Here is a 144,179-nt window from a genome sequence, read left to right on the forward strand (position 1 = left end):
TCAATCTACATAATTCACCATATTAACAGCATAAAAGAGAAAATCCATATAATCATCTCAGAACCTAAAGAAAAAGCATTTGACAAAAATCAACACTCATTCATGCTAAAAATCTCTCACCAAACTAGGACTAGAAAGAATTCCCTCAATCTCATAAAGGGAGTCTATGAAAACTTCACAGTGAACATCATATGAAATGGTGAAGCATAAAATGCTTTACCTTTAAAGTCAGGAACAAACAAGGATACCTTTTCACATTATTTGTTTTAACCTCGTTCTGGAGGTGGTAACTAACCAGTGTAATAGGCAAGACAGAATAGATAAAATGCACACGGATCAGAAAGGAAAACATAAAACTGTTTTTATTCCAGATGATATAATAGTACCAGAAAATCCTAAGAAATCTACAAATGGGTTCCTAAATCTAGTAATTCATTTAGTAAAGTCACAGGCTACAAGTCAGTACACACGAATCCATTGTAATTACTGTATGATAGCAATGAACAACTGGAAATTAAAATTTTAAAATACCACTTTAAACATGATCAAAAACCATGAAATCCTTATGGATACGTTTTATAAATGCAAGAACTATGCACTGAAAATCACAAAACACGGTTGAGGAGGTAAAGGATGAAAAGGTGAAAAATGCAATTATGTCACACATGGATAGTACTACTAATACTAACAAAGTAAAAATTTCAAATGAATTTTTTATACGTATCTTTCTCCTCTTATCCCTAAGCCAAAATGGCTTTATCAAAATACCCTGCTTTAGAGAAAAAGATGCGCACATTTCAGAATAATGAAGATATTCAAAATAAATCAATGAATGATTTGTTATGATTCGGTGATGGGTGATCCTATACTGCAGACTCTCTTGGGTAAAACTTATTTCATATATTCTGTCACATTATTAGACCTTATATCATATGATGCTTTAGGCCAGTGATCTTCAAATTAGAGTGAAGGGAGAGTGAAGAATTTCTTGGTAGGACACAGGTTCAGATAGCTTAAGGGAGAATAATTTCTAGTCCTTCAACCTCTCTCTATATATATTCTTTCCTAAATCCAACCTTTCTAAATATTTCCTTGCAGTTTTCTCCTCACTTTCTCTACCATGATCTCTATCACAGTGAGCCACCTTCCACTTTAGAATAGAAGATGTATCTCTCATCCATCCCAAATTTTATTATGGTGCATTACCCTGGGTTTTGAAATCATCTGGGGCACAAACCAAAGGGACACTTTTAGACTGTATAGTTCTTGGGAAAAGAGTATGAGAGGAAAGTTAAGAGAGTTTAGGTAAGAAAAACTGGTAGAAAAATGCCTTATTTCAAAAGTCTTCTCGATGTAGTTATGTGAGATATGCATGAAGACTCTCCAAGAAGTCTAAAAAAGATGGATAATTTTAAGGTACTTAATTTCAGATCTTCAGATTCCATGTCTCTTTCTTAATATTTTTCTGCTGAGAATATAGGTTATACTTTCCCACTTGCTCATTCACAATCACCCTTTTTCCCCTACCAAAAGACATCATTTACACACATTATGAATCTTTAAGTGGTGCTTTGCTCCAGGGGGTGAAACTCTCTAGGCTACCAAATTTTGATTGACCAAATGGGTTATATGTTGTGGATGCAGTATAAATAATGCAATCTTTATTAATACACTCATGTAAAAGCCCCATAATTTTCTTTTTGATACTAATTTCTATAAAGTAGATTAAGCTGCATTGCTAAAAACATAAAATCGACTTGCATTTGTGATGAAGGACAAAATATTCCCATAATTCAATTGGGGTTTAATACTCTAAACTTTAAAAAACAAGTTTATTTAGTTAGGTTTAATCCCCCTTCCTGGGATGTTCTAATTCTATCAAATGCATAATTATGAATGTAATATTTTAAACTATGATATAAAATTACTTATTTAGCTAGGTATAAGAATTCTTAAGTATCTGTCTCTCTAGCACAAGTAGTTTTAAAATATTTTGGGATAACCTATCCACAATTAAGGAGAGCAGATCATACAAATGCATAAATACCAGGAGGTAGGAATCACTGGGGGATAATCTGGTTGTCTGTATGTCACACTATTATTACCAAAATTCACTTGCTGAGAGAAAGGAAAGTTTATTTAATTTTGAAAACCTTCCTCCATCAACGTAATTAGGTCTTGGTAAATTTCTTGGGGTGCATCCAGTCCAAGGTAAAAGTCCACATGATTGTAATATGGAATATGCTTATAATAAATAAGGTTGACAATTTGGGGGAGTAAATTCTCAGTGTCTTTGATGTCAGCCACACGGTCTTGTCCACCGCTCCACACTGCTGTTGGAATGTCCATCTTAGAAACGTTGTACAAAGGAGGTATAACCTAAATACAAGTAAAGAATAGAGAAGAAAAAAGAGTTTTTACAGAAAACCACATTATAAAAGTAACATTAGGATTTAGCTGTTAAGCAAGTTCTTCAAATGCTATAAGTATTCAATTAGAAATTAATGATATAGAAAAGTGTTAAAATGTAAAAAATACAAGTGTTTTTGTGCAATAATATGAATTGTGAATAATAAATAATAAGGACAACCACTATATTCTTGATTTGCACTTTTGGGAAAATAGAAAAAAATCCTAGGAGAAGGGGACTTTTATTTCCATGGGAGACAATCTTTCTAGTAGCGCTTCAGGAATATGTTCTTTCCAAACAAAATGTTGGATAGAATAAATAGCCCTTCTTATATATGGAAATCTGCGCTCAGTGAATTATAGAGACTTGAGCATCAGCAAACCATTCAGGAAGGAGTGGGACAGATGCATGAAGCAGACATATGAAATATGATGATTAAAAAGAAGCGAGCCTGTGATGGAAAAATGGGGTGGTGATGGTGTTAATTTTCCACCAAGTCTCCCCCACCCCCCATCATCTCCCTTCTTTCTGGTAACACTTTTTTCCCCCAAAGTTTCAAGCAAAAGATCCATAATTGAACCCAATAAGAATCTAATGTGTATAAAATATCTCATAGTGACGAGACCTAGTAGGTGCTTGTAGCAGTTTGATATTGTATGTGAATTCCAAAAATAGGTATGTTAGTGAACTGATTGTTTCCTCTGGGCATATTAGATTGGATTGGATTTAGAGGTTTCACTTTTACTTGATTAAATAATGATTAAGGCTTTGATTGGGCCACAGCAGTAGGATGACATGGCAGAAGAAAAAGTTAGAGTTTTGATCCTGGAGCCAGGAAATAAAGCACACAGAGAAGCAGATACGGGAGGAAGGATAGAAGCCTCCATTAGACATGGCAGAGGCCCCAGAAAGAGAGATAAGCCGTTTGCCTGATAGTTTATTGCTAACCTTGTGGAGAGAGCAGAGCAGCTGAGCCCAGAGAAAAACAAGCCCCAGGAGAGAGACGAGACTTATCCCAGCCTACAGCTGATATTGGTAGAAGCTGGCACCGTGGAGCCTTTAGAGGAAGAGGAAGGCTGCACCCTTGCAGATGTCAGCAGCCATCTTGCTCCAAAACATAACAACAGATTTGGTGAGGGAAGTAATTTATGTTTTATGGCCTGGTAACTGTAAGCTTCTACCCCAAATAAATCCTCTTTATAAAAGCCAACAGATTTCTAGTATTTTGCATCAGCATCCTTTTGGCTGACTGATATACAGTGCTGAATAAGTGAATACTATATTTATTAATTCATTGTCATATAAAATTGATGATGATTATTATTGTACCTGGTAGAAATGCTTCATGTTCTGTTCTGGACTTCCCCAATCAAAAGCTTGGAACTGACCAGATTTAACAGCCTAAAATAAAATGAAAATAATATACATATTTAAATGGTATAAGAAAACAATGTTATTAAAAGACAATAAACAAAAAATATATAAAGAATATTGACATTATTTCCCACTATTTAGACTCTGAATTAAAATTCAATATAAATTACTTAGACAAATAATAAAATTGATGGCATTTAAATTCATTCACAGAGCTGATGTGATATGTTATAGACACAATCTTTTACTCCTCTCGATACTTTCCCAGTGAAAATCCTCAGGCAGGGCTGCCTTTATTTGTTATAATGCTGCACATAAAATTTTTAAAAAGAATACTCAATTGAATATCTTGGCTCCAGGAGTTTTTATAAGTTTTTAAAAAGGCAGCAACTATACATTTCCTAAATTTAAAAATTGCTGCTATTATTATTCAACAACTTCATACCTTGTTATTCTATTATGTGGTCTGAATTTTATGACTCTACTTCCTATTTTAAAATCTTTTTATTACACTTGGAGAGAAGTACTCACCCACAGAGCTCCCTCAGTGCTTTCTGTGTGGGGTGCACTCTGTCTCTTGCCTGTTGGGTTAATCGGCTTTAGTGTAAAAGTCACAGAGCAATGTGCTGAAATGCTGAGTCACCAGGCAGGACTATTTCTGCATTTTTATATTCAGACTTAAGATAATAGAATAGTAACATGCATACACTTTGGATTTCCTTTTACTGCTCTTTGCAATGCATGTTAGATTCAGGAGGTAGATACTTTTTACATTTGCCTCAAATATTTTGTCAAAATACTCCCAGACTACAAGAAGGGGTCTTTTTCTAGCTTGGATCTCAGGTTTTCATTTTCAGTCATTGATCCTCATCTCAACTTTTAGTTGAAAGTTATTTCCACCTTTATTTATAGTTACAGGAGCAGCAGTGGGCTGCTATTCAGCCGTGGGTGGCAGAAGAGTGTACCATACTAGTTAAAAATGGGGTTCCAGCATCAAAAAGCCCTGTGTTTGAATCCAGGCTTAACCAATTATGGAATCTGTGATCCAGGCAAGATACTTAACTTCTCTAAACTTATTTCCTCCTTTGCGAAATGAGAATGATCACATTTCTCACAGCATTGTGATGATTAAATAAGATGATGCACAGAGTCAAGCATGTAGCACCTAGTAATGCTCAACAAATAGCTCTTTTTACTAATATTAATACCATCATCATCATCCCTGCGTTAGCTAGCTACAGAACTTATGACTATATATTTCAAGCCTCTTCTGTATTTCTATCCTGAGGAACTTTCTGTCAAAGGAAGAATTCTTAAGAGTTATCAGTCAGGGAATTTATAAGGGACTGGTTATAACATTTGAAGAATCAGGATATGAATGTCTTCATTGAAAGATTGTTTTGAGAATTCAGTGATGTTGAATGAAATTTTATATATGAACAGCAGAACAGTTCAATTGTGTTAACCAGGAGGCCATGCCCATCAGAGAGTTTATCTGTCTTCTTACCAGAAGGAGGCCCTATGTCTCTGGACGTCTTTCTTGCTATAGGAACTTGCTTCCTATAGAAACTTTTTTCAAAGCTGATCTCCTGAGGGTGAAACTCTTCAAAGCATTGCAGAAATCTTCAACTTGTGTTTCAAGCTATACCTGTGCTAAAGAAAACCTTTACTCTAAAATCTTTAGCAGTAGTTCTCAATTCTAAAGTAGGCTGAAATACTAATTCCTAGAGGTCCCAGATACACCAAATCTTTTTCTCTCTCTTCTCTCTGCACACACTGACCCCCTTCTCCTCCCAACACATACAAGAATGTCTTCCACTTTTCAAAAGGGTTTGAGACTAAAGCTATTGGACATAATAAGGTTATATAATGAAAGGGATGAATATATATCATATATATAGCTCATCTTATTCTCTATATTTATAATCTCAGAAACCTATAGCAATTGGATTAACCTCTGAGCTTGCTGAATACTGAGTTAAAATAAAATAACTAGAACTTAAACTGAAGGTAAAAACATGAGACATTAACCTATTTTAATCCCTCCCCTACATTTGATTTACTCTGAATAAAGCATTATTTTTTATACTTTGAAATGCCCTAAATGCCAAGTGGAGACCAAGCAGATCTTTCTAGCACAGGCTGTAACATTTTATAAAGTTTTATTAGAGCTGAGAATTTGTCCAAAGAGGAAATACAAGCCTTCCTTGAAAAGGTAGTATAGAATAATCAAAGGATGGGAACTCAGGTCAGAATATCTGAGAACCGGGCTCAAAATCCAGACCCTGGGGACAAGGAGGAAGGAGTATTGGGACAGGGGTAGGTGTCTGCAACATCCAGTGGTGAGCTCCCTGGAAGTGCTCCTCAGGGACGTTGCAGAGGCAAATGCACATGGCATCGGGACTGGAAAACACGTACCTGGGCCCAGTGCAGCATATTCTGAATAGATGTTCCTGAAGTGCTCTGTGATAAATAAATGTCCAAGCGACTCTGCCAAGTAAAGAGATTATTTCTCATTTAGAGGCTAATCAAGCCAGAATTTGAGAGAAATTTGAATATATTTAATGAAAATTTTTACTATATTAGACAATGAAACAATTTTAAGAACTTCCTCCTCCCTAGTACTGGTCTTCTGTCCTGGGAGGAGCCTTAGTAAAGCCCACATTGGGCATCTGTCTATCAGAGGCCTCAGGTAATGCTTTTTCCTCTCCAGCCTCACCTCCGACAGGTCCAAGAGCGGAGGGAGGTCAAGGGATAAAAGCCCCAATGACCTAGCCAGAGAGGAAATATCTCCTTTCACCCTATATTAAGTCCCAAAGGCATTCAGAGAAAGCCCTTCATCATAACAGATGTAAGCGTTTCCTTTTTCCTTCTGATAAACAGTGTGGTCATTGTTCTAAGGGGCTCTTTGAAAGTTGGTGGGAAATAATCTATCCAGTATTTTAATGTCCCTTAACAGATTTCTTCTGTATCAAACAAAAACTTGTTTCTTTCCTTTTTTAAATTGTATCATAAAAGAGTTATTTTTCACCAAAATGAGTATTACAAACATGGAATTTTTTTAAAAAATGCATCTACCTATGAGTCATACAAACTTATTGAAACAGAATTTCTATGATAGAGTTCTGGGCTTGAGTATTTTTTCAAAGTTCCACAAATGATACTTATGTACTGATGGTTATGATCCACTAAAATCAATGCTCTTGCAGGAATGGTAATATCCTATAGTCTAGCCCTCAAAAGTGATCAGACCGTATAAATGTACAAATCAGACTCAGCTGAGGGCCCCCAATTAATGCTTGTAGCAGTTTGATATAGTAATGAATTCCAAAAATAGATATTGGGTTATGTTTGTAATCTGATCTGTACCTGGGCATGATTGAGTTATGATTAGGGCACTGAGTCCCCACCCCTTGGTGGATTGGAACTCACAGATAAAAGGCATGGCAAAGAACAGAGTTGATGGTTTTTTGATGTTGGAGTTTGATGCTGAAGCCTTAAACTGAAGCCCCCGGAAGTAAGCTCACAGAAGAAAGAGAAGCCAGTCCCAGGAAGAGAAGGACCCTGAGCCCAGGAAGAAGCAAGCCCTAGGAAGAAAGAAACTTGAACCCAGAGAGAAGCAAGACTCTGGAAGGGAGGAACCCAGGAAGCCTGAACCCTTGCAGATGTCGGCAGCCATCTTGCTCCAACATGTGAAAATAGACTTTGGTGAGGAAAGTGACTTATGCTTTATGATCTGGTATCTATAAGCTCCTACCTGAAATAAATACCCTTTATAAAAACCAACCAATTTCTGGTATTTTGTATCAGCACCCCTTTGGCTGACTAATACAGTGTTCTTGGTTCTTATTTCAGGGAGTCCTTTTCTACTGTTAGAGGTTGAATTATGCAAAACATTCTTAATCTTAATGCATTTTGAAGGGTGTGAAACCCTTGTAAATAGGAAAAAAAAAAACCTTTTGAAGATGTTACTAAAGTTAATGTATGGCCAACTGAAATAGGATAGGTCTTAACCCATATCACTGGAATCCTTTATAAACAGAAGAAATTCAGTAATAGTGGAAGAAAACCATAGAGAGAAAAAAGAAGCTGGAACTCAACAGAACACACAAGAGTAAGAAGGGGATGCCACCATGTGCATTGCCATGTGACAGAAAAGCCAATGACCTGAATGTCACTGGAAACTAAAACCAGAATACCACAGTCTTTGGGAAGAAAGCATCATTTTGCTCATACCTCAGTTTTGGACTTTTCCTAACCTCAAAACCATGAGCCAACAAATTCTAGTTGTTTAAGCTACCCATTATATGGTATTTGTTTTAGCAGCTGGGGAACTAAGACATCTCTCAAACTAAGGGCCATGTCCAAGGATACCTTTGAAATTACCTATTTTGTGTTTACTTAAACCTATGAAATATACTTCCACCTATGAAATATACTTCTATTACATGATATGCTTTCATCTAAGTTATATGTGAGAATAGATTCCCTAATAAACAGAGAAAGTGGGAAAGGAATATGAAAAGTCGCTTGCTAAGGCCTGCTTTGCAGAAGGAGCCTCTTATAAATCTTGCTTGAAAGCAACAGAAGTGTTAATCAGTGTTTTCCAGCTGACAAAGAAAGAATGGGCTCTAAGTAGGTCCCTACCTCTGGTATCAAACATATTTCCTCTTTATCTGGGGGGCAAAGAGTAGCTCCTTCTCCTTTACCCTCCCACTCTTAGGGTCAGTTAGTGGTAACTCTGAAAGGTAAGGATCTCAATTAGGTTGGATATGATTTGACAATGATTCCAACACCTATTCCTCTCCTGGTATGCTTTAACAATAAATCTACAGATATAATTAAAGAACCATTTCTTTAGCCCTTTGGATTAAAGAAGTAAGTGGATCACAAAATGACTATTTCCAAATCACCATAAAAGTCATAAGAGATTCTACTTCATTAGGTCTGGGATAGGTTTGAGACACAGTCAGACAAATTTTAAAATCATAGCCTTAATTCAAATGAATGGTATTTCAATGGTGGTATTTTGGGCAAAAGCAATAGCTGGTGAGAATTTATAGTGGCAAAAGCTTTTTCCTCAGGTGCTAGAGGGGGAAGTGGATGTGGCTCAAGCAATTGGGTGCCAACTTCCAGAGGTCCTGGGTTGGGTTCCTGGTGACTCCTAAAGAAAATGGCCAGCAACAAACCGCAAGGAGCAGAAGTGGATCAAGCAGTTGGGCACTCACCTCCCACATGGGAGGTCCCAGGTTCAGATCCTGGTGCCTCCTAAAAAAGATGAGAAGTCAATGAGCAGACAGACAAGGGAGCCATGGGTGGGTGGGTGTGGGGGGATTTAAAAAAAAAAGATGCTAGACCCTCAACCCTGGTTGGAATCTATGAAAATACTAGATTCCAGGAAACAGAAAGCAAGAGCTTGACATGTGATTTCCATGCAATATAGAACACAAAACAAATCGATTGCTTTCTCAGACCTGACTACTTGCACGTACCACGTTTAGGTTTCTTGGATCAAATCCAGTAAAAGCAAATAGAACGTTGCTGCAAATACGATGGAATAGCTTCTTGTTGCACACCTTGGTGGCAAAAAATGTGCTGAAAGATGGATGATACAATAACTTGTCACCAAATAAAGCCTGCAAGATAAATTTAAAACACAGTGAAATCTCATGGACTTGAATGTCAAGGGTATAAAATGTGTGGTAATGCAAGACAAGGATTGAATTGAAACTGATATCTGCTCGGTACTGGCCCTTGGTGAAATAATCAGACCTGTTAAATTTTGCCTTTGTCATCCTTTCAACTCACATTTATAGTTCTCCTAACATATCTCTCAGTGTCTTTTCCCAAAGTACATTTAATTGGGGTGTTTCCTTGGAATGTTCCCTCAGAAACCAGTCCCTATAAGAAATTGGTAAGGCTTTGGAGTTAGGTAAACTTGGGTTTGATTCTGGAATCCATGTCTCTTACCTTAGTAAAGTAGCTTAATTTCTATTATCCTTAATTTTTTCAAATATGAAATAGGGAAATTAATATCTTCTAAAACTGTTGTGAAGATAATAGGTCACATTTTAAAAGTACCTAATAGAGTTCCTTAGTAAACAACCCCAAAACAATAACTATTATTATAATTAATGACTAATAGAGACCATTAACTTAGCATAAAAAAGCCTTTCAGAATATACCCATATTTCCATTATTATGTCTCATAATTTCCTTCACAAATTTTACATCCCAGTAAAGTCAGTTACATTTTACCTATGACCTGAGCTTCATCACACAAAACTTCTTGGTTTGGAAAGCCTTTCTTGTGCTTTAGAATTCTTGTCCTTAAGGCAAAACTCAAATGCTATCTCATTCAAGAAAGCTTTTGTGATTCCACCTGCAAAAGGCATTTTCACTTTTCTCTGAGTTTGCCTAGCACTTTTTTTGCTCTGTCACTATGATGATGATTAAATTTCTATTAGGAATCAGTGGAACACATGGGGTAGATCCTCTATTGGAGTAAAAGCTACTTAAGGACAATTTTCTTAAAAAGCAAATCTGATCATGCAGCTTCTCAGCTTAACATTCTTTAATGGCTTCCTATCACCAACAGGAAAAACTCTAAACTTCTTAATATGACATAGCCACCCTCCATTAACTGGTTCACTCCCACCAACCTTAGACAAATTTCCCACTATTCTTCCATATATCCTAAGTTTCAATCCTATAATCTGCTGAAAAGTCAGATTGTAGATTGTAAAATTCTACCTTACAGGCATAGCTCTTTCCTGATTTCATGCTTTTGAAATAGTAACTCCTTGATATTGCCTTGCTGAATTGAATTGAATTGCATTGCACCACACCTCAGGAATGCCAGAACATATGGAAGGTTGAGGCAGAGCTGTGTAAATTAAGGGGAGTAGAAAGATCCTGCCATCCCAAAATACCTCTGAACTTTGCGTGAATGCTGAAATAAATTAGTGAAAAGTCCAAAGTTGTTTACCCAATAATCTGGGCTGAGGCCAGACTGGTAACAAAGGATAAACAAGAGTGTCAATGTTGAGGTACACAGGAAAACTATAATGCAAGTGAGGTTGGCTCTAAAACTAGCTCCCAATATAACTTATAGGGAAGTCTCTATGGTATGAGAGGCCCAACTACTAAAGGCAAATGCAAGCATTTTCTGTCTTGTTCTGGTAGCTTTTCTGCTACCTGTCTTTCTGGGCTTTATGGGTAAGGACTTGAATAACCATGAGCTAATTTGTTTATCTCTCAACTCCTGGAATCTCTGGTTCTGTAAGAATTGTTTTGCTTTCATCTGCTCTCACTGAATCATGGAATGGTACAATAGCTGTCCGTCTGCTATGAGAGAAGCCTGTGCTAAAATGCAACAGGAAAATCCATCCACCCACAACCCACGTATATCAATTCACCTGAACTGCATAAATTATCAGATTAGTTAGCTATCAGTCGGCAGAAGAACCTGGGGCCTGTGGTATTGCCTAAGGTTTGGCGAGCTGGCAGAATCCCAGCCATGAATGGCAGGCAGCTGAGTAAGTCTGAAGTTTAAATGATTGGGGAGGGTGTGCTTTATGAAAAGTATGCCAGTAATAAGCGAGGTGACATTTATTAAAGGCATATAATGTGTGACCTCGTTCTAAGGGATTTACATGTGTTAACTCCCTTAATCCTCACAGCAGTCCTACAAAGTAGGGAATATTATTAGCCGCATTTTACAAATGATGAAAATGATTCACAGAGAGCTTAAAATCTTGCCCAAATTTACCCAGTTACCTGGCTCCAGTATACTGCCCCTGAAAAAGTAGGGAGCACAGGAGAAAATTTTGACCTAGTGGATTCACCTTGTGATTAAGGGATGACATAGGACGGAAGCTTCTAGTCAAAGATGAAGACAATCAGATGGAATGATATTGACATAAGCTTCCGGAACCTTCCAAGTAATATTGTACATAATTAGTAAACCCATGTGGATATCTTGAAACCTTACTTAATTCTCAGAAGTTTGTAAATGCCATTTGTCATAGGTTCTCTTCTTGAAATGAATGGAAATAGAGCTAGTTTGAGTTACTACAGATTTAAATGTGGGGAAGTCACATACCTTGATTTCTTGCCTAGAAAGAGATGTTAAACTTTTCAGAGGACTTCGGGTGTATTTTACGGTGGTGATTGGAGCCAAAGCAAAAAATATCTTAATTCTTTTAGCTAGTTCTGGATTTGTAGAGAATGCTATGAAAGCTGAAAAAGAGTAAGATGCTAGTTCATAGATTTAAAACAAATCATCTATTTGCAATGATAATAAAAATAGTCAGACTAAAAACAAAACAAGAAAGCAACTCTGGCTAAGTGTCATTTGCAGGGAAGGATTTTGTGAATTCCCCAGATAGAATTGGATAGTTCAGAATGAGAGAGTTTCCTCTCCCCGGAGAGCACACTTCTACTTATTTTGAGTGTTGTTCAACTATCTGTTGTTGGTCCAGATAAACTCCAAGGGTCATTCCAGCCTGAGGCAGTCTTTGGCATTAGGTAACCTGGGCACTAAGCTCAGTCCCCCACTGGCTATTAAGAAAACTTGGGCAAGTTACTTCCCCTCCATAAGTTTCAGATTTCTCAATCAGTAAACATAGGTAATAGAATCCTTAGAAGGTTCTTGTGAGTGGTACATATCCATACATAAAGCACTTAATGTATTACTTGGCATTATCATCATTAGAAAGGATCTCCAAATTCAGCCATTTGTTCAACAGGGATGACAATAGTCTCAGATTGTGGTTACCAATAAGAACTGTAGAATTCCTGGTGCAGGGCAAGCATTCTGCTTAACACCAGAAACAGGAGTAAGGTTAAGATACAGAAAAGAGACAGCTGGAAATGCTTGTTGGAATTGTTGAGGCCTCTAGCGCAAGGCAGGACAGCAAGAGCAGTGAATTGGGGCCTTGTGGCACTGCCAACACAGCCTTACTTGCATCTTGCCTGCCTGGGCTCTTCTCTGGTGATAAAAGTCACAGTGATTTACAGCATTTAATTCTCTGCTTTCTTTTGGGTGTTCCTCATGAGACTGTGAGCTCATTAAGGGAAGGATTCATACCATAGTATCTCTGTTACCACTGGCATCTAGCCTAGTTCCTGGCAAATGTTTGTTGAGTACACAAATGAATAAATGCATAATTCTCTCTCCTTCAGGCTTATCTATTAACTTCCAGATTTTGTGCTGGGGAAAAGTCCCTGTTGCCATCCTTGTTTTCACTCTTTAGAAACCAGCCAGTAAGATGGTTTCCCAACTCAGGCCCCCAAAAGAGACAGCACAGAGAAAGGAAATCCTGACCCCTGCCGTGACTATGGAAAAAGAGCCATTCTTAGTTCACATTTGCCCCAGCTCACCGATGGTGGTTCCTTGGGAATGGCCCACGTAGAAGAGTCGCTCCTGTCCAGTTTTTTCTACGATGAAATCGATGGTGGCTGGAAGGTCATATTTACCCATCTCATCGAAACTGCCAAAGAGAAGGAACAACAAAATTGGAAACACATCTCACATGGTTCAACCTATAATATTTAAACACATTCATTGAAGACATAGATGTTTTGTTGTTACATACAAGATGAGAAACTAATTATTCAACTTTATGAGCCTGTGCACCTTTGAAGACCATCACCTTGATTGCCAGAAACAAATTTTGTTTTCTTTTTTCCTTCCAAATCTTTTTACTTTCTTCTCACCAAGACAACACGTTTATTTTTTCAATAATTCAAACATTATAGGGAAATTTAATATGTGAAAGTCAATTATTCTCCTCCCCCAAAATAATAGCTATTAACAATATAGAACATATTTTTACAAGCTTTCCCCCTGCAAATATAAATAACACACATAAATTTAATAATAATTGTTAGTATTACAGAAATTAGGCACACCAAACACTGTTTTTTCTTAAATTTAATGCTATATTGGGGACCTCTTTCAGTGTCTGTTCATATAACCTGCTTTATTCTTTTTCTATTGTGGTAACATATACACAACATAAAATTTGCCATCTTAATCATTTTTAAGTGTCATTGATTATATTAATTATATTTACAATGTTGTGCGGCTACGACCACCACCCATTACCAAAACTTTTTTAACACCTCTAAGAGGAATGCGTACCTCCTAGCCTTCATCGCCCCTACCTCCTAATCCTACCCTAGCTCTAAGCAACTACTAATCTACTTTCTGACTCTATAGATTTCCCTATTTTGAATTTCTTATAAATAGAATCAAAGAGTATATGGTCTTTTTGTACCTGGTTACTTTACCTTAGCTTAATGTTTTCAAGGTTCATCCATGTTGTAGCATGGGCTAGTACTTCATTCCTCTCTATAGCCAAATAGTATTCCATTGTATGTATATGCCACATTTTGTTTATCCATTCATCTGTTAATGGACACTTGTGTGGTTTCTACCTTTTGGCTACCATGAATAATGCCACTATAAACACTGGTATACAAGTATCTGTTTGAGTCATTATTTTCAATTCTTTTGGGTGAATACCTAGAAGTAGAATTGCCAGGTCATATGATAATTCTATTTTTAACTTTCTGTGGAACCACCACATTGTTTTCCACAGTAGTTGCACCATTTTACATTCCTACCAGCCATGCATGAGAGTTTCTATTTCTCTACATCCTAGTCAACACTTATTTTTGGCTTTAAAAAAAAAATCCAGTCTAAAGAGTATGAAATGATATCTAATTGTGGTTTTGAGTTGCATTTCCCTACTGGTTGATGAGGTTGAGCATCTTTTCATATGCTCACTTGAGCATTTGTGTATTTTCTTTGGAGAAATATCTACTCAAGTCCTTTGCCTTTTCTTTTTTTTTTCTTTTTAGGTACCAGGGCCGGGGACCTTGTATGGGGGAAGCCTACGCTCAACCACTGAGTTACACTGGCTCCCCTGAGTTGTTTTTTTCATTTGTTTGCTTGTTTGTTTTTGTTTTTAGGAGGTACCAGGAATCGAACCCAGGCTCTCATTTATGGGAAGCAGGTGCTCAACCACTTGAACTACATCTGCTCCCCCCTTTGCCCATTTTTAAATTGGATTGTTTGTCTTTTTGTTGCTGAGTTGTAGGATTCCTTTATATAGTCTGAATATATTAAAACCTTATCAGATATATGATTTGCAACTATTTATTCCCATTCTATAGTTCGCTTTCTTGATAATGTCCTTTGATGAGCAAAAGTTTAATTTTGATGAAGTATAATTTATTTTTTTCTTTTATTGCTTATGTTTTTGGTGTCACATCCAAGAACTCATTGCCAGATATAAGAAGGGCTAACATTTTTAAGGAACTTGAATCAGAAAAATCTGATGTGCAAAGGCCTCTTGCCAGGGTAATAATAATTCCCATATTTCTATAGAAGATTTCCTAAATTCCCCTGGAAAGAACAATAAGCTGGAATGCTTACTTATAAGACAGAATTTGCAGGCCTCAGCCCAAATCCACTGAATCAAAATTTCCAGAGAAGAGGCCTAGTGGTAACCTGACAGTCATCTTGGGTGCTTCTTTTCCTGTATGCAGTTTGGGAAACAACAACCTAGGGAATGGTCATGTCCTTTGCAGTGACACAACTGCATCAGGGTATGGATTTGGAAAGGCTGAATGTCTTCCAGGAAAAAGGCAGAAATGAAGCCAAGGAGCCAATGGCTTTGGTGGCCTTCAAGGTGTGGTTCTTTTCTCCCCTAGAAGGACATGGGCTTATCCCCAAGACCAAGTGGGCCTGGCTTCTGAGACAACTGGTAGTCAACTGGTTGCTGCCGGCAACTCTCTGCTCCTTTGCCTGTCTGTGATCAGGCTCTCTCCTTTACTCCCTGGGACCTTATTCCAGGAATGGGTTTCAGCACAGCCAGCCTATGGAAGGCAGGGTTTCTTTCCTATGAGGTGAATAAACACTTGAGTGTTACCTTATACCAAGGAATAGGCTCACACTTGGCTAGGTGAAGTTTTGTGCTCAGGATTTTCAACAAGAACCTCATTTCAGCTCCCATTTCTCTATCAGCTTCATTTTACTTAAGGGGTCTCACATAAACTTTTCCAGGATCTACATTAATTATCAGTCCTGGAATTAACCTAACCTTCTAAAATTGAAATTTGCACACACGTGCGCACGCACACCAGAAAGCCAGAGTTTTATAAACAAAGAACATAAGTACAGAATTACCATATTACCCAGCAATCCCCCTTCTAGGTAGATACCCAAAAGAATTGAAAGCAGGAACTCAGATACTTGCATAGTGGTATAGTGGCATTATTCACAATTACCAAAAGAGGGAAGCAAGCCAAGTGTCCATCAACCAATGAATGGATGAACAAAATGTGGTAAATACATACAATGGAATATTAATAAACATTAAAAAGGAATGAAGTTCTGATACATGCTGTTTTAGTTTGCCAAAAGGCTGCTGATGCAAAGTACCAGAAATGGATTTGCTTTTATAAAGGAGATTTATTTGGGAAAAAGGTTACAGTTCCGAGGTCATGAAATATCCAAATCAAGGCACCATCACAGGTGCTTTCTCACCAAAGTGAGCTACTGTTCATCCTGTTGTCCAGGCATGTGGCTGATAAAGATGGCCTCCAACCTCAGCCGAGGTTGGGCTTCTCTATTTTCCTGCAGTCCTCTTTCTCACATGGCCGGATCAAATGTGGCAGAGCCCCCTTTTCCTGTGAATCTCTGTCAATATCAGATCCAGCAACAGGGTGAAGACTCACCATGATTTTCACTGACATTGTCCAGTTGAAAAGGTCTCACACCCTCAGGAATGGATTTAGTTCATAAACATAATCTTTCTATTTTTGGAATACAGAAAAGAATTTCAAACTGCCATACATGTGACAACATGGATGAACCTTGAGGACATCATGCTGAATAAAATAAGCCAGGCATAAAAGAACAAATATTGTATGATCTCACTGTTATGAAATAATTAGAATAAGAAATTCATAGCATCAGAAACTAGAATATAGGTCACCAGAGGCTGGGATGGGCATGGGGAATGGAGAGTTGGTGCTTAAATTGTACAGTGTCTATATGGTGATGGGAAAATGATAGAAGGTTATGATAAAACAGCATTGTGAACATGATTAACAGCCTGAATTAGATATGTGAAAGTGATTAAAAGGGACAATTTTAGGTTGCATATGTTACTAGAATAAAAATTTTAAAAACAACAACATAAAACTGTACAATACGAACAGGGAACTTTAATGTAAACCATGGACTATGATTAATAGCCCAATTATAAGAATATTCTTTCATCAATTGTAACAAATGTACCATAGTAATGTAAGATATTGGTAATGGGGAGTGTTATATGGTAACTGTGTTTTCTGCATGATTTTTCTATGAACCTACATCTTTCTAGTGAAAAAACAAAACAAAGCAAAACAAAACAAAACCTGCAATGCAGTAATACAGGATTTCTTCAGACCCTGTGAAGAAAACCTGGGTAGAGGAAAAAGTGTTTCCTTTTTTTCCATTTCCTGGATCCCATTAGATGCATTTGGAAAAGAAGGAGAAATTAAACGGCCTTCACACATATAAGTGAAAAAAGTACATACTTTATTCATTAGTAGAGATCTCCTTACCTGAAGGCGCAGTACTCTGATGATTTGGGCGACAATTTCAAGTGTTTTCTGGACCATGTGTTTCCCCGGCTATTTCCCAGCCACACATCATAACAAATATCTGCCAGAAGGAAAGCCAAGCTGTTGCTGGGCGGATTGCAAATCCAGATACTAGCAGAGGAATATAAGCCATGCTGCAAATACACAACAGGTTTTGGAGCTGCAAAACACAGACAACAAGAATTTCATGACTGAACTTATTCAGTGTTTGTTAGACAAGTTTCTTTCCTAACTGTCAGCAGGATAGAAAAGAGAGTAAGAAATGAAATTCAGTGATAGACAAACCTAGATTCCAATACCTTCTGAGATAACTAGGACAAGTTATTTATCTTTTCTATGCCTTGTTTTTCTCATCTGTAAGATTGAGTTTATATAGAATGCATTGTTTTGTTACAGAGTACTGGAGTTGGGTGGCATTGTTTCAAAACCCATTCTGCTACACATTAACCTCTTTGTGCTCAATTAACTCATCTGTATAAAGGGGGAGATAACAGATGTTATACTGTAGTTATAAGAAAGAATTAAAACACTCCAAAGACTGTCTAGCATAATAAATATTAGTTCTATTATTATTCTTCATGTAATAGCATCTTATGCCTCAAAAAGTATCTGATTATATAACTTTATTTATGCAAATTAATAACAAAAATAATAATAAAACACCATTTGTTGAGTGCCAGGCACTTTATTAGATTTCAGATACACTGCTGCATTTAATTTGTATTGTCACAAAGTAAAATGCGAGGTGATAAGTAGAATTTTAAGCCATGTGAAATTGTAAATTTAATTTAAAAATCCTATTCCCAATGTGGAATAGGAACAATTTGACTGAGAAGGATGAAAAAAAAAGGAAGAAGTGGGGAAGTGGAAGTAGTAGCTAATAGGAGATAGAGAAGGAATGCCTCAGGTTTTTTCTTTTCTAAACTATTTGTAATGGCTGTGATGGTACCTCAAGGCTCTCTCCCTCAGGCAACCACCCTCCCCCCCCCCCTTTTTTAAAAACTGTTTATTGTTGTCCCTCTGGTCCTGAGATTGGGTGGGCTAGATTAGATTCTTTTAGAGAATTCAAGAGTCTATGCTCAGTTATCCACCTTTCAGAGATAAAGGGAAGAAGTGTTACTAATGCCAACAAAGTTAAGAGCTGCCAAATAGCAGCCATAGCCTGAAGCCTCTCTCTAATCTGAGCCCTCAGGCAGACAGCTTTCTATCTCCTGCAAAATCGCAGTTACCTGGCAGAAAAGATAAAAGTTCCAAGTTCAAAGGGAAAGACTTAAAGTCCTCCTAAGTATTTATCAAGGTAATGGAGTTATTTGAGGTAGTGGTTAGCTCTATAAGGTCAGTAACCCTTTATATTTTCTCTCTCTTTCTAGAGATCTAGATTTTCTCTTTAAATAGCTAACTCTTCTGATATTGGGAAGTTGTCTTGTACAACATATCAGAGGGTAAAAAGAGGTGAGAAGTAAGAGAAGAAAGCAAATGGTTACTGCTAAATGTGTCACTCTTTTCTATACCTACTGGCATTGTAGGGCGCTGGAGATGGCTTATAATTAGTATTGGTAAGAAAGCCAATGAGCAGAACATGGACCCTGAATGTGACTTAAAGTCCACTTTTCAAAATTTTAGGGATGCTTTCCTTCATTCTCTCATACTGTCTTTAAATCACTTTTCAAGTTAAGATCGATACATGAAAGGCCCTGACATATTGGGTATAAAAAGCAACTTTGGTGCCAACTCAGAAAACACCCCTCAATTTCATTCTCTTCCAAATGGACAAAATAATACTACTCTGTGTATTCACAGTCAACAATAATTATTGAGTGGGTATCAAATGTGCCCTAGGAGCTAAGGGCCATTATGGCGAGCAAAACAGTTCCTGCTCTTGTGATATTAAACATCTCATGGTGGAATTGATATTAATAAGCTAACAATATAATTTAAAATAAAATGTATATAAAAGAACAGGGTGTTAAAAGAACATATCATAGAGAGGTAGCATGACATAGTGGTTAGGAGCACAAGCTTTGGTGTCACATTGCTAAGGTTAAAATCCTGCTCAACTGTTTACTATATGGGGAGCATGGGGAAATTACTTACACTTGCTAGGTCTCAGCTTTCACGCCTATAGATTGGTGATGATAATAATACCTATCTCCTAGGGTTATTATGAAGACTAAATGTGGTAATATATGCGAAGCACTCAGCATTGTACCTAACACTAAATAAGCACTGGATGAAACAAACAACAGAAGAGTGGTTTGAAAAGATTCCCTAAAAAAGTAATGTGTGTGAGCTAAAAATCTAGAAATGAGTTTAAATGATATGGCAAATGTGGACATCCATGGGAACCTTCTGGACAAAAGCCCTTGGCTTAAAGAGAGTGACATGGAACACTCAATTCAAGGAACTGGAAGAAAACCGGGGCGCTAGATCCAGAGCAGCAGGGAGAATGTGATGGTGATGTAGCTGGAGAGATGGGAGCAGGTCCTGCAGGCCTTGGAAGCCATGCTATTTACCCCAAGATCTACGGGAAGTTTAAGCTTAGCAGTAATAGGATCAGATTTACTTTAAAAAAAAAGTTACACTGGCTTGGATGGAGAGCAGATTACAAATTGTAACAAGGGTAATGCCAGTTTGAAAGATACTGTAGTAGCTGCAGCAAGAGATAATATCCATGCCTGGACTTGAGTGATATTGAAATTGATAGAAGTTTTCAGATTAAAAAGACATTTAGAGGGTAAAATTGATAGATCTTGGTGGTTGTCTGGATATGAGGTGAGGGAGAAGATGGTTTCAAGAATGACCCCTAAGTTTCTGGATTTTAAAACTGGAGAGACTATCTCTAGTGTAAGAACAAATTTTCTTTTGTTTTTGTCTTTGTAAAGAGGGCAAAGTAATGGAGAAAAGTAGAGGAAGGAAACAACTTATTAATGTAGATGAAACTTCTTTTAAAAAGGCCCAAAGGGTTATTCAAATGAAAAGGGGTAGTAGAGCTAGAGGTAATGATTTTCCTCCTCTTATGGAAGGCACTGGGAACTATTTCAGAATAAAAGTATCCCTGCTGCTGCCAGGGCATCTAGGCATCTCTGCTTCAGACATTATTCCTTTCATAATGAAGTTAAACCTACCTGCTGTCTTTGAGCATCGTCTCCCATGAGGAATCCTGTAAATTCCAAGGACATAACCATCTTTGGTCACAACATCATACTCTTCACAGGGATAACCCCAATATGAAATAATTTGGCTCTGAAGGAGGAATGGAAAATATTTTGATGCTGTGATCACTTAACTTTTGCACGTGCATTGCAATGTAGAACTTTAAGTCACAACATATTGTCTTTCTATGTGTTGGGACAGTATATAGAGGAAACAGTAGGATAATTTAAGCAAGGTTTCAAAAAGGGGCTGCATGACTAAAGCAGATGGTGGGGTGACCATACATCCAGTTTTCTCAGGACAGTCCCTGTTTTATGCCTGATGACCTGATGTTATCAATGTAAACTGGTTCACTCTCAAAATGTTTTGACAAAATTTATATGGTCATCTAATGAGGGAAACCACAAGGGATAGTGTAATACTGATGGCTGATAACAAGTGAACTGTCATCAACTTTGGACTTGAAGGAAGATGAGAGGAAGCAGTTGCCAGAACCCAAAAGGAGAAAGTCAAGTAGACAGGGCCACATTGAGATGAGCTGTGACTTTCAGTGGAGGGAGAGAGCTGGCCTAGATGCCTCACTGGAAGGGCAATACATAGCTCAACCTCAATCTCCTTCCTCCTTCTGATGTCCTGCTCAAGATTTCCACTGGCTGAACTGACTGAAAAACCAAAGGTAAAGGGAATCTTTTGACCTAGTTTGTATAAGCCTCCTGGGCAGAGAGAAGGGTATAATAGAATGGAGAGTGGATCTGTGTGAGTATGTGAGCCAGATAGAAGATGCCCCATCTACAGATATACAAAGAAGAAGGGAACTGTGTTTATTGGTCACCTACATGGAGGATGGTTACATCAACTGTCTCATTAATCTTTACAATAGTTCTTTGAGGTAGAATTGTACCAATTTCACAGTTGGAAAAAAATTCAAGTTCAGGAAGATTAATAATCTATCCAAGGTTATACACTAGAAAGAGATGAAGATTAAAGCTAAAGTAATCTTGGTACCAAAGTCTATGCCCTTGCCACAAAATTGTACATTTGTCCACATCAGATACACAAAATGGGTATATATATCATGGGACTGCATAGGGCAGTGCTTAAGAGGCCTGAATCTAGAGACAAGAATGCACGGCACTGAGTTTTAAGCTCTTTGGACAAGGTACTTAAATTCCTGTGCTTCATTTCCCTCAACTGTAGAGATAATAATAGTATCTCCTCACAAATTTGGTTTGAGGATTATATTTAAAGTATCTAAACAGCACCTGCCAAAAATATCTGTATTTGTTATTCTTATTATAATTTTAGAAAGAGCCAAGCAGCACTCAGACCAAGGAGGAAAAGAATGTGTGTGAACATGGTATGAATTGGGCGTTTTGGCTTTGGGGACATATATTCACAGACTGTGAGTTCAGCAGTGTGGCCAGAGATTAGGGCTATTTGCCAAATACTTTGGAGAAAGGAACAAGAAGACACTAATTGAAACCTGTGACATTTCCAATCTTCTTAAAGTTCTAATACAAGTTTGGATGTGGGAAGAACATCAATAGTGAACCATCCCATTGGAATAAGCTTATGGTAGACATTTGTCATTGTCTATTTTGGGAGAGAGGGGTGTCCAGCACTATTCCTTTGCACTTCTGGTATGAATTTCTGCCTAAGTTGAGATACATTTAGTTATAAGCAACAGAAATGAGCCCTGGCTAATTAAACCAAATTAATAAAATCATCCTCACAATATCAAAGAAACTGCTCTACAAAAAGCCTCAAGGATACTCTGAAGAGATCACTAGTATGAAATCAAGGCCCTTCTTTTCAGGAGACCTGTATCATCAGGCAGCAACTCAAGCCACCAGGAGAGGGAATGCTACTGTCCCAACAGGGAAGGAAGCACCAACTTGGTCCCTGGAGAAATTGTCAAAAACCAGGCAGTCACACCAGATTATTTCCAAATTAATAATTCTTTGTGTTAATGGTTTTTTTCTTAATGAATAACTTACAATATTCATTTTAGCTTCAGGATTTGTGTTGCTTCCTTTCCCATTACAACCATATAAAGGTCCAAGAAGTAGTATCCAGCATGCTGCTGCTAAAAGCTGCCACATTTGGGGTCTGCTTGAGAAAGGAAATGTTAATATATTTGTCATCAAAGAGAAATTCTACAAAGTCAAAGTAGATGTGATCTATTTATAACACCACTGTGGGAGATTTCAGAAACATGTTTCCAGGTTACACTTCAACAAGTATTACTTAATTATTCAAGACTCATTCCATGAAAAATCTGAAGTATTTGTTCATTAGTTTTGGGAGACATGATATGAGCATGGGTATACATGACATCATGTTAATGTGCCATTAGTTAACTATAAAATTGTGCTAAAAATTACTTGTAAGCATTCTCATTTTTATTTAGCAGTATTCCGGAAATACTTAACACAGTAAATCAGAAATAGGAGATATTGTGTAAGTAGGGAAATTTATTATTATTCTCAATTAGCAAGATTACCCTGAAAAAAATCTAAAAGGTTAATCTAGAACTCTTTAAAATTAGTAAAATCAATGAACTTAAGATAAATATAGAAAGTTAAAAACTGTCCTATATATTAGTAGGAAGAGCTGAAATCCTAGCCTCCAAGAGAGGCATGCAGATGCACAAGTCGGGACAGGTTGCCTTTTATAACCATGGCATAGGGCTCATTCAGCTGCCTTTTTTTACATTCACCTGTGCATTCACACCTAGGCAAGAGTAGTCTGCTCCATTTTGTAAGGAGTGGCAGGTCCAAACCAAACAGCCTCTCTTTAAGGACTTCTCACCAGGGGTTTCCTTACCCGCCCTGCCCTATTTATGCCCCACAATATTAACTGTAATTTTTGCATAAGTCTGGCTGAAACAGGTACCCTTTTTAATGAATCTTTTGAAGAGTCCTCTAATTTCTATGACTGGTTTCTGCAACAGCCCCCTAGTAAATATTGCCTTCTCATGTGTCCCACATTGACACAATGCTAGTCCACACTAATATATATCAGGACATTAGTCAAAGAAGAGAGAAGATTATAAATTTCAGGGGTGCTTACTGTTTAAAGATGAGACCCTTGGCCTTGAGAACCAGATCAAATCAACAATAGATTTAACTCTCTAAATCAGTGTTACACACTGCAGTACTACAGAACAGGTTTCCTGTAAGATATTACAGTGTCAGAGATAACAGATATTTTCATGCCACTTTTCCTCATTGCCCCATAAGAGGAACTGACAGGTATAGCAAACAGACATCTTCCCAGGGCTTATGTTGATTTTTAGATGGCATTCTTTATGTACCTACACTCCAAATTCTCAACTTAGGATGTGGAGATGGAGATAAGAATTGGTGAGAGTATGTAGGTACAAAAGACCCCACAGTGGGGCTCTAAGTGTGGTTTAGTTTGGGAAACATGTAAAAGCCAGTTTCCATTTCTGGCTCTCTGATCAGTCTCAGTTTCCTCAATGGTGAAATGAAGTTAAAAAACAAACAAACAGGGAAGCAGATGTGACCCAAACACTTGGGTGCCTGCTACCACATGGGAGGTCCCAGGTTCGGGTCCCGATGTCTCCTAAAAAAAAAAACAAAATGAAGACGAGCAGATTCTGCCTCCCGCTGCAACGAGCTAGATGTCACCTCCTGCAACAATGAGCTAGACTCTACTCCCTTCACAACAAGAAGAGGCCACAAGCCAGCAGATGTCACAGTCTGCAGGGAGCAGATGTGGCTCAGCCTGTTGGACACCCCCAAGGTCCCTGGTTCAGTTACTGGTGCCTCCTGGAGAAAGTGAGCAAACAATGAGCAGACAAGTAAGTGAACCACCTGGAGAAAGGGAGGATAAATAAAGAAAAATAAAATAAATAAAATAAGTCTTAAAAAAACACACACACAAAAACTATCCTATCTGCCTCAAAGAGTAAAGAGTCAAATGAAAAAAAAAATCAGGGTATTTAACTTTAATAGAAGAAGCAAGATACGATGGGGTAGGGATGACTTTGCCTCTGCAGGTTTTAAACCTTGTACTCATCAACTTCTACAACTAGATGCAGCTCTTGTAAATCCATTGGCCCTCCTGCGTCTGGTGAGCCATTTCCTCCCAGCCCCGTTCTGTAGGCCCTAATCTCAGCCTGCTCTTTATCCTGGTCCTTAAGCTCATCCCTGTTTGGCCCAGTCTCCAGCCATTTAACAGTATAATGGGATTTCAGCCTATTGATCATTTCACTGGCAGCAGACCTAGGCTGAGCCTATATTTCTAACTTCTTTGCTGCCATATAGATGGGAGAGTCGAAGGTAGCTTATCTTGTGTGGTTAAGCATAGGAAAGAGACAATGAAAACTCGAGTGCTTCCTGCAGCTGAGAGTTAAATTTCTGGTTCTGTCCAACTCCACAAGGGATGTGCAAATTAAAACTACCAAGAGATAGTCTTCACTCCTACTATAATAGCTAAAATGGAAAAGATCAATTGTTGGCACGGAAGTTGAGAAGCAGAACTGTCATCTCTGCTGATGGAAGTGTAAAATGATACAGACACTAGGCAGAATAGTTTGACAGTGTCTTTGAGAGTCTTAAAGAGTTAAACATACAATCAGCACATGATTCAGCATTTCCAGTCTTAGGTATTTACCTGGGAGGAATGAAAACATATCTACAGAAAGATTTATAAGCAAATATGCAAAACACATTTATTTGCAATAGCCTCAAGTTGAACATAGGCCAAATGCCAGCAATAATATAATCGATAAATAGGTGTATCCATTCAATGATATTTTTCACAGTAATAAAAAGCAACAAATTACTGATACCCATAACCACATGGATGACTTTCAAAAACATTATTCTGAGCAAAATTAAAAAATCAGACACACACACATATAGTATGATTATATTTATATGAATTTCAGGAAAGTTAATACAATATAAAGTGTTAGAAATCAGATCACATTAATCTTGTGGTGGTTATACAGGTTTCCTATTTGTCAATACTCTTGGCCTACAGACTTATAATGGGCAGGTATATCACAATATGTACATTATACCACAATTAATTTGATTAAAAATAAAAAGAAGAGGAAGCATTCCCAGTAGATCCCTATTCTTGCCATTTGCCATGTTATTTCTATTCATTTCCTCTCTCAAATTTTAGTAGTCCTCAGAATCCTTAGGGTATTTGCTAAAACTATTAGATTCCTCATATCTAACCCATAGAGGTTCTAATTATAAAGTAAAATATAGACTACAATATCTGTATTTTTAAAATAAGTGGTCTCAGGTGATTCTTGATATAAATGGTTCCAAAATCATACCTTGAGAAACACAAGTATCTACACTTATTTTATTCTTATTTCTCTGATTTGTCACTGTTTCCCATGCCAGTGATGTCCCTACCTTTATCTCCCTGAATTCTTTCTTTCTTGGTTCAGCTCACTGATTCTTTATTACTCTTTGCTCTGAACTTTTCTTTTAATGACTGAATGAGACACCAATAAATATCAAATCATTTTTCAATTGTTTCATTTGTATTGTCTCTTTAATGAGATAACAAGCTCCTTGAAATATCCTTTCTTTATAAACTCTCACAGATGAAAAGTACATATCTTTTTTTTTAATATAATTTTTATTGGAGTATATCATTCATACATGTACATGCGTAAAAAATAAGTGTTGTGAACTTAAAAGATTATGAACTTAGGAAGTAAACATGCATAACATCATACAGGGGTCTCATACATCATCTCTCCACCAGTCCCTTACATTGTTGTGAAACATTTGTTACAAACTATGCAAGAACATCATCAAAATATTACTACTAACTCTAGTCCCTATCCTACATTTGTTGTATTTTCCTCTAATCCACTCTATCTTTTAAGAATATATTTTTATTACAGAGGTTGAACTTACAAAACAATCATGTACATGTGCAGAATTCCCATACAATACCCCTTCACAAACACAAAACACCATGGTGGAACATTTGTTACAGATTATGAGATAATACTATCACACTATTACCACCAAACATTTCCACAATATACACTTGGCATACTTATTCCATACACCCCATTAACAACACAGTACATCTTTGGCATTGATGCAAGAATATTAGAGTATTACTGTTAACCACAGTCTATAGGTCATACCAGTTGTAGTTTTCCCATGCTCCTCAACATTGCCAGCACCCTGCAATAGTGATGTACATCTGCTCTAGCTCATAGATGGCCACTCTTGCATTTTCACCCTCATCCACTGCTGGGTTCACTGTTATTCAGTTCCTAGATTATTCTTTAGTTTTCTTTAAATTGACATTTACTTTCCCAGACTACCTGTAGTACTTTGATATGGTTATGAATTCCAAAAATAGATATTGGATTATGTTTGTAATCTGGTTGTACATGGGTATTATTAAGTTATGATTAGGGCTTTGATTGGGCCACATCAGTAGGGTGTTGAGTACCCCACCCCCCCTTGGTGGATGGAGACTCACAGATAAAAGTCACAGCTAAGGACAGAGTTGGGGGTTTTTGATGTTGGAGTTTTGATGTTGGAGTTTGATGCTGAAGCCTTAAGCTGGAGCCCCAGGAAGTAAACACACAGAGGAAATAGAGGCAAACCTCAGGAAGACAGGAAACCTGAGCCCAGGAAGAAGCAAGCCCTGGGAAAAGAGGAACTGTAAACCCAGAAAGAAGCAAGACCCTGGAAAGGGAGGAACCCAGGAAGCCTGAACCCTCATAGACATCAGCAGCCACCTTGCCCCAACATGTGAAAATAGACTTTGTTGAGGGAATTAACTTATGCTTATGGCCTGGTATCTGTAAACTCCTACCCCAAATAAATATCCTTTATAAAAACTGGCCAATTTCTGGTATTTTGCATCAGTACCCCTTTGGCTGACTAATACATGCCCTTTTCAGCCACAATTCCATTTATAAACCAGCTGCTACTCACTATACTGTGTTACCATTAATTCTATCCATTTCCAAACTTTTACAGTCAAGTTAATTAAAATTTCTACATACATTAAGTATCAGTAGTGCTTCTCAACCCTCGTCTTACCTCCTAATAACCTATACTCTAGGTTTTAACTCCATGTCTTCATTCTTCATATTTAGTTCATATGAAAGAGACCATGCAATATTTGTCCTTTTGTGTCTGGCTTACTTTGCTTATTATAATGTCTTCAAGATTCATTCCTGTTATCATATGTGTCCCAATTTCATTTCTTCTTACTGCAGCTTAGTATTCCATCATAGACATATACCACATTTTTTTTATCGATTCATTAGTTGATGGACACTTGGGTTTCTCCATCTTTTGATAATTGTGAATAATGCCGTTATGAACATCAGTGAGCAGATGTCTGTTTGTGTCACAGTTTTTAGTTCTTCTGCATATAAACCTAGTAGAGGAATTGCTGGGTCATATGGCAGTTCTATATTTAGCTTCCTGAGGAACTTCCAAACCATCTTCCACAGAGGCTGCCCATTTTACAATCCCACCAACAGTGAAGGAGTGTTGCTATTTCTCCACATTCTCTCCAGCATTTATAGTTGACTGTTTTGTTTTGTTTTGTTTTTTTAAATAATGGCCATTCTAGGTCGTGGTAGGTGATATCTCATTGTTGTTTTGATTTGCACTTCCCTAATAGCTAGTGATATGGAATACTTTTTCATGTGCTTTTTGGCCATTTGTTTTCCCTCTTGGAGAAATGCCTATTTAAACCTTTTGCCCATTTTTTAATTGGATTGCTTGCTCTTTTACTGTTGAGTTGTATGATCTCTTTATATAGAATAGAAATCAAACACTTATCAGATATGTGATTTCCAAATATTTTTCCCCCTTGAATGGGCTGCCTTTTCACCTTTTTTAAAAATTTAATATTTTAATTATCTTTTTAAAAAAAGTTAATGTATCACACAAAATGTTACATTAAAAAATATACAAGGTTCCCATATACCCCACTCCCCACCACCTATCCCCCTCATTTTTTATTGTATTTTTTTTGAAGATACATAGATCACAAAAAAATGTTACATTAAAAAATATAAGAGGTTCCCATATACCCCCCACCCCACCCCCACCCCACTCCTCCTTCATCAACAACCTCTTCAATCATTATGGCACATTCATTGCATTTGGTGACTACATTTTGGAGCACTGCTGCACCACATGGATAATAGTTTACATTGCAGTTTACACTACCCCCCAGTACATTCAGTGGGTTATGGCAGGATATATAATGTCCAGCATCTGTCCCTGCAATATCATTTAGGACAACTCCAATTCCTGAAAATGGCCCCACATCACACCTCTTCTTCCCTCTCCCTGCCCTCAACAGCTACTGTGAACACTTTCTCCTCATCAATGCTACAATTTCTTCCATTACTAGTCACAATAGTTCTATAGAGAATATCAGTAAGTCCACTCTAATCCATATTTTATTCCTCCATCCTGTGGACCCTGGGATGGTGATGTCCACTCCACCTCTATATTGAGAAGGGGCTTAGATGTCATATGGATGATGGATGCAATTCTCCTGCTTGCAGTTATAGGCACTCTTGGTTCCCTAATGTGGTGGTTGACCATCTTCACCTCCCTGTTAGCTGACCTGGGTAAGTCCAACAAACCAGAGAGTAGGAGTTGCCACTCTGCTGAGGTTCAGGGCCCAGCTGGCACATGGCCAGTCCAAAGATTCAAGTCCCCTGAGTATATACCAACCCTGGCACCAATCACAGGTTCAGTAAAAGTGACAAAAGAGGCAGGTGTAGAAAGGTCACATCTGAGTCCAACTCCATCACACTCAGGAACACAGATTCCAAAGTAGGGCCCACTGATATGGCACTGAACTCCAGAGCCATCTGCCATGACCATAGAACCTGTGTGTTTCTGTAGCACTCAGGAGCACCAGTACCTGGGTTGTATCTACTTTGGTTGTCTCTGGGATCCTGCTGAGGTGTGCGTAAGTGTGACCCCTCTGATGACCTCCCAACTCGTTTTTAAAGACTCTTAGGAGTCCTTTAAATCAAAGAAGGGTTTAAGTTTGAGAAGGTCCATTTATCCATATTTTCTTTATTTGCTTGTGCTTTCAGTGTAAGGTTTAAGAATCCACCACCTACCACCAAGGCTTAAAGAGGTTTCCCTGCATTTTCTTCTAGGAGCTTTATAGTACTTGCTTTTATATTTAGGTCTTTGATCCATTTTGAGTTACTTTTTGTATAAGGTGTGAGATAGGGGTCTTCTTTCTTTCTTTTGGCTATGGATAGCCAGTTCTCCCAGCACCATTTGTTGAAGAGACTATTTGGTCCCAGGCGGGTGGATTTGACAGGCTTGTCAAAAACTACTTGGCCATAGATGTGAAGGTCTGTTTCTGAACCATCAATTCAGTTCCATTGGTCTATCTTTATGCCAGTACCATGCTGCTTTTACCACCGTAGCTAGGTGACATTATTTAAAGTCTGGAAGTGAGAGTCCTCCAACTTCACCTTTCCTTTTTAAGATGTTTCTGGTTTTTTGGGGCCTCTTTATAATTCCAGATAAATTTTATATTGTGTTTTTCATTTGTTTAAAAATGCTGGTGGAATTTTTTTGGGATTGCACTGAATCTGTATATCAATTTGGGTAGAATTGACATCTTAATGATATTTAGTCTTCTAATCCATGACCATGTGATATTCTTCCAACTATTTAGGTCTTTTAAAATTTCTTTTAGCAATGCATTGTAGAATTCTGAGCATAAGTGTTTTACACCCTTGGTTAAGTTTACTCCCAAATATCTGATTCTTTTAGTTGCTATTGTAAATAGAATTTTTTTCCTGACCTCCAACTCAGATTATGCATTACAATTGTATAGAAACACCACTGTATTTTGTGTTTTGATCTTGTATCCTGACACTCTACTGAAATTGTTTATTAGCTCTAGCAGTTTTGTTTATTAGCCCTAGCAGCTTTGTTTATTAGCTCTAGCAGCTTTGTTGTAGTTTTTCAGGACTTTCTAGATATAGGATCATATCATCTGAGTATAGTGATAGTTTTACTTCTTCCTTTCCAATTTGGATGTCTTTTATTTCTTTTTCTTGCTTGATTGCTCTAGCCTGAATCTCTAGCACAATATTAAAGAACAGTGATGGCAATGGCCATCCTTGTCTTGTCCCTGATCTAAATGGGAAAGCTTTCAGTCTTTCACCATTGAGTACAATGTTAGGGGTGGGCTTTTCATATATGATCTTTATCATGTTAAGAAAGTGTTCTTCAATTCCTATCTTTTGTAGTATTTTTATCAAGAAAGGATGCTGTATATTGTCAAATGCCTTTTCTGTATCAATTGATATGAGCATGTGATTTTTCTTCTTTGATTTATTAATGCGGTGTATTATGCTGATTGATTTTCTTGTGTTGAACCACCCTTGTATGCCTGATATAATACCCAATAGATCTTGATGAATAATTCTTTTAATGTGTTGTTGGATTCAATTAAAAAGTATGTTATTGAGGATTTTTGCATTGTACTCATTAGAGAAATAGGTCTGTAATTTTCTTTTTTGTAATATCTTCATCTGGTTTCAGTATTAGGGTGATATTGGCTTTATAGAATGAGTTGGGTAGTGTTCCTTCTTGTTCAATTTTTTGGAAGAGCTTGAGTAAGATTGGTATTAAATCTTCTTTGAATACTTGGTAGAACTCACCTGTGAAACTGTCTGGTACTGGAATTTTCATTTTGGGGAATTGTTTGGTGATTTTCAATCTCTTTATTTGTGAGTGGTTTGTTGAGGTCTTCTGTTTCTTCTAGGGTTAGGGTAGGTTTTCTGTATGTTCCTAGGAAAATTTCCATTTCATCCACTTGTCTAATTTTGGCATAAAGTTGTTTATAGTATCCTCTTAGGATCTCTCTGTGGAGCCAGTAGTAATGTTCCCATTTTCATTTTTTATTTCATTTATTTGCATCTTCTCTCTCTCTTTCATAGTCAGTCTAGCTAAGGGTTTGCCAATTTTGTTAATCTTCTTGAAGAACCTACTTTTGGCTTTGCTAATTCTCTCCATTATTTTTTTGTTCTCAATTTCATTTATTTCTGTTCTGATCTTTGTTATTCCATGCCTTCTACTTGCTTTGGGATTAGTTACTGTTCTTTTTCTAGTTCCTCCAGCTGTGTAGTTAGGTCATTGATTTTAGCTCTTCATTTTTAATGTAAGCATTGAGGGGTATAAATTTTCCTCTCATCACTGTCTTTGCTGCATCTCATAAATTCTGATATGTTGTGTTCTCATTGTCATTTGTCTTGAGATATTTACTGATTTCTCTTGAAATTTCTTCTTTGGCCCACTGATTATTTAAGAGTGTGTTGTTTAATCTCCATATATATATGAATTTTCCCTTTTTCTTTCACTTGTTGGCTTCAAACTTTATTCCATTATGATCAGAGAAAGTGCTTTGTATAATTTCAATTTTGTTGAACTTATTGAGATCTGCTTTGTGACCCAATATATGGTTCATCCTGGAGAAAGATCCATGAGCACTTGTAAAGAATGTATATCCTGCTGTTTTGGGGTGCAATGTTCTGTATGTGTCTATTAGGTTTAGCCCATTTATCATATTTGTACAAGCTCTCTGTTTATTTATTGATCCTCTGCCCAGATGTTCTATCCAATGCTGAAGTCTCCAACTATTAATGTAGAGATGTATATTTCTCCCTTCAGTTTTGCCAGTGTTTGCCTCATGTATCTTGGGGCATCCTGGTTAGGCATATATACGCTTATGACTGTTATTTCTTCCTGGTGAATCATCACTTTTATTAAAATGTAATGGCCTCCCTTGTTTCTAATAGTTTTGCTTTGAAAATCTATATCATCTGATACAAGCATAGCTACACCGGCTTTTTTTTTTTTTTTTGGCTACTTCATGCTTGGAATTTCTTTTTCCAACCTTTCACTTTCAACTTATTTGTACCCTTGGGTCTAAGTTGGGTATCTTGAAGACAGCATATAGATGGCTCATATTTTCTTATACATTCTGCCAGTCTGTGTCTTTTGATTGGGGAGTTTAATACATTAACATTCAATGTTATTACTGTAAAGGCAGTTCTTATTTCATCCATTTTGATCTTTGGGTTTTATCTGTAATTTTATTTTTACCAGTCATTTGACACTTTTAATTACTGTTACTGATACAGTCATCATTTCTAAATTCTCTTCCAAACCTCTCTCTCCTGTCTTTTCTTTTTGGCTGTAATACTCCCTTCAGTATTTCCTGCAAAGCCAGTCTTTTTGTTATAAATTCTCTCAGTTTCTTTTTATCTGTGAATATTCCAATCTTGCCCTCCTTTTTGAAAGATAATCTTGCCAGATATAAAATTCTTGGCTGGCAGTTTTTCTCTTGCACTATCTTATATATATCATATCACTGCCTTCTTGTCTGCATGGTTTCTGATGAGAAATTGGCACTTAGTCTTATTGGGTATCCATTATATGTTATGCACTGCCTTTCTCAGAATTATCTCATTGTCTTTGGCATTTGGCATTTTGATTAGCATTTATCTCAGGGTGGTCTATTCAGATTTATTCAGGTATGAATATATTATACTTCTTGGACACAGATATCTATGTCCTTCCATAGGGTTGGAAAATTTTTCATTATTTCTTCAAATATTCCTTCTGCCCCCTTTCTCTTCTCTTCCCCTTCTGGGACATTCATGACACATATGGTTTTTTGTTGTTGTTGTTGTTGTTGTTGTTTATTATAGAATTTTTTTTTTAAAGATTTCTTTTATTTTTATTTAATTCCCCCTCCTCCCCCGGTTGTCTGTTCTTGGTGTCTATTTGCTGCATCTTGTTTCTTTGTCTGCTTCTGTTGTCATCAGCAGCACGGGAAGTGTGGGCGGTACCATTCCTGGGCAGGCTGCACTTTCTTTCGCACTGGGCAGCTCTCCTTACGGGGTGCACTCCTTGCACGTGGGGCTCCCCTACGTGGGGACACCCCTGCATGGCAGGGCACTCCTTGCACTCATCAGCACTGCGCATGGGCCAGCTCCACATGGGTCAAGGAGGTCCGGGGTTTGAACCGCAGACCTCCCATGTGGTAGACGGACGCCCTAACCACTGGGCCAAGTCCGTTTCCCATGACACATATGTTTGCATGTCTCTTGCTGTTGTTTAGTTCCCTGAGAACCTGTTCAGTTTTTTCCATTCTTTTCTTTATCTGTGCTTTTGTGTGTTCATTTTCAGAGGCCATGCCTCTGCAGTGGCTTGCTCGGTCGGTAGAGGTGGGGTCTGGCTGCAGACGAGGGGTCAGACCAGCTCTGGACGAGGGGTCAGTCCCGCTTGGGACGAGGGGTCGGTCCCACTTGGGACGAGGGGTCGGTCCGGCAGCAGACGAGGGATCGGTCTCACAGGGGTTGCGCGGTTCGGCTGACGGGGTCGCCCGGCGAAGCCGGCGACGAAGGGGTCGCCCGGAGAAGCAGGCGACGAAGGGGTTGCCCGGAGAAGCAGGCGACAAACTGGGGACAAGGGAGGCCAGGCCCTTGTCGGGGGCTCTCAGGACTGGAGGGCACATGGCAGAAGAACTACTGCGGAGACAAGGTAAACACGCAAGTCCACTTTATTGAGGGAGAGGCAACAGTTTTATAGGGGCTGGGGAAGGCTGATTGGTAGAAGCCACGCCCTGTTCTGATTGGTTGCCGGCGAAAGGTCAGTGGGCGGTACTGGACGGGGGAGGGGTGGTGGTTAGGGATTGGCTGTCGCTGTTGCTGGGGGAAGGGGCAGGGTTTAGGGATTGGTGGCTGCTGTTGCTGGGGTGGAGGGCAGACTTGAGTTTCCCGCCCACGCCTGGCTGTTGCTGCTGTCGGGGGAAGGGAAAAGGGCAGAATGGATTTTTCCGCCCACGCCTGGCTGTTGCTGCTGTCGGGGGAGGGGAAAAGGGCAGACTGGAATTTTCCACCCTGCGCCTGTGCAGGGAGAAAGAAGGCATCGTGTGATGCTATCTGGGAGGAGGGGCAGCCGCGGAAGCATGGCTGCTGAGAAGGGGAGACCCGAGGGCACTCTGCGCCCATGCCGAGCTCCCTTCAGGGGTGGCGGTGAGTCCGACCAGCCACCCTGGCTTACTGCGGCTGCTCCCCCGCCAGGCAGTAAACCACACTTCAGCCCGAGGGGTGACCGCATGCCTCCAAGCTCACTGAACCTTTCTTCTACTTTCTCAAATATGCTGTAATATGCTTCCAGTGTGTTTTTAATTTCACTTATTGCACCTTTCATTCCCATAAGATCTGCTATTTTTCTATGTATGTTTTCAAATTCTTCTCTGTGCTCCCCCAATGTCTTCTTAATATCCTTAATCTTTTTAGTCATCTCATTGAATTTATTAAGGTGATTTGTTTGAACATCTCTGATTAGTTGGATCAACTCCTTTATATCATCTACAGCCTTATCTTGTTCCTTCAACTGGGCCATAGCTTCCTGTTTCTTAGTATGGATAGTAATTTTTTGTTGGCATTTTTTGCCACTGCCTTGGTAGACTTATTTATTTTGGGTGCAGTTTCTTTTTTTGGTTTAGAGCTTTCTTGTCTTTTCTCCCTTATTGATTGTGTAGTAGGAGTCAAGAATATAGATGGTGCTGTAAGCTATGAAGGCTGAAGCTGCCCATGTTGCCCCAGGAATTGATGAACATTCTCCACCCTTTCTTTTCTGTTAGGGGTAGGGACAGAGTCACAACCATGTATAATAACCCAAGTTGAGCTGGCCTGGAGTGACTGATGAAGTTTCACACCCCTTCCTCCCCTACTTTGGGCAGGGATGGAGCTATAGTTGTGGGCAGCCATCTATGCCATGTGGGTCCTAAATGACCACAGTTGCTAAGGTAAATTGAAGTAGCACCAGATCCCCTTCCTGCTGGGAGTGGGGGTGGAACCTCTGGTGTGCCCACCACTTATGGGGAATGGAGCTTCTAATTCCAGCCATGGAATAGCTCCTGAGGTGGTTTGCACTGCTAGAGTAGGATGGGCACTGGCCTCTGCAGTGTGTCTTGTGGTTTCCCAGAGAGGTGCAGGTACCCCCAGCTTCCTCCCAGCTGCAATCCAATCTGGATGGAAAGAAGCCCATCCCTACCAGCACTGTGAATTTCAATCATCTCTGCTGCCCCTCATGCCAGGGGCAGAGTCAAAATGGTTTCTTCCAGCCTCCTTCTGACCTGGACAGGCTCAAAGTTTAATTGTTTCTAGTATTATATTTAGCCCACCAAATCTATTAATCAGTAGCTGAAGTTAATGCCACACGATATCTTCCTCCCCCATTTTTTTGGGAAATGGAACTTCCAACCCCTGCCATGGAATATTTCCCAAGGTGGCTTGCACCACAGGCACAGATCTCTGCAGCAGAGAGGGCTCTACTCATGAATCCTCTCTGCAGATGGGCAGTCTCCTCCTTCTATATTTTCAAGGATGTTGCAGGATGTTCTTCTGGTCTCCTGGAGCCCCCAAATAGGTGTTTTAGATAACTCTGGGTGATTACTAACTGCCCTGTAGCACAAGCTGACTCCAGGAGCTCCTCACTCTGCCACCACCTTAGTACATAACTTTTGTCCTCACTCTTCTTAAAAGCAATCTGATTTACAATGTCTAAGGAAACAACCAGACATGTCTCCCCCACCAAGATCATTAGTTGGAATTGCACTTTCATTTTCTTCTTAGTTGAAATTTAATTTGATTGTTGAACAATAAAATACCTTGACAATCTGCTTTTTATTTCACCTCTCCATTCTCATTTTAGAGGAAGATTTCTAGGTCTAGTTTCCAAAAGAGAACTTGTCTTAGTATTTGGCAAGTAGTAGACATTTGATCATTATAAGACTCTCATTTAACTGACAGGTCACAGAGCCAAATGCATTCATCTGCACATGCTACCACTGGATATATATTACTCAAGTTGATTTCTATTTCAGATATATCTTTTGCACATAATTATATTAGTTTCCCCTTTGGGAATGATCCTGGCAGGAAAGGATTAGACATGCAATTATACTAATAGATCAATGGCGTGGCTATGATAGAAAGTTGGTAGTTCATAAAACCATTATGTTTCCTTCAGGGATATATTTTCTTACATTCAAAATCATCTCTCTCTTCTTCTAGCATGAGCAATAAAAACACTATTAGTAGTCATAATTAAAATGAGGGGGATGGGAAACGGACTTGTCCTAGTGGTTAGGGCATCCGTCTACCACATGGGAGGTCCCAGGTTCAAACCCCGGGCCTCCTTGACCCGTGTGGAGCTGGCCCATGCCCAGTGCTGATGCGCGCAAGGAAGGAGTGCCATGCAGGAGTGTCCCCCACGTAGGGGTGTCCCCCGTGTAGGGGAGCCCCACACGCAAGGAGTGCGCCCTGTAAGGAGAGCCGCCCAGCATGAAAGAAAGTGCAGCCTGCCCAGGAATGGCAACGCCCACACTTTCCATGCCGCTGATGACAACAGAAGTGGACAAAGAAACAAGACTCAGCAAATAGACACAGAGAACAGATAACCGGGGGAGGAGGGGAATTAAATAAATAATAAATAAATCTTTTAAAAAAAATAGGGGGGAGTAGTTAAAATAACAACTACCATTTTTAATATCTATAATTATAAGTATTTATGTTATGCCTACTATGTATCAGGCACTTTTAAAAGGGATTTATATGAATTAATTCACAAAAGAACCTTATTGGTAGGTAGAAACATTAATATCTCTATTTGTTGTTGTTCTTGTTTTTAACAGAATGCAAAACTGAAGCAAAGAGAGGATAGGTAACTGGCTAAATTCACATAGCTGGTAATTGATGACACAGAGATTTTTTTCGATTTGGTTTGACCCAAAGATTCTCTGGACTCAGCTACAAGTCACACAGATTCTCCTGTGTGGTGGTGGAACATTCCATGTATCATTTTAATTTTTTTTGAATGACTATCAGAATGGTTACATATCATAGACTTTGCAGTGGTAGAAAACTACTATAAAATGTTACTTTTTTCAAAGTTGTTCATTTTTCCAGCTTCCTCATTCTCAAAGATGAGATTATCTTTATTCACAAGAAAGAGAAATTACCAACCATTGCAGTATTGCAGTACACCTTCTCAAAGATTCTCTCTCTCCTTCTCTCTCTCTCATCCCATCCCCATAGCAGGAAGAAATATATAAACATTTTGGTTTCAAAGGGCTACTAAATAGGGGTAATCCTTCTAAAGAAAATAAGCTGAAGAGTACATGGAAAAGCAAATACAAAGCAGTTTTAGATACCAGCAAAAGGCCAACATTAGACTGAACAGTTGTGTGTTAATGAGAATAGGAAAGCCAGCTTTGGCTTAGATGAGTCACAGTGCAGAGAACCTGTTTGGAAAGATCATTTTATGGATGCTATAAAGAATATCTGAGGGGTAGGTGGCAAGATGGCATCAGTTTATGTGTGCATTCACTATCTCTCTCACCAAAAATGGCTGAGTGGGGGTAAGATCCTGCCTGAGTGCAGGAGGCTTCAGGGCATCGATCTGAGGGAGCTGGACAAAAAGATAAATTGCTCAAGGAAGCATACAAATCAGCAAGGAAATAGAACAAGAACAAAGTGTCAAAGAGAAAATCTAAGATACACACAAAAATAGTAGCTAAATAAAATCCTAGAGAAGAGAGAGATGCTAATCAACTGAATAAACCCATCAAGATAAAAAGATGACCAGAGAGCAACAAAAAATTACAAACCTACTAAGAAACAGGAAGACATGGTCCAGTCCAATGAACAAACTAAAAACCATGAAGAGAGGAAGAGATACAGAACATTGACAAACTAATCAAAGCTGTCCAAACAAATACCATGGACAAGTTTAATGAAATGAAGGAAGAGATTAAGGATATTAAAAAGGCACTGGGAGAACATACTGAAGAATTTAAAACATACATAAAAAGATAATGGATATAATGGTGATAAATGGTACAATCCAAGAAATCAAAAATACACTGGAAGCACATAACAGCAGATTTGAACAGGCAGAGGAAAGAATTAGTGATGTGGAAAACAGTACATCTGAAATCAAACAGATAGTAAAACAGATAGATAAAAAAATAGAAAAAAATCCTCCAACAGGGTTTTAGGAATTTGAACAATGATAAAAAATGCACAAACATATGCATTATAGGCATACCAGAGGGAGAATAGAAAGGAAAGGGGACAGAAGGAGTGTTTGGATGAAATAATGGCAGAAAACTTCCCAACCTGATTGACGGAGATTGATGTATATATCCAGGAAATGCAATGCGTCCCATACAATATAAATCCCAACAGGCCTTCTCCAAGACATATACCTGTCAAACTGTCCAATGCTCAAGACAAAGAGAAACTAATGAAGGCAGCAAGAGAAAAGAGAACCATCACATACAAGGGAAGCTCAATAAGATTGAGTGCTGATTTATCATATGAAACCATGGAGGCAAGAAGGTAGTGGTATGACATAGTCAAGGTACTAAAGGAAAAAAATTCCAGCCAAGAATTCTCTATCCAGCAAAACTGACATTAAAAAATGATTGAGAGTACAAAATATTCACAGATAAACAGAAATTAAGAGATGATGCCAATAAGAAACATGCCCTTCAAGAAATACTAAAGGGAGTTCTGTAAGTTGAAAGAAAAAAAACAGGAAATAGAGAGCTGGAGGAGAGGGTGAGAACAACTAAAATGACAAAAAGAGATATAAAACAACATATGACATACATAAACCCAAAGAAAATATGGCTAATGTAATTCCTCGAGAATAATAACACTGAGTGTTAATGGATTAAACTCATTAGTCAGGCAGCTGACTTGGCCCAGTGGTTAGGGCATCTGTCTACCACACGGGAGGTCCATGGTTCAAACCCCGGGCCTCCTTGACCCATGTGGAGCTGGCCCATGTGCAGTGCTGATGCGCACAAGGAGTGCCATGCCATGCAGGGGTGTCCCCGCGTAGGGGAGCCCCACGCGCAAGGAGTGCACCCTGTAAGGAGAGCTGCCCAGTGCGAAAGAAAGTGCAGCCTGCCCAGGAATGGTGCGGCACACACGGAGAGCTGACACAACAAGATGACACAACAAAAAGAAACACAGATTCCTGTGCTGCTGACAACAACAGAAGTGGACAAAGAAGAAGATGCAACAAATAGACACAGAGAACAGACAACCAGGGTGGGAGGGGGAGGGGAGAGAAATAAATAAATCTTTAAAATAAGTAAATTAATTAATTAAATAAACTCACCAGTCAGGAGACACAGTTGGCAGGAGGGATAAAGAAATATGATCCATCAATATGCTGTCTACAAGAAACCTACCTTAGACCTGGAGATTCAAGGAGGTTGAAAGTGAATGTCTGGAAAACAATCTTACAAGGAAACAATAACCAAAAAGGTCAGCAGTAGATATACTAATAATGGACAAAATAGACTTTAAATGCAAAACTATTGTAAGTGACAAAGATGGACACTATGTATTAGTAAAAGGGATAATTTTTCAATAAGAAAGAACAATCATAAACATTTATGCACCTAACAAGGGTGCCTCAAAATATATGAGACAAACACTGAAAAACCAAGTGGAGAAATAGATGTCTCTAAAATTGTAGTGGGGGACTTTAATACACCTTATCACCATTAGACAGAATATCTCAACAGAGAATCAATAAAGAAACAAAGATTTTAAATAATACATTAGAGGATCTGGGCCTGATTGACATATACAAAACACTACACCAAATACAGTGGGATGTACATTCTTCCTGAGTGCACATGATCATTCTCCAAGATAGAACACATGCTAGGCCACAGAAAAATTCTCAATGAGCTCAGAAAGACTGAAATTATACAAAATAATTTCATTGACCACAATGAAATGAGGTTGGAAATCAGTAAGGGCCAAAGAACCAGACTAGGCACAAAGTTATGGAAGTTAAACAACACACTCTTAGACAAACAGTGGGTCAAGGAGGAAATTTCAAAAGAAAACAGTAACTACCTTAAAAGAAATGAAAATGATAGCACAACATAGTAAAACCTGTGTGTTGCAGCAAAAGCTGTACTGAGAAGGAAATTCATTGCCATAAATGCATATATGAAAAAAGAAGAAAGTGCTAAAAGTGAGGACCTAACTACACACTTGTAGGAATTAGAAAAAGAACAACAAACTAACACCAAAGTAAGCAGAAAGAAGGAAATAATAAAGATTAGAGCAGAACAAAATGAAGTTTAAAATAAGAAAGCACTAGAAAAAATAAACAAAACCAAAAGCAAGTTCTTCAAGGAGATCAATAAAATTGACAAAGCCTTAGCTAGACTGACAAAGAAAAAAACAGAGAAGATGCAAATACACAAAATAAGAAATGAGGAAGGGGATATCACCATTGACCCCACAGAAATAACGAGTATCATAAGAGGATACTGAAGGGTAATTTAGAGGAAATGGACAAATTCTAAGAAACAAACAAGCAGCCTACATTGATGAATGAAGAAATTGATGAATTCAACAGACCAATCAGAAGTAAAGAGATTTGAGTCAGTCATCAAAAACCTCCAAACTAAGAAGATCCCAGGACCAGAGAGCTTCACAGGTGAATTCTACCAAACATTTCAGAAAGGACTAACACCAATCCTCCTGAAACTCTTCCAAAAAATAGAAATAGAAGGAACATTGCCTAACACATTCTATGATGCCAATATTACCCTAATACCAAAGCCCAACAAAGACACCACAAGAAAGGAAATTTACAGACCAATCTCTCTAATGAACATAGAGGCTAAAATCCTAAACAAAATACTTGCTAATCATATTCAAAAACATGTTAAATGAATTATACACCATGACCAAGTGGGTTTCATCCCTGGCATGCAAAGATGTTTCAACATAAGAAAATCAATCAATGTAATACACCACATAAACAGATGAAAAGAAAAAAATCACATGATCATCTCTATAGATGCAGAAAAAGCATTTGCCAAAATATAGCCCTCTTTCCTGATAAAAGTGCTGCAAAAGATAAGAATAGAAGGAAACTTTCTGAACTTGATAAAGGGTATATATGAAAAACCCAAAGTTAACATCGTACACAATGGTGAAATCCTAAAAGCTTTCCCTCTAAGACTGGGAACAATACAAGGATGCCCACTATCACCACTCATATTTAACATTGTGTTAGAAGCACTTGCTTGAGCACTGTGGCAAGAAAAAGACATAAAAGGCATCTGGATTGGAAAGGAAGAAGTAAAAATTTTACTGCTTACAGACAACATGGTCCTATATGTAGAAAGCCTTGAGAAATCTACAACAAACTTCTAGAACTTAGAAATGAGTTCAGTAAAGTCGCAGCTTATAAGATCAATCTGCAAAAATCAGTAGCATTTCTATACATCAATAATGAGCAATCTGAGGAGGAAATCAAGTAAAGAATACCATTTACAATAGTAACCAAAAAATCAAATACCTAGGAATAAATTTCCCTAAATATGTAAATGACATATACACTGAAAACTACACACCACTGCTAAAGGAAATAAAAAACTTAAATAAATGGAAGACTACTCCCTGTTCATGGATAGGAAGACTAAATAGCATGAAGATGTCTATCCTTTTCAAACTATCTACAGGTTTAATGCAATCCCAATAAAAGTCGACACAGCATTTTTCACTGAATTACACAAACTATGAAATTTATTTGGAAGGACAAGAGGCACCAAATAGCCAAAGACATATTGAAGAAAAAAAAAAGCAATTGGAGGAACCACACTAACTGACTTTAAAACATACTACATACTACAAAGCTGCAGTGGTCAAAACTGTATGGTATTGGCTCAAGGATAGACACACTGACCAATGAAACCAAATTGAGAGTTCTGATATAGATCCTTGCATATACACTCATCTGATATTTGACATGGCCACCAAGCCCACTCAACCGGGAGAGAATGGTCTCTTCAACAAATGGTGCTTGGAGAAATAGATATCCATATCCAAAAGAATGAGAGAGGGTCACCATTTCACAACTTATACAAAAATCAACTCAAAATGGATCAAAGATCTAAATTTAAGAGCCAAGACCATAAAGACCTTGGAAGATAATGTAGGGAAGCATCTACAGGATCTTGTAATATGAAATGACTTCATGAACTTCACACCCAAAGCATGAACAGTGAAATAAAAAATAAATAAATGGGACCTCCTCAAAGTTAAAATAGTCAAGAAAGTGAAAAGACAGCCTACCTAATGGGAGAAAATACTTTGTAACCATATACCTGATAGGAGCCTAATATCCGGCATATATAAAGAAATCCTATACCTTGAAAATAAAAAGACAAACAACCCATTAAAAAAATGGGCAGGTGTTTTGAACAGATGCTTCTCCAAAGAAGAAATATGAATGGCTAAAAAGCACATGAAAAGATGCTCAACATCACTAGCTATTAGGAAAATGCAAATCAAAACTTCAATGGGATACAGTCTTACACCCATTAGACTGGTGGCCATTAAAAAACAGGACTGTTGGAGAGGATGTAGAGGAATGGAACCCTCATCCACCACTGGTGGGAAAGTAGAATGATCCAGTCATTGTGGACAGCTTGGAGGTTCCTCAAAAAACTAACTATAGATCTGCCATACCCAGAAGAATTGAAAGCAAAGACACGAACAGATATATGCACACTAATGGTCATAGTGGCATTATTCATTATTGTCAAAAGTTGGAATCAACCCAAATGTCCATCAACTGATGAATGGATAAACTAAATGTGGTATATACACACAATGGAATATTACTCAGCTATAGGAAGGAAAACAGTACTAACACACAGGATAACATGAATGAATCTTGAGGACCTTATGTTGGGTAAAGCAAGCCAGGCATTGGAAGACAAATATTACATGATCTCTCTGATATGAATTAAGCAAATTGAGCTGACTCAGAGAGCTAGAGTCTGGAAGTCAGGTTTACAAGAAATAGAACGGAGAAGAAGGCTGTGTGCCAATGCCCAAAAATGCAAAATCTATAAGATGGAAGTGAATTGTTGTGCAGTGGAGGGAAATGACAGGGGTGAAGGGATACTCTTGGGTTGAGCAGTGCAAGCTTGACGGGGGTTAGGATGGGGGGATAAGTTGGACAGTCCATGGAACTGGGGGGAGGGTTGGGGAGGGAACAGGTGAACACTGGGGATTTGTGGGTATATGGTTGAAACTACAATGTTGAGAAAACTCTTTTGACAATATGGTAAGGGAAGATTACTGTTGGATGGGGGGACATTGGGACAGGTGCACTGGGGCAGTCTTGAGAATGTTTGAGTGATCATTTTCTCATAGTATGTTGTATCACTGGGGGAGACCCACATAATGAGTGGGAATGAGTTAGACTCCCATACTGAGGAGGCCCAATATGTTCTCAAACAGAGGGAGGGTGTCTTTCAAGAGCATGGGCAGTTTCTAATAAGGGAGGACAGACTAGTGTGTCAAGCCCTTGGCATTGTTGCAAGTATCTATGAATCTTGTCCTTCAAGGAGTGAAGCCCAGTGGTCACCGTGAGCCCCAAGGGGAGGAAGAGGTGGTATTCAGGGGGCAAAGAAAGTGTTCTGCATGATCTTGCAATGATGGATACAGGCCTTATTAAATTTCATTGAAAATTTATTAATGCTGTAATGCTACAGTCATGGCAGATAGCTGCAGAGTTTGGTGCCTTGCCAGTGGGCCCTACTTTGGAGTTTGTGCTCTTGAGTGTGACAGAACTGGACTCAGATGTTACTTCTCTACACATTCCTCTTCTTTCCCTCTTATTTGAGCCTATAGTTTGTGCAGGAGTTGGTAGATGTACACCCAAGGGACTTGAATCTCTGGTCTGTCCACATGACAGCTGGGTCCTGAGCCTCAGTGGAGTTGCAACATCTACTCTCCAGTTCATTGGCCTCATCCAGGACAACTAACAAGATGAGGACAGACAAACACCACACCAAGGAACTGAGGGAGTTTATGACTACAAGCAAGGGAGTCCCATTCATCAGCCATATGGAATTGAAGCCCCTCTCAATTAGAGGTGGAGTGGACATCACCATCCCAGAATTCTCAGAATTTAGGAATAAAATATGGACAAGAGTGGACTCACTGGTAATCTACTACAGACTTATTGTGATTCTAGCAATGGAAGAAATTAAATCATTGATGTGGAGACAGTGGCCACTGAAAGTTCTAAAGTCAGGAAGAGGGAAAAAGAGGTGTAATATGGGAGTATTTCCAGGAATTGGAATTGTCCTGAATGACATTGCTATGTCAGCTACTGGCCATTATATATCCTGCCATAACCCACAGAACTGAGTGGAAGAGAGTATAAGTTACAGTGTAAACTATAATCCATTCTTAGTGGTAATGCTCTAAAATATGTTCATCAATTGCAATGAATGTACCACACTAATGAAAGAAGTGTTAATGTGGGGAAAAGTGGGATATATGGGGAGTGGGGCACATGGGAATCCCTTATATTTTTTTTTATGTACTGTTTTATGTAATCTAAGTATCTTTTAAAAATAAATAAAATATATTTAAAAAATAATATCTGAGGCATGGTACTGTATTTATCATCAACACCTTAGCTGCTCACCATTTATGGGAATTTAGATCGTTAAAGTGTGGCTTATGGTAGGTCCACGATATAAATTTGCTGAATATAATGTGGAATCGTATTTGTGAGATTCATCCTTATTGTTGCATGTGTTGATAAGTAATATTGCATTGCATATAAAGAAAATTGGGTGTCCATTCTTCTGTTAATGGATATTTGGGTTATTTCCAATAATTTGCTGTTATGAATAAAAGCTTCATTAAACATTCTTGCGCAAGTCTTTATATGGACAGATATATATATATTTTAATTTTAGTAACTATCAAAAAGTAGAATCGCTGTCTTACAGGATCATAAGAAACTGCCAGAGAGTTTTTCATTGTTGTTATAATACTACAACTCCCAGTGGAAATGTCCAACAGAACCATTTTCCCCTCATCCTCTCTAACATGTGGTGGTAGGTGTGTGTGTGTGTGTATGTGTGTGTGTGTGTGTGTGTGTGTGTTTGAGGTACCCGGGGTCAGGGATTGAACCTTAGGACCTTGTAAGTGGGAAGTTGGCACTCAACCACTGAGCCACGTCAGCTTCCCTAAGTTGGTTTTATTGTTTGGTTTGCTTATTGTTTGGTTTGCTTGTTGTTTGTTTTTGTTTTTTCAGGAGGTACTGGGAACCAAACCAGGACCTCCATGTGGTAGGTGGGTGCTAAACTGCTTGAACTGATCTACTCCCTGGTGATCTTTTTAAGCCACTCAATCTAGTGGGTATGCAGTGGTTTTGATATGCATTTTCCTGATGACTAACAGTGTTGAGTTACTTTCATGTTTATTGGCCTTTATACACCTTCTTTTGCTAATTGTCCATATTTCACCCATTTTAATTTTTTTGTCTTTATATTATTTATTTCTGGAGTTCTTTATATTAATGTATCCTGGATATGAGCCCTTTTTCAGATATCTGTTGCATATATTTTCTTCTTGTCAACACATTGCCTTTTTATTTTCTGAATGGTTTTTTATAACCAGGTGTTTTATTTTAATAAAGATACAAAATTACCACTCATTAAATGAAAGATTTTTTAATGGGTGACATTAGGTATTAAATCACTATTCCATTGGATACATTTGGAAAATTGTGTAATGATTCTATTTTAAAATTGTCAATATTTATAATGTGTCATAAACTGCATCCTTTGGAACTCTTTACAGTTATGATAAAAGCACTTCATATGTCAACCTAAAATTTGCAAACTTATAGTTTCTCAAATTTTGTTTGATATGGATGCAAAAGCAATCTGAAAGCAACTGTAACAAATATTACTACAATTTCATTTTTAAAATATCTCAGACAGACAGGCAAACAAACAAAATTGTGAAGTTCAAAAAGAACTGGAAGGATTATTCCAAAATGGTAATGATTATATTTTGATACCGAGAACAAAAATTTTCCTCTTCTATTAATTTCTTTATTAGTTATATATTTTCCTCAATGAATTTACTATCTTGAGGTACTTACACTGATGTGGGCCATGGGTGGGAGGTTCTTTGTCTCTTTGGAGATAACCTTAACCTAAGCTGTCTGTCCTGACATGTGGGTGTGGGATGGTGAGAGGCAGCAGCCCTGCCCTTGGTAACCATGGCAATGACTCCATTCCCAGGAAACAGTTTATCAATGCAAACTCTATAAACTTTAAATATTCAGGAAAAATGCAAACCAAATGTGCTAAAAGTTTATCTAGAATGTATGAAGTCCATGCTAAAATTTACCTAGGATGTGGAAGATATATGCTAATTCAAGCCTATTGAGAACTGAAACAAAAGGACCATTTGGCCTTTCTTCTCTGTATAAAAGGAACTCAAAAATCTTGTTTGGGGCTCGGGTTTGAAACAGAAAGCTCCTGAGTCCGGCTGGCCATCAATAAATCATTTTTCCTTCTCAAAATCATTCTTGAGTCCTGGCCTCTCTATACGCAAATAATCGAACCTCTGTCAAATTCTACAACATAATAAGGTAATAATGACATTTATAAATAATTATGTGTAAATTTCAACTCAACGATTTCTTTTTAATGCCCTAAGAGCTTTTTATGGGGGCAAAGTCTGCAAGTTTTAGTATATCTACCTTGTAATAATTTCAGCAGTTCCTAGTGGGTTTTTTTGTTTTGTTTTGTTTTGTTTATAGGATTTTTGTTAGTGATACAAATGATTGGGTTTGCTAGAAGACTGTTGCTGTCAATTAGAATGTTTTGGTATCTGCCACATTTTTCCCTTTTAATGTGACATTTTCAATCTTAAACCAATTGGGCTGCGCACAAAAATTTAGGTTGTATCTTGAGGTCCTTCACAAGGCTCTGACAGTTTCAATCTCTACCAGAGGACAGTATTACACAACTACTAGTAGCAAAGTTAATCAGAATCTGGCTCTAAATTTGTTCTCGGGTTTTTTGGAATTCTGCCACCCATAGAGTGAAAGACAATGAATCAGGAAGAGTGCAGTGATTACGATGAAATGAATGAAGGAAATATTTACACAATAGGATAATCCAGGCCTGCAGATTTCAGATTTGGGAGTTCACAAACCTTTGAAGCAATGGAAAGACTAACTAGGTAACTTTGAAAGGATCTTCAGATAGGGTTGCTAGGCCAATAGCTCTGAGCTCCAAGCCCAGAGATCTGAAGAGAAAAGAATTTTAAGAGGAATGGGAAGTAAAATGCCCAGGGGAGAAAAGAAAAGTGAATAGCAAACATCTAGAGGATTCTCTATTTTCTAGTCTCTTCTACAATCTAAACAAGGACAAAGCACTTGTTCTACTTTGCAAAATAGACTCTAAAGATTGTTGCTTTAGATAAAATAATAATAATAAATAAATTACAAAAGAGGTACCATGGAGAAAATAATTCCCCCCTCAACTTCTTTACAAAATAAGGGAGAGATAGAATCTGTGGTGAAGGAATGTTACGGCAAATTGTATTAGAATAAAATGACTCCTTTACCACTGCTTTCCTAGCCCCATATTTAGTTCCATACTATTATATTTTCAGTCCTAAGTGTTGTATTGATGTGGGCTATGGGTGGGAGGCTCTTTGTCTCTTCAGAGATAACCTAAGCTGTCTGTCCTGACTTGTGGGTGTGGGACGGTAAGAAGCTGCAATCCTGCCCTTGGTGACCATAGCAATGACTCCAGTCCTGGGAGCCATTTAGCAATGCAAACTCTATATACATAACAGTCAGTCCAGGGAAACTCTGATGGTGGTGATGCCGAAACTTAAGGAAACTTGGACTTGGCCCCGAATGGGAAATATAATATAGCCTCTGCATAAATTCAAAATCATCTAATTCTGTATCCAAGTGTGTCTAGTCTCTAGAAATCCAGTGAAGTGATATTGATATAGCCTGTGCATAAATTCGAAATTGTTTCCAAGAGTACCTAGTCCCCAAAATGGCCAAATAAGTAATATAGGCCCTACAGTCTTTGAATGTTCAGAAAGGATGTAAGACAAATGTATATTCAAAGTTGCATCCAGATATGCTAATTCAAGCTCACCTGAAATATGGGGGTACTTTAATTCAAAACTTATCTGGTACTCAGACAAACACTTAACAAGGAAAGTCATTTTCTTTCATAAAAGCACCATTTAACTCCCCACCCTTATATTTTTTCTGTATAAAAGGGAACCCAAAATTCTTTTTGGGGCTCGGTTTTTATTAGGACAAGAGTCCACCGAGCCCGGCCAGTCGAAATAAACCAACTTCCGTCTCAGTACTCTCTTGTCCTGGCCTTCAATACTGCACACACCCGATTTCTCTACAACATTTCTGGTGACTCCACCTGGACGCGCTGAGAAGGTCAGAGGCAGCAACAGTTGTTTGCCCCTCCCGGGCGTCTTTGGGGAGGCCGGGAGGGCCTGGGTGAAACCCAGCCCTGGGCTCCCCTGGACACTCCATTTGAGTCCAGAAAGAGGTTGCGGTCTTCGTTGGAGCCCTCCCGGAGGAGCCGGGGGCACTGAAAGGTTTGAGAGACCCTGAGAATGAAGCACGGAGCTCTGCACGTCAGACTGGTAAGACCCCCGGGGGCATAGTGCAGGAAAAGCCTAATTCTAAAATTAGGAGAGAGCCTGATCAACTCTCAAAGAGGAGGCCTTAGTACTCCTGAGAATACGGGAGGAAGCCGTCTCCTCTCCAGATCCGAGGAAAGGAAAGGGGGGGTGGTTGTGTATGTGTGCTTGTGGTGACTGAGACGCAGAAAATCACTTCTGCGGGGCGAGTACGGAGTCCCGATCTGTGGTTCCGTGGCGACCTCATACGATCAAGGGCGGTCTGGGGGTTCCCTGCAAAGGGACCCTCTTCCATATCAGGGGCTTATACAGATCCGCTAAGGTTAAGAGGCGCCGAAAGCTCCCACGAGGGACGCGGCCAGAGACGGAGGAAGTGTAAGGCTTAAGTGACTGTTGTACACCGTCGGCACAGGGTGGAAATGGGAAACACACAGTAAAACCCCGTTAGGTTGTATGCTGAAAAACTTCCCCTGTGCATTCCAGGGAGATGTGTATGGCATAAGGTTTCAGCCAGGAAAGCTTAGGATGCTTTGTGAGTTAGAATGGCCAACTTTTGGCGTGGGCTGGCCCCAGGAGGGTACTTTGGATCCCTGGATCATCCATAAAGTCCATGATGCAGTAACTGGAAATCCAGGGCATCCAGACCAATTCCCCTACATCGATGCTTGGGAAAACGCTGTGAGCCAAAACCCACCTTGGTTAGGGAAGTGCGTGACTAAAGAAGCTAGAATTTGCTTAATGCAGAAACCGAGAAGTGCCGTCCCAGGGACCAGACCAAACAATCATTGCATCGTGCAAAGGACACAGAGAAAGTGCATCCCAAGTCCAGTGCTAATCCGCCCATTTTAGAAGGGCCATACGAACATGAATTTCCACCACCTTATGCGATGACTCCCACCCCAGCAATACTAAGGAATGAAAATGAGTTAGTCTCCCTAAGCAGTGCCCTGTTGTCGTCATCCACATGGGGAAGTGCGATGCCCACACCATCCCTGCCGCTGCTTTTATCACCATCAGAGAGGGCACCTATACCATCCCCACAGTTGCCTTTATCACCATCTGCACCCGAGAGCCCTACGCCATCCCCACAGCAGCTTTTACCATCTCCACAGTGGTCTTTGGCACCTTCGCAAGGGAAAATGCAGACCAGCTGCTTTTACAGCCGGTTGCCCCTGGCAACGCCGCTGCAGCGCTGCCCCTCAGTCAGGAAGGAGACGCTAAGAGATTGCAGCTCAAACCACAGGGAGCCCTGGGGGCAGAGGGAGCAAAGGAAAAGACTGCCTTCTAGCTACCACTCTGTGAAGCCCAGACCCCAATCTTTTACGATGCAGATGGCCAGGTTCAGGGGGGAAACCGGACATTCATCTATCAGCCCTTTACAACAACAGATCTCTTTAACTGGAAAAGCCACACCCCACGATTCTCAGAGAAGCCTCAGGCCATGACAGACCTTTTCCAGTCCACCATACAAACCCACAGACCCACAGGGGCTGATTGTAAACAACTTATAATGACTTTATTGAACTTTGAGGAGAGAATGCCTGTCATGCAGGGAGCTCTAACCTGGCTTAGAGAGCACCCACCTGAGGGATAATATTGGAAAGTGATCAATACACCCGCTTGCAGTTCCCAGAGGAGGACCCCCTGTGAGATCCAAATAGCACCATCGGGCTCAACCGACTAGAAATGTTCCATAGGGCCTTAGTTGAAGGATTCAAGGCGGGGAGCTGCAAGGCAGTGAATATGGCAAAGACCAGTCAAATTCTACAGGCTCTGGATGAGAGTCCTGCTCAATTCTATGAGAGACTGTGTGAAGCATTCCGTGTATACACGCCCTTTATCCCAGACGCTCCTGAGAGCCAAACAATGGTCAATGCAGCATTTGTTGCCCAGTCACAGACTGACATCTGGAGAAAGCTGCAGAAATTAGATGGGTTTGCTGGAATGAATATCTCTCAGCTCATGGAAGTAGCTACTAAGATCTATGTCAACCGTGATGTAGAAACAAAAAGGGAAGAAATTAGAAAAATGAAAAAAAAAGGCAGATCTTCTGGCAGCAGCCATTGTGGAAAAATCCATTCCTGTGTCAAAGAAGGTAACCTGGCAAGGCCCAGCCCCAAGGAGAGGGAAAGGCCCACGTCTAGAGCAAAATCAGCGTGCATACTGCAAAGAGGATGGGCATTGGAAGCGAGAGTGTCCTAGCTGGCCACTTGACCCAGCCTCTGCAGCCAAAATATTAGCCAGAAAGACCAGTGGGGCATCACAAACCAAATGCTGGGTCCATAAAGGTTCAGGGAAAAAACCTGCAGATCAGATCATTGGGCTGGCAGGAATGGAGGACTCTGATAGAGATTATTAGGACAGACCGGGCTCCTATTCTCTTGGCCCCAAGGAGGCTATGGTTGGAGTCCAAATTGGGGGCCACACCATACATATGATTGTTGACACTGGGGCTCAACATTCTGTAATGACCAAGCCAGTTGGGCCTCTATCAAAAAGACACGCCACTATCGTAGGGGCAACTGGCAAAAGTGCCCAGCGGCCCAGGACCTGCAACACTGGGGGAAAGGAGGTCACTCATGAATTCCTTTATCTTCCAAAGTGCCCAGTCGCCCTCCTGGGTCAAGACCTGCTGTCTAAACTACAGGCTGAAATTACCTTTAATGCCACAGGGCAGTCCACACTGACACTGGGGCCACAAGACCCTCCGAAAGTAGCGCTAACCCTTCCTCTGCAGGAGGAATGGAGACTGTTTTGCCTCAGCGAGACTGGCCAATCCATGGCCATGCAGCTCCCCTTTGAAGATATGCCTGAAGTATGGGCAAAGGGTAACCCAATGGGGATGGCACATGACATTCCTCCAATTATTATTGAAATAAAGCCTACGGCCAGTCCAGTAAGCATAAGGCAACATCCAGTTCCACGCAAAGCACAAGAAAGGGTCCAGCTACATATTCAGAGATTGCTGAGTGAGGGCATATTGAAGCCATGCCAGTCTCCGTGGCACACCCCACTCTTCCCAGTTAAAAAGGCTGATGGAGATTACCGCCCAGTCCAGGACTTACGAGCAGTAAATTCGGCAGTAATAACCCTTCATTCTGTGGTTTCTAATCTATATACTCTTCTCAGCTTAATACCCTCATCGGCAATCTACTTTTCATGCCTAGATCTTAAGGATGCCTTCTGCATTAGGGTAGCACCCCTGAGCCAGCCGATTTTTGCCTTTACATGGGAAAATCCAAACTCAGGTGAAAAGCCACAGCTGACATGGATGCGATTGCCTCAGGGATTTAAAAATGCACCCACTATTTTTGGACAAGCCCTGGCCAGTGATCTCAAATCCTTTAAAGCAGAAAGCCATAACTGTTTTTTTCTCCAGTATGTTGATGATCTCATGCTCAGAAATTCCACCTATCAGGACTGTGCTGGTGGAACCTATGCTCTTTTAAAACATCTACAGCAAAAGGGCTACCAAATATCTAAGAAAAAAGTCCAAATCTGCCTACCTCAGGTCAAATATCTAGGTTACAAAATAACACAGGGGCGCCGTGAATTGGGACTTGAAAGAAAGAAAGTGATCTGTAGTCTGCCTGAGCCCAACACATGCTGGAAGCTGTGAGAGTTCCTTGGGGCAGCTGGATTCTGCCACAATTGGATCCCCAATTTTGGGGTCCTCACGTGCCCTTTATATGAAGCCACAAAGGGGGGAGATCATGATCCCCTGCTCTGGGAAAGCCCACAGAAAAATGCTTTCACTGCTCTCAAACAAGCTCAAATGGAAGCACCGAGCCTCGGACTTCCAGACCTCAGTAAGCCATTCTACCTCTATGTCCACAGCCGCCAAAGCATCGCAGTAGGAGTACTCACTCAATACCTCGGTTCCTGGCAAAGACCCGTAGTGTATCTATCCAAACAACTAGACACTGTAGCCCAGGGATGGCCCTCATGTTTGCAAGCCATAGCAGCTGTAGCCATGCTTACAGTAGAAGCTACAAAACTAACTCTTGGGCAGCCTATTATTGTCCAGGTTCCAAATGCAGCAATCACAATCTTAGAAGCCAAAGGAACATATTGGCTTACTAACAGCCGCCTCGTTAAATATCAAACACCATTATGTGAAAATCCATCCATCCAGCTGGAACTTGTAAAAACCCTAAATCCAGCCACCCTGCTACCCATGGAGCCAGGGGTTCCAGCCCATAACTGCCTGGAAACATTGCAAGAAGAATATTCCAGCCAGCCAGACCTCCAAGACCACCCACTGGCAAATCCTGACATGGAATTCTTCACGGATGGGAGTAGCTTTATGCAGGGCAGCAATCTGCGAGCAGGATATGCTGTAGTAATATCTGAGACCACAGTAGAGGTGCAGCACCTCCCAAATAACACATCAGCACAGAAAGCTGAACTCATTGCCCTCACCCGAGCCTTGCAACTTGCAGCCGGAGCCAAAGTTAACATCTACACAGACTCCAAATATGCCTTTCTTACCCTGCATGCACATGGAGCCTTATATAAACAAAAGGGACTCATTAACTCGGGAGGGAAAAGCATTAAATATGGCACACAGCTCCTGGAGCTACTAGATGCAGTTTAGGAGCCTGTCAAAGTAGCTGTAATGCACTGTAAGGGACACCAGAAAAGACACAGCCCCATTGCCCAGGGAAATTGGAGGGCAGATGCTGAAGCAAAAAGAGTGGCATGGGAGGGATCCCTATCTGAAAACCTGGCCACCGCTCTCATTCCTCAACCCCTTAATTATCAGAACATCCAGTATACACTGCCTGCTCTCGCCCCGTAGCCTTTGAGTCACCGAGAACCACAATATACTCAAGCTGAGAGAGAGTGGATACTCTCTGAGGGTGGGACACAAGGAGAAAATAGATGGTGGACATTGCCTGATCACAGAATAGTTGTGCCACAAATATTAGCAGCAACTGTAGTTCAAGACTACCATGAGAACACACACTTGGGAAAAACCCAGCCTTAAGGAAGTATTAGAAAGATTCTTCTACATCCCAAGAGTAGTCACTATCACCTGTACTGTATGCCAACGGTGTGTGACATGTGCAAAGAATAACCCTCGCCAGGGGCCCACAACAGCCCCAGGAGTCCAGAGAATTGGTAGTATGCCCCTCGAAGATCTAGTAGTTGATTTCACTGAAATGCCACGATCCGGAGGCTATAAATATCTCCTACTCCTAGTTTGCCCATTTTCTGGCTGGGTGAAAGCCTTTCGCACTCTAACACAAAAAGCTGAAGAAGTAGCCAAGGTTCTCCTCAGGGAAATCATTCCTCACTATGGGCTACCGCTCTCAATTGGCTCTGACAATGGACCTGCCTTCGTCTCTGAAATCACTCAAAAGATTGCAAAGGCACTGCGCATCCAATGGAAACTGCACACCACTTACCATCCTCAGAGCTCAGGAAAGATAGAATGAATGAACCGTACAATAAAGACTTATATTGCCAAGATTTGCCAAGAAACTGGACTAACATGGGTGCAGGTACTTCCAAGTGCTCTCCTACAAATTCAAGCCAGCCCAAGCTGAAAACTAAGCCTGACCCCATATGAAATCCTCTTTGGGAGGCCTCCTCCCTTAATCAGAAATATAGAAGGGGATTTCAGAGAAAGAGGAAACTTATCAATAGCTCAGCAGATGATCAACTTAGGAAAAACCCTACATAACCTGCATCACTGAGTCCAAGAAAGCACCCCATAGCTTAAGCAGCCCCGTACACCCGTACAAGCCAGGAGATGCAGTTTGGGTCAAGGACTGGAAGTCAGCTCCACTAACCCCTCGATGGCGAGGACCCTATCTTGTCATTTTATCCACCCCCACTGCAGTTAAAGTAGATGAAATCACCCCGTGGATACACCATAGCTGAGTCAAGTGAGCTGCCCCAGAGTCCTGGACCTGTATTCCAGATACCCATAGCTCAACCAAACTCATCTTGTGAAAAAGGGGAACACAGAGCCCTGCTCCAGTCACACCCCAGAAGCTGACTGATCCACACACGGCTGAAGATTGAGGAGGGAACACCGAGTCCTGCTCCAGTCACAACCCGGAAGCTGACTGGTCCATGCATGGCTTAAGATTGAGGAGGAAACACCGAGTCCTGCTCCAGTCACACCCCGGAAGCTGACTGGTCCATACATGGCTGAAGATTGAGGAAGGAACACCGAGTCCTGCTCCAGTCACACCCCGGAAGCTGACTGGTCCACGCACGCCTGAAGATTGAGGATGGAACACCGAGCTCTGCTCCAATCACACCTTGGAAGCTGATTGGTCTATGCACAGCCAAAAATTAGGAATCCGGTTTAATCCGTTGCAATGCCCCTTCAGCTATTTTTCCTACTTCTAGCCCTAACCCTCCCCCGGTCCCAGGTCGGTGCCACAGAGTGTGAGCCATGTATTCAAAAGGTGCATACAGGGGCCCATGTCAACACCACATTAATATATCATAGTCATTACACCTGCAAGGACCAGATAACCACCTGTCAGTTTCAGGGAATCTCCTATAGTGTCTGTAACGCATCTGGCCAAATAACCTGCTATGATCCTACACCCCCAACAGTCTCCTGTAAATGGGAAATAAGAGTGCTTGATCAAAATGGGGATCTACTTTCCTCCACCCCAGTCACAAGCCAGAAGCAATGAGTGTCCCTCCTATTTGACGCATGTCAAACTATAGACTCCAGGATACCATGGAACACAGATTGTGGTGGGCTCAGCTGGGAGCAAACATATACTCATAGCAATAAGTACATGTGCGCTCCAGAAATCGGAAGTGCAGCCCAAGAGGGGGTTGGCTTTTGGTGCAAATACATAGGTGCGTCCTACTGCCCCTACTGGTCTTGTGTCACCTGGTCCACCTGGAACACAGACATAGCTAAACAAACAGCTATCCTCACCAAGGGTTTGGCCCTGGCTAACTGTCCATGTGGTCAATGTAACCCTTTAAACCTCACCATCCTTAAACCTGAATCCTGGCAGACTCAGGGAGTCTGCATTGATGGTAAAGGAATAGACCTAGGAGCCTACATCTGGGTTGGGTATCAGGAACACCCACTCACAAGTAAGGCCCATTCTGTGTTCCACTCCTTTTATGAAGAAATGGAAAAGCCCTTTTCCATCCCACAAGCAGCAAGAAACCTCTTTATAAGCCTGGCTGAAGTGGTGGGGGCAGCCTTAAATGTCTCCTCATGCTATGTATGTGGAGGCACTAATATGGGAGACCAATGGCCCTGGGAAACCAGGGAATACAATTACAGCCAATCATATGATGCAACTGACCTCCTGGCTGTCCCCCAAGATAGTATGTGGCCCTTACAAACTTCTGTCATAGGAAAATATTGTGCTTCAAGGGCCTGCCTAAGCTCCTCTATAGCTGTTGGAAATCCAACATGTACAGGGGGAAAATTCCAAAATTATACCACAAATACAACAGAGCCTTGGGGAACATGGAATGAATTGGACCCCATTCTCATAAATCGGACTTTCCCCAAATTAATCACGGTGTGGAACTCCACTGCAAAGGGCCCCTTTACTGCCCCAAATGGTTTGTAATGGATTTGTGGAAAGGTTGCATTCTGAGAACTGCCGTGAAACTGGTGTGGAACTTGTATGCTTGGTACAATAAAACCCTCCTTCTTCCTCATTCCCTTAACAGAAGGGAAAGAGCTAAGCCAGCCAGTATATCAAAACATAAGGGAAAAAGGGTTATCACTACCTGGGGAGGTGAAGAATGGCCCCCTGAGCATATAATCCAATACTATGTGCCAGCAGCAACTTGGACAGAGGATGGCATGTGGGGTTATCGAACCCCTATCTATATGCTAAACTGAATCATCCGCCTACAAGCTGTGGTAGAAATAATAACTAATGAAACTGCCCATGCACTAAACTTACTAGCCCAAGAGCAAACTAAATTCAGAAATGCTATCTACCATCTTGCCCTAGACTATCTCTTAGCAGATGAAGGGGGAGTTTGTGGAAAATTCAATCTCTCTAACTGCTACCCTGAATTAGATAACACTGGAAAGGTTATTGATGAAATAACAAGTGAAATAGTAAAAATTGCTCATGTCCCAGTGCAAACCTGGAATGGTTGACATTTAAATAATCCCTTTGGAAGCTGGCAGTCAATAGTAAACAATTTCAAGCTTCTACTGGGAATAGTTGCCTTCTTCATAGAAGCATGCACCATCCTTCCATGCCTCCTCCCTTTCATCATAAACAGAATGAGCACCCTAATAAATTGTATAGTAAGGAGGCAAACAGCCGCCCATCTCATGGCTCTATATACATACCAGTCAGTCCAGAGGGACTCAGACAATAGTGATGCCAAAGCTTAATAACGTAAGCTTGGCCTCAAAGGGGGGAATATGATATAGCCTGTGCATAAATTCAAAATTGTTTCCAAGAGTACCTAGTCCCCAAAATGGCCAAATAAGTAATATAGGCCCTACAGTCTTTGAATGTTCAGAAAGGATGTAAGACAAATGTGTATTCAAAGTTGCATCCAGATATGCTAATTCAAGTTCACCAGAAATGTGGGGGATATACTAATTCAAACTCACCTGAAATATGGGGGTACTTTAATTCAAAACTTATCTGGTTCTCAGACAAACACTTAACTAACAAGGAAAGTCATTTTCTTTCATAAAAGCACCATTTAACTCCCCACCCTTATATCTTTTCTGTATAAAAGGGAACCCAAAATTCTATTTGGGGCTCGGTTTTTATTAGAACAAGAGTCCGCCTAGCCCGGCCGGTCGAAATGAACCAACTTCCTTCTCGGTACTCTCGTGTCCTGGCCTTCAATACCGCGCACACTCAACTTCTCTACAACAATATGGGCTTTGAATGTTCAGAAAGGATGTAAGACTAAATGTATATTCAAGGTTGCATCCAGATGGAATGTGGGCAAGGTGTTAATTCAAGCACACCTGAAATGTGGGCGATATGTTAATTCAAAACCTTAATTGAAAACCTATCTGGTACTCAGGCAAAGACTTAACTAACAAAGAAAATAGTCTTCTTTGATAAAAGCACCATTTGACTCCCCACCCTGTATAAAAGGAACTTGAAAATCTTGTTCAGGGCTCAGGTTTGAAACAGAAAGCTCCCGAGTCTAGTTGGCCATCAATAAATCATTTTTACTTCTATACACAAATAATTGAATTTCTCTCAACTTCTACAACAGTGTGCTAAAGCAATTATATTTTGGAACTTGTTTTAATATAGCCTGTGCATAAATTCAAAATTGTTTCCAAGTGTACCTAGTCTCTAGAAATCCAAATAAGTAATAGAGACCCTACAGTCTTTGAATGTTCAGAAAGGATTGAATGTGTATTCAAGGTTGCATCCAGATGGAATGTGGGGGGGGGGGATTTTAATTCAAGCTCACCTGAAATGTGGAGGATATGCTAATTCAAGCTCACCTGAAATGTGGCCAGTTGGGCCTCTATCAAAAAGACAGGCCACTATTGTATGGGCAACTGGCAAAAGTGCCCAATGGCCCTTCCTTCAAGCCAGCACCTGCAACATTGGGGGAAAGGAGGTCACTCACAAATTCCATTATCTTCCAGCGTGCCCAGTCCCCTCCTGGGTCAAGATCTGCTGTCTAAACTGCAGGCTCAAATTACCTTTGGTGCCATGGGGTGATCCACCCTGACACTGGGGCCACAGGACCCTCTGAAAATAGCGCTAACCTTTCCTCTGCAGGAGGAATAGAGACTGTTTTGCCTCAGTAAAACTGAGCCACGCAGCTCCCCTTTGAAGATGTGTGTGAAGTATGGGCAGAAGGTAACCCAATGGGGATGGCACATGACATTCCTCCAATTATTATTGAAATAAAGCCCTCAGCCAGTCCAGTAAGCATAAGGCAGTAACCAGTTCTACGTGAAGTACAAGAAAAAGTCTGGCTACATATTCAGAGATTACTGAATGAGGGCATATTGAGGCCATGCCAGTCTCCGTGGCACACCCCACTCTTCCCAGTTAAAAAGGCTGGTGGAGATTACTGCCCAGTCCAGGACTTATGAGCAGTTAATTCAGAGTAATAACCCTTCATTCTGCAGTTTCTAATCCATATACTCTTCTCAGCTTAATACCCTTATCGACAATCTACTTTTCATGCCTAGATCTTAAGGATGCTTTCTTCTGCATTCACGTAGCACCCCAGAGCCAGCCAATTTTCACCTTTATTTGGGAAAATCCAAACTCAGGTGAAAAGCAGCAGCTGACGTGGACGCGATTGCCTCAGGGATTTAAAAATGCACCCACTATTTTTGGACAAGCCCTGGCCAGTGACCTCAAATCCTTTAAAGCAGAAAGCCATAACTGTTTTCTTCTCCAATATGTAGATGACTTCATTCTCGGAAGTCCCACCTACCAAGACTGTGCTGGTGGAACCCATGTTCTTTTAAAGCATCTACAGCAAAAAGGCTATCGGGTTGTCTAAGAAAAAAGCCCAAATCTGCCTACCTCAGGTCAAATATCTAGGTTATAAAATAATGCAGGGGCGCTGTGAATTGGGACTTGAAAGAAAGAAAGCGATCTGTAGTCTCCCTGAGCCCAATACCCACCGCAAGCTGTGAGCGTTCCTCGGAGCAGTTGGACTCTGCTGCAATTGGATCCCCAATTTTGGGGTCCTCACGCGCCCTTTATATGAAGCCACAAAGGGGGAGACTGTGATCCCCTGCTCTGGGAAGGCCCACAGAAAAATGCCTTCACTGCTCTCAAACAAGCTCTAATGGAAGCACTGAACCTCAGACTTCCAGACCTCACTAAGCCGTTCTACCTCTATGTTCACAACCGCCAAAGCAGCGCAGTAATATAGGCCCTATAGTCTTTGAATGTTCAGAAAGGATGTAAGACTGAATGTGTATTCAAAGTTGCATCCAGACGGAATGTGGGGGGGAATTTTAATTCAAGCTCACCTGAAATGTGGAGGATATGCTAATTCACGCTCACCTGAAATGTGTGGGGGGGGTACTTTAATTCAAAACTTACCTAGTACTCAGACAAACACTTAACTAACAAGGAAAGTGGTTTTCTTTAAAAAAGGCACCATATAACTCCCAACCCTTATATCTTTTCTGTATAAAAGGGAACCCAAAATTCTATTTGGGGCTCGGTTTTTATTAGGACAGGAGTCCGCCTAGTCTGGCCAGTTGAAATAAATCAACTTCCTTCTCAGAGTTCTCATGTCCAGGCCTTCAATACCACATACACCCGACTTCTCTACAGCAGTTTATTTTTTCTTTCCAGACAGGAAGACAGTCTGGTAACAACTGCTTTCTTATTTCTGGCAACAGTAAATAAAGGATAAGTATTTTGTAAAAACAAACAAAAAATAACTGTTTGGCTCTGACATATAAAATCAAAGGAAAATCATTTACTCTCTCCATTGCTAGGGGGCGTATTATTCATCAGATGGGTTCACCCTTGTCTCTCCAGCCTCCAACACAGGTCTTCATTTAGGAGGGGTAGAGGAGCACCCTGCTCTTCTATACCATCTGTGTTGATGTAAACTACTCCTCACCCAGTAAGGCTATTTATTTCACAGCAGCAGAAAAGGAGAGCGCTTTCTGTCCTTCAGAAACTGTTAGAAGGGTATTCATAACTTCCACAAGCATGTAGCACAGTGACTCCAGTCAATCATGCTCAAAGCCAATGGAATGAAACAATAAAGGACATTTTGAACGTGCTAAACAGTTTTTAAGATTTTTTAATTTAATTTTTTCAAAACATTATCCAACATTATTTCCCAAACCCCTAAGTGCACAACCCTATCGAAAGTTCTCTTAAATCCCTAAGATTATCTACCAATGCCCTTTCCCAGCTATGCCTGCTTTCTAAATTGTTACAGTTTTCTGAAAGGAAGACCCATCATAACATGCCTAGAAAACACCCCAGTTTAACTCTTCCATCAAGAGCGGTCATGTGACATTTTTGCTATCTTTTGCTTATCTTAATAAAGTCAAAGCTGACATTCTTCACTAATATTTAAGATTTGTACTTGCAAAATTTCCCATGTCTCATTGGGATATCATGACCCAGACTCTGCAAATAAATCGCCATTACCTGATGAAATGTCTGTCTGTCTGTCTTCATGTCCTGGGAGCTTCTGAGAAGCAGCTGTCAGTGGAGCATGCTCTGTCCTAAACAGCTCAGAAGATGTTGCAATCAGAAATTTCTCAACTGGAGGCAGATTAATTAGGGCTACGAATATGACAGATGCTGCCCAGACAGCCTAGTTGGGTGAGTCCTTAGAATTGATGGTAAGACAGCGTCAGTGGTACTCCTGCCAAGCCAGGCCCTGAGTACCTCAAGGATCAGAAGAAATGGGAGCTTCTCAGCACAATATAGACTCAGAAAATAATTTTCATCTAATGGTGTATGCAATGACCCTAGTCATAAAAATACCTCTTTTTAAGATACCTAATTGCCCTATTCACTTATGTGCAACGTTTTTAATGCTATGGCATTCCAAATTCCTGCTCTGGCTTTCCTAAAATTTATTCTACCTAGTTATATAAACTGGGTATTAGAAATGGCAGGAAACCCAGAAAATACTATATTCAATTATTTCACACAAAGCCTAGAGAGAATCTCATTCAAAATCTCCAATTAGGTAAAGGCAGAAACAGGCTTTTTACCAACTCTCCAACCTCTTTCCTACAACATAACAGCTCTAGTGTCTGAACTAGTTGGAAGTTTGGTATTAGACAACCTGCAATGAATTTTCAAACTCCAGAGATTTCTGTTTTCGGCTTTCATAATTATAAGGATACATAACTAACTCAATCCATTCTTATGAAATCATTTCACAGCTAATTTTTGAAATACCTAGAAGTAATCTGAAGAGGAATGTTAAATAAAAACTTGAGCAAAATTTGGTTAGATCTCAGAGAGTTTTATTAATCAGTTCTTGAATTGGGAAGATTCCAATTGCCACACGTTAGAGAAGAATTCTGAACAAAGAGAGCAACTAGCTTTTATAGACAAAACAAGAAAGTACATTGGGAGGAACTCTCAGACTGCATTTCCTACTATGGTAGGATTTAGTAGGCATTTGCTTAGCAATGAGGAAGGCAGCCAGTGATAGCTGATTGGCTGGTTTAAATTGTGTTTTCTGGGGAGCTGGGCATTTACAGGAAATAGAAACTTACGTAGAGTTTGGGTTTTCTAACATGGGGTTTAGCCCAGTCCTCAGGTTGGGCCTACTACATTTTAATTATTAGGAGGAAGAGTATTCCTGAATTAGTTCCTGAATTTTCATCGTTGGTCCAGAAATAGGTCAGAACATGGTCGATGGTTGCAAACACAATTGTATAACCAGGCAGCCAAGATTCAGGGGCATTGGCCTGATGTAAATACTTTGTGTGTCCTTTGATTTTCTCAATGAGTTGATTGGTGACAGTTTGATTTAAGTTATATTAGAATTGGTTTTGCTTCTGTAACCATAAGAGCTTCAGCAGTTTAATTAAAATTGTTCATAGATGCATTTTCTTTATTAGAAATGTTTTATATTCATGTGTTTTAAAAAGGCAATTCCACTTAAAAAGTAATCTTTTTTTCTAACATGCCATTTTTTTTAATTGAAGTATATCATTCATACATGATCTAACATGCCATTTTGACAGTCCTTAAAAGAAAAAGAAAACCAACTGGAATGATAGCCCATGTGTTGGCAATATATAAACAACTGGAATCTGGGCTGTACTAGAAAATAATTATTCTTGAGCAAAAGAAAAGATAGAGTTTTTGAATTTTTAACTTAATTTATTAAAAATTTTCTGCAGTACATCCTTCACTAACAGGAAATCTAAATCACTACAGTTTGGAAACACTTTTGCAATGAATGAGTTATTCAGCCACATAAAGGCTCTAATTACTAACTAATGTGGGAATTACAAATTATAAAGGAAAAAAGCAGAAAAACAGAAAAGATAATACATATATTTAAGGGCTAGTACTTTGGGATAAAAATAATTTTATTTAAAAAACAGAGAAAGCAATATACAAGGTTCAGAATAAGAAAGGGCATATAATAATTTGTACAGAGAATTTAAAAACAAATGTGGGAGTGGACTAGCTCAAGTGGTTGAGCACCTGCTTCCCATGTACGAGGTCCTGGGTTCAATCCCCAGTACCTCCTAAAACAAACAAACAAATGAAAAAATCACCTCTCAAAGGGGAACAGATGTAGCTCACTGGTTGAACACCTGCTTCCCACATAAGAGGTCCTGGGTTCAATCCCAGGTACCTCCTAAAAAAAAAAAGTAAGGGAATCCTTTGAGACACTATGTTATCATTTCCCAAAGTATATAACTTAGAACAACAGTCCTACAAAATGATGAGTCGAGCCACAACAAAATACCCCTGGTCAAAAAAAGTTTACAAAACCTTGTAATTTGTACTCTTAGAAGATGATTATAATGCTCATTAATGTTACAGATACTTCTGAATGAAATGGAAATGGAAAATTTTATTGTGAAATATAAATGATCAACGTTGACTTCAGAGGCAAAAGAAAACCCAGATGTATGAATATACTGAAAAGAAATTTAAAAGACAATCAAAGATCTCTTCATGAAAAAGGTACCACACCCCTAAAGGAGTTATAGATTACACTTTTACCAAAATATCAAAGAATAGATCATTGCAACAGTTATCTAGACTATTATACAGCATCACACAAAAAAGAAGGGAAATTTTCTAATGCATTCCAGAAGTCTAGAATAAACATATTTTAAAAATAAATCAGGGGGAAAGTGGATGTGGTTCAATCAACTGAGCTCCTGCCTACCACACGGGAGGTCCCTGGTTTGGTTCCCTGTGCCTCCTAAAGAAGGCAGTGAGCTGGCACGACAGGAAGATGCAGCAAGCTGACACAACAAAAGACACAAGAAGAAAAACCTAATGAGAGACACAACAAGGCAGGGAACAGAGGCGGCTCAAGTGATTAGGTGCCTCCCTCCCACCTCAGAGGTCCTGGGTTCAGTTCCCAGGGTCTCCTAAAGAAACAAAGAAGACTACAGACACAACAAGTGCAATAATGAAGGGGTGGGGAGAAATAACTAAATAAAGAAAATCTTGAAAAAAAAAATTAGGGAAGCGGATATAGCTCAAGTGGTTAAGCATTTGCTTTCCGTATACGAGGTCCTGGGTTCAATCCCTGGTACTCTTAAAAACAAACAAATGAAAAAAAGCTACTCTCATTGGGGAGTGGGTGTAGCTGAGTGATTGAGCACCTGCTTCCCATGTAGCTCAAAAAAAAAAAATAAAAAGTAAATCAAAGAAACTTGAATACCACTATAGGCCATGCTTACTGATAAATTTGAGATACATTATTGCTATATAAAATATTAACAAATACAACCCACCAAGTAGGATTCATTTGAGCTATGCAAAGTTAGAACAATATAATGAAATATTTCAATATATGAAAATGTATTTTAATGCTAAGACTTTAGAAATGTAAAGGCTTATTTAAAATTGGTGGAGAAAGGATGGATTATTTTCCAAATGGTGTTAGAAAATTGCCTAAATATTCAGAACAAAATAAAGCTAAATACTTACCTGATCTCAAAAACCAAAAGAAATTCCAAGTAAATTAAAGATTTTAATATAAAACAAAACAATAAAGAAACAATAAATATAAAACAAAACAATAAAGAAAATGTAGGTATAATATTTTTATAATATTTGGTGGAGAAGAGCTTTCTAAATATGATATCAAAGACAGAATTAATGACAATAAAACATAAAGAGATTAAACTACATAAAAATTGCAATAGTTGCAGAAAGCACCATAAATAACCTTTAAAAACAATGAATTCAGAAAAATATTTTCCACCAATATAATGGTCAGTTAACAACCTTTATTTATAAGAAGTACATAGAACCAAGAAGCAAAAGGTCATATAGAAAATTCATAAAGGTTAAATATATTAATAAACTGAAACCATATGTATGAACAAATATTCAAGTCTATTGGTAATCATAGAAGTCCACATTAATCATTAAGTGATCACCATCTTCCTATCAGATTAGCCAGTATAAATTATAATATTAATACCTAATGGGTATCAGTGGCCTATGAAGAGCAAGTGGCTGAGAGAAAGGCAGGCAGGCAGGTGAAGCTGAGAAAATCTGAGGCTGCTATGTCTGACGGAATGACTCCAGGGCTACATAGACAATATGGACAATGGAAGGGACTAGATCATCTCTCATCTTAGTCCCTTCCACTTGCAGTTCTCTGTCATTGTAACAATGAGCAAGCAAGGTGTAAATAGAAGCCCCTCATTTTTCGTTTCTTACTGTTCTTTTAAATCTTCCCTATGGGACTAATTATTCCTGTCCCTGAAAGAAAACTCGGGAAAATATGGCTTCTCCAAGGAATAATCGCAATTCAGTATTTTTAAAAGTCAAACCTTCTCTCCCTTCCCAAACCTGGACCTGCATCAGAGTAGCCTCAGATTGGAAGCGTGCCTTAAAAAAGAATGTGTTGGCTCGCTCTCTCTCCCCCCTCCCCTAGTGCTTTTACCCTTCCTCTCCCAGTTTTCTAACTTCGATTTCTGATCCCCTCTGGGATGAAGTCCAGAAACAGAAAGGGGAGCAAGCTCTTACTGGCTGTCCTGTTGTATTCTGGACTTGATGGTATTTAAAACTGACTCTTGTGGGATTCTTTGAAGTTTTTGGAGACTTTCCCCCGCCAAACATCCCATCTGCAGCTCCATAGACAAGGCACATGCATCTCTCTTCAGACGTTCACTTACTTCTTCTGCAGCCCCTCGGTATCTGGTGAGACCTCCAGCTTCTTTCTGCCCATGTTTGTTTGCTCTTCCACACAGCTCTCCCAGATAAGATCAAAGGCAAGTATGTGGTGGCTGTCTCTCCTTTGCCTTCACTTGGTACTCCACTTCTTTGCCAGCCAAAAAAGCAGCCAGCCTTTAACCCTTTAGCTTTCCAGGTTGAGTCAAATACCAGACAGCTAATTCCCCAAGCACAGGGTACGTACATTATGCTCTCCAAATGGCCCAGGTGAAGTTCTTTCCTTAAGCCTGAGCTGAGGGGCAAGCACCTACACCTACACCTGCGAGGATGGAGGAGAAGGAGGGAGAGGGAGAGGTGGGATTGACAGTACAGAAACAGTTTTCTCTAAAACTCTCCCCTGGAATCCACAGTTCTTGACATTCTTTACCTTTGATATGGGTAGGAATTTAAGAGGTAAAAAGTCAGCTTTCTCCTAACTTTATTCTAAGTCTTGCTTAGACTAGTCTTCACTTTGGAAGAACCATTATAAATCTAAGACCTTATTAGTTACTAGTCTTATATGCAGAGGGAGCTGTAAAAAGAAAGATTGTACATGATAGATGGGGTTTAAGTGAAATTATGGGTAGAGAAATGAAATGAGTCAGAGAACACTGCTTGGGTTTGGGGGTTATACAGATTGCAATGGAGGATCAGACCTCAAACCATATTCATGTGACAGAAGACATACTCGCTGGGTAAGCATGGATCTTGGAAAAGTATGTGTTCGGCTTTGAGAGGGTGGAGAAAGGAGAAAGTCTGGGAGAAATGGGAGAGGATAAAATTGAAACCAGTGAAATGTTGGAAAGCTATGAGCAGCACAAACTTAACTATCCAACCTTGTAATCAATCCCCTATTCTTCAGAAAAAAGCATGAAATTCATGAGATGTTAGTATGAGTATACTTTTTTTGTACAAACCAGTAAAGGACCTGAGTTTTACATCCTTATTAACATTGGGGGGAAAGAGAATCAATGCACACTGATATGCACATTGCAGGCAGAGATTTCCATGAGAATATTACCCCTTCAAATGGGGAGAAGGAATCACGGAGAGAGCTTTGGGTTGGCACAGGCCATGGAATAAGGTAGTTCAAATCATATTATAGCCAGAGCATGGATGGGCAGGGAAGTCCCAGCTTAAATCAAAGCTACACACAATTTATTACTTAATCTCTGTTAATATGTTGGCTAACTGGCAGTTACAATGTGCTAGTAAGCGTTGTTTGTAAGGAATTCTTGAATACTCAAAATCTCACATTTCAGATTATTAATGAATAAATGAAGATAAGGCACACACTTCAAGAATTTGGCTACCTTATTAGTAAATCATCCCATAAGTAATTAGCTTCACTGGTAAGACATCAAGGCAATATTTTAAAAGATATGATTCAGGTCAGATTTTAGCATAGGTAAGTTCAAATAATCTTAACCACTTCAGGTTTAGTGTAATTTTTCTAGTTCTGCAGAACCATGTGTATTTCCAGGTGTTTACATGTGTAGACTGCAGAGAAATGCAAGCATATTAGATCCACCTGAAATATATATTCATTCCATTGTTACAAATGTGCCTGTTTAAAAAACGAAATATTCAGAGCAAGGAAATCAAATATTAGCTGGTCTGAAAAAAAGGTTATGAAATATATACTGACCACAATGTCTTGAGATTTTCAAAACTCATTATGATACATTATAATCTAAGGTCTAGAAACTGTTTTTTGATAAATTTTGGCCCCACATATAATGATTTTAAAGTCCCCTACTTTGTATTCTTCATAATCCTTAATGGACACACATGGATAATTACTTCCTTGATATAATTTTTTATTAAATATAATCTTGTATTTTAATTATAAATCTTTGATAACTGAGAAAAGTATTACCTATAAACCTACCATACAAAATATTTCCTCTTAACATTTTGAAGTATTTCTTAGTTTTTCCTATCATGTATCTTTTAAGATGGCTGTAACCTGAATGTTGATATGATGCTTATACTCCTTTATGAAGTTAATTTTGCCATAAGAAGATGCAATGCATTTTATTATATTCATAAACATCATGTTCAATTAAATGATTTCAACAACTCATTTTATGTCATTCATTATAAAATGGTTTCACTCATTGATTTTATTGATAATGATGAAATGAATAAGTCAAAGTGTAGAATTTTTCTGTATTTTGCATAGATTTTCAGTATTTGAATGACTCTCCAAAGGGTATGAATGTTCCCATGACTCTATATATTGCCAAATTGCTGTCCTAAAGGAGTGTGACATGTTATAATATCACTGAGTATAGAAGACATCCCAGTTTTGCTGTGTCATTGCCAATATTAGGTATAAAACTTAATGTTTTTTTAATTTAAGAAGTGAAAAATGGAACCTCACTGCTATTTTAATTGATATTTCTTTCTTTACAAATAAATAGGTTGAAAGTTACTATAATAATAACAATTTTATAGTTTTATTTTGCCTTGTGGAGAAAATACATGGACTTTTCTCATTTGCCAATTGAGGTTCATTATTTTTATTGCTCCTTTCCTCGTGTTCTTTACATAATAAAGATATTTCTTTGTAATGTTTGGATAATTTTCTCCAGGTTCTTGTGTTGATGTGGGCTATGGGTGGAAGGCTCTTTGTCTCTTCAGAAATAACTAAGTTGTTTGACTTGTGGGTGTGGAACGGTAAGAGGCTGCAGTCCTGCCCTTACGGACAGTGGTAGCGGCTCCAGTCCCAGGAAATGTTTAACAATGCAAGGGCTATAAACTTTAAGTATTCAGGGGAAATGCAAAAAGTAAATATGCTAAAAGCTTATCTAGAATATCTGGAGTCCATGCTAAAAGCTTACCTAAGATGTGGAAGAGATATATGCTAATTGAAGCCTATTGAGAACTGAAACAAAGGGACCATTTGGCCTTTCCTCTCTGTATAAAAAACGTTTGAAAATCTTGTTTGGGGCTCGGGATTCAAACAGAAGTTCCCGAGTCCGGCCGGCCGTCAATAAACCATTTTTCCTTCTCAAAATCATTCCTGAGTCCTGGCCTCTCTATACTCAAATAATTGAACTTCTCTTAAATTCTACAACAGTGTGGCCAAATAACCCTTCCTTTCGTGGTTTTTGGGCACTACTCTTTTTCACTAAATTTTTATTTTGAATTTTTGAATTTTCCGAACAAATACTGCCACTGGCTCCTCCCCTTATTCCCTAGTAACTGCTAATCTACCTTCTGCAGAAGGCATATTCTTCTATTTCTCCTTCAGAAGCAACTTAACCTTTGCCTGTTATAATTGGTAGGCGCGTCTTCCTCCCCTTGCTTGTGGTAGACTGCCGTCTATTGTTCCTCAGTGTAAGGTTCAAGGGGAGGATAGGGCTGCTTCCCGCCCCTCAGGGTTAGACAGCTTTTGATTCTACCCTTCCACTAGTGGCAATCGACCTTTCCTTGTGAACAGGAGCAGGTGAGAGTCTTTATTCCTCTCCCAGAGGTTCGTGGCCCTTCCTTGTTTCCCTCTTGAAGAGTCAGTGGGTGGTTGATTTGAGGCAGCGCCTCTCTCAGTGTGTTTAGACTTGTTTCATACGAAGACTGAGTCTAGGTCGTGGGCGGGATTTTGTACCTATGCATCACTGAAGAGGCATTTTCTGGTGTCCCGTCCTTTCTCCAGTTTTTCTCTTGAGCTCCAAGTACAGAGGGACCTTTGAAATGTGTGAAGGAAAACGTGAGCTTCCTCATGGCTACAGCTTTGAGAGAATTTAAACTGCCATGCGAGCCTGCACTCGGCCTTTAAGAAAGTTGTAAAAATTAACAGGATGCTTTATACCTGCCTTTACGTGGCTGCCTTCTCTACATTCTGACTAAAGTGAAAGAGTTTGCCCTCAAAAGGACTTATCACCATTGGAGTAAAATTTACTTGGTGGCCTTTTGACCTATGCTCTCTGATGGTCTTGAAAAAGTTATGGCTTTTTGAAAATATATATTCCTTTTTTGTTATTAGGGTGGGGTGGGTGCAATGAATTTTTTGGCTTTATTCCCTTAAATAACTATTCTTTAGCCTTAAGAAACGTAGTCTACCCAGTGCCTTAAGTCTATGAAAAAATAATTATTTTTCAAGTTGGAAAAATGTTTCTGGCATACAAGATGTAATGATAAGATGATATTTGGTTGATACAGAGAAGTTGGCTCAGGAATCAAAGAGGACTTGATTATTTCTTGAATCTCCCACGTGGAAGTCATTAGGCAAGATGTGGTGATTTACTGCAGCTTTTGTAATGTGAAAGTGGAAATTGTTGCCTAGGATTCCCTGACCTCTCTGATGAGGAGTAAATTCTCCTCCATCTCTACCCAGACCCCTGCAAAAGAGATGAGGGATGATCAATGTCATTTTCATAGCTATCATGAATGCTTAAATACTGGATTTCAGGATGTTTCTGTTCTCTAGGGTTACTTATGTACCAGTCTGGCTCTGTTGCTTATTTCTTACTTTTTATAGTAGCATTCTATTTACACCAATATCAAGTATTTCATATTAAATTGCATTTTGCAAAAAAGATAGCTGTGATGCTGATATAGCCTGTGCATAAATTCAAAATTGTTTCCAAGTGTACCTAGTCCCTAAAAGTCCAAATAAGTAATATAGGCCCTACAGTCTTTGAATGTTCAGAAAGAGTGTAAGACTGAAAGTGTATTCAAGGTTGCATGCAGACAGAATGTGGAAGATATGCTAAATCCAAGCTGGCTTGGAATGTGGGGAATATGTAACTCACCTGGGGGAAATAACCTATCTGATCCTCAGATCAAACACTGAAGAAACTAACCAAAGGTCTGTTTGCATATCATCACCCTTTGTCTCCCTAATCTTAAACCTCTGTATAAAAGGGACCAAAAAATGCTATTCAGGGCTTGGTTATTATTAGGACAGGAGTCTGTCAAGACCAGCCCGTCGAAATAAACCAACTTCCTTCTCAGAGTTCTCGTGTCCTGGCCTTCAATACCACGCGCACCCCACTTCTCTACAACAATGCTACATATTTCATTGTCTGTTAAGCACTTTAAATGTTCCTATCAAGTAATATATATTTGGGAAAAAATTGAAGAGTCAGTTTTGGAGAAATGTATCTTATGTATTTTTTCCCACTGTTTATGGCAGCTTAAATATGAGACATGGAACTTAATTAAATGTAGAGTGCATTCTCCAGTTCATTAACATGAAAAAGCAAGAAGGTTCTTGAGAACAATCACTTTATGAAGTGGTAATTTAAATGCAAAATTTCCATTCTTTTTTTAAGATGAATTAAATTTTTCTTCATCCCATATGATTAATATTTATATGCTAGGTAGATTTATCAACTAGCAGATTGCCAAAGCTCCATCCAATTCATGTAGCTACTAAATCTTATATCAGAGGATTTAATTAAATGGAAGTTCAGCTTTGATTTTTTCAGTGATTTAGTTTTAGGAAAATGGAATACTTCAAGAGATTCTTTTTAAAAAATTAGGTAAATAATTTTATTAGCCAAACCAGATTAACAACTTAAAAAAAAACAAAAATAGGGGATCAACTTCTTATATATTTCATTCCACATGTTTGTTTCATCTCCTGTACTTTTAGCAAGTACTGTTAAACATTGCAAATTAATGTTGAGGGTGATTCTTAATAGGAGAATTATCTAATTACAAAAGAAATATCAGTCCTGTTAATCGGAGCAACTTCATGAAGGACAGAGAGGGCAAATAATTTTAAATTATCACATGCATATCCATATCCAAATATGTGCATGTATGCATATGAAAGATCTTTAATCCAATTTTTGGTTAACCATACTTCAATCTTGTAGAATAAAAATTTTGCTTTATTAAAGTATATGAAATGAAGTCATCTATATACATTCTCACTGCAATAAAATAACAGTTATTGCCTAAAATGTGTATATTTACATATACATATAGAGAGAATGAAAATAGAATAGAAAATGAAATGAAAAAATGGAGATTATAAATTGTTAATTTGCCTCTTTTTGTTTATTCAGAAGGCATTTTAGTTGACGTGGTTTACATATTTAACCCCAAAATGAAGATGAACAGGAAGAGATACAGAATTTTAACATTTTTTTCAAAAGTAGTTTTTAAAATTCTATTTGTCTTATAGTATGCTCTGTTTAGAACTTCTGTAGATATTTATCCACCTCTCTAATAACTTTTAAAGTTAAAATTCTCTTCAAATGGTGGAGTGACACTCTAATATGATTAACATTGGATTTTCTTAATATGAAATAATTGCCTGTTGTATCAGTTAACAATTGTTGTGTAATAACCAAAAACTTTTTTGGCAGAATTCAACAATAATTATTGAGCTCAGGTGTCTCTACATCGTCTGTGGTTCAGCTGAAGTAGGAATGGAGCTGAGCTGGAAAAGCTCCATTTGGGGCACCTTGCTCCACACACTTCTCAACATCTGTTTAGGATTAGCTGGCAAGAATGTGTGTGTGTTCTCCCCACTGTGACAGCAACAGCATAAGTGTGAGCTCAGCCCTCAAGCATTCTTCCCAGAGCTTTCCCAGGGCTACTAGAGCCCTAGATATGCCTAGACCATTTCTATTTTCTTATGGAAAATTATTGTAATTTTATATTGGTAATGCATTTAATCTCAAGACTTAAAAATCTCATGATTTTAAAAAATTCTAAATGTAGAGTAAAAAGTGAAAATGTCTTTCATCCCACCCCAGACACACAGAAGTGACTGTTTTTAATAATATGGGTTTTATTTTCAATCCTTTGTTATATATTCACATACAAATAAATGTATGTATGCATGTACATATAGAAATTATTGGTTTCCAGTGTTCTCAAAGTTAAAACGTTTTAATGAACATCTCACACTGTCTTCTTCATGAATAAATGCAAATGTGTGCATGTGTGTGCATGTGTAAGATGGTTACCCAGAAGTGTAATTATTAATAGGATACAGCAAAGAATACCTGCTAAATATCCATCCTCCTCTTATTCCTGGCTTACAGAACCTCAGTTGTCTTGGAATGGTAATGTGGCCAGCCTAAATAATAAATAAAAAGCCTTCATTTCACAATCTCCCTGCACCTAAAGCTGACTAAGTACTAACCAAAGAGATATAGGCTGCTGGAAGCCTCTTTAAATAGATGCAACCTGGGAGATGATACATGGGCAACAAGCAAGTTCAATAATGACTAAGGAAAAAAGTAAAAACTTGGTTTCCTGGTTTATAGTGCTGTAGCTTATCTTCAGACATTTTCCTTATATGAGGAAAATTTTAGCCACTGCACTAGGGCCTTTGGAATAAGAATCACTGTGTATTTCCCAACTGTAGCAAAAGGCGTGTGTATTTCAAAATGAAGTGATGCTGCTAAATAGCTTCCCAAAGGAAAAAAAAAAAAAGGTCTACTGATACAGAACTTCAACACTGTTATGAAATATTCTTCACGTTTTCCATTATCAAGTAGTATGCCTTTTTTGTTTGCTCCAACAATCAGTGGGAAAAGTGTTTTGTCTTTCAGAATGTAATTTTAAATTATGCATTTATGATCTTTATGATGAGAAACTGATTCTTAAGATTATATTCACCTTTTATATTGTACTTTTTATGAATTTTTTAATATAATTTTACTATTCAATTTTTTAGGAGGTCTATTTATTAATCCACATAGGTCAATCTCATTCTTTATTTCATGACACAATAACATCATTAGCTAAGTAAGTCACCTCCTTTTATTTTAATTCTATTTTACTTATTTATTTCCCCTCTGTCCCTTAATCACATCTCCCATTTTAATAAATGTAATATAGTTCCTAGATATGTGTGTCAATATGTCATGGAAACATATTAGCATTTGAGTATGTATTTTTAAATAAAAATATTATTGCACGATAAATATTTTTCTTATATATTTCATTTGGCAATAGATTTGTGGGATCTGCTATTGCTGCCAAAAGTGATTATCTTTACCTAGCATTCTTGCTGACCCTTCTATTAATTTTATCCATCCATCCATTCAGTAATTAGTAATGAGGAATTATTTACAAACAATAAAATGATAGATTTTGAGAGTACAACTTGATAGTTTAGCTAGGTTTTGACAATTGCATACACTCTTGTAACTATAACCACAGCAATATGCTCAATTCTAATGTCACTGTCTCCTTGCTCTTTCCCAGTCAATTTCCTCCTGACAAAGGCAACCACTTTCTAATTTCTATAACCATATTATGGTTTTTATATTCATAGATTTGTATATATGGGATCATTTAGAATATGATCATCTATATCTGACTTTAGCTCAAGGTAATGTTTCTGAGGTTCATCTATGTTGTTGCTTGTAATCATTTTTATTATATTTCCTGTTGATAGACAATTGGGTTTGCAGCTATGACTGTTTATAAATAAGATTGATATGAAAATAAATAAATATGAAAATAATCGAACAAGGATTTTTGTGTGTGTGAACTATTTCCTTTCTCCTGAGTAATTATCTACAAGTGGCATTGCTGCATCAAAGGAGAAAGATGGATGTAAATTAATTTTTTAACACCTGCCAGTTTTTTTAAAAAATGCTGATCATTCAGTATCCCTAGTTTCTAAGATTACAAAATATATATTCTTTCAGTAGACAATCTTTTTAAAACAGAGGTATTAATACATGAAGAATTAAGAAAAGAGAATGGGGAGGATAAAGAGAAAACATGGGGAAAATACCTATTTAATTCAGGAAAAAAATAAACACACTAACAGTGTGGTTGCTTCAAGTAAGAATACCTACCTTAAGGGTGCTTACTTATTTTAAAGTGAAGGTTAGTTGGTAGAGTGGCAGGTGGGTTTAGAATTTAAGAAGATGACTGTGGAGACAGGCTGGGTTTGAATCTCAGCTCTACTTCTTACAAGTTGTAAATTCATTATGGATTTAGTATATCCCTGAGATTTCTTTTCAGTATAGTTAAGTGATGGGTTGATCAGCAGGAGTTAACTTGGGAGGGACAATCAGGAAAGGGGCAAACTCTTCTCCCAATAATGTTCTTACACACCTTCTGTTGGATTCTGCTCTCCGATCTTTGAGGACATCTCAGGGACCTCTCAAAACTATTGGGTCATTTCAGGTGTTTTTTGCTTGCTTGCTTGCTTACTGAGTTTACTGTATTCTGAAAATTTTGCATTCCATCCCACTAAAATATTTTCCCTATGCACAGCAATGAGCTGCCCTTGGCTTGAGGTGTGGGCCAGTTCCTACCCACTTTCTTCTACCAGGTCTTAAATATGGGAGAGATGGATGGAAACTCAGCAGAGGCCTTTGCCTTAACTTGTGCTGAATATAGTTCTCTAGCAGCTATCCAAAATAGTCTGAAACAATAGTCATCCAAATGGTCAGCCTTTTGTGGGTATAATTTACTGTTTTAGGAGCACCTCTATCCTATTTCCCCTCTTTCAGAGGCCTTAAGACTACACCATTTCATATTCTGTGCCATAACACCTCTAGCTGGTTTCTGCTAATCCACCCACAGGTTCTGACCCCATTGGTAAAAGCCCTGGAATACTCTGGTATGATCAAGCAGTCCTTGTGAGCCAGGTGCTCTAAAACCATGGAGGGTTTTCCCCCTTCTGAGGAGTCCATCTTGCCCAGGGAAATTTCATGCCATGGGGACTGCTGCTTCTCTGCCTTCTTTCCTTACCTGGCCATTAGAGGATGGTCCCTCATCTGCCCTAGATGGTGGATAATGCTAAGGTAACTCCTTACTGTGAGAGGGAAGGGAAAGTGCCACAGCTACTTTTATCCCTACATTTTTTCCCTAAGTGGTCTCCCTCTTGACTCACTTGCCCCCTATTGCATAGGTTGGAGCAAATTGTAAATTCTTCACAAATATGCTGTGAAACTCACTTTTGAATAGTAGGTAACCTGTTACCTATTGTCTTTACCTTTAGGGCCTTTGAAATCCCAACCAAAGGAAAATACAGTAGTACCTATTTACCTCCTATTACTGTTACAGTTATTATGTAAGGTAATATATGTAAAAGTGCTTAGAATTAGGTTTGGGGGAAGTGGACTTGGCCCAGAGGTTAGGGCATCTGTCTACCACATGGGAGGTCCGCGGTTCAAACCCCGGGCCTCCTTGACCCATGTGGAGCTGGCCCATGTGCAGTGCTGATGCGCACAAGGAGTGCCCTGCCACAGGAGTGTCCCCCACGTGGGGGAGCCCCTTGCGCAAGGAGTGCACCTGGTAAGGAGAGCCGCCCAGCGCAAAAGAAAGTGCAGCCTGCCCAGGAATGGTGCCACACACACGGAGATCTGACACAAGATGATGCAACAAAAAGAAACACAGATTCCTGTGCCACTGACAACAACAGAAGTGGACAAAAGAAGAAGATGCTGCAAATAGACACAGAGAACAGACAACCGGGGTGGGGAGAAGGGGAGAGAAATAAATAAATAAAATAAATCTTAAAAAAAAATTAGGTTTGCACACGTTAAGGGTTCAATAACTATAAGCTATTGTTAATATATAATTAGAACTGAGTATTGATTTTTAGACCATAATATAAAGAAATTTTGTTGATTTTTACCTTCCCTTTGTTTTTATAAGAGGATATGATTTTCATATTTTAAGGTTGTTCAAGATGTTTTTGTTGTTGGTTTGTTTGTAATGTGATAAAACAATGCAAACCAAGAGTTTACGATACTATTAAAGGGTACTCAGAGTGTTTGGGAAAACTGCAGACAGGTAAATTGTATTCAATCAAGTGAAGGCATCAGGTGATGCCTGAAGTAGAAGGGGATGCACTACCATGGGTGAGGACTCTCAAGACAGATGCAGTGGAAGGAAAAACAGTTCTGAAGAAAATATATTGCATGTTTTCTAAATGATGATTAAGTTCATTAGAAATTGCATTTAGTGTCTTTTTTTTTCTACTTTACTTTTCATATTTCTCTCCTAGGTTAACATCTCTTTTTGAATGGAGAGACGGTGATAACATTGGAGGCACTTATGCATCTAGTTAATACCAAATATGGACTCCCAAGCTTTGATGACCTATACTACTAACTATGTGAGAAATTAAAGTTTCCTTCTGTCCCCTTGCATATGGTAAAAAGGAAGCAAAATGAAATAATTTCCAGTGCAACAAATAATTATCAAATACTAACAGCTGAGACAAAATACCTTATCCCAGTGTACTCTGCAAATAGCAAATATTAAATAAAACTAATATTTAATACATCATCTTAGAGTTTGCGAAACAAGTATTAAATTGAATTTTTGTCATTGAATATTCAATTAAAATATTTGATTTTTAAATAATTTGTAGATTTCAAAATATTTCTATATTATTAAAGTTCCAAATGAGTACTTATTAATCATTTTCTTATAATTTAAGACAGATAAGTTTTATTCATATAGTATTTGTCTTAGTTTGCCAAAGTTCTGCCAATGCAAAGTACCAGAAATCTGTTGAGTTTTTTTTTGTTGTTGTTGTTTTTTTTTTTTTTTGCTTGTTTGTTTGTTTTTAAGAAGATACTGAGGATTGAACCCGGGACCTTGAACATAGCACTCAACCACTCACTGTTGTGTTTTATAATGGGGATTTATTTGGGTAAAAGCTCAAGTCCCAAGACCATAAAAAGTCCAACCCAGGGCATCATAAGCTGTGCTTTCTCACCAAAATCAGTTGCCACATGTTGAAGCAATATGGCAAGGAATTTCTCCCTGGTCTCCCCTTCTCTCTGGACATCTTCTCTCAGGCCCAGCTGCCACTTTCTTCCTGATTTCAGCAGCAAGATGGCATAGGGCATATCAGTCTCAGCTGTTCCACTCTCTTCCCAAATTCAACTGTAAGCTATCAGGCAAATGGCTCATCACTCACTGGGGCCTCAACTATTTGAACCTTCTCTTTTCTGTCAAAAGGCAGGATCAAAAGTGTCAGAGCTCTTTCTACTTGTGTCTGTCTGTCCATGTGAGTCCATTTATATCAGACCCAGCAAGGAGGTGGGGACTCAACCTGAGTCACACCTTACTGAAAGAGTCAAATCAAAAGTCCTTGCATTGAATTTAATGCAATCAAAGGGTATCATGCCTACAAGAATAGATAAGTCTATAAACAATCTTTTTTGGGGATTCACAAAATAATCTCATACTGCCACATTTCAACCTCTGAATCCCAAAAAACATATCTTTCCATATGCAAAATATATCCATTATATCACAATATTCCAAAAACCTAAAATCATTTCAGTAGCAATGCTAAGTACAAAATCACACCAAAATCAATAACAGGAGTATAGTTTGTCTTGGTGCAACATTCCCTTCTGGCTGGCAACCTGTGAAACCTACAAAATAAGTTGTTTCCAATATATAAAGGGGCAACAGACAAAAGATAAGCATTTGCATTACTATAAGAAGAATTTGGGAGGGAAACATACTTCACGGGTCCCAAATTTGTGAAAATCTGCAGGTCCTACTACATTAGATTTCTTAGTCTGAGACTAATCCTTACAATGATGGTTTCTTCTCCCCAGGGCATTATAGGGGTCCACCCTTTCCATGGGTTTACCCAATGGCCATATTTGGTTCTATTCAAACTCCAGGCCTCACCCTCCAAAAACTTTAGGGTGATAGCCACACTTTCCCCAGTCTCTGGCATACAGGCCCAACCTCCTCAGAACAGTGAGGTGATAACTTTGTCCTCCCTATTCTATGGGGACTAAGCCCAAGCCCCTCAGAGAAGTGGGGTGATGACCTAACTCTCCCCAGCATATGGGGAACACCAGTAATTCTTCTCTGGGTGCACCTCCTTTCCTCATTTAGCAAACATGCAATTATCATTTAGCACTGAGTTGAAATTTCATTGAATCAGAATGTGTTTCACTACTGTTTGCCTGCCAAACAAGATTAGGTAACTATTATCTCCCCCGGTAGTACTCTTGGCCTCCTCTTTCTCCACTTTGAGTGAACTTTAATTTCTTGTTAACATTCTGGTTTCTCTAGGATCAACAATCTCCATGAGGCAGGAGTAATCTTTGTCTCTCTCTCTCTTTTAATCACTCTGTGTCTAGGGTCTGAAACAGTAAGTGCTGAATAATATTTTAGGGAAATTATTAACCCATTAGATGGCTGTAGGCATAGTTTGAAAAGAGTCAATACTCACCTACAGATATTATCATGGAGGGTGCCACCAATGAAGATAGGAAATATTAGAGGGGACATAGATATCCAAAACTGAATGATTTATTCTGATCTGTAAAGAGACATTCTGATGGGAACTCATTTGTAATGATGAAAAATAAAAATTGGATTCTTACACATTTTAACATTGATGGAATCTGATTTAAAAAACCTTTCAATTACTTCTTTAAATACTTAAGGGAAAAGTTGGTATGCCCCACATTTTATTTGAATGCAAATATAAATACTTCAGGAAGCAGACTTGGCCCAGTGGTAAGGGTGACCGTCTACCACATGGGAGGCCCACGGTTCAAACCCTGGGCCTCCTTGACCCTGTGGAGCTGGCCAACGTGCAGTGCTGATGCGCGCAAGGAATGCCCTGCCACTCAGGGCTATCCCCCGCTTTAGGGGAGCCCCACGTGCAAGGAGTGCACCCTGTAAGGAGAGCCGCCCAGCGCGAAAGAAAGTGCAGCCTGTCCAGGAATGACGCTGCACACACGGAGAGCTGACACAAGATGATGCAACAAAAAGAAACACAGATTCCCGTGCCGCTGACAACAACAGAAGCGTACAAAGAACACAGCAAATAGACACAGAGAACACAAAACTGGGGCAGGGGGGGATAAATAAATAAATAAATCTTAATATATATATATATGTGCGTATATATATATATATAAATATGTGTATATATATATAAATACTTCAAGGATATATTATATAAAATTTAAACTGTCTAAAGTGTATATCAGTACATCTAAAATTTTATTTAGAAGTATTAGAAGCCACATCTGAATTTTTTTCAGGATTTTAAACATTTTAAAGCTGTTTTTTTTAAGATATGTTCACATACTATACAAGCCATCCAAAGTGTACAGTCAATGGCTCTAAGTAGAATCAGAGTTGTGCATTCATCACACCACTGAAATTTATCATGTATATTATATAAATTTTTAAAATTTGGTATTTTAAATTGATTTAATCTTGAGAATCTAAAAGAATCTTAGCCATTTATCAGTAAAACAGAATAAACTCAACATTAAATTTCTAAAATATTTTAGATAACACAATTTACATAAATCTGAGTAACATTTATCACCTTTCTTATATGTAAAAACAGAAACAGAAGGTAAATTTATGATTCCTCTTCCTCTTTTGGAATTTTACCATTAAGACCATGTTATCATGTAAGTATCTTAGGGATATAACCTCCTTTATTCCCCAAATATTTAGTGAGTACCTCTCAAAACAAACTAGAAAATGTACATGTAAAAGTGTATCTGATCATTTCTTGCCTTTTATGAACTTAGATGCTGTTATTATTAATTAATACTTTAGTCAAAAGTACTATAGAAATAAAAACAAATTCTGTAGAAAATTTGATAAAAGAGGAATTACTTCTAGTTATGGGCAAGAAATAGCTTGTGGAGAAAATTGAGGAAAAAGGAAATGGCGTACTAAAAAGATAAAATAACATTAAAATATGTAGAAATGGTGTGATGGAAATTAAAAATGCTTGTAAAGAATAGGATCAGAAAAAAAGAAGTATTTGAGCAAAGGATAAAGGCTGTATATACACAAATACAATTTTATCAATACTACCCTGCACATACTTCTACATTTTAACATCTCTGACAATAGGATGCTCTTTATAAGTAATAGCTCCATTCAATTAATTATTTTTAATAAAGGAACAAAATATTTTTCTCACTTGTGACATGAAATCCCTAATTAGAGGGCTTGGATATTTCTTTAAAAGGAGAGTTAGAGGACAGGGGAATAAAAATGTTTTTCAAAAAATTTCCATTGTATGACACTAATTTACAAAACATCTTATTCTATGATATGTTTTTAATTTTTACTAAAATCTGATTTTATGCATGAAAATTATTGCATTACTAGAGTATACTGAGAACACTTCAATATTATTATTTAAAAAGTCAATGCTGGTTGAAAAAAGTTGCACATATTTTTAATGCTAAGTACACAAACATATAGTTAGAATTTCCCTAATGTTTAGGGAAAAGACTGTTACCAGTTCTCTTGAGTTAATTATGGTCTTTACTTTCTGTTCTTCTTGAATTTTATTATAAAGTACAAATAATTTAACTTTACCATAATTGGCTGAACCTCTGTTCTGTTGTAAAGTATGTTTATATGAAAATTATAATTGGCCTATACCCAATAATTAAGATGCATACATTGCAACTAAAATATAAACCATTAACATTCATCTTACTAAAGAAGTTGTAAATATCATGTCCAACTTTTGCTATATACAAAAGTGAATTTTACTGATGATATATTGATTTATTTTCTACTAGTTACTGTAGATACTATTAGACACTATAAATAAGAATGGCATCATGAGAGGTCTTTATTGTATTGGAACTGTTGAGTATCTTGACTGTTACGTGGATACATGACCAACACAGATCTTAATTCATTCACACACCAATGACTACAAGTAAACTGGGGGGAAGTGGACGTGACTCAACTAATAGAGCATCCACCTACCATATGGTAGGTCCAGGGTCTGATCCCCAGGGCCTCCTGATCTTTGTGGTAAGCTACCCCACGTGCAGTGCTGCCCTGCGCAAGGAGTGCTGGGCCACATAGGGGTGCCCCATGCGCAAGGAGACCACGTCTGTAAGGAGAGCTGCCCCGTGTGAAAAAAAGTGCAGCCTGCCCAGGAGTGGTGCTGCACACATGGAGAGCTGATGCAGCAAAATGACACAACAAAAAAGAGATGCAGTTTCCCAGTGCCGCCTGATAATGCAAGTGGATGCACAGCGAATGGACACAGAAAGCAGACAATGGGGGGTGGGGGGAAGGAGAAAAATAAATAAAATAAATCTTTAAAAAAAACACATAAACTGGGAAAATCTGAATACTTATTTTACATACTTCTAAGTATGCTCATAACAATACTGAGACTAGCATGAGAGCACATTATGAAACAAACACGTATTTGAAGTACTTTTTAATATAGCTGTATTGTTTCCAATTAAAGAACCATTCAGTCCTTTTGGGCAATACAATTTTACATACACAGATACACATGTACATGTATATCTGTGCATGTATACATGAACAGATATACAACTAGGTAAGTGAAGAGATAAACTTTAGAAAGGACTTATGTTCACTCAAAAATTAAGCTCATTTTTATTTCAAACATATTGGCAAAGAAATGTACAAATGTTTTCAAAGGATTCATAGCCCAGTTCATAAATCTAGTTTCCAGAGCCCAGGCAGAAGTAATCCAATTGTGTGACATCAAATAATATATTTTCTCCAAGTTCAATCTCTGTCTTTTCTGCATTTCTTTTAAATCTCCTTTACCCTCTTTAAAGGATTCTCCTAAACCCCATGGTATTAAGTCAGTAACATATAGTTTATCAATTGCATTAAAACCTGGAGAATTGAATACTTAAATAACATAAATCAATGTGTTTTTTGATGTGAGGAATTTAGGTAATTCTAAGGTAGAGTAATGGATGCTCAATGTTATTGCTATTTACATTGATTTATAATCAATTAAATGACCTTGGTCAAAGGGTGTTGTCCAATGTATAAAGATTTGTGGTGGATCCATTGAGACTGTTCTCAACCCTGACTTGATAAATATACTTTTAAAACTAACTTAGGCAACTTTGATGACATGTTGATCAAGTTTACAAATAACCCAAAAGTTGGAGTGATTATAAATACATTGAATGGTTATAAAATATCTCATTAAGCTTAACAAATTGACAAAGTTATGTAAGATGAAATAATAGGAATAATCATAAAGTTTTGTACATAGGCTAAAAATGATATTGTATAAATATAGGTAGGAGAGATGAGATTAAAGAGCGGTTTGAATTTAAAATTTTGGGTTTATTGCCATCAGAACTCAAGGGAAAGTAAGTGGTTGATCATCCTGCTCTATTTTATGATGCTCAGACCCTTCCTGGAGTAATGTGTTCTCTTCTAGAGTCTAGGAATTAAATGTGATATCTAAAAAAAATGGAGTACTTAAAGAAGAGTGTGGTCAGAATTACAGTAAGTACTTAAATCCATCTTAAAGAGGTCTAGTGGAAAGGAATAGAGACATTGACTTCAGACTGGTGAGACAGGAAATTCAGACAAATTGCTTCAAATGTCTCACAGGTTTATACTAAAGAAGACAAATCTCACATGTTTTAAGACAGCTCTACACAGCAAAACTTTCAGTGATTATGGAAAATTTCTGTATCTTCACTATCCAATATGGTAGCCACAGCTTCACGAATGCTTGAAATGTGGCCAGGGGTGTGTAGCAGTTTGATATGGTTATGAATTCCAAAAATAGATATTGGATTATATTTGTAATCTGATCTGTACCTGAACATGACTGAGTTGTGATTAGGGTATATGGGAAAGCACAATGTTGAGAGTTTCTGATGTTGGTGTTTTGATGTTGGAGTTTGATGCTGAAGCTGGAGCCCCAGGAAAAGAGACAGAGCTGTTTGCCTGAGAGTCTAAGCTGACCTTGTGGAGGAACAAGAGGAGCTGAGCCCAGAGGAACCCAGGAAGCCTGAACCCTTGCAGAAGTCAACAGCCATCTTGCTCCAAAACATGGAAATAGACTTTGGTGAGGGAAGTAACTTATGCTTTATGGCCTGGTAACTGTAAGCTCCTATGCCAAATAAATACCCTTTATAACGCCCAACAGATTTCTGTTATTTTGCATCAGCACCCCTTTGGTTGACTAATACAGGGTGATTCAAAAACTCCCTATTTCTTTGTATTCCCAAAGTTTTGTTTAAATTAATTGATAAGAGTAAACCACTTTATTAAATAAGAAAACTCTATACATATATAGATTTTTACAATTAAGTAAAATTCCACCCAATTGCAAATGCTCTTATTGCATTTTAGCTTTAATTAACTTAAACAGTATACAATATTGCTCAGTTTCCTATTAAATTACTTTAAATAAGGATTCATTCCGAATTCTAATTGTCAATGTTTAGACTTGGGACTCCCAAACATTCCCAGACCACAAACGGTTCTATAAAATAATTTTTTCACGTTGCTTGATTTAACATATTGTTCAATATGCCACTGGTAATATGAATTATTATTGCTTTGGGAACCAAATAGTTGACTGGTAAAATGAGCATATACACTATTCTAATTTTAATATCATTGCATAGTATTTCTGCCTATTAGGATGTATGGCAGTTTGATATTCAATATGAATCCTAAAAAAGATTATGTTTGTGAAATTATCTATTCCTTTAGGTTTGATACCCTTTGAATGCATTAAATTCAGCTGACATGTCTTGATTAAATTGCATGCTAAGATTAGGGCTTTAATTCTACCACATCAGTAGGGCATGACTCAGATTGAGTCCTTGCCCACTTGGTGGGCTGATATAAACAGAAACTCACTCAAAAGACACATGGAAGAGGAGAGAGCTGATGTATTTGCCTGATAGTTTGCAACTGAGCCCTATGCCAGACTGCTATAGGAAACCCTGAGAGATGAGCCCTATGCTACCTACAGCTGAGAGTGGAAGAAGATGGGACCACAGAACTTTCAGAGGAAGAAGGAAGTAGAAACCAGGCAGAGATTGCCCAACATCTTGATTTACCATGTCATGGCTGACTTTGGTGAGAAAGCATCCTTGAGTTGGACTCTTTAGGGCCTTGTAACTGTAAGCTTTTACCCCAAATAAATATCCTTTCTAGTGTACTGCACTCTTTCTTTTAGAATGAATGCTTAATCTCCTAGCTCATTTATTTAATACTACACTTCAACAAAGATGTTAGAGAAAATATTCATTTTGGCAAGAATTATCATGAGTAAATCCAAGGATATACAGGCATACCTAGTTTTATTGTGCTTTGCTTTATTGCAGTTTGCAGATACTACATTTTTATTTCTATTTTTGTTTTTACAAATTTAAGCTTTGTATCAGCCCTTCATCCAGTAAGTCTACTGCTATTTTCCCAACAGTGTGCACCCATTTTGGGTCTCTTTGTCACATTTTGGTATTTCTTTCAATATTTCTAACTTTTTCATTATTATTGTATCAGTTATGGTGATCTGTGATCAGTGATCTTTGATGTAGCTACTGTAATTGTTTTGGAATGCCATGAACCACACCCATTTAAGACAGCAAACTTAATAGATAAATGTTGCAACTGGCTGTTCCCCATCTTTCTCCCTCTTCTTGGACCTCCCTATTCCTTGAGTCACAAAAATATTGAAATTAGGTCAATTATCCTTATAATGACCTCTAAGTGTTTAAGTGAAAGGAAAAGTGCATGTCTCTCACTTTAAATCAAAAGCTAGAAATGATTAAGTTTAGTGAGGAAGGAATGTCAAAGCTGAGATAGGCCAAAAGCTAGACCACTTGCATCGAAAAGCCAATTTGTCAATGCAAAGGGAAAGTTCTTGAAGGTAATTAAAAGTGCTACTCCAGTGAACACACAAATGATAAAGTAAAACAGCCTTGTTGCTAGTATGGAGAAAGTTTTAGTGGCCTGAACAGAGGATCAAACCAGCCATACTGTTTCCACAGAGCAAGGCCCTAACTCTCTTCAATTCTATGCAGGCTAAGAGAGACAACAAAATTATAGAAGAAAAGTTTGAACACTAGACCACAGAATTTCACTGTAAATGAACAGCCTTATTCTAGAAGATGCCATCTAGGACTTTCAGAGCTAGAGAAGAGAAGTCAATGCCTGACTTCAAAGCTTCAAAGACAGGCTGACACTCTTGATAGGAGCTAATGCACCTGGTTAATTTTAAAAAGCCAATGCTCATTTACCATTCTGAAAATCCTAGGGCCCTTAAGAATTATGCTAATTATATTGTGCCTGTGCAGAAAAAAGATTCCTTTCAAAATATTAGTATGAAGGCAATGCACTTAGTCACCCAGGAGCTCTTATGGAATGTACAATGAAATAATGTTGTTTTCATGCCTGCTAACACAATATCCATTCTCCAGCACATGGATCAAGAAGTCATTCTGAATTTCAAGTCTTATTATTTAAGAAATACATTTCATAAAGCTGTAGCTGCCATAGATAGTGATTTCTCTGATGGAATCACTAGATCTGTTGGATCTGGGCAAAGTAAACTGAAAATCTTTTGGAAAAGATTCACCTCTCTAGATGCCACTAACTATGTTAATGATTGATGGGAAGAGGTCAAAATACCAATATTAACAGGAGTTTGGAAAAAGTTGATTCCAACCCTCATGAATGACTTTGAACGGTTCAAGGCTCTCATGGAGAAAATACCTGCAGATAACAGTTGAAAATAAGAAGTGAAGGTTGAAGATGTGACTGAATTGCTGTAATCTCATGATAAAACTTAAGTTTTGAGGAATTGCTTCTTATGGATGAGCAAAGAACGTGGTTTCTTGAGATGGAATTTACTCCTGGTGAAAATATTGTGAACACTGTTGAAATGGTAAAGGATTTAGAATATTGCATAAACTTAGTTGATAAAGCAGTGACTGGGTTTGAGAGGTTTGACTCCAGTTTTGAAGAAGTTCTACTGTTGGTAAAATGCTATCAAACGACATCACATGCTACAGATAAATCTTTTGTGAAAGGAAGTTTCAATTGATAAGGCAAAATGCATTGCTGTCCTATTAAAAGAAATAGCCATAGCCACCCCCACCTTCACAACCACAATCCTGATCAGTCAGCAGCCATCAACACAGAGGCAAGACCCTCCTCCAGCAAAATTACAACTTGCTGAAGGCTCAGATGATGGCTAGCATTTTTTAACAATAAAATATTCTTAAATTAAGGTATGCACATTGTTTTCAGACATAATGCTATTGCACACTTACTAGACTATAGTATAATGAAAACATAACTTTTATATGTACTGGGAAAATAAAAATTTATATGATTTGCTTTATTGTGACACTTCCTTTATTTTGGTGGTCTGGAAATGAACCTGCAATATACCTGAGGTATGCCTCTAATGTAATATATAGAACATTCACTAAGAAAGCTATACTAAGAGATATAGGCAAAAACAGTATAGATAAATAAAAATGGGATTCTAAAAAAATGTTCTAGTAACCCAAGGAAAGGCAGGAAAATGACAACAGGGGGACAAAAAACACAACAGGGAAATGAAAAACAAAGAATAAACAGAAAATAAGAAACAGAATAGAAGATTTAATTGAGAATATAACAATTGCATTAAATATAAATGGTCTAAATACACCAATTAAAACACAGATTAGCAGAGGAGATTAAAATACATGTTCCAGCTATTTGCTGTCTGTAAGAAATTACTTCAAATATAATGATATAGGTAGGTTGAAAGTAAAAGAACGTAAAAAAGATATCACATAAACATCACTCAAAAGAATGCAGGAGCAACTAAACTAATATCAGATAAAGTAGACTTTAGAGCAAAGAGAGTTAATAGAGACAGAGGGGCATTATATAATGATAAAAGCCAATCCACTAGGAGAACAGCAATCCTAAATTTGCTTGCAACAACAACAGAGCTGCATAATATGAGAGACAAAAACTGATAGAACAATCCACAATTATAATTGAACATGTCAATACTCTTCTCTCAAGAATTGATAGAACAACTAGATGGAATATAAGCAATGATAAAAACAAAACTAACAAAAAAAACCACCACAACAACACCATTTACATAGGATGGATTTGACATTTGTAAAACACTCAACCAAACAGCTGTAGAATAAATATTCAATTGTCCAAGAAATATATGCCAAGATACACCATATCCTGTGTCATAAAACAAACTTCAACATATTTAAAATAATTGAAATCATAGAGTATATACTCCAATGATAAGGAATCCAACTAGAAATCAATAGCTGAAAGGTAGCAGGAAATCTCTAAATACTTGGAAACTTAATAGCACACTTTTAAGTACATTTGGGTCAAAGAGGAAGTCTCAAGGTAATGTAAGAATATATTGAACTGAATAAAAATGAAAACCTTACCAGTACCCCAAAAGCTTCCTTTGAGCTCCCTTGCACTCAGTCATCCACAAAAATAATGACTTCAAACAACAGTTTTGTTTTTACTGTTTTTAAATGTATGTATATAGAATCATTTAGTATGAACTAACTTGTGTCTGGCTTCCTACTTCCAAAATTGTTGGAGTGATTTATCTATACTTTTTATATGCAGTTAAAGATCATTGTCTCATTGTTGTATAGTATTCCACTGTGTGAATGTACCACAAAGATTTATCCTCTATAGGTAGTTTCTAGTTTTTGGTCATAAACAACATGCTACTATGAACATTCTGAAACTTGTCTTTTAGTGAACAAATGTATAGCTATCTATTGGATGTAAACTTAAAAATTCAATTGCTAGGTCACATTGTATACATATGGTTTATATACTACCGAACCATTTTCCAAACGTATTATGCCAGTTTTCACTACCACCTGAGCATTTGAGAATTTGGTTTTTCCATATCCTCACCAAACTTGGCATTTTCTGTCTTTTTCATTTTAACTATTTGGTTGAACTGTAATGGTATCTTAATGCATTTTCTTAATGACTAGCAAAGTTGATATTTATTAGCCATTTGGATATCTTCTTTTTTTTCATTTTTCTTTTGGATTTCCTCTTTTTCTAATTGATTTATAGTCCTTATATGCTCTGAATAGGAGTCCTTTGTCCCAGTCATGGGCTTGCGTATATGTATATACATATATATAGAGAGAGAGAGAGAAGATATTTTTGCCCAATCTGTAATTTGGCTTTGCACATTTTACTTTGTCTTTTTAGTGAATAGAAGTTCATAATATTAATACAGGCCAATTTTTCACTTATAGTTATAACTTTTTGTTTACTATTAAAAAATCTTTCTCCATAGTGATGAAGATATTCTCCTGTTTTCTTCTAAAATCTTTGCTATTGTACATTTTACACTTAGAGTCACAATCCATCTGAAATTGACTTTTGTGCATGATGTTAGGTAAAAATTAAAGGTTACCTGTTTTCCCAATGGATATACAATTGACCCGCTGCACTACAGTTTCCACCTTAATTCTAAATCAGTTGGCCAGGTTTGTATAGGTTTATATCTGAACTCTATTCTGTTCCATTGGTCAATGTGCCTAACCTTGAGTCAATGCCATATTATCTTAATTGTTGTAGCTTTATAATAGATATGGATTCTGGTAGTTAAGTTTCCAGTTTTGTTATTGCTCTTCAAGATGGTCTTTGTTATTGGATCCTTTGCATTTCAACACGAAATTTATGATCAGCTTCCATGTCAACTCCCATGCATACCCATATAATACACATTCACACACAATGCTGCTGAAATTTTTATTGAGAATTGTGTTGATCAATAAGTTTTGTGCAAACCTTTAGTAGGTTCATATCTCTAAAATAGTCTGTCTTTTAAGCCATGAAGATGGCATACCTCTCCATTTATTTAGGTTTCCGTAATCTTTCTCAGTAATGTTTTGTAGATTTCACCGTTAAGGTCCTAGCTAAATTTCATTAAATTTCATAGATAGTTTATTTTCTTGATGCTATTATAAATAGTATCATTAAGTGTTTCTATATACTTTTTACTGACATGTAGAAATACAATTGACTTTTGCATATATCCAGAGGCCTTCCTGAATTTATTTTTTATTTCTGATAGTTTGTCTGTAGATTATTTGGCAATTTTTAGTTACACAATTATTTTTTTTGTGAATAAAGTCCGTTTCATATCTCTTTTCAATCTCATGCCTTTTGTTTTCAAAAGTCAGAAAGAACATTACATACAGGTATACATATGACTGTATATATACTTACATGTAATTTATATCATTTGCAATTAGGTATAATATAATCTCTAAAACAATAAAAAGCTGGTTGCTTTCCTCTCTTCTACTACAATCTGTCTGCTTTCTCAGGATCTGTTTTGCAGTGAACAAGATCAGTTTGCCTCAGCAACACCTCTTCAAAAATAATATAATAGAGGTAAATCCTTTTGTGTTTCTTATGAAAATATAACAATTTCTAACTCTCTCATTTTGTTTTAAAATAAATTCTAAATGATGTCTAGGAAAATTTTATGTGACTCTGTGCCTAAGTTGTTTCTAACAAATTCAAATGGAGCATTTAAAATGTCATTTTGGATGCAACTTCATTATTTGAAGTGGGTGCATGGATTTTTCTAATCATATAATAGCTCTCCTCCTTCTTTCATACACAAATTCATTCAACATTTATTTAAAGACACAAAATGTATGCCTGCTCAGTACAAGATAGTGTGTTAAGTACCAGAAATCCAAACTGATATGTGACAAAATCAAGGAGCTTACAGTCTGGGTTGGGAGTAGATGAACACATTAACTATTAGATTGATATATTGGCTCAACCAATATTGTTTTCCTATGAGTAAGGCACTCTTCCATGTTAGTCAGTTTTATTTAGTGTGCTACATGCAATGATAGAGTATAGAGTGAGAGGGAACATGTAAGAAAGATATCTAAATTAGATACCAGAGATGAAGGCAGACTTTCCCAGGTAAGTAGCATTTTAACTAAAAGTTAAAAGCACAAATGGGAGTTAGCTAGATTGCTTTATAAAAGGGCAGATGTGGAGGGCAGTCAAGGAAGAAGGGGCAAAAGAAGCAAAGTCATGGTAATGTGAATAAAACAAGGAGTATTTAGAGACTTTCAAATGTTTGAGTATGTTAGTATTTAGGACAGAAATAGAAAGTATAATTCAGTGAATAACAATAGTCAGAAGAGCTGAGATTAATGGTGAAAGAATGGCCAAAATGTGGATGACTGAGTGTAGACTGGATAGGAAAGAATCAAAGTCAGATAGAAGATGAAGGTGATAGGCTGGTGGACAAGATGCAGCGTATGGCAATAAGACTAGGGTTCCCTGGGAGAATATACCTGAAGATTACTGCATTTCTTGAAGTGAAAATGTAGAAAGCTAAGGGTCATCCACGAGGAGAGTAGGACCAGGAGTAAAGAAGAAATTCCTGAGTCAGGATGGCATTGAAAATCTACAAAGACCTGTGCTATATACAATAAAGGGAATGCACACATGAGTAAAAAAGTATTCCAAAATTAAATGATATATTTAGGAATACACATGTATGCAATATAACTGTTTAAAAGGCAGAAGTATGATAATGATAATAATCAGAATAGTTTTAGGTCTTACAGGGAAGGCTGGTAATGTGTGAAGGAAAGAACATACAGATGGATGCAATAGAATTGATCTTTCGTTGGGTCTGGATTTAGGGTGTTCAATTTGTTGTTGTATTTCATAATTTACATGTGTTGCATGCATTCTTTTGAACGTATCAGTGTTGCATAACACTACTTTTTAAAGGGGTTATCCTTTTAGAGACAGAATTTAGTGGTGGCAGTTCAAAAACGTACACAAGTAACCATAACAAAGTGCAGAAACAAAATTTTGTTAGATTTAGGTAAGTGCTATCCTGGCTTAGTGGAAAGGAACCCATTAAAAATTGGAGCCATGTTTAGAGTAGTGCCACTGAAATTGTGGTTTTTGGGTCAAGGAGCACCAGCATTCCTGGAAGCCTGTTAAAAATGCAATTTCCATGGTCCCACTCCAGATCTACTGAATCAGGATCTCTGGATCTATGTTAACAAGCTCTCCAGGAGATTGTCATGCATGCAAAACTTTGAGAAACTCTGTTCTGGGGCATCATTTTCATAGGAAAATGTGCTGCAAGTTCTAAATAAATGAGAAATTAACATTCAGTGATAACCCATTATTAAGTGCAGCTACTATTGGCTTTATGAAAATGAGAAGAGAGACAGCCCCCTTTATTTACTTATTTATTTTTAAATGACTTTTTTTTTATCACCCCCACCCCATGGCTTTTTTTGCTTGCTGTCTGCTCTCCATGTCCATTCGCTGTGCATTCCTCTGTGTCTGTATTTATTTATTTATTCTGCTCCCCTCTCCCCCCCCCCCCCCCCCCCCCCCGCCAGGAGCTTGCTGGCTGTCTGCTCTTTGTATCCATTCACTGCATGCTCTTCTGTTTTTGCTTGTCTCCCTTTGTCTGTTGCATCATCTTGCTGAGTCAGTCAGCTCTCAGCAGCATGGCGGGCCAGGTGGTGCTGGCGGGCCAGCCACTTTCTGCAGTGTGGGGGCAAGCCTGGCTTCACAAGGAGGCCCCAGGATGTGAACCAAGGGCCTCCCATATGGTAGATGACAGCCCAACCCATTGAGCCACAGCTGCTTCCCCCCTTGATTTTTGATAAAAGGCTATTGGCATTGTCTCCAAGGTGCAGATCAGATATAATAAAGCCTCACTTTCTACCTCTTCCAGCCTCAACTTAATCTATTAATCTGTATTTTTGGTCAACACAAGGGTTCTACGTGAACCTGATTTATGAGAACAATAAAAGCCACAGACATGCAGCAAAGTCAAAGTTTGCCGGTCTTTCCCAGAAGTTAGGTTTATCCCTGCCTTATCACTCTGCCTCTGCAATTTTATTTTCACCTACATGATGCCTATCTACAGAAGGACAGCCTGTTACTAGGTGATTGAAAACACACATTCTTACTCCTGCTGCTGCTTTGCTTTTAGCTTACCTGAATTAACCTGATACTTTAAATAACTCCCCACACCCATGTAATGAAAGGCAAGATTCAGATCTTCAGGTCTGTGTATTTCTGAAGTATTCAGCGTAATTTTTTAACACATATTAGGGACACTGCTGATTAGTTAATAGAGGCAAATTTCTTTCCTCCACAAGAAAAAGCTTGAGAATTATTTCAGAAAACAAATAGCTCAATGTAAAAGAACATTCTTAGATGTGTGATTTCCATATATTTTTTTCCCATTGAGTAGGTTGCCTTTTTTACCCTCTTCACAGAGTCTGCTGATGTGCAGAAGTGTTTAATTTTGAGGAGGTCCCATTTATCTATTTTTCATTTTGTTGTTCGTGCTTTAGGTATAAGGTTTAAGAGACTCCCTCCTATTACAATTTCTTGCAGATGTTTCCCTACATTATCTTCTAGGAGTTTTATGGTTCTGGCTTTCATGTTTAAGTCTTTGATCCATTTTGAGTTGATTCCTGTATAGGGAGTGAGATAGGGGTCTTCTTTCATTTTTTTGGTTATGGTTACCCAGTTCTCCCAGACCCATTTGTTGAAGAGACTGTTCTGTCTCAGAAAAGTAGACTTGGTAGGCTTAGCAAAATTCAGTTGACCCTAGAGGTGTGGGGCTATGTCTGAACTTTCAATTCTGTTCCATTGATCAGTGTTTCTATCTTTAATGCCAATACCATGCTCTTTTGACCACTGTAGCTTTATAATATACTTCCAGCTCAGGAAACATGAGTCCTCTGACTTCTCTTTTCTTTTTAGGAAGTTTTTGGCTTTTCAGGATCCACTTTCCTTCCAAATAAATTTAGTAATTGACTTTTCTATTTCTGCAAAGTAGGCTGTTGGAATTGATCGGGATTGCATTGAATCTATAAGTCAGTTTGGGTAGAACTGATATCTTCATTATGTTTAGTCTTCCAATTCATAAACCTGGAGTGGATTTCCATTTGCTTAGGCCTTCTTTGATTTCTCTTAGCCGTGTGTGTAGTTTTCTGAATACAGATACTTTACATTCCTGGTTAAATTAATTCCCAGATATTTGAGTCTTTTTGCTGCTATTATAAATATAATTTTTTTCTTGATTTCATCCTCAGCTTGCTCATTGCTACTGTATAGAAACACTACTGATATTTATATGTTGATCTTGTATCCTGCCACATTGCTGAACTCATTTATTAGCTCTGTAGCTTTGCTGTAGATATTTGGGAATTTTCTAAGTATAGGAACATACCTTCTTTGCATAGTGAAAGTTTAACCCCATCTTTTCCAATTTAGATGTCTTTTATTTCTTCTACTTGCCAATTGCTCTAGCTAAAACTTCTAGCACTATGTTGAATAACACTGGTGACAGTGAGCATCCTTGTCTTGTTCCTAATCTTAGAGGGAAAGCTTTCAACCTCTCCCCATTGAGGTTGGCTGTGGGATTTTCATATACGTCCTTTATTATGTTGAGGAAATTTTCTTTTATACCTATCTTTCAAAGAGTTTTTATCAAGAAAGGATGCTAGTTTTTGTCAAATGCCTTTTTTTGCATCAATAGAGATTATCATGTGGTTGTTTTCCCTTCTGTTTGTTAATGTGATACATTAAATGGTTTTCTTATCTCGAGCAACCTTGCATATCAGGAATAAAACCCACTTGATTGTGCTGTATAATTCTTTTAATATGCTGTTGGATTCTATTTGCAAGTATTTTGTTGAGAATTTTTGCATCTATGTTCATTAGTGAGCTTGGTTTTTTATTATTATTTTTTTTTTTGTAGTATCTTTATCTGGCTTTGAGTATTAGTATGATGTTCGCTTCATAAAATGTGTTGGGTAATATTCCCTCCTTTTCAGTGTTTTGGAAGAGTTTAAACAAGATCAGCATTAATTCTTCTCGAAATGTTTGGCAGAATTCATCTGTGCAGCTATCTGGTCCTGGACTTTTCTTTGATGGGAGGTTTTTGATGAGTGATTCAATCTCTTTACTTATGATTGGATTTTTGATTACCAAGGGCATGACTACAGCCTCTTACCTTCCCACACCCACAAGTCAGGACAGGACAGACAGCTTAGGTTATATCTGAAGAGACAAAGAGCCTCCCACCCATAGCCCACATCAAAGTCTCCAACTATTCTTATTATTGTAGAGACATCTATTTTTCCTTTCAGTTTTTCCAGAGTTTTCCTCATGTATTTTGAGCCACCCTTGCTATGTGCATAGATATTTATGATTGTTACTCCTTCCTAGTTAATTGTCCCTTTTATTAATATGTAATGGCCTTCTGCATACCTTACAGGTCGTGCATTTAAAGTCTGTTTTGTCTGACACCAGTATAGCTACCCCTATTCTCTTTTGCATGAAATATCTTTGCATGAAAGATACTTGCATGAAATATCTTCTTCCAAACTTTCACTTTCAGTCTATTTGCATACTTACATCTAAGGTGAGACTCCTGCAGATAGCATATGGATGGCTTATGTTTTCTTATCCATTCTGACAAGCTATGTCTTTTGATTGGGATGTTTATTCCATTAACATTCAGTGTTATTACTATGAAGGCATTACTTACTTCAACCATTTTAGCCTTTGGCTTTCATATGTCATATCTAATATCTAATTTTTATCCATCTTTTTACCTTTTTGGTTACCCTTTCTGACAGTCTACACTGTCTACACTCACCTCAAAGTCTCTCTCTTCTGTTTTCTTTTCTGTCTGCAGAACTCCCTTTAGTGTTTACTGCAGAGCTGGATGGTTGTTTATGAACTCTCTTACTTTCTGTTTACTGAGAATATTTTAAACTCACATCATATCTGAAGAACAGTTATGAAATAAAGAATTCTTAACTGGTAGCTTTTCTCTTTCAGTACTTTAATTATATCATATCACTGCTTTCTTGCCTCCATGGTTTCTGAAGAGAAATCCACACTAAGTCTTATTGGACATTCCATGTATGTGATGTTTCACTTCTCTCTTCCTGCTTTCAGAATTTTCTTTTTATGTGTGGCATTGCCATTCATTCCAAATATTATACGTCTTGGGGTTGGTCTCTTTGGATTTATTCTAATTGGAGTACACTGTGCTTCCTAGACACATTTATTTATGTCTTTGATGAGAGTTGGGAAATTTTTGGCCATTATCTCAAATACTCTTTCTGCCCCTTTTCCTTTCTCTTCTCCTTATGGAACTCCCATATGCTGGATGTTGGTATACTTCTTACTGTCATTCATCTTCTTGAGCCTCTGCTCCATTTTTTCCATGCTTTTCTCTCTCTGTTCTCTCTTTTTAATTTTAGTTGTTCTTTCCTCTCTATCACTGATCTTTCTTTCATGATTTCAAATCTGCTGTTGTATGCCTCTGTTATATTTTTAATTTCACTTAATGTGTTTTTCTTTCCCATATGCTGTTATTTTTCTATCCAAGATTTATTTTCTTTGTACTCACCCAATGTCTTCTTAATTTCTTTTATTTCTTTAGCCATGTTGTCCTTTATCTCCATGATATGATTTAGGAGATTTGAACTGTATGCTAGAAGGTTGGAGGATTTTTCAGCCAACTGTAAGTCCTTTTCTTTACCCTTCTCTCTTTTGGGTGGTGTCTCACCTTTCCCTGGTGTCCTGAGCCCCAGAACTGCACTTTAGACACCCTTTCTCTGTCCTCTAGCTATTTTTCTGGAAGAAAAGTGGTCCCTCTGCTTCTCTAACCCTCCTTCTTCCCAGAAGTCCCAATTATTCTTGAAGCTGTACCTTGATATCTTGATAGGAGGATATACATTTGGGGAATAACATCTTCTTAAAAGTGTAAGTATATTAATAATATTACAGGTTTGTCATATCACAGGAAAATACTTTTTCAAGCAAAAGCTAGAAATTGTGAGAGACTTCTTAAGTTGCATATGACCAGGAGAGATGGCATGACAAAACTAAGGCTCACACATTACAGCTCTAGAATGAAGTTGAGAATGGGAGCCTTATAGAATCAATATTATATGGAAAGAGATGATGGGCTTGGGGTGCGGAGCAGGGAGTGAAATTTCATTGATACAGCACTTGAATAGATTGAATTTAATGTGGCCATTTTGGGGGAAAAAAGATAAATGTTAAAAACAAAATAGGGAAAGAATTGGATAGACCTTGTGATCTTAGAGCAAAGGAATTGCACTTGGAAAAGACGAACCAGTATAAAATATTTTCATGGATGGATTACATTATTAGGATTAGGGAATATCAATCCAAACTTTTTAGAGGTGGAGTCTATACAAAACCTGACAAATCACCTGGGATGAAAATAATTGTTTCATAGAGCTCAACAAAGATTTTTTTTCTGCCAAGCAATACAATTAAAAAGTATTGTCTCCCTCCTGGCACTTGAATATGACAGTTTCTAAAGGAGATAGATAATGTGGTCAATTTGTCCTGAAGAATTTGAGCTCCAGTATAAAGGACACAGATATGGAAGGCCAGTCATTCTGAGATAATCAGTCTTGAAAACATAATGTGAGATTAAGATAGGATTGGAAATTCCAGAGACAGAGAGACAGAAGAGGCCAAATGAGCCAAACCTGTGATGAACAGAGGAAGGGTTAGCATCTTCCCTGTGCCCACCACTTGTTGTATGCAGTTAGGGTTTGAAGAATTCTGTCATTGCATAGTGGAGTTTTGGGGGAGTTGTGCTTTCTTAGAGAGAATGATACAGACATCTTCAAAATTGTCCTGCCTTAATGTCTCTATCAGAGTATTTCAGGGCTACAGTTTACCAGGCTGATTTCTCACTTACTGGCACATGATACACAATAGTACACAATTTATTGAGTGAACTACGTAAATTAATTAACATAACCTGCTGAATTGGAAGAGGAGATATGAAAAAAGAGCAAAAAAGGAGACAAAAAACTAAGTCTGTTTAAAAGAGAAATGCATGTCTAGCTTTCCTGTTGCTTTCAAGGGGTTTTGGCATTATTTTTGATCCGTGATACATTACACTTACCCCCACCTCAGAGAGTCAGGAACTAAATAAAGGTTGCACCTCCTTCAAATCCCAGTTGGTATATGCAAATATGGGAGTTTGTAATTTGCTTTTGGTCATCTTAACAGAAATTAAGTAGTGGGATGAGTCAGATATGGTTCTGTTTGTGCATGGGGTGGGATATAGAAAGATTTTTGGATAGCTATTGTGTTAGGGTTTTCTAGGGATAAAACTGACAGGAGATGTCTGTAAATAGTATGAAATTTCATAAAATTGTCTCATATGACCATGCAGATGCACAAGTCCAAATTGGGTAGGGCAAGCTGCAAGCCAGACTCTGATGAAGGCCCTTGAGGTGTTCCCCAGGAGACAACTTGCTGTTTAAAGTAGAGATGGGAATTCTCTCTCTGAATGCTGAAATTATGGCTCCTTTTAAGGCCTTTCAACTGGTTGGATGATACCTCCCCATTGTGAGGGCAGTCTCCTCAGTTAATCAGCCATATATGCAATCACCTTACTGTTTTACAATTGGTGCAGTGCTTGCCTGACCAAACAACGGAGCACCATTATCTGCTAGCCTAACCATCACAGCTATGTTCTTATTTGTTTCGTTTTGCTTTCTTTCCGTTCAGTTTCTGTCAAATACAAAGGACCCAGAATAATATATTAGTAGTGTTGTTCATTAGTACTAAAAAATTTTGGAAAAACAAGTTCTAATCGCTGGATGTATTAATATTCAGAGGTTTTAGAAGAACCATGTTTTCAATGAGTCCTGAAAAATCTAAATAGAGGATATTATTTGGCTGGTAGAAATAAGGAAGAAGACTGATCTCTTATGCTCCCCATTAAAGCCCAAATTAAAAACATCAAAAGCCAAGCCACGCACTTAAAAGAGGAATAATTTTTTGTCAGTTTGGTGTGGCAGTTGAAAGAAGCCATAAGAAAAGGAAAAATGACTGGAAATTAAAACTTCCAGAGGCCAGATCAGTAATGTAGCATCTCAGATGATTGCTGTCTAATATTTCTGATTACTTCATGATAGGAGTAATTTAAGCAAAAGGAGAAAGAGTTTTCCAAATGTACCTAGAAACCTAATAGCAAAGAAACCCATTGATCAAACGATCTCCCCCTCAAAATAGCATTCCATGTGTAGAATTCCAGTCCCAAAAAATCAAAACTGTATCTGATCAAGTCTCTAGATCAAAATATCAATTTTCAGGAAACACAGGAGGAAGAGAAACCTGTTAAAAGACGATAAATGAAACCTAGAATGCAAAAATTCTACAGGAATAAGTGACAAGGTTTTTTCAACAATTAAATGGGATGAAAAAAAATAAAACAATGGAAGAACTGATACAGATAGAAAGTCTTAAAATACCTACAAACCAAGCACAGTTTCCAGATGAAAAGATATGAAGTCTAGAAGTTTGCTTGAAAATAATCTACTGCTGGTTGTGATGTTGTATAACTGAAACTGTTGTAGAAGTCGAGAGAGGTTCAGTTATCTGTGAATAGAAAGGCCTGGACTCAGGAATGATTTTGAGAAGGAAAAATGATTTATTGACAGCCGGACGGACTCAGGAGCTTTCTGTTCCAAACCCAAGCCTCGAACAAGATTTTCAAGTTCCTTTTATACAGGGTAAGGGCTAAATCATTCTTTCTTTCAGTGCTCAATAGGTTTGAATTAGCGTATATATCTTCCACATCCTAGGTAAGCTTTTAGCATGGACTTCATACATTCTAGATAAGCTTTTAGCACATTTGGTTTGCATTTTCCCTGAATATTTAAAGTTTATAGAGTTTGCATTGCTTAACTGTTTCTCCGGGACTGGAGTTGTTGCCATGGTCACTAAGGGCAGGACTGCAGCCTCTTACCATCCCACACCCACAAGGCAGGACACAGACTGCTTAGGTTATCTACGAAGGGATGAACAGCCTCCCACCCATAGCCCACATCAAAACAAGACTGACCTTATGCTAATAATTATTTAAGCTGAAGAGTAGCTATTTGGAGATTCTACTCTTTCTTAATTATAGTATGTTGAAAAATTTCCATAATAAAAATTTAAAAATAAATTACTAAAATGATGAAGGAAATCAAACCCAGGGAAACAAAACTTTTATATTAAGTTTAGAAATATATTTTGTAATGGTTAAGAAAAGCCAAGTGTGTTGGATGTTTAAGGAAATCTGGCATATTAAAGAAATGGACAGAATAGTGACATGTGAAAAAACAATTTGCTGTTGAATTATTTGTTAATAAAAAAATGAGTGGAGGCAGTAGTTATATAGGCCCATAATACCATAAACCTCAAGAACTAAACAAAAGCACCTATGTGTAAGGTCTCTGCCATAAGGTAGAAGAGATATAATAAGACTCAACATGGGTTCCCTAAATTTACCATTTTCAAATCAATGAGTGATTAAAAAAAAAAGACACAAAACACATCACACATACCTACCATACAAAACTATAAGGTAAAAGTGTTGACAAAGGTAAAATATACTATGTAGAAGGGGATCATGTGAAAGAAATATTTGTATTAAGGCTAGATTTGTTTGGATAAACTTGGGTTTAGAGTCAGACAGACTTTACTCCAAGTCCTGGTTACACTATATGCCATAAGGTTTTGCACATGTAATTTATCCTTAGTATCCTTATTCTAAAACTGATATAATATTGCCAATTTTGTTTTCTTCTTTTAGGAGTTCATTGTTGTCCTATATGTGAAGTGCTTACCAGAGTGCTAGTTTTCCTTACCTTACCAAACTCATTCTGTAAAGCCAACATCACCCTGATACCAAAACCAAATAAAGATACGATGAAAAGAATTACAGAACAACTTCTTTAATGAATATATAGATGCAAAAATCCTCAACAAATATTTGCTATCAAAATCCCAAAACATATTTTAAAAATTATGTATCACAATCAAGTGGGCTTTATACCAGGTATGCAGTGATGATTCAACATAAGAAAATCAATCAGTGTAATACACCACATTAATAAATTGAAGAAAAATCACATGATCTTCTTAATAGCTACAGAAAAGGCATCTGATAAAATACAACATCCTTTCTTGATAAAAAACACTCTGAAAGATAGGAATAGAAGGAAATCTTCTCAATATGATTAAGTGCATATATGAAAAACCCACAACTAACTTTGAATTCAATGGAGAAAGCCTGAGAGCTTTCCCACTAAGGTGAGGAACAAGACACGGATGCCCACTCTCTCCACTGCTATTCAATATTGTGCTAGAAGTTCTAGCTAGAGCAATTAGGCAAGAAAAAGAAACAAAAGGCACCCAAAAAGGAAAGGAAGAAGTAAAACCCTTGCTACTAATGGATGATATGATCCTATACTTAGAAAATCCTGAAAAACCCACAATATAACTATTAGAACATGTAGATGATTTCAGCAAAGTGGCAAGATACAAAATTAATACACAAAAATTAATAGCATTTCTATACACTACTAATGAGCAATCTGAGGAGGAAGTCAGAAAAAAATCCATTTACAATAAAGACTAAAAGAATCAAATATTTTGGAATAAATTTAACCAAAGACATAAACGACCTATATTCAGAAAACTATAGAACATTGCTAAAAGAAATCAAATTTCATCTAAATAAATGAAAAGATATTCTGAATTCATGGATTGGAAGACTAAACATCATTCAGATGTCAATTCTACCCAATCTGATATACAGATCTAACACAATCCTGATAAAATTTCCAATATCTTCTTCGTAGAATTGGAAAACTCAATTATCAAATTAATCTAGAAGGGTAAGTATCCCTGAATAGCCTAAGATATCTTTAAAAAGAAGAACAAAGATGAAGGACTCCCACTTCCTGAATTTAAAGCATATTACAAAGCTGCAGTGGTGAAAACAGCATGGTACTGGCATAAAGATAGACAGAATGACCAATAGAATTGAATCAAGAGTTCAGAAATAGATCCTCACATCTATAGTCAAGTGATTTTGGCAAGGATATCAAACACATTCAGTTGGATCAGAACAGCCTATTCAACAAATGGTGCTTGGAAAACTGGAAATCCATATCTAAAAGAAAGAAGGAGGACATTTATTTCACAACTTACACAAAAATTAATTCAAAATGGATCAAGGACTTAAATATGAAAACTAGAACCATAAACTCCCAGAAGAAAATGTAAGGAAATATCTTCAAGATCTTGTGGTTGGTAGGAAAAATCTCCATATATCTGATAAGGGATTGATCTCCATGTTATATAAAGGGATCACACAACCTAATGATAAAATGACATGCAACCCAATGAAAGATGGGCAAAAGAATTGAATAGATATTTTTCTCAAGTGGAAATACAAATGGCCAAAAGACACATGAAATGATGTTTAATATGCTAGCTATTAGGGAAATGAAGATCAAAACCACAATGATATATCATCTCACACCATACAGAATGGTCATTATTAAAAGAACTGAAAACTACAAATGCTGGAGAGGATGTGGAGAAATAGGAATACTCCTTCACTGTTGGTGGGAGTGTAAAATGGTGCAGCCTCTATGGAAGATGATTTGGCATTTCCTTGGGTAACTAAATATAGAACTGCCATATAATCTGGCAATCCCACTACTAGGAATATATTCAGAAGAACTGAAAGTAAGGATATGGACAGATATTTCCCCACTGAAGTTCATAATAGCACTATTCATAGTGGCCAAAACATGGAAGCCACCCAAGTTTCTATCAACTGGTGAATGGATAAATAAGATGAGGTATATTCATACAATGGAATATTATCCAACTGTAAGAAGAAATCAATTGGGGCAGCACATGGCAACATGGAGGAACCTCAAGGATATAATGTTGAGTGAAATAAACCAGACACAAAAGTACAAATATTGTATGGTTTCACTGGTATGAACTAAATACAATGAGTAGATTTATGGAGTCAGACTATAAAGTATAGGTTGGTGGGAGATGGTATGTGGGATGAGAAGGAGAAGATGATGCTAGATATATGTAGAATGTTTAATAAGGTCAAATGTAAATATGTAGTAATTGCTGGACTTGGTAACACATTATAATGGATGTAACAAACATTAGTGATTTATGGATGTGATTGTGACTGAAATGAGTAGTCTAGGGAGATTAATGTTAGTTGGAGGACAGCTAGAGGATAATATAGAGAATGGCAGTAGATGGTGGTTAACAATATAAATACAGGAATATTCTTCTATGGCAAGGTATGAAGAATGTGGTGATATACGGGAAAATGTAACTAATGTAATTTCTAGACTATAGTTAACAACAGTGTACTATTTTTGTAGCAAAAGCAAAGATGGTACTATATTAATGCTAAAAGAAAAAAAAAAGAATATGGGGTTTGGTTTTGTGAGACATGAGTATGATTGATAAAGCATTTTTTTCTCTTCATTTTTTTCATTAATAAGGAGACCTTGACTATGTCATTTAACTTACCTATGTTGATTTATGTTTCTTTCTGAATACTATCTAGAGGGACAATTAAGTTAGTAGTTGGAATTAGATGAGATAAAAGTGCCTGGACAGAACTCTTTAGGAGTAATGCTCCCATAACTTGTTGATCTGCCTTTTTCTGTTATTTTGTTTGTTTTAGTTAGAAATAAAGTTATTTGAAAATATGCATATGTGTATGTGTGTGTGTGTGTGTGTGTGTGTGTGTGTGTGTGTATAGTAAATGCCCCTGGACTGAGGGAAAACACCAGCAGTACCCAAACTACCCTCTAGTGGCAAAATTGGGTAACTGCAGAGTTCCTATAAAATGTTTTATGTTAGATTGTGAATATGCAATATTAGTTTAAATCACAGTTTAAAGAATAATATTATTAGTTGCATATCCCTATCTGTAGACTTGAGTTAATTTCATATAAGGGTGATATTCTAGAACTGTAAAATTTTTTTAAAAACTGGATTTGTAGTAATTCTGATTTAACAAAAAGCATATTTCAGTATTTTTGTCCCAAAGTTTTCAATTCAAAAATGTATTATTTTATAAAACCTAATTTAAAATACTGGAAATTTTTCTGTTAAAAGACATTTAGCCTTGACAATTATCTCACATTCAAAATACACAGAAAAATCTGAAGTCACTATATGTTACATAAAAGTAAGTTATATCTTTACATTTTCAAAAGCTGTTTTAGAAGTTGAAGTTAAACCAACTACTATTAATGGTCCCCTTTAAACACTGTCTGCTAATAATCACTCATCCCTTTTTACATCTAGCATTTAACAAAGAACCAATTTTTACTTTCAAAACATGTGACTAGCAAATTATTTAATTAAAGGGAAATTAATGAAAATTTTATTATCTTAATGCAATTAAAAACAAATGTTCTTTTTTTTTAAGATTTATCCCCCACCCCACCCCCCAAAGTCTGCTCTCTTGTGTCCATTCACTGTGTGTTCTTCTGTGTCTGCTTGAATGCTCAGTGGCCGGTGGCACTGGGAATCTGTGTCTCTTTTTGTTGCTTCATCTTGCTGTGTCAGCTCTCCATGTGTGCAGCGCCACTCCTGAGCAGGCTGTACTTTTTCTGCGTGGGGTGGCTTTCCTTGCAGGACACACTCCTTGTGTATGGGGTTCCTCCATGCAGAAGACACCCCTGAGTGGCATGGCACTCCTTGCACACAGCAGCACTGCGCATGGGCCAACTTACCATATGGGCCAGGAGACCTTGGGTTTGAACCCTGGACCTACTATGTGGCGGGCAGACACTCTATCAGTTGAGCCACATTCGCTTCCCAAAAAAAAAAAATGTATTTTTAAAGTGTTTTCACATAGGGAAAACTAACAGGCCAAAAAAATCAATATTTTGAATAAAGTAATCTAAAACCATAAACATTAAAAGTATTCTTTTCAGTGCATTTATAATAAGACTTTCTTCTGTTTTCAGATTTTTAAGGACAGAAAATTTCCTGTTAAAATGCAAATTCTAACCTCTTTATATTGTTCATTGTATTGTTATAATTAAAAAATAAACACAGCTATAGTAAAAAGACTTACCTGGTTTTCTAGTCTTTAATCAATAAAATCAATAAATGGGAGTGATGTGGCTCAAGCAGGTGAGTGCCCACTTCCCACATGGGAGGTCCCAGGACCAGCACCTCCTAAAGAGACAAAAAGCAGACAATGAGCAAACCATAATGTAAACCATAACGGAACCACAATGGAACCATGGTTAGTAGCTATGTTTCAGTATCTGTACATAAGCTGTAGCAAATATAACATGAACATGTAAAAAGATCATTGCTGGGAAAGGGGTAAGAGGGTTTGATACTGGGTATATGGGAGTCCCCTATATTGTATTTGTGACTTTACTGTGATCTAAAATTTTTTGTAGACATAATAAAAAAAATAGGATGTAGACACCGAGGAAGGAATGGAAAAGATTGCCTTGCCACTGTACATACAGGGCAAACACCTATTACAGTGATGAAAGGCAAAATGTCAAAAACAAAGTTTTATGATATTTTTCATGTTTTAATACCCCAGTTTATTTTTTATTTTAGTTTTTCTAAATTATTGTATATTCTATTTCTAATCTTTAAACCTATCATTACTATTTCATTTTCCTACTAATTGAACTTGGCAATACATTGGGCTTCATTTTTTAAGAAGTTTTGGAACACAGAAGGGTTCAGCTATTGCAGGGGAGGAGGACTAGTGTGGGGTGTCATTGATAGGCGATGCATGGGTGGGAGGGAGTTCTCCAGGGCATGTATATAAGGTAATAAATATGTTTGGATATTCATTGGGTATTGTCATAGTAGGTAGAGTTACACATGACAACTGAGAGAGTACTGAGTTCCCATCCAGGGGAGCTCTGTCACATTCCCCAATGGAATAGCAACAATGCCCCAAGTGCAAGGGCAAAGACCAGTGAAGAAGGATGGTCCAATGATGGGCCCTTGATACTGATGACTATGCTTATGAACCCATGTGCTTGAAATTTCAACTAGGCCTAGAGCTGCAGAGTGTCTAAGAGTTACCTCCTGAGGGCCTCCATGTTGCTCAAATGTGGCCACTCTGTAAGCCAAACTCAGCATGTAAATGCATTACCTTCCCCCCAGCATGGGACATGATGCCCAGGGATGAGCCTCCCGGGTGCCAAGGGATTATTAACAATTACCAGCTGGTGATGCAACTAGAAAAAGACCTTGAATAAAAGGGGGAAAGGGTAAAGATGAGTTTATATGGCCAAGAGACTTCAAAATAAGTTGGGAGGACATCAGAGGGGTCGTAATTATGCTTGTCTCAGCAGGATCCCAGAGACAGCCAAATTAAATTCAACCCCAGGTATTGGTGCTCCTGAGGGCTACAGAGACACACAGTTTCTATGGCCATGACAGATGGCTCTAGAGTTCAGTGCAGTGGACCCTACTTTGGAACTTGTGCTCCTGAGTGTGATGGAGTTGGGCTCTGATGTGACCTCTCTACACATGCCTCTTTTGTCACTCTTACTGAACCTGTGGTTGACACTGGGGTTGGCGTATGCTCAGGAGACTTGAATCTCTGGACTGTCCATGTGCCAGCTGGGCCCTGAGCCTTAGCAGAGTTGCAACGCCTAATCTCTGGTTCATTGGACTTACCCAGGTCAGCTAAGAGGGAGATGAGGATGGTCAACCACCACACCAGGGAACTGAGAGAGTCTACAACTGCAAGCAGGAGATTCCCATCCATCAGCCATGTGGGATCTAAGCCCCCTCATGATTTAGAGGTGGAGTGGACATCACCATCCCAGGGGCCTCAGGATGGAGGAATAAAATATGGACTAGACTGGACTTACTGGTATTATACTACAGAACTATTGTGACTCTAGGAATGGAAGAAATTGTATCACTGATGTGGAGCTAGTGGTCATGGGAGTTGCTGAGGGCAGGGACAGGGAAGAAGATGTGTGATATGGAGGCATTTTCAGGACTTGGCATTGTCCTGAATGATATTGCAGGGACAGATGCAGGATATTATATACCGTGCCATAACCCACTGAATGTACTGGGGGATAGTATAAACTACAATGTAAACTATAATCCATGTGGTATAGCAGTGTTCCCAAATGTATTTGCTAAATGCAATGAATGTGCCACAGTAATGAAAGAGGTTGTTGATGTGAAAGGTGTGGAGGGTGGGGTGGGGAGTAGGATATATGGGAATCCCTTGTATTTTTAATGTAACAATTTGCGTGGTCTACGTATCTTTTTAAAAAGACAATAAAAATAAAAATATAATGGAAAAACACATCTCCCCAAAAAATGAGCAGACAATAAATGCAAACAAAGAGCAAAAACAAGCAAAACCAGATGAGGGAGTCATCTTGGGGTGTTGGAAATCAATAGAAAACTTACAGAGCCTGTCAGTACAATGTAAGAAGGTTTGTTTGGGATCTGTTTGCATTTACTTTTGCAAATGGAAGCTAGAATTGCATAGGCATTTAAAAAATACAATAGAAGAGAATGAGTAAATGTATGGAAAATATATGGTTTGGCACATGCTGACAGTACTTTTTCCAAACCAGGACATATTCCTTTTCACAATGGTGTTCATCATGAGCATCTTGGTGGACAAGTAATATGGTGAAATAAATCACATAGAAATAAGGCAAAATGTGATTAAAACCACATGGGAAGGGATGAAGCCAGGACCATGAGATCACCCAAGTAATTAGGGTGGCAAACAAAGCCCCACCTTCCAGAAACTAGAAGACTTTTTCCTGTTGAAGTAGAAATCGTTTTTAAATGTGCAAGGTACAGATCAGAAGGATTTTCCTGGAATGCATTTTTCTGAGAATTTGCACATTGGAAGATAACATATCTACAAAGTTTTAGAGCAATAATTAGAAAAGTAACTGGCCATGACACTTCATTTGGATGACTAACTAAATAAAAGGCTTGGACACTGTAGGTAAATGTAACCCACACTAAATCTCCAAAAGCTAGCATGAGTCCAAATCCATCACGGACAACGTCCATGGTGGTCAATAAACTTCCTCATCTGAAAAAGCATCCACCATGTATAAGAGCTGGAAACTGTTAACCAAAACAATTGCTAAGGATGCAGCAGTATGGTTCTGTAATTTCATCTCAGCCAAAAGCATCACCAAGTTAATAACCACCCATCCAGAGGTAAATGCTCTCAAGTCCACAGAAAAAGCTGCCAGTGCAAACTGAAGGAAATGATTGTACACATATTGAAGTTCTATGCCCAAAAGAGGGATGCTCCGATGACTGCAGATGTAAAGATAAAAGCATAGAATCCATTTAATCTATACTTAAGCCATCCTCCATTAATGAGAGGAGTTCCTTCTCCAACCTTTCCAATTGGCAGTAGGTAGAATCCCAAAACTCTGGTTTCCCATAAATCATACAAAGCTGGCAAAGGACAGGAGAATTCAGAAAATTGGGGTCTCCCTGTCTACTCATCAACAGCAACAGGAAGAGGAAAACAGGCAGGACAAACATGGTGAGAAATGTTCTCCTCCAAACTCTAAATCCTTCATCTCCTGGGTTGTCACTTAGAAGGTGCTCAATGATGCAGGTCCTTTTATAATGATTTTTTCCTTCCTTATAATCTACCTCTTTAAATTTGATCTCTTCTCTTTTTGGGCAAAGGCTATACTGTGTAGATATATAACTACTTTCTTGTGGAAAATGTAATAATTCCTGCATGATTTTGTGAGATGTCATGCCTTTCTATGCATTCAGGCTCCCCATTATAGCTACTGACACTTTTTCCAAAGGGCTTCAACACCTTTTTAAAGCTGAAGAAACCTGGAGTGTATTATAGTAGATGGGAAAAGAATCAACATTGAAACACAGATATTTAGATTAAACAATCAGTGCTTCTTGTAGTTCAAGTCTGGAATGTCATGAGGGACGAGGTTACTGTTAAGCTTATTAAAATATCAGAAGTAGAGGTTTATTTTTTTTCTCTATCATTTGAACTGTCTTTTTTTTTTTCCTATCTGGATTAGCTGAAGCTGTTAGAAGCTGAGGTTTGTCTAGAGTCAACCTTATAAAATTAATAAGCTCAAACACAGTGTAGGATATGAGAATCATTGCTAAAAGAAATGTGTTATTTACTGGATTTAATGAAAGGAAGGATAAAATAGGTATAAGTAATTTAGAATTCTGAGTTGCTGATTATAAAGCACAGCCAAATGAGAGAAAATCAACATTAGCACAACGAACCAGCAGCCTGTTTTTAATGGGCTTAAAACAGTGATTCTCAAGCTAGGAATCCTGACCAGCAGCATCAGTATCACTGGGGACCTTATTAGAAATGCAAACTTCTTGACTCACCTCAGAGCTACCAAATCAGGAACACTGCGGGTGGAGCTCAGCAATTTGTGTTTGAGCAAGGACACTAGATGATTCTGATTCTCCTAACAGTTGAAGTTGGGAAATTATTTTCCATAGCATTTCTGCACATCTCAAATCAGTTTTAATTCCAGACTCTCTTTTCAAGGATGTATGTATTAAAAAACAACCTTGGAAGATTAAAGATCGTGTTTCCTTCTGGGCTAAAAGGCAGATTTGTTCCTACCAGTATAAGACAATGTCTCTGACTCAGGAGTTTCCTGTCTTCTGCCTACACCTAAGAAACTGTGGGACACGGACTTGGCCCAATGGATAGGACGTCCACCTACTACATGGGAGGTCCACGGTTCAAACCCCAGGCCTCCTTGACCCGTGTGGAGCTGGCCCATGCTCAGTGCTGATGCATGTAAGGGGTGCTGTGCCACGCAGAGGTGTCCTCCGCATAGAGGAGCCCTATGTGCAAGGAGTGTGCCCTGTAAGGAGAGCCACCCAGTGCAAAAGAAAGTGCAGCCTGCCCAAGAATGGCGCCGCACACACGGAGAGCTGACACAACAAGATGATGCAACAAAAAGAAACACAGATTCCCGGTGCTGCTGATAAGGATAAAAGTGGTCACAGAAGAATTCTCAGCAAATGGACACAGAGAGCAGACAACTAGGGGGTGGGAGGGAAGAAGGGGAGAGAAATAAATCTTAAAATAAATAAATAAATGTGCTTACTATAGACTTTATTATGACATCAGTTTGTTATGACATCTTAAATTGTTTTACAGTTTATTTTAGCTATAATTTAATGTTCTTGATGAGATTTTGGAGTCATCTGCTATCATCAGGAACCCAACTGAAAACTACTTCTTAGGGTGGGTTATTTAAATAGATAATTAATCTCATCTATTTTTCTATTTTTTCTTCTGAGTGTTATTTTCAAAAGAAGTTTCTAGAGTGGCATCTTGATTATATTACCTTTCCTTATTTGGCTTAGATTATATATGGCTTTAAAAATCTGGTCTCTGAGTAGACTCTGGAGCCAGCTGAGACATGGCAAAGCAGATGAGATTTGCATCCAGAAGTTCAGGTCCCTTTCTGCATCTTCTAGCATCTTCCTTTCTTTACTTTCTTCTTGCCCCCATTCATTTTTTCTCACTCTAATTTCTATCCTGCATTTCTCACTTCCATTCTCTCGTACTTTCAGAGAAAGCTTATCTTCAACTGGCATTTTTCTTTCATCAGATTTCTGGAAACCAGGAACTCAGATAACTGGTATTACCCTGAGTAATATTTCATAAGATCCTCAGCACCCATTCCATCCTTAGATATCTCTAAACATTTTAAATTTTCAACTCAGTGGAATTACCTTATGTCAGCAATGTACAACAAAAAGAGAAGCATGCTGGAACTAGGATGTATAATAGATTGTGGGTCTGATAATGCTAATTGTATGACTTTTACCAAAGTATTCAATCTCTATGAACTTTAATTTCCTCACTTGGAAATTGATGGAATTAGAGCAGAAAAGGCTTAGATCTCTTTTCATTAAAAAATGCAATGGTTTTTAAAAATATGAATCAGTTCATTTCCAGCAGGTTTTAGATTGCTGCACAGTTCTCTGTTCACATATACCTAGTATTCACATGAGGTATACACATAGGTATAGACACCTACTTGCAACCCCTCTGTATTAGTCAGGGTTCTCTAGGGAAACAAAATCAACACGGGATATCTGTCAATAGTAAGAGATTTATCAGAGTCTCTCACACAGCCGTGGGGATGCACAAGTCCAGGTGCTGCAGGCAGGCTGCAACCAGGAGCTCCAATGAAAGTCCAATGAAGATTCTTGATGAGTTCTGGGTGATGTTGGCTGTCCAAAAATGAGCTGGAAAATTCTCTTTCAATGCTGGAATCACTTCCACTTTTAAGGGATTGAACTCATTGGTCACTTATTGCTAATGGCAATCTCCCTGTTGATGTAATTATAACCAGCTATCTATGATTTACCACTGCAGTAAAGTCAGTTGTGACTAAAGTCAATAGATGCCCATGTATTACAGTTAGTCCAGTGCTTGCTTGACCAAACAGCAGGGTACAGTTACCTGAGCGAGTTGAAACAATAGCCTAACCATCACAAACCCCCCAAAAGTAAGAATTTTGGAGAGGAATGTGAGCAACAATACAATGGTTCAAGCTAAGAGGTGTATTTGAGGCACCGTGAAGAAATAGTTTGACTGTGGGGAAAGCAGTTAGTTTACATCATTGGAGAGGTTAAAAAAAAATCCCAAATTTAAAAAGGATTTTGAATGGAGGGGTTGAAATCCTAAGACATGCTGTAATAATCTTGAAAACATTATGCTCAGTGAAATAAATAAGACACATAAGGACAAAAATTGTGTGCTATCACTGGAAGAGATGATGAGAAATAGCAAAGGTACAGAGATAGGAAGCAGATTAAGAATGAACATAAAACTTTCATTATATTAATTTCTTTTCACTTTGTATGAACTTGTGTGGCACAAAGATGAACTGAGAGTGGTAGTACAGTGATATCATAGGACAGAAATGAAACAGAATGGGTCTGGATGTTTTGCCATTGGCTCACTCTAAAGCTTTTGTTAAACACTCTCAATTCTCTAGATCTCAGGTCCTTCCTATATTAAGGAATCAGACTCCCTCAGAAGGTTTAGCTTTAAATTTCAATGACTGGAAAGCAGACTTGACCCAGTGGATAGGGCGTCTGTCTACAACATAGGAGGTCTGTGGTTCAAACCCTGGGCCTCCTTGACCCATGTGGAGCTGGCCCACTCTCAGTGCTGATGGCGCAAGGAGTGCTCTGCCACGCAGTAGTGCCCCCGGTGTAGGGGAGCCCACGCACAAGGAGTGTACCCCATAAGGAGAGCTGCCCAGCGCGAAAGAAAGTGCAGCCTGCCCAGGAATGGAGCCGCACACATGGAGAGCTGACACAGCAAGATGACGCAACAACAACAACAAAAAAGAAACACAGATTCCCGTGCCGCTGACAACAACAGAAGTGGTCACAGAACACACCGAATGGACACAGAGATCAGACAACTGGGGGTAAGGGGATGGGAAGGGGAGGGAAATAAATATAATAAATCTTTTAAAAAAATTTCAATGACTGATTTATATTTATGATTCATTGATATAATAGCATTTCCTTTTAAAAAACATTATTAATATTCTCTTTAATTTGTTCTGAGACTATATTATCCAAATCCTTCACTTTTTCTTTCAAATCTTGCTCCTCACATATTTTTTAGTCTTTATATCAGTTCGATGACTGTGGAACTCTAAGGAAAAGGAATATATGTATTTATATATTTATCTCTGATGGTTGCAACCTTTGTATGAGGGATGAATAAAATAAATTCAGCCAGTGACTGTATGGTGTGATGTTTCTGATAATGGGTTTAGTCAAATTGCCTGAACTAGTATCTGAGTTACTGTATTTACTACATGTGCTACCTTGCACAAATTATTTACCCATCCTGCTTTGTTTCCGCATCTACATAAATGGATAACAATTATCTCCATGTCATTGGGTCATTGTAAGGATTAAATTACATAATGAATGGAAAGCAGTTAACATGGTACCCAGCAAGCCTGTCATAATTACTGAGAAGCAGTCTACATGGATTAAACTACCTGGCCCCAACTGCCTTTACCTACCAATGGTGGTGCCCTGGGAATGGCGAACATAATATAGCTTCTGCTATGCAGTTTTCTTTACAATGAAGTTGATTGTGGATGGAAAGTATGTACAGCCATTTCATCAAAACTGCAAGGAAAAAAAAAAAGACAAAATTAAACCAAATATATTTCCTTTTATAGTTTATAAAGTTCAAATGTTAAAACTAAGGTTCCCTTTCAGAAATGGAAAACTAGATAATCTAACATTGCTGCTTATAGACCATGTAGTGAGTATCCGGTGTCCTTTGAGGTGGTTTCTTATGGAGAACTGATGTTGTTTCTGAAGCATAACATTACAGCTGCAATTTAATCCAAATAAGATAGTATCTGTATGTGGGAGTTTTTTCTAACCCTGAAACTGCATATCAGATTTAATAATCATTAGTATGCTATGTTCCAGCGCCACTTAATATGAACTGTTCTCTCTCTATTCTTCACAAATCAGCCAGAATGATTTTTGGCAAATGGAACTTGGATTATGTCTCTCCTCTATTTAAAAACTTTTCAGCGGCTGCTCATTACACGTACAGTGAGCTCCACATCACACCACAGCCTACACTGCTCTACCTGACCTGGCCCTTGTCAGCATCTCACGTCTTTCTTTCTCACTCCACTGGAGACACTGGCTGCCTTACAGTCTCCAGACTATATTCTCAGGGGACTCTTGCTCCTTTTGAAATCTGCAGGGGAGAGTAAATTTTCTTGCTTTAACCTTATTTTTATATCTATTTTATTCAGGAATCTCCTAAAAGTGGGTACTGAGATCAAAAAAAGTTTGATGGAAAATCTATACTTGGAATTTAGTATATGGAAGAACCAAAGAAGGGTTTGAAGAGAAATCCCTTCCTTCTCTTCCTGCAGTGTAATTTATTAATGTGGGGCAAGATTGGAAAGTGGAATTTCCCATATATTTTTAAATCTCAACATATTTTTTAATTGCCCCTTTTCTTTACCTGAGAGCCAAAAATTCAACTGAGTCTAATGAATAGTATAAATATCTCCTGGCCCAGGTATTTCCTCTGCTTTTCTCCAGTCACACATCATAACCAGCCTCTGCCAGAATAACGGCCAGGCTGTTGTTGGGCAGGTTGGAAATCCAGTTTGTGGCTTATATGAGCAAAGCATGCTGCAAAAACACAGTTAGCCTCTGGCCAAAAGAAGGAAGTTGTGTAAAACATTTATAAACACATTCCTTATTCTAAGATAAACTTGAAGATGGCAATAGGCTTTCCTATGTCTAGACATTAAATAAGTTTATTGGATTGAGCTGAATATTTTGAAATTCTTATCTTGCATGTAATGTTGGTTGGAGGTGTATACATATGCCAAAGCTTACCTAATTAAATACTTTAACTATATGTACTTTATTATGTGCTATTAATACCTCTATAAAATTACTGAAAACATTATGTTGTAAGTAAATACACCAAAGTGATCACATACAGGGATTTGGAATGATAAAGTTATGGGTGGGTTTTCTTTATTTTTATTATTTTTGTACTTGACTTCCCTAAGCTGGGTTAGCTGCCCTCATCAGAACTTCAAGTTTAATATCCTAAAAAAAAAAAAAAAAAAAAGTTTAATATCCTATGCATAGTTCTATTGCATTTTTTGCATATGATTATAATCATCTGTTTATCTCATTTGTTAGATAGTGAATTTCTAGAGAAATATGGGAATATGGCTTACTCGTATTTTCAGAATGAGCAAAACACATTAAACCCTTAGGAAGAAATGAAAAGGAAAAAAAGGGGAGGGAAAAAGGAAGGGGATTAGGGTAAAGGGGGGAGGAAAATTAAGGAAGGAGAAAGAAAGACATTAAGGGAAAGCGTGAAAAGGAAAAGAAGGGAAGACTTTTCTATCCCTATTCCCTGAATTTTTTTTCCCGTAAGAAATTCTGTTGATCCCAAGGATATAACCATCTTCAGTCACAGCTTCATATTCTTCACTAGAGTATCCACAGTAAGAAATAATTTGACTGTAATGAACAAAAAGTAAAATGTTATGATTTAGTTGATTTTTAATGCATCTAGTAAGTAGATTATTATTATTTTTAATTGGTTATGTAAAAGTGTAAACACACCATGATTCTAAGTTATAGCACTATCTCTTAGTTTTGTAGACATTTCCCTCCCAATAACTTATAATGTGCATAGTCATTTCAGGGCTTTCAGGTTTTAATTTTCTAAAAAACCATGTGTTGTTCTAAGTGCAGCTATCAAGATTGCCATTGTTAATAACAGCCACATTTTGGACTGTTTGAAACAAAAGAATAACCCATACCATAGTTAACCCATTGAACATTGATGATACTAGAATTGTCTGTCAATTTTGCCTGCATGCAAAGTAGAGAAATGCTTGGGTTTGCTTATACTTTGTTGGGCAATACATTGAAACATGTGGATGTCACTATAAGTATCTTAATTCTTAGCATATTTTCACTGAGTTCTTTTGTTTAAGGACAGTCTTCACTTAGTTTTGAAGTTATATTAAAGAAATTAACAAAAAAGTCTTTAATTGGTTGGCATAACATCATATTTTTATTAGGCCTCATGTTTCGGACTTTTGCCAATTTGTTTTGGAATGTCATTTGACTCATTTAGATTCAATCTCAAAATCATGTGCTTTCACACCAGTCACAAAGCATTTAATACTGCTCATAATTATTTATAAATATTTATTGATTTGAGGAAATTATGTGTATTTAAAAGCTGCTACCACCTTCTCAAAATGCTACTATAACTAGAGTAAAGTGTGAATGTAATTTCTGGGAAGTTATAGCTCTTTGAATTTTTTGTTTAAATATAATCTAGTTGAAATTACCCAGGTGGGCCTTGACAATTATAAATTGAAATTGTACTAGAGTGTACAATATCTTCCCCCCAAGTATTTAGCAATAAAAAGGAAAATTAATATCATGATTTTAAAAGATCCTAGGGATTTTCTAATTCAACCCATGCACATTTTATAGCTAAGAAATAGCAACCCATTTCTTAGACAATTTAATGATAATTTCAAAAAAGCTGAAACAATACTATTGTTTAAATGACCAGTCTTGCAAAAATGTTCTTAGGCTATTAATATGTATAAAGCAAAATTTTTAGACTTCTCATACTTGTAAAGCAATTTATTTTCACATAGCCTAAGACAAAATGTGCTTACTTTAAAATGAAGAAATGTTTTATATTGATAAGCCTACTGTATCCAATTCCTCATAAAAACCAGGTAGGTGAACTCTAAAACTGGGCCACCCATTTTAAAATTTATCAGCTCTGAATGTCAACACATGATTTGGAGGTAAATAGGATTTTCTCTGGGCAATAACTAGGAATTCTATATATACTCATGCTCATTAGACTAAAACTAGTTTTCCTTTCAATTTTTACATTTTGATTGAAGTTTCAACTTATTTCTTTTTCCAAATGACCTCTTTGACAGGACTCCACTTCTCCAATCTTGATAGCAATTGCCACTTGTTTCTCTGTACAGAATATTTGATATTGGATCCCAGAACATCCAAACTTCCTTTTATGTTGTAATTGCCAACTGTAATTTTGAAAATATTTAGATATTAACATGGCAAAAAGTCTAAAAGGAGATATGATATTTGCCCTCAAGTATTTGAAAGGATGCTGTGTGGAAGATGATTTTAAACTGATTCACATTTAGTGTTCCAGAAATAAATCATTCAATAAATATTTATTGGGAATATACTGTATTCTAGGAGCAACATTTTTGGGCTTCATTTAGAAAGATTTCAATTCTAGATAGTTTAGAATTTGTAAAACATTTGTCAAATTCAAATGAAATTCTTTGAAAAGTAGTGAAGTTGGTATTTCAATAAAGGCTGTAGAACTATTTGGCATAATTCTTGTAGGACACTCAGCAGAGTTCCTAACTTATAGTGAGTTCAGACTAGAACTCTCATGACCTGAATATGATCCCTCTGGTCTAACAGTTTGGCCACTTACCACATTAGTTTAGTGTTGTCTCTTAAAATAGGCTTTTAACTACACCATATCTTTTCAATGATACATTTTAGGAAGGAACAAACTAGTACGTAAAGACAAACCTGAAGTATTGTTTTTTTTAACAAATCAGTTTTATTGATACATATTAATAAACATTCACACCAAAAAGTACTGATCAAACATTTCTGAAACTCATAATGTTGTACCTTCTATTGCCTCCATTAGGTAATTTGCCTGTGTAAAGGATACTTAACCAATGGCTTAAGATATGGGACATCACAACCACACAGTCTAATACATGGACTCAAAGACATTTAGAGGCAAAACAAATGTGTCCTCAAGACACCTAATGCCAAGTTCTAAGATAATAGCAGTAGCTAACATTTACAGGTGACTCACCATGTGCTGACACTGAGCTTAACATATTAGGTGAGCAAGTATGTTACCTTCGCTAAGATGGTCTCCTCTTCTAGGAAATATGGCCAATGACAGTGCAGGTTCAGAAGCTGTTATGAGAATTCATTAAGATAATGAAAGTAAAGTTCTTAAAAACATGCCAGGTACTTAGTAAACAGTTTAATAAATACAATTATCGTTACTATCATCTCATTTAAATCTCATAACAACCCTATGAAGAAGGTAGCATTATATTCCTCATTTTAAAGATAAACAAACCAAGACTTTAAGAGCTTCAGAACTCGCCCAACCATGCATAGACAAGGCAGCAGAGTTCCATATTTGAAACCAGTTGTCTGATTCCAAAGCCTATGTTTTTCTCTAATACAATGCTTGTTTAGGATGTCCCTCGTCTGGTTTCTATGAGGAACTACTTGGGATAGCCTCCAACAGATTTATATAATTTGGTTCAACTTCTCTTTGGAGGGGTTTACAATTTAAAGAAAAACATTAGTAGTGCATTACATTTCACAGTGGTATATACTGAAGTTAATTCAACCATAGCCGAATCCATGATTCTAGAGGCCTGGAGTAAGAGAGTAAGAGAGTCTAGAACATCAGTTTTCATATTAAGCACTTGTTACAAAAATGCTAAATTAGTAAACAAAATATCTAACAATTGAGAATTTCACATATTGATAAAAAATAAGAAAAAATAAAAGTAATCCTAGGGAAATAAGCCATAATTCAAAAAGATACATTTGTATAAATGAATGTGCAACATATATTTCAGCATTTAAAAAATGCATCAATTAGATTAGAGAAAAAATTATTATAATTCAAATATTAATTTTGTTTAGTAGAAGTTGTACTCACAGTGTCCTCAGAAACAGTTAGGATTATGTTTCTCTGGATGCTTTGTATTTTGGTTAATATTGCATTTACTTTTTATGTATAAAACTTTCATAAATGGCCAGAATTACTCACCCTCTGATTAAATTGTCATTAAGTCTTGATATCTATACATCATTCCATTTTTAAAGGACAAACCTAAAATTCAAATATTGCATTCATGGTTTTGAGTTTTCACCTTTAGCTTTTATCAATGACAAATATTGGCCAAAGGAGTTGTGATGATTAAAAATGATTTGGGAAACATTAAGAATGATTCTTGATAGTTTAAATATAAAACAGTTGAGTCAAATATATAATGTGAATGATTATGTGGTATGGCTCAGATAAAGAGCCATACGATGACAAAAAGGCCACTTCTTATTCTTTAGAAATGCAACTCATAATCTATTCTGAGTTAGATAACCTCTGTCTGGAGTACATTTGCATGTGAATGATCAGCAAGGATTAGTGTTTTATTATAGCCCTGCAGATAATAATATAACTAATATATGAAACCTAGTCCCTGCCTTTGAAGAACATATCTGGAGGTGTCCTTTCCTTTATATAAAATCTATTAGTTTGATTTATGTATTAGTGAATGTATTTATAAATGGATTGTACAATTAAAAATATTTAAAAATATTAAAAAATATAGTTGATCTTTTATAATCACAAGAATCTATAGCTCAGGATGAAAGAAATATAAAATTATATTTTGACCTATTCAAATAGTTTTCAGTTTATTTTCAGAAATCACTATATTTCATAGTACTTACATCCGTAGTAGAAATAGTGAAGGAAGATTTGTGTTGAAAAGACCAAAATGGCAAGCTATAAATTGACACCTTTTCATCAAGCCTCATAATACAGCTAATTGGAGTTCCATTGTATGAACAAGCTAGGAAAAAGTCAGGATACATCAAATAGCACGTATATTTACGTATTTTCATATGCTCATATCGCACATTCATTCAATTCTGGTTGATTGTCATTGTCAATAGAAGAGTTTCAAAAGGAAATAATGGTGATGCATTCTAATTCAGGTCGAGAATGGAAGGATTTTGCTATCTATGATTATTAATTTAATTTTATGTGTCAGTTTGACCAGGCTATGTTATTTGGTCAAACACTGGCCTAGATGTCACTGTGAAGATGTTTTGTAGATGGGCTTTGCATATACAATCAGCTGACTTTAAGCAAAGGAGATTACCCTAGATAATGTCAATTGGAGTTTTTAAGAGGGAGAAATGAGGTTTCCTGGAGTCAGAAGAAATTCTGTCTGGGTGAAACACCCTGCTTTCCTTCCTGGTTTTTAGCCTGCTGATCTTCCCTAAAGATTCACACTTCAATATCATTCTTGCTGGAATTAATCAGTCTTTAGGCTGCCCTATGGAATTTGGGCTTGCCAGTCTCCATAATCACATGAACCAATTCCTTATAATAAATATCTTTGTATGTACCTATATCCTTTTGTTTCTGTTTCTCTAGAGAAGCTTGACTAAACATTATCCTAATGTAATTTGAATTTATTCCACTAGTAAGAGTGAAGTAGACTAACCAGGTTTTTCATGTCATTGTTTGCATAGATTTTTTTTTTCAATTATTGGACAAGTTCTTTTCTCTTCTGTAGTAGCAACAGTAAAGCTCAAGCTGCTATGCTTTTTTTTTTTTTTTTTTTTTTGCAAGAAGTCCATTTAAAGAATAGAATGAAATAAAGTTAGTTATTGAAGAAATGTGTTTGTGTGGGATGCATAGAAAATCTGTCTTAGCATTTTCTATGAGTTTGCAAAGATTTTAAGCAAGAGAATGGAGGATGGATTCCATGGGCCTTTTACTGTAATTGAAAAAGATTTGGTCAATGTTTGGAAAAATAAAAGTCCTCGCAGTCTTTGAAAGAAATCTATGCTCCTTACTGAGGATTAATGCAGTCAAACAGCCATATTCTTGCTGCTTTATAAATATCATAAATTCTGATTAATTAGGGGTAATTCTAGAACTGGTAGTCACATAACTGCCAAAGGAGATTTAGTTTAAAGTTTGCAGCATATGTCAAGGTCGATAAGGAAATATGATGCTTTCTTTTGCCTATGATGATCTCGCCCAAACTTCCCAACCAGACCTTTCTCCCTGGCTAACTGTCCTTCATCTTTAGGTCTCAGTTTAGCCATTACTTCCTTGGGGAAGACCACCCTGATGTTTTCCTTCATCCTTCAACACTGGGCTGGGATACTTACTATACATTTCCATGGATCCCTATATTTATCCATATTATAAGATGTTATTGCTTGACTGGATGTTTTTTATGTCTGTTCACTTGGACAAAACACAAACACACAACTTAGTTCACTCACCATTTAGTCCTTATGCCCAGAACTTACCTGGAACCAAGCATATAATCAAACATTTGTTGAAAAATAAGTAAGGAAAGCAAAAAAAGTTATTCCAAAATCACTTACACCCACTTATGCATAGGCATACCGAATATACACTTTTCAGTAATAGATTACATGGTGAATGGTAAAAAATATATGATTAATTTACTGGAAGTATGACACAAAAGAGAATGTAATTCAAGATGTAATTCAAGATGTAATTCAAGATGTAATTCAAGAATCACACAAATTGTTCCATGGAAACCACCTTTACATATTTGAAACTTTAAGACAAAAGAAATATTAACCTGGTGTGGGGTTCATCTTTGAATCAGGCATGGTGTTAAGAGGCCAAGGGCAGGGAGAATAGTTGTACTTATAGAACCATATGTTTTATGATTTTAGGCAAATCACTTATTCATGATGTGTTAGTTTATGTAATAAACTGTATTATTTGAGTTTCTAAACTCATAAACTTGCTCATAGTTTGTGGGCTTGCTTCATAGGCTTGCTACATAAATGTCCTCATTTCTTTTTGTCTCTTGGTATCTTTTACTCAACCTTCAAGATTTGCTTCAAATGTGTTACATTAAGATTAGACATTCTTAATCGTAATCTGCATTACTGTGGGTATAAATCTATTGTAAATGGGACCTCTTGAATTTTTTTATTTTAGTTAGGGTGTAGCCCAATTTATAAAGGGAAGGCTGGAAGAAGCAGGAAGTCAGCAGGAACCCAAAGAGAAAGAAAATGACATTGCCATATGATAGGAAGGACAAGGAACCCCAAGGAATGTTAGCCCACCAGAACGTTACCAACCCTGAGGGGAAGCAAGACTTCCAGCCTCTGGAATGGTGAGACAATAAATTCCAGTTGTTCAATCAAATACCATTGAGTGGTATTTGTCTTAGCAGTCAGGAAACGAAGACAAGGGGAACAGAATGCATTGAAGGTTTTAAGTAGGGTAGTGACAACTTGTCATATGTATTTTTAAATCAACTTGGAAGCTATTGGAAAAAGAGGGACAAGAATGGGAACAGGAATATTATTTTGGATTTTTTCAGTGGTTCATTTGAAAGATGATAAAACCTTTGACTAGAATGGTAAAGATAATGAAAAGAGAACTGACAGATATATTTTGGATGTTCATCTGATAGAATTTGCTAACATATTAGATATTCACGTTCTCTGATGTACTCTTTTTGTTGTGAGAAGCTGGGAGAGATGAGAGAACTGTGTGGTTCATGATCACTTAGCAACTTTAGGAACTATTTGTGGGATCAAAAAAATCTTAGAACTGTCACTGTACTTTTAAACAGAAAGCAATAGAATATAAAAGAATTTGCTTCTCAAACACCTGTCCACTTACAAGACATTTCAGATTCTCTCTCCCCATACAGTGTAATTCTTGGCTTCCTCCCATATTCTTTACCAGTCTTCACTATTCTTAACTCTGATCTTTACAGATCAAAGAGCTTTCAATTTAGTTACCAAAGACTGCTTAGGCATTATAGCACAGGTTTAAAGTTTGTTTTAACTAAAATTTTTATTGTGGTAACATAAATGTATCTATATCATAAAATTAATAATTTTAACCATTTTACGTATATATTTCAGTAACATTAATTACATTAACAATGTTGTGCTACCATCACCACCATCCATTACCAAGTTTTTCACCATTCAAAACAGAAACTCTGTATCCATTAAGCAATAACTCTATATTCCCCCTTCTCCCAGTCCCTGGTAACATCTAATCTACTTTCTGGCTCAATAATTTTCTTATTCTAGATATATCTTTTAAGTAGACTCATCCAATATTGGTCCTCTTGTGTCTGTCTTATTTCACTTAACATAATGTTTTCAAGGTTCATCCAAGTTGTATCGTGTATCAGAACTTCATTCCTTTTTATAGCTGAACATATTCTCTTGTGTGTATATATATATATCATAATTTATCAATTCATATTTTAATAGACATCTGATTGTTTCTACCTTTTGGAAATGTTGCTGTTAACGTTGATGTACAAATGTCTGAGTCCATGCCTGTAGTTCTTTTGGAAGTATGGCTAGGAGTGGAATTGCTGGGTGATTTGATAATCCTATGTTCAACTTTTTGAGGAATGGCTAAATTGTTTTCCACAGCGGCTATACCATTTTTTGTTCCCACTAGGAATACACAAGGGTTTCAATTTCTCCATATCCTGGTCAACAATTATTATTTTCCATTTTCTATATAATAGCCACCCTGGTGGGTATGAAATGGTATCACATTGTCATTTGATGTGCTTTTTCCTAATAGCTAATGATGTTGGGCATCTTTGCATATGCTTATTGGTCATTTGTATATCTTCTATGACTATTAAAGGTCTTTGCCTATCTTTTAATTGAGTTTTTTTCTTTTTGTTGTTAAATTGTAAGCATTCTTTGTCATATTTCAGATATTAAAGTCTTATTAGACATATGGTTTGCAACTATTTTCTCCTATTCTGTAGGTTTTCTTTTCACTTTCTTGCTAATAAGCCCTGATTTGTATCTGGCAATATTCATGCTAACTTTCCACATGTCTGCTTTGAACCAGTAGACATATGTTGTAAAGAGTCAAGCAAGGACTAACGGCAGGAAGTCCTTCCTTGCTAAGTCTCACCAATCCTACAGCTTAGCAGTTGTACCCTGCATAGCCATCCTTTGGCTCATAATCACTTTAGAGGTTATGCATACTTCAAAAATCTGATAAAAGCTGTGGACCCTCTTTTCAGTAATGTGCATAAACATATACACACAATATGCCTATAATTTCTGATGGTTTGTGCATCTATGTTAACACAACTGTTCCAGAAGAACCACCATCTCTTAGGAGTCAGCCTATATATAATGTTGCTTGTCATGTTTCCCTTCCATTTTCTCTAATTCTGACAGGAAGTAGGAATATTTTCATAGACAAGCAAAATCAAACTATTGGAATCATGTTTTAATAAACCCACCTATCTTTTGTCTCTATATTCAACCAGCAGTTCTCAAGTCCTACTGCATTTGTCTTTGAGGCATCTCCTTTTCGTTGTTCACTTATTTCCCTTCCTAATTCCGTTATCCTATCCTAGGCTTTTATTACATGTCATTTAGGATTGTCTTTTTGTTTGTCTGTTTTTACCATCACCTCTTAACTGCTATTCCAGATTCTGATCTTCCATTTTTTAAAATGCATCTCCAAACTGTTGCCCAATACTCATCCTACAGTACAAGTCCAGTTATATCATTTTTGCCTCAGAAACTTGCAATGGCTCCTCACTATCCCCAGAATAGAAAACAAATGGCAAAGAATTATATTTCATTCAAGCACATTTATTACCAGATTTTGTCTAGGTTCTTGACTATGCTGCAGAAATGAATTTCAAGAGCACATCGGGTGAGTTAGGCCAGTAATTTATTAAGGTAGGGAGGGATGAGAAATGGGAGAAAATAACATCATGGGTCCAAGATAGAGAGGAAGGGGCTGAAAAGTGATAAAGCAGGCTGAGTTACAGTTCCCCATTGTAGATTATAAATGCCCAGGTTTTACTTGCATGGCCAGAATGGCAGAGGAAAAATGGAGAGAGCAGGGCACAGAAGGCAGGAACGGGGTCCAAAGTCGAGAGACAGCAAATTCAGGCCTTGCGCCTGCTTTTTGAACTATTGTTCCACCCCTTTGCTAATGGCAGGGGAGGAGTTCCAGCTGTTTGCTGTTTTGATTGATTACCCCACCCATCAATCCACTGTGAGGCCCTAATGATAAAGTCTTTAGGGAATATCCAGGGTTCTATTGGCTTCCAGAGGAAATCTTGTTCTGGATGCAGAATCTTGGGGTTGGGGGGAGAGGAAGGAATGTGGGAGGGTGGTCTTCCAGCAGCCATCTTGGGGTTATTGATGTCCACACTGACTTCCTGCCAGGTTCCAGATCCATCTATTGATTCCCTATCTTACTAGCCAGCTTCACTTTTTTGAGAATTCCCTCTGTTCCTAAAAAAATCCCAATCCTAACTAAGCTCCCTTTTTCCTCTGACTTCCTATTCTACTTTGGTGACAGTAAAAGTTACCTTGTCACTTAGCGCTCTGTTTTTCATTCCTTTTTAATAACTTCAGGGAATGCTCTAATTTTCTCAAGCAGAAGAACTTCATTAGAACTTATATTTATATCACTATAGAGTACAGGGCAGGACTTTCCACACAGACTGTGCTTAGGATTTTAGATATTAAATTAATCAGCTTTTCCCTACATCATTTCACAATTGGATAAGGCTATTCTTTTGCTATTAATTTATTTCATTTGATTGTCTTCACAAAATTCCAAAGTTTCTTCATCACTTGGAGATGAGTGCATTGCCATTCCAATTCCTCTTGGAAACGTGGTGTGGCCCTTATCACTCTGAATGTTTCCCTTGACATTGACGTTTAGAGGACAGGTAATCTTAACCTGGGGCCCATGTAAATTTGTGCATATTTATGTCTGTGCATTTCTAAGGTGAGTAGCTCCATTGCTTCCATTAGAATCATTAAGACTGGCCATGTCTAACAAAACTTCATAGAGCAAGCAATTAGAAGGTTCTCAATAAATGCATGTTGAATGAGACTCAAGTGGCAAAGAAAGAAGGAAGAATATTGACAATGATGAAACAATTCTCTATAGATAAAAAAAATATGATCCAATAGTTTATTTCTCATATATCATGAATTCAATGTCAGCATTGAAAAATGATGATATTGATCATAAATGTGATAATAATTATTTTTACAATTCTAGTTCAGTGAACTAAAATGTTATAGTGAAACTTAAAAAAAAAATTTGAATGTGGAAAGTAAGGAATAGCATTAGGAAAATAAATTCCATTTTCAATAAAACAGAGCTTTGCATCTAATAAACTTTTCTTGATTGCATCAATGATTTCATAGTAAATTTCCTGAGGTGCTCCATACCCAGATGGAATCCAATTGATTGTAAGAAGGCAGAGACAGACAATGAATGAAATTAGGGATTTGATAAAGTGAATTGCTGGCATGCTTAGGAACAGACAGTAAGTCCTGTTCTCATCCACAGTCCAGCGAGGGTTTTCCCACAGGTCACATGAGACTGTGGAGGAGCAGGCTACATGGATACAAAGAAAGAAAAGAGGTTTCACAAATAACGTTACAAGCAACATTAGGGAGAGTGGATGTAGCTCAAGTGGTTGAGTGCCAACTTCCCACATACCAGGTCTCAGATTCAATTCCTTACCCCAGTACATCAAAAAAAAAGGGCAGTGCTTTACTATAAAACACTGTTATTTTATATACATTATTATTACTACTGTGTTATTATTGTAATTATTAGTGAAAGTGAGTTGACTTTAAGAAGTTTCTAGATAAAAGACCACTTGAAAACTAGCAAAATGTAAAGGTTGATAGCAGAATATCCACATTATACCTGGCAAGGTATTTGGTGCCTTTCTACACTCAGAAGATTAAGGGAGAGACGTTTTTATTCCTAATCTTTAAGGCAACAAGAAAATAGATTATTGAAAATCAAACCAGATATGTTTTATTAACTTTTTTGAAGAGACAAATATAGATGTACCTTAGAGTTTCTGGACCAAGCCCAGTCTGAGTTGTTGGCTATACTCCTAGTCTGGTCATTGGTCTTGAATTGATCCTTTTGGTTTATAAATAAGGGTGTCAATCCCACCCTTAGTGTAAATGAGTTACAGCTCTACTCCTGCTGAGGTCTGCCTCTCTCCCCCAACACTTGTATAGGATAACTTTTGAAGAGTCCCTGACAGAAAGAAGGTGAAAGGGAAATTAAGAAAGACGTTAAAGAGGCTTTGATTAAGAGACAGAGAGAGGTATTGGGATACAATTATGGAAAACTCTTTTGGGGAGAGAAAAATTTGGGGTGTTCTAAGTAGGAGAATTTAAGGCCAGAATCTACTACCGCAAACAACACCCAAGTATAAGACAGAAATTTGAGGAAAAAAAGTTGTTTTGTGACTGTATAGTGTGGTGCCTATAGTTGTTTGCACAGATTAAGAAAGATATTCCAGAGAATTTTGGGAACATGGCGCCAGTTACCATATAAGGATCTGTACTCTTACAAAACCAACAGAGAAAAAGTCTAAAGCTGCCAGAGGGGCCTGCTTTGGGCGTCAGCAGTCCGGGACAGTGCTTCACAACTCTCAGGAGGTTGAGGGACAGAGAGACAAAGAAGCCAAAACCACAAATCCTGAGTTACTAAACCTCCCTGCAGCTGGCAAGGGCTCCCCTCCTCCACTCCGGAGAGATTCAGCGGTGGTAAAACCCGTGGTGCATTGAAGCTGACTGAGAGGAGACCAGATGTCTTCCCCCTTGCCAGCTGTTACAAGGGAAAAGGGATGGAGAGACGGGGACCTTTTCTTTAGTGGATTGGGTCAACGGAATCAAAAAGGAATAGAGAGATACACCTCTGAAGAAACAGGAGTCAACAAGTGCCATCTGCTGGCCAGTCTGGAATTTACATGGACAGAAACTGCTTTAAGCGCTCTCTTCAATCAATCCCTAGGAGAAAGTCTGTACCCCATTAGCAAGTTCCAGACTAACTTAAGCTGGGCAAATTTAAAGACTTAAAGTTGAACCAAATGTCAAAGAGCTGTGAAAAAATAATAACAATGGGCAAGAGAAAGAAATTGGCCATCAGAGTAAATTCACCAACATGTAAGATGCCTAGACATCAGCAAAAAAATATGAGCCACACTAGGAGACAGGAAGAGATGGCCCAGCCAAAGGAACAAACCAAATATCCTGAAGAGATTCAGGATTTGAGATAATTAATCAATAATAATCACACTACTCTAATAAATCATTCCAAAGAATTTAAAGATAATATGACTAAAGAAATAAAGGATATTAAGAAGACACTGGGAGAACATAAAGAACAATTTGAAAATCTGCAAAGAAAAGTAACTGACCTGGGAATGAAAGACCATGATTGTTGAGATTAAAAATACATTAGAGGGAGGCAGACTTAGCCCAGTGGTTAGCGCATCCGTCTATCACATGGGAGGTCCATGGTTCAAACCCAGGGCCTCCTTGACCCGTGTGGAGCTGGCTCATGTGCAGGGCTGATGCATGCAAGGAGTACTGTGCCACTCAGGGGTGTCCCCTGCATAGGGGAGCCCCATGTGCAAGGAGTGTGCCCCATAAGGAGAGCTGCCCAGTGCAAAAGAAAGTGCAGCCTGTCCAGGAATGGCACCACACACACAGAGAGCTGACACGGCAAGAAGACACAACAAAAGGAAACATAGATTCCCATGCCGCTGACAACAACAGAAGCAGATAAAAAGAAGAACACTCAGCAAATGGACACAGAGAACAGACAACTGGGGTGTGGGGAAAGAGAGAGAAATAAATAAATCTTTAAAAAAATACATTAGAGGCACATAAGAGCAGGTTTGACATGCTTAAAGTCAGATTTTGAAGACAGAACATCTGAACTGAAAAAGACAGGAGAAAAGAAAGAGAGGAGAATGGAAAAAATGGAATAGGGTCTCAGAGAACTAGATAACAATGCAAAATGCAAAAGCATACATGTTATTGGCATCCTAGAAGAAGAAAAGAATGGAAAAGGGGTGGAAAGAATATTTGAGGGAATAATGACTATAAATGTATCTACCCTTATGAAAACATAAATATTAATGTTCAAGGACAATGCACCCCAAACAGAATAAACATGAATAGACCTACCTGAGACATCTACTATTCAGAATGACAAATATCAGAGTTAAAGAGAAGATTTTGAAAGCAGTAAGAGAAAAGCAAAACATCACATACAAGGGAAACTTGATAAGATTAAATGCTGACCTCTCATCAGAAACCATGGAGAAGAGAAGAAGATGGTATGATGTATTTAAGGCACTGAAAGAGAAAAACTGCCAACCAAGAATTCTGTATCTGGCAAAGCTGTCCTTCAAAAATGAGGGTGAGTTCAAAGTCTTCACAGACAAACACAAATTGATAGACTATGTTACCAAAAGACCAGAATTTCAAGAAATACTAAAGAGAGTGCTGCAGCCTGGAAGAAAAAAACAAAGGCAAGAAACTTAGAGTAGAGTGTAGAAATGAAGAATATTAGAAATAGTAAAAAAATATACTATAGTATGACATGACAACTGAAAGCCAAAGGTGAAATGGATAAAGTAAGTAATGTCTTTATAGTTATAAAATTGAATGTTAATGGCTTGAACTCCCCAATCAAAAGACACAGACTGATAGAGTGGATTAAAAAATATGACCCATCATATATGTTGACTACAAGAGACTCACCTTAGACAAAAGGACACAACCAGCCTGTAGCAGTTTGATATAGTTATGAATTCCAAAAATAGATATTAGATTATATTTTTAAACTGATCTGTACCTGAGCATGATTAAATTATGATTAGGGCTTTGACTTGGCCATGTCAGTAGGGTGTTGAGTTCCCACCCACTGGTGGGTAGGTGAGGGAAGTGGTCGGAGGGCCTCACAGCAGGTAGGACCGACGTGAGAAGAACTCACGAAGACAGGCTGATAGTGCTGATCCGATTTAATGAGGAAGTGAGAACAATTTATAGGGCATGTAACAAGGTGATTGGTTAGGAGCATCTAGGGGATGATTGGATGTTTTTCTAGTTGCTGGGTAGATGAGGCTTAGAACTGTCCGGTAAGCAGCGAGCGGGCTGAGCAATGATGGGAGGCGTAATCAACCTCGTACCACCTTGCTGCCAAGGGAGACGAATGCAATCTCATACCTTGGATTCAGCCAGGCTCACTAGCCATATTCGGGCCTGTTCTCCCTCAGGTAGGGACTCACTGATAAAAGACATAGCAAAGGACAGAGTTGGAAATTTTGATTTTGGAGTTTGATGCAGTAGTCTTGAGCTGGAGCCCCAGAAAGTAAGCACAGAGAGGAAAGAGAAACAAGCCCCAGGAACAGAGGACCTGAGCCAGGAGAAGAACACAGAGAAATAGAGGCAGCTACTTAGACACGGCAGAAACCCTGGGGAGAGAGATAGAGCCATTTACATGATAGTCCACAGCTGACTTTGTGGAGGGAGGCAAAGCCCAGAGAGCCTCATAGTCTATAGCTGACCTTGTGGAGAAAACAGAGGACCTGAGCCCAGAAAACAGAAGACCTGGCAAGGGAGAAGAAACCCAGGAAGCCTGATCCCTGGCAGATGTTGGTACCCATCTTGCTCCAACACATGGAAATAGACATTGCTGAGGGAAGTAACTTAGGCTGTATGGCCTGGTATCTGTAAGTTCCTACCCCAAATAAATACCCTTTATAAAAGCCAGCAGGCTTCTGGTATTTTGTGTCAGCACTCCTTTTGCTGACTAATACACAGGCTAAAAGTGAAAAGTTGCAAAAAGACATTCCATGCAATAGTAACCATAAAAGAGCTGGAGTAGCAATAATAATATCAAAAAAGTAGATTTTAAATGCAAAACTGTTATAAGGGATGAAGAAGGTCATTATATATTAGTAAAAGGGGCAATTCAACAAGAAGAAATAACTATTCTAAATATTTATGCACCTACCCTCAGTGTCCCAAGATACATGAGGGCACATACTGGCAAAGCTGAAGGGAGAAATAGATGTCTTTACAATATTTGGAGACATCAATACATCACACTCAGTGTTCGATAGAACATCTGCACAGTGAATAAAGAAAGAAACATAGAGCTTGAATAATAAGTGTACTAGACCTAACAGGCATTTATAGAGCATTGCACCCCAAAACAGCAGGATATACTTTCTTTTCAAGTGCTCATGGATCCTTCTCGAAGATAGAGCATATGCTGGGTCACAAGACAAGTCTCAATAAATTTTAAAAGATTGAAATACAAAACACTTTTTTCTGATCATAATGGAATGAAACTGGAAATCAATAATGGATAGAAAAAGGGAAAATTCATAAATATATGGAGATTAAACAATACACTCTTAAACAACCAGTGGGTTGAAGAAGAAATTGCAAGAGATTTCAGCAAATACCTTGAGCTGAATGAAAATGATAACATAACATATCAACACTTCTGGGACACCACAAAGGGAAATGCTGAAAGGGAAATTTATAGCCTTCAATGCTTATATTTAAAAAGAAGAGCTAAATCGAAGATCTAACTACACACCTGAAAGAACTAGAAAAAGAACAGCAAACTCATCCCAAACCAGGCCAAAGGAAAGAAATAGTAAAAGTCAGGGTAGAAATCAATGAATTCGAGAAAGAAAAAACAATAGAGAGAATCAATAAAACCAAAGGTTGGTTCTTTGAGAAGATCAACAAAATCGACAAACACTTAGCTAGACTGACAAAGAAAAAAAGAGAGAAGACACAAATAAATATAATCAGAAATGAGAGGGGGGACATTACCACTGCCTGTAGAAATAAGAGAGGTCATAAGAGGACACTATGAACCACTGTATGCCAAAAAAACTAGAAAATTTAGATGAGATGGACAAATTCCTGAAATCACATGAACCAACTACACCCTACACAGACTTTAGAAGAAACAGAAAACCTCAACAAACCAATCACAACTGAAGAGATTGAAAGAGTCATCAAAAATCTCCCAAAGAAGAAAAGCCCGGGACCAGATGAATTCACTCAAGTGAATTCTACCAATCATTTAAAAATGAACTAATACCAATCTTGCTCAAACTCTTCCAAAAATTGAACAGGAAAGAATACTATCAAACTCATTCTATGAAGCCAACATGACCCTAATACCAAAACCAGAAAAAGATACTACAAAAAAAGAAAACTACAGACCAGTATCTCTAATGAGTATATAGAGATGCAAAAATCCTCAACAAAATCCTTGAAAAAAGAAGGCAAGAGCACATTAAAAGAATTACACACCACAATCAAGTGGGTTTTATCCCATATATGTAAGGGTGGTACAACACAAGAAAATCAATTAGCATAATAAACCACATTGATAAATTGAAGAAGAAAAATCACATAATCCTCTTGACTGATGCAGAAATACAGCACCCTTTCTTAATAAAAGCACTCCAAAAGGTAGGAATAGAAGAAAACTTTCTCAATATGGTATAATGCATATATGAAAAACCTACAGCTAGCCTTGTACTCAATGGTGAAAGACTGAAAGCTTTCCTGCTGATATCAGGAACAAGACAGGGATGCCCATTGTCAAGACTATTATTCAATATTGTGCTAGAAGTTCTAGCTAGAGCAATTAGGCTAGACAAAGAAATGAAAGTCACTGTTTAGTTTTAGATATCACTTTGTATTCTTTTTGTGTGTGGGGAGGTTTATTAAAAACTTAAGGAGTCAGAGAAAAACATTTAGAACTGGCTTATTATATTCTCCCAGGTAGTGTAGTTAACATTATTTAATTAGCTAAAAAAAACTTGCACAGAAATTTCTGCAGATTGCATTCATGAATAAATGAAGTCATTGAGGCCTCTCACTTTTAAAAACTGTACTTTTCAAAAGAGCTAAATACCTTACATTTTCAAGTACTGTGTAATCTATATTTTGAGTAATGCTTTCATTCGTAGGAAATAATTTATATTAAATACCTTACATTTTCAAGTACTGTGTAATCTATATTTTGAGTAATGCTTTCATTCGTAGGAAATAATTTATATTAAAACAATAATATTTAACAGTCATTTTCAAAGTTTGTATTTTGCCAGGTATTTTTAAAATGGTTTTTCTATTTTAAGTACACCAAATATGTGCATGAAAAATATCATCAAAATCTTACTACTGACTAGAGTCCATATCGTACATTCGGTGTAATTTCCCCCCAACCCACCCTATTATTTTTCACATATATTTTTATTACAGAATTTGAACTTGGGAAACAATCATGCCCATGTGCAGACTTCAAGTACAACACCCCTCCATCAACACGACACACTGTGATGGAAGATTTGTTACAGTTTATGAGATAATATCAGACTATGACCACTAGCCATGGTCCACAGGGTACATTTGGCACACTTTGTCCACTCTCCCCAATTATCAACATGTTATGCTTCGTGTGGGAGTTGCGTGTTTGTCTGTGTTGGCTTCTGGTGTGTTTGCTTTTATTCCCTCATAGTCATCAGTTTGATTAGTGGTTTATTAATTTTACTTACATTTTGGACCACTACCACAAAACAGAATTAGAGCTTCATGACCCTTTTTCTAGGACGGCCTTATTTTCTATTTTATTCGTGTCTGCTCTATATAACCCGCCGTCATTCTAGGACAATTCTTTTCAGAAGATTCCCTCCACCATGCTCCCCCCTCCCCTCCCTGGGCCCCAACCAACAGGCAGGGGATATGTTCAGGCCGAGCCCACCCACTTTGTATTCTATATGTATTTTTTCTTGCATTCTTGTGTATAATCTTTAAAGAAAACTTGTGAGCTAGCCAGTAGGTACTATTTTCAGTTTACAAATGAGAAAACTTGCTCAGGAGGTTCACTTGGCTAAGGATATATAGATGGTGATTGGAGAAGCTAGAGGTAGTGCTTCTAATTATGGATATTCTGCACCTTCTGGGATACCCTGGGGTTCTTTGAGGACCAGTGAAAATTCGCCAATCTCAAAATGATGGTTTTATGCTGCGCTAAATCAGCAATTGGTTTCCTCGAAGGGAAGGCGACGCAGAACTTACAGAAACAAAGGACAGAGAGAAACAGAGAGAGGAACCAAGGCTGGAACCAGCAGGCTCACAGCTTTGGGAACTGAGAGCCTCGACCCTAGTTTCCGCATCATATTTATTAGGACTCCAAAGTAGCTGTTCCTCATCAACATGGCAACGTTTACAATAATCGGGGACAAGCGCAACAAATAGGGAACAGGTAAGCCAGTTTCCCACAACAGTTCATTCATTTAATTAATGTCTAGACTATGGGTTTTACAATAAAAAAGAAATGTGCAATGTTTGCAGCATTTTTTCTAATCTGAGCTAGAATCTTTAAAAAACAAAAACAAACATTTGTACCTTCAGTTATAACAATATTTTGTCATTCCAATCTTTACACTTTTTTTCTTTGTATTCCTGGCTATAAGCAGAAATAGGTGTTAAAGATCTTTCTTCCCCTAATCATCTTCATTAGAAAAGTTTGACGTTAGCTTAAGAAACTAGGCATCTGGGTAAATCCATGATGATATAACCTAGTAGATGTAAATCGTTCACTTGCCAAACTATCGCTCCCAAGAGCTTTCCAGGGCAGAGCAAATGAGAGATCAGCCTCAAAACTCTATATACAACTTGCTTATTAGTACCTAAAGTAATATCCTTATTATTCTGCATCCATCCATAAGGTCTTCCTGAATTCAGAATTACTGACTCAGATTTCCAAAACCATGGAAGCTAAGTGAATGTTCGGCAGTGGGGAAAGGTGGAGTTGAAGAATCTGTGGATCTGATTTAGTTGGTTAACAATTTGATTGGAAATTCTGTGCTTTGGAGGAGATCACAAGATTGGGATCTTTATATATCCAAAGAGATATTGAGGGAAACCAAGGGTTTCAATATTACACTAAGGCAATTAGAAGGCTGACTGGCATATTACTGAATTTTGGAAAACTTTCTGTCTGAAATATTCACCTGGAATGCTGAATAAACAACTGTGTAATATATATTAGTGAGAACTTTATTAGTTCCTTTGTTGTCAAACAATTCTAGTTTTTATTTCTTAGAAATTACCTGATTATAGAGTTCTATAGGTGGTGTACTATTCCTTTGACTACATGCTTGTAGAATTGTGTAACAACCAGATATCGTCTAACCTTTTTAAACCTTTTTAAAAGAATAATTCAAGAAAAATATTCTTTCTCCAGAAAGACAAAGTGCGACGGCTTGCTCGGTCGGTAGAGGTGGGGTCTGGCTGCGGACAAGGGTTCGGTCCAGCTTGGGATGAGGGGTTGGTCCCGCTTGGGACGAGGGGTCGGTCTGGCAACAGACGAGGGGTCGGTCTCACAGGGGTTGCGCGGTTCGGCTGATGGGGTCGCCCGGCGAAGCCAGCGACGAGGGGGTCGCCTTGGAGAAGCAGGCGACGAACTGGGGACAAGGGAGGCCAGGCCCTTGTCGGGGGCTCTCAGGACTGGAGGGCGCACGGCAGAAGAACTACCACGGAGACAAGGTAAACAGGCAAGTCCAACTTTATTGAGGGAGAGGCAACAGTTTTATAGGGGCTGGGGAAGGCTGATTGGTCAAAGCCACGCCCTGTTCTGATTGGTTGCCGCAGAAAGGTCAGTGGGAGGTACTGGAAGGGGGAGGGGTGGTGGTTAGGGATTGGCTGTTGCTGTTGCTGGGGGAAGGGGCAGGGTTTAGTGATTGGTGGCTGCTGTTGCTGGGGTAGAGGGCAGACTTGAGTTTCCCGCCTTGCGCCTGGCTGTTGCTGCTGTCGGGGGGAGGGGAAAAGGCAGACTGGAATCTTCCGCCCTGCGCCTGCGCAGGGAGAAAGAAGAAGAAGGGTGTTGCCTTATAAGGCATCGTGTGGCGCTATCCGGGAGGAGGGGCGGCCGCGGAAGCATGGCTGCCGAGAAGGGGAGACCCAAGGGCACTCTGCGCCCATGCCGAGCTCCCTTCAGGGGTGGCGGTGAGTCCGACCAGCCACCCTATTATGGGGGCAGCGGCTTGGAATTAGGCCTACCGCGGCTGCTCCCCCGCCAGGCCAGCAAACCACACTTCAGCCCGAGGAGTGACCGCAACAAAGAAACTATATTAACTAGCCAAAACAGAAAATTGAGAAATTACCTACAAAGGATGGAATCTCAACTTCTTCTATGCTTACTGAAAATAATAAAGCTCAACTAAAAAAAAACCTGGGTATCATCTGGGAATGTTAGAAAAAGCCCCACATTGACCTTTCATGCAAACCAGTGCACCTTAGAGAATGCCTGTCAGATGAAATACATTTGTAAGACTGATCATACTATAGCATGGAATGCTATTTAAACACATAAAACTCAAAAGTGATAAAATATATTTAACTCAAACATTTTATTTCATTAAAATATATCATGTAAATAAATAAAACCAGTAACCAGATCAAGTTAAATTGATTATTTCAACAAATTATAGAGTCCATTAGTTGAATTTTACTACCACACAATGGCTTGGCTTGGTTTCTTGGGAAAATCAGTATGTCTATCAAGATGTCTATGCAAAGTTTCACATCAATAGTCAATTCTAGATTTCCTTGATTTGGCTAAAAGTTTAAAAATGTTTAACAAATAATTTATAAGTATGCCTACATTTTAGACAGAGGTATGAATGAACCAGAGTTTAACTTATCTAAGACTCTTTGGTCTTTTTTCCTCTGTGGTAAACCACATTTTCCCTTAAAGGATGGCTTTATTTTAATTTGTTTCATCAATATACAAAGTCATTTGCAAAGACAAAAAATGTTAAATAATCAATGTGTTATTAAGGCTATGAAACAACTACAATTCATAGTTGATACTACTGAGACTTTCATCAGTGTTGAAAAGTAGGACAATTTGGAAAAATTAATTCCATTAGTCATCCTTATTTATTCCTCATGATATTTGATTTTATCAGATCCACACTGATTAAAATCAACCTAAAAGTTTATAAGTTTTCTTTGGAAGAGAGCTAAATTCAAGAAAGAAGAAAAAACAGTGAACCAAGAGATATTGCCAGCCTAAATCAGTCATCCCCAGATCCTCATGGCCTCCGATATTTTCCTCCCTATACCTTCCTTCTAATTAACCCCTTCCTGTATCGTTTACAGAAAAAACTATCTTCAATGTAGCCTCAATACTGAAATTGAAATTAATAAGCAGCTAAAAGTATAAAAAATAGCAACCTAGAAGGATGGTTCATGATTTTTCCAAGAATGTGTGATAAAATGCATATTTATACCTGTCAGGAAATCATTTTTTGCTCTTATTCAAAACAGGAATTCACTACCAAAGACAAAGAAGTAGTGCTTCCCCATTCTTAAGGTGAGAAACAACAAAAACAAAATGAAACAAGGAGATAGAGATAGATAGATGGACTCAGGAATGAAAACCTGCAAGCAATTCCTCGGTTAATAATACCAAGTATTTTTTAATGTACATTGGAGGAAATAAAATAAAAATAACTGCTATTTGAATAAAATTTGAGCATTACATTAGGAGAAACTGAGAATAATCTTGCAAGCTCACTAACAGTCATGGGATATATAATACCATAATCCCAGTATAAAGCAGCAAGGGGCAAGAATGGATTAACATTTTACAGAGCCTGAAAATATAGTAGTCCTGAGTAAGATTAAGGACTCTTAAATTCCTTAGATAGAACTGAACTCCAAATTATAGCTTTCATAGTTGCAGTTAAGTAAGCTTCATGGGAAATGAGATTTATAGAATTCTTATTTCAGAGTTTTCAGTAATTTTAGATAAATATTTTTATGTTAGGTATGTTTATGTATGGAAACCTGGTCTGAGTGAATTAATTTCTCCTGTTCAAGGCTTACCTTGCTTTTATGAACCTTCCTAATTTGATCTGGTGATTCCCTGCCCCCAAATCCCATCTTTGAATTTTGCCTCCTGTTTTCTACCTACATTTTATGCTTTGCTCCAGAAAGCAAATCAGCAACTGATGTTAGGGAAGAGTAAAGAAAAACTGAAGGTGTTCAAGAGAGAAGCTAAAGGCCAAGAATTGCCAGCAGCCAGCCCCAGAATGCCACAGTCTTTGGGGAGAAAGCGTTGCCTTGATGACGCCTTGATTTGGACTTTCTTTTAGCTTCAAAACCATAAGCCATACATTTCCATTGTTTAAGCTGACCCATTGAATGATATTTGCTTGAGCAGCCTGGCAAACTAAAACAATGACCTTATTTAATGTTCATCAAAGCTTCAATTGTAAGAGTCCCAAATTGGAAACTACCCAAATGTCCATCAACGGGTGAATGCATAAACAAACTACAGTAATTCCATATGATTTAATTTAGCAATAAAAAGGAATGAGCTGTTGATACAACATAGAAGAATCTCAAAATGATTATGCTACGTGAAAGAAGCCAGATAAAAAGAATACATACCATATGTGTTTTAGTTTGCTAAAGGCTGCCAAGCAAAATACCAGAAATGGATTGGCTTTTACAATGGGGATTTATTAATTTAAATGCTTGTATAGTTCTGAGGCAGTGAAAGTGTCCATATCAAGGCATCATTAGATGATGCTTTTTCTCTGAGCTGCAGCTGTGGGCAATCAGGCACATGGTGGCATCTGCTTGTCTCTCCCTTCTCCCCTCTCCTCCTTGCTTTCAACTTCTGGCTAAAGCAGCTTCTCAGCTTCTGAGTTCCATTGATTTCAGTTTCTGGCTCCTGAGGCCTTCTCTCTCAGGTTATGGGTTTCTCTGTCTCTACAGTTTATTCCTGTAGCTGTAGCTTTTTATTCCTCTGTTTATAAAGGACTCCAGTAAGAGAATTAAGACCAACCCTGGGTCACACAATCTAATAAAAGACCCTTAACTGAAATAATTTAATCAAAGGTTCCTACCTACAATAGGTTTGCATTCACAGGATTGGATTAACCCTAAGGATCTGATTTCCTGAGGTCCACAAAAGCTTCAAACTGCCACAGTATGGTTCCTTTTTTTTTTTTTTTATAACATTCTGGCAAAGGCAAACTAGTCTATAATGACAGAAAACAGATCAGTTGTTGCCTGGCAAAGGAATGATGTTGGGATAGGCAACACAGAGAGGAGGTGACAAAGAAGAACAAGAAAACTTTTTTGGGCATGACAGATGTGTTCATTATCTTGACTGTGGTGATGGTTTCACATATATATTCACATGTTAAAACTTATTAATTTGGGGTAATGGATGTGATTTAGGCAGTTGAGTGCCTGCTTCCCACATGGAAGATCTCAGGTTTGGTCCCCAGTGCCTCCGAAAAAACAAAAACAAACAACAAGCAAAACAAACTGAAAAACCAACTCAGAGGAGCTTATGTGGCTAAGTGATTGAGCACCGGCTTCCCACATATGAGGTCCTGGGTTCAGTCCCCAGTCCCCCGTACCTCAAAAATCAAACAAACAACAAACAAAAAGCTTATTAAATTATATCCTTTAGACATGTGCAGATCATCATCTGACAGTAATAGTTCAATCAGGCTGTTTAAAAATAAGTGACAAAATTTCTTTTAAAATGGCTGAAAAATAAAGTTCCTTTCAGAGGAACTATTGTGTTTAAGGAAATTTGGGGTGGTGGCCAGTCTTGACAAACAGAAACAAAATTGCCTTACATAATAAAATGAGCCTACCCTGAAAATTGTCCCCTCATGGAGACAATACTGTAGATGAAATGCCTGCTGGATTCAGAGGGGCAATGAGGTGGGTAAGTTCTCTTAATATGAAAAGAGAGGTCACCTTTTTTTTTTTTACTGACTAGGCTATGACTGGTGAAACCATAATGTCTGATATGCAAGCATCTTTTGTATAGTAATTATTCTGTCAGCCCTAAAATTTTATTAAAATTTATTTATTTTTCTTGACACAATCAGCCTTTTCATTGCCTGCACTTTATGGAAGGAAGGGGGACAGGTTATATCACATGTGAGTCAAAGAAATACTGAGAAATATAGAAACTGGATGTGAGACAGAAAGATAAGACAAAATAATTCAGAATGAGTAATTTAAAAATTAATAACCTTTTCCCCACAATGAGTTCCCGTCCCTACCCAGCCTCCACTAATCCTCAGAAATATTGGGGAGGTTAATTTTCTCATAGTTTTACAAGATAGAGACTCAAGTGTTTATGTGTGTACATATCACACAGACACACATATTTTGGTGGCCACAAAGTTCTGGAAGTTTTGAGGATCTTCAGATTACATAAAGAATTTTTTTTCTATACTAAGTGTAGCAGATGGCAAGCCACAAAAGGATTTAAATAAGGGAATGGCATTATGGGATTAGTTTTTTATTGAGATTACTTTGGCATTCATAGGGAATTAAATGGAAGGATCTGGGGTTTAAGATATATTTAGGGGATTTGAATCTCTGGACTGACAATGTGATAGCCAGGCCCTGAGCCTCAACAGACTCCAGCTCCTACAATCGGATTTATTGGACTCACCTCACTCAGCTAAGATGGAGTTGAAGGACAACCACCATACCATGGAGCCTAGAGCGCCTACAACTGAAAGCAGGAGGATTGCATCCAGTATCCATGTGGAATCTGAGCCTCCTCTTGACATAGAGGTGCAACGGACACAACCAATCCAAGGTCCACAGAGAAAAGGTGGCATTGGAGTGGGAAAAGTGGACATGGTGGCTGATGGGTATGGGGAATGGCAGGAAGAGATGAGATGTGGAGGCGCCTTTGGGACTTGGAGTTGCCCTGGATGGTGCTTCAGGGGCAATCACCGGACATTGTAAATCCTCACAGGGCCCACTGGATGGAATGGGGGAGAGTATGGGCCATGATGTGGACCATTGACCATGAGGTGCAGAGATGCCCAGAGATGTACTTACCAAATGCAATGGATGTGTCATGATGATGGGAGTGAATGTTGCTGGGGGGGGAGTGGTGGGGTGGGGGTGGTGGGGTTGAATGGGACCTCATATTTTTTTTTAATGTAATATTTTTACAAAATCAATAAAAAAAAAAAAATAAATGGAAGGATCTAAAAAAAACAAAAGAAGTGGAGGAAGAAGTTTGAGTTTTGTTTTTGTTTTTTTCCCCAATAGATGAGGTGGCTTGGACAGGATAAGTGAAGTGATAGTGGGCTAAGTGGACAAATTGGAGTTTCTTAGAAGGTAAAATCAATTATGATTTCTTGATAGATTGGATTTGGCAAAAAAGCAATTTGCCGACATTTACGATGAGTCCTAAAAATCATACAAATTATGTGATTGAGAAAAATGATTAATTTCACTGAATCTCTTTCAAAGAATCTTTATTAAGTCTGTTGTGAAAGAGAAGAAATCAGTGTGACCACACTAAAAGAAAACCAATTTTACTACGAATAAGATCCAGAATTATTTGTATGCTTATGGGGTATTATTCATTATATCAATGATTTCATAATAAATATCCCAAGGTGCTCTATATCCAAAGACAAAACCTAAATGATTGTATGAAGGTAGCATCCTGAGGTGAGTGAGGTTGGGGATTTGAGGAAGTAGAGTTTTAACATCCATGGGGTCAGTCAAGAAGTCCTTTAGACCATACCACACCTCAGTCCTCACTTTCAAGTTCTTCACAGTATATTGGGGAGGAATGGGCTAAATGAAAACAGTGGAGGGAAAGAATATTACATGTAATTCCACTCTAAAAGCAGCAACAGATAATGTGATCTTTTTAAAAAAATTTAATTATTTTTAACCTTTTATTACAGTAACATATATACAACTCAAAATTTCCCATTTTAACCCCTTTAAAGTGTACAATTCAGTGATATTAACTACATGCAAAATATTGTTCTGTCATCACTACCATCCATTACCCCAACTTTTTCATGACCTCAATCAGAAACTCTGCACCCATTAGGAAAGAATTTGCCCATCCCCCTTCCCCTGGTCCCTGAATGTGTATTCTATTATCTGTCTCTATGAAATTGTAAGTGAAGGTTTTTAAGATAGAATGTGCCCTCTCTGAAAACAAAAATGAACCCTAGGGATTTGTCTTCTTGCCATGCCACTGGCATACCCAAGCATTTTACACCAGTTCCACATGGAAAGTAAAATGACTACAGCAACAAAATGTGAAATAGGTTTAGTATAAATATGAAGCAGAAAATTTCTGCATCCTTTAAAAATCATGAGCTTTCTTTCTTTATTATTTAAAATCTCGCCTGTTTGTAGTGCTTCATGTTCTGAGCAAAACTTCCAAAATCATAAGCTCGAAGTACTTTAACATAATGAGATGCCTTAAGTTAATAAAATAAAACAAAGTAACGCAGATATGTGAAGTTTCTTTACTTGAGGCAGTCATACAAGATAAATTACTCTAAACCAGAGGTTCTTAAAAAGGGATCTGTGAGCTTGAATTTAAATTCAAAAATAAACATTATTCTTGTGGGGATATGGAGTGGGTGTGATATATTTATTAAATAATACACAGTATAGTGTGGACTTGGTAAAGGGTCTGTGGTTTTCACCTGACTGGCAAAGGGGTCCACGGAACACAAAAGGTTAAGAAAGAACCCCTGCTCTAAACCTTCCAAAATAGGGAGTGAAAACTAATCGCCCCAAAGAAATACCAGTAACAGAGAATTTCTCTTCTCAGTTTACTCATTTGTCCCAGCTAAAGAAAAACGATCTAATACATTTCCCTATGTCCTCTGGGGTCACAGTAAGTCCAGTTTTGACTGTGCAGGCGGAAGTTAGGTTGAAATTCACTGGGGGATGAACAGATCTTTCTAAGAGCAGGCCATCCTTTAGTTTCCCCACTGCTGATTTCCTCATGTTTAAGCCAGCTCTCAGATACACATGGTGACCTGAAGAAAGTGTCTGGGCATAAGAGAATAGAGGCGCAAATAATAATAGCTAATGCTCATACGGCACTTAGCTGTTGTTCACTGTGCTTTCACGAGGTTTTTCTCCTTTAATCCTTACCATGAGCATGTGAGGTGGGTTACATTATTACCTCCATTAAAAATGAAGAAACAGGCCATAGAGAGGTTAAATCACTTGCCCAGGGTCACATAGCTAGCATTCAAATAGTTGTGATAATAATTACAGTATCTTGACCTACAGGCTGATAAGACAATGAGCAGATAACTGGGGATTAATAATGCACTTTATGCAAAGGATGAAAAAGATTATTTCAGGTTCTGAATCTGCTCTGCTAAATGCAATGCATTTCTTCCTGTTGGGGAAAGAAAAAAAAAAACCTACTAGGCTGAGAATAGCAAGTTACTTAAATCATGAACAGGAGTTGAATCTGAATCATTTATAATCTCATGGATCACTGAGCATTATTTGATCTACCTGGCTGAATGAGTGGGTACCATCTCATCTCTCACCATTCCTGGTGATTAACTTCTCCAAGCTCCTATTTTCTTTTGGGAGAGATAGCTCCTTTATCAGTCAGCAGCATAAAATTTTAAATGTGTTCCCACTGTAGAATTACCAAACACGTTTTTCAGGTCCATTTATAAGAATATGAAGGACAGTACAGTATATTTAAAATACTCCTTTCACACAACCAATCCAGTGTCCACATAGAAGAGGTGGCATTGGATTGGGAAAAGTGGACATAATGGACAAAGGGTATGGGGAAAGGCAGGAAGAGATGAGAGGTGGAGGCGTCTTAGGGACATGGAGCTGCCCTGGATGGTGCTTCAGAGGTAATCACCGGACATTGTAAATCCTCACAGGGCCTACATGATGGAATAGAGGAGAGTATGGGCCATGATGTGAACCAATGTATATGAGGTGCAGAGGTGCCCAAAGATGTACTTACCAAATCCAATGGATGTGTCATGATGATGGGAACGAGTGTTGTTGGGGGGGGGGGGGAGAGGGGGGGTGGGGGGGTGGGGTTGAATGGGACCTCACATATATATTTTTAATGTAATATTATTACAAATTCAATAAAAAATAAAAAAATTAAAAAAAATAAAATAAAAAAAAAATAAAATACTCCTTTCTAAATATAGAATTATTAAATCCAGATTATTATTTTGCTATAAAAATTATAGGAATTATAGGACTCTACAATTTATTCACTACATCCAGAGAAATATAACAGAATTTTGAATAGCATCTTATAGCTGATTTTGTTAAAATAACTGCGCCCCATATTTGGATAGTGCTTTACAGTTTTCAAAGATATTTCCTATATATTACCTTATTTGGGCTGTATGATCAGGTAAGTAAAACAAGCAGTATTATTATCATTCTTTTTGAAGAGGAAACTAACTCAGAGAATTTGTAACTTGACCCAGGTCCCTAGGTTAAAAGTAAAAGTATTTCTTTATTTCCCAGGACATAATAAGTTCCCCAAAACATGCTTGAAATCCAAAGAACTGAAAGTCAAATTATAGCCTTCCTTATATGTTATAAGAAGAGGTCAGGATTCCATTCTAAGAGAATTTGAAAATATTACTTAATCCTTCATTATAACTCCTGCCCATGCCCAAGTAACCTAGTAAATGTGTGGCAAACTTCACAGGCTTCACAGGCCCTGGTTTGAGTGCTCTTGCCTGCGAGGAATCAACTGCTCTTCTCTTTCTCCTGTAAAGTTAAAGCAGAGATCACCTTTAGTCAGCAGGTTTATAAAAAAATACCTTCAATATATAAATTTGATGTAGGCCAATTAATATTTAATGTGAGGGAAGGAGATGTGGCTCAAGGAGTTGGGTGCCTACCTACCACACCTGAGGTCCCAGGTTTGGTTCCCCGTGCATCCTAAAGAAGACGAGTAAGACAGCGAGCTGATATGACAGACAAGCGTGGCGAGTTGACACAACTAGATGACACAATGAGATGACACAACAAGGAGACACAATGAGGAAACACAATGAAAGACCCAACAAGCAGGGAGCAGTGGTGGCTCAAGTGATTGGGCGCCTCCCTGCCACATGGGAGTTCCAGGTGCCTCCTTAAAAGAAGATGAGCAGACACAGAAAGCACACAACAACAGACAAAGAGGGCAGACGGAGGCGGGAGGGGGGGGGAATAAATAAAATAAATCTTTAAAAAAATATATTTAATGTGAACAAGTTGGGCTTCGTGAAATTTGAATACATTGAAATTGGTAAAC

General features: G+C 37.9%; 1 protein-coding gene and 1 pseudogene across 2 annotated transcripts; both read right to left on the bottom strand.

Annotated features, from left to right (window-relative positions):
* Positions 1-346: 346 nt before the first annotated feature.
* On the bottom strand, positions 347-61,367 carry LOC101410765 (lipase member K). 2 transcript variants are annotated; one of them, XM_058298838.2, is made up of 11 exons: positions 61,316-61,360; positions 58,669-58,765; positions 22,600-22,711; positions 20,575-20,692; positions 17,411-17,609; positions 13,169-13,278; positions 11,889-12,025; positions 9,277-9,420; positions 6,203-6,274; positions 3,740-3,811; positions 347-2,379 (listed from the first exon to the last, which is right to left on the bottom strand). In XM_058298838.2, exons 3-11 carry the CDS (start codon positions 22,702-22,704, stop codon positions 2,140-2,142), a joined length of 1,197 nt encoding a protein of 398 aa, XP_058154821.1. In that variant the 5' UTR covers positions 22,705-22,711; positions 58,669-58,765; positions 61,316-61,360; the 3' UTR covers positions 347-2,139. The 2 variants fall into 2 exon arrangements, with proteins under 2 accessions (XP_058154821.1, XP_058154822.1); XM_058298839.2 differs by lacking the exon at positions 58,669-58,765 and having other exon boundaries at positions 61,316-61,367.
* Positions 61,368-107,204: 45,837 nt separating this feature from the next.
* LOC101418347 (delta(14)-sterol reductase LBR pseudogene) lies at positions 107,205-110,341 on the bottom strand (annotated as a pseudogene).
* Between the last annotated feature and the right edge of the window lie 33,838 nt (positions 110,342-144,179).

Source organism: Dasypus novemcinctus, chromosome 6, assembly GCF_030445035.2.
Source record: "Dasypus novemcinctus isolate mDasNov1 chromosome 6, mDasNov1.1.hap2, whole genome shotgun sequence".
Classification (NCBI taxonomy): domain Eukaryota; kingdom Metazoa; phylum Chordata; class Mammalia; order Cingulata; family Dasypodidae; genus Dasypus; species Dasypus novemcinctus.

What these genes read in the sequence shown, in the direction of transcription:
- LOC101410765 (XM_058298839.2), bottom strand. Translation starts at nt 22,704, where the DNA reads ATGTGGCAGCTTTTAGCAGCAGCATGCTGGATACTACTTCTTGGACCT. An exon ending in CTGAAGCTAAAATGAATATT is followed by an intron (nt 20,693 to 22,599) that starts GTAAGTTATTCA and finishes TTCCTCCTTCAG; the next exon opens with AGCCAAATTATTTCATATTG. An exon ending in TTTCTAGGCAAGAAATCAAG is followed by an intron (nt 9,421 to 11,888) that starts GTATGTGACTTC and finishes TTTATCTTGCAG; the next exon opens with GCTTTATTTGGTGACAAGTT.